This window comes from Amia ocellicauda, chromosome 1, assembly GCF_036373705.1.
Source record: "Amia ocellicauda isolate fAmiCal2 chromosome 1, fAmiCal2.hap1, whole genome shotgun sequence".
Lineage (NCBI taxonomy): Eukaryota > Metazoa > Chordata > Actinopteri > Amiiformes > Amiidae > Amia > Amia ocellicauda.
Window position 1 is genome coordinate 18,455,296 of NC_089850.1, and position 144,179 is coordinate 18,599,474.

A 144,179-nucleotide genomic window follows, 5' to 3' on the forward strand; every position below is an offset into this window, starting at 1 on the left:
TAGTTTTTTATAAATATGTACATTTATCTATCGCAAGGACTACATATCAATCATCAATACCCTCTTACATATGTCAATAGGTATCTTCGGGTCACATTTACTCTGGCCAGAGTGAATGTGGAGTTGAGAGTTACAGAGCTACTATCTCTCAACAGCGAAGCTACTAGACTTCCAGACAGACACATTTGCATAGTTATTCATATTTATAAATCATGCTGGTTGCATGAGGCCCAGACCTCGCCGCATTAGAGCTCTCAGCATCTAACCTCTGTGGGAGCTCGGCGAGTTAATGATGTTGGAGCTTAATCAGCCTGTCACCGTAAGGAGAGGAGGGCGACTCAGTGCCGAGGCAATTGCAGCATCTCCAAAGATCCTACCAGCCATCTCGGCCTGTGAAAGTCAAGAGAGCTCTGGTTGGGTTGTGTTTGAAGGACCTGAGTTTTGATATGGAGTATACATTCAGAAATACCATACCATCCGATGGTGTGAATTGCAGAGATTAATGCAGCATATGAGCTGTTTAATCATTTAAAAATGTCATTGAAGTGTAACTGAATTCCTTTTTGCCCTCATACAATTTGGAAGCACGGAATACCAAGCACACAATCTACTACAAATGATGTTATTACTAACACATTTCATAAATTTGATACAATCTTCAAATTAATTAGGTATTGATTAGAATTATAAATTATTAATAATATAATGTATTGGATAAGGATTTCACTTATTATAAGCACATGCCTTGATCCACATCCAAATATAGAGCAATGAAATTCAATACATCTGATTAGATATTAGCCAATATTGTAGTGACACATTCTGAATTGAGATAGTTACTACGCTACTTTCCTATTACAAGAGACTGACTAAAACAATTCATGAATTGAGAATAAAGGGAAAAGTGAGGAAGCTCTTTTGACTATTAGTATTTCCTAGTAACTTTTATATTTTTATAATTATAGTTTTATAATATGGTTATAACTAACTATAATTTTTACATACAATTACCATTTATACAGCTGTGTATTTACTGGAGCAATCTAGGTACAGTGCCTTGCTCAAAGGTACAGCAGCATTCCCACCTGTGACTGAACCCACAACCCTCCACTCTATAAGTGTTATGGAAGAAGTGTATTTTCCAACATTCTCTGGCACATTCAAAAAGAGGAAATGTATTTTGGGAAAGGTAAATAATAATTGCTATATCTTTATTAACTATGAATTAAGTTAAAAATTCACAACAACGAATTGAAAAATAAAAAATCTGAAATGAAGGTTGGAATGATCTAATAGTTATATTTAGATTATTGAGAGAGCATGCTTTTCAGTAACCTATTTATATTTTGCACTAAAACTAAATTTAGCCATCAAATTATAGTTACATTTTAGTCTGGGCAAGGGTTGGGGTTAGAGTATTTTAAGTATGCTGTAAAGGTAGGTATGTTCTATTGTTTTCATTTTACAAATCTTGCCAAATGAAACATCTGTATATATTTACATGGTATTTTTTATTTTTCCTAATTAGAAGAGCCCCAATTACAAAAACAGATATACTGTAGGTGTCAACAAGAAATGCACTGATTTCCAAAAAGTTTATTTCAGCCCTCTTTAAGCTCTACACATTGTGTGATTAAATTGTTACACACATCTTGCCAATCAATCAATCACACATGTACTAATTTGCTTCTCAAAGCAATTATGTTTTCTAGATGATAAGCCCCATAACTTTTACGGTATATTTCGGAAAGATGGAAGGACCATATTATAGCTGCATGAACTATAATGGATGGAAATGCTACCCTACTGCAGTGATGGAACATCAAACATGTTCATACAGTGAAAGCACAATTTTTAAAGTTGCTTGAAAGCTTGCAATGTAAAGACTACCTTGTAATTGGCAAGGTTAGAAAATGTCAAGTGTGTATCACGGTTTTGGGTAAAATACTGAAGCAGAAAAACAGTTTTGTTTCCTTGACGTATGCTGAAAAAATGGGACAACATATTGCCTTAAATCCATTTAAACACGGGTTGAAGTTGCTCATTTTAATCCAAATGTCTCAAGGTCATTTATCAACTTGGACATTTTTTCCAGAAGCAATTTCCTAAACTCAGCTACATGAAGCTTCTCGGCTTAAAGTCTGGCATTTCTCAGCTGAGCACAACATTCCTGTCTCTTTCTGTGTTGAAAAAATGAATACGAAAAACTAACATTGTACTCTAAAATCTTCTAAAACCTGTATAAAGTTATTGTTTTCTAGTTTGCAGGATGGATATTTTTCCAGTTATCAGTTACCATCAAAAGAAAAGCTAAATAAAATGCTAAACAAAACAACACAATACAAAAATTGCCATTCCTTATATTTTGTAAAGTAGACCATACAACAGAGCAATTCAACTATATTATTACGGGGGCCAGAAAGCTCCACTTTTTTTAAACAGTTGTTTTATAAAGCACTTTTATCCCATCTATCACACCTTTTCTTTGTAACATAGCTTCTAAACATTTGATGTTTCTGCTTTTTAACACACAGGTTTTTCACTACGAATGGGAGAAATTGCACTTTTTACATTGGACAAGAGTAGAAAAGTCAGGCACAAAGGAGGTCTGTGCAACTCGCAGGTAGTGATGAAGATTCACCAAACATCGTCAAAAGAAAAAATGCCTAAGATCTCATGTTTGGGAATTGCTCTGCAATAATATGCTCAGTCACAAAGCGTCACACAGCCCACACACTGAATCTCATGGCTCAGATCAGCTGATACCTGCATGTCCACTAGCTCCAACTGGAGTGAACCCTCATTGTTTAGCTTTTGCGGAGAAGTCTCAATTAATCTAAAAATTCCAACATTATGGGAGTGATTTGTGCTGATGATAATTTAATATAGTTGCGCAGTGCAGGGAAATGTAACATTTTTTTGGGGCACAGATCAGAAGAGAAAATAACTAATTTCTTCTGAAAAGTAGTCAGTTTTTCAATCATGTCAATAACTGTTTTATCCCTCCCCTATAGTCCCAAATTAAGTCCATTCAAGTGAATTAAGATGTCACTAAAAAAACACACCTGTGCTACAAACTCCTCGTCAAGCATTTTCACTAGATGTGGCGGCAATCGTGCAGAAAAGCAACCTCCTCCTTAAGCTCGCAAACTGTTGAGAGCATTTCCTTTGCTTAACCACCTAACATCATTATGTAAAAGTAGATCATAATGCTCGGCAGACATGTCTTTCAGCAGACTACGAAACAAGCGGTGTTGCAGGCTAGATGTTGATCTCATAAAATTGATCATAGCCATAACTGAGTCCATGGTGTTTTTTAACTCACTGCTAAGTTATGTAGTGTAGTGATCTCATGTGCAGTGTACCCTGCCTGCCATAGAGGGAGTGCCATCTGTGACAAGCATGTTAACTCACTTCAAATCCAGTCAACTCTCATTGAAAAATGAAACAATTTTCTGGAAAATGATCTCACCAGTAGTGTGTCCTTCCAGTGGTATTAAGCCCAGCACGTCTTCCCGAAAGCACTCTCCATAAAACAATCGCACTTATAAGCACAGCTGTGCTATGTCAGTACTGTAAATTGACTCGTCCACAGCCAGTGACATTGTCTCTGCCTTCTTCAGTCTGTCCAACAGCGTTTCAAAATCCTCCGTTGCAAGAACTTTGATTCTCCCAACATAGGTATATTTTTAATCGATGACATCACCTGGTTTCTCACTTTCTCGTCCGTGGTCACCTCCTCAACGGCAGCTAGCATGCACTCTTTTACAGTCTCAGAGTCCATAAAAAGGTCACTTCTTTTTACCAAGTATCCACGCCACACGAAGAGAGGCCGCCATGGTGTTTTCCTGTGCGGAGCACGATCGCACCATAGTGACCCGGCTCTGCTCATAGGAGGTGGTTAGGTTTGTAACTTTATTTTGGCATACATCTGAACCAACTGGAAAGTCAATGTCGAATTGTGAGTGTTTAGTTTTAAAGTGTCTCCTTAGATTGTAGTCTTTTTGCACATAGGCTTCCCTTATGTAATTTTTACAAACAGGTATTTCTCAGTCCACTCACTTTTGAATTGCCTATTTTCATAATCAACTTTTCTTTTCTTCAGAGTAGAGACATGTTTCCAGCTTACATTCACTTTGTGCTAAACAATTGTAAAATACCTTGATTGTGTTGGCAGACAGTTGAAGACCGCGGTAGTTACTAGGGATATTTGGCAACTCTGATTGGCTGTAACATATGATATTGATTGACAGCACTTAATAGGCGGGACTAGAGAAAAACATATTATTTTATTGGAGGATATTGAATGATGGCTCATTTTGGCATTACACATCCGATTTTTGCGAGGATTGTTTTGCTAAGAATTTATCAAAGGGCCATTCTAAATTGACAAACGGGCCGGATATGGCCGCCAGTTGAATAGGCCAGACATACATATATAAGAACATACAAAAGTTTACAAACGAGAGGAGGCCATTCGACCCAATCGTGCTTGTTTGGTATTCATTAATAACCAAGTGATCCAAGGATCCTATCCAGTCTATTTTTACCATCGCTGGGGAGTTTGTTCCAGATTATGACAACTCTGTGTGTGAAGAAGTGTCTCCTAATTTCCAGTTGTGTCCCCAGGTCCATGTGTCTCTGCTGATCTGGAAAAGCTCCTCTGGTTTGATGTGGTCAATGCCTTTCATGATTGTTACCACAACCCACAATACAGTGATGTAGTAAAATGAGAAGTGCAAACCTATTTTTTCAGACATAGCATGGTCACAATTGGGCATGATAAATACCTGGTTTTACTGGGCAAAATGCTTGTCTTTGGGTGAAACATGCACCTGAGATTGCAGTCAATGTGAATGGAAATGCAAATATGAACCTGGGACTGAGTCGGGCCCTAGACAGTTCCTTTGTCAGCTCTCTCAGGGTTAAACTGTATGGTGTGAAAACTGCTAAAGTGATAGTGTTAATAAAATTGCCAACAGGGAGCCTTCTGAAACTAGACTGAGATTTAGAATACCAGTGTCTGGATAAAAGTCTGATTTGAACTGAAATTGTGTAACAGGGCTTGTTTGTGTACATGAGCTTGCAATGGTAGTCTTTTAGTGATTTATATTCTGGTATGCAGTGAGTCTTTAAACAGAAGCTCATATTTCAAACTTCTTTTCTTTGTCATGTTTAGACTGTAATTCAGTCAGGCGATGAGGGGTGGGGGGGGAGGGGATCAAACTCATTGGTGATGATTCAAGAGATCCCTACTTACCCCTTACTACTTATTGCTATCTTGAATATGCACTTGCCAGCCACCATTCCAGCTAAAAGCTTCTCGAGGATTAAGGGTGATAAAGTGTGGTGGAGGCAAACTTTAGTGTCCGCTGGTGAAGCACTCTGAACTACGGTACTATTTGTGTTATTATGCCAAGTGATCCTCAGCACAATTTAAGAAAATCACTATTTGCGATGCATCTCCTCAGCGATGCTGATGTTCAAGGTTTTTCGGCTAAGCACTAACCGTTCTTTCCAGTTGTCTGAAGGACAAATTAAATGACAAACACAAAACTGAAGAGGCTTCAGAGCTTCCTCTTGAATATAGAGCCCTGCAGTGGCAAAACAAAAGAGCTGGAAAGTGATCTCATTTGAAAAACCACAAGGGCTTATCATAGCATCACTTAATTGCTAAGGAGTGAGGTGCAAACACATAATGTGCGTCAGTGGTCTTGCTTTATCATTGGATATGTTCTCCAAAAGAGAAAGGAAAAGAAAAAGCTGTTGTGAAAACATATTTGACAATTTAAAGTACTATGAAAAGGAATTGTAAATAGAATCAAGCTTGCATCCAAAGAAAAACTTTATTTTACAAATACAATGCATCTGACTTAACAAGGCTGTTAAGAAGAAAGTCATACCTTTTTCTTTCATTATGAGCTGAAATCAGATATCGGTCTCCAGTTTGTCAGGTAATTGGGAACAGATTTTCAACAAATGAAATTGAATAAGACGGAGGATTGAAATCAATGGGATGCCAGTCAAAACTTCACACACCCCCTGCTTTAACTCCGTTCAATCATCTGGAATCCCCACAGCTTTCTCTGTGCTGACTCTGTGAGCACAAAGCTCTGAAAATGTATCAGTGTAGTCCGATTAACAATTGATTAACAATATGCATACAACTATCTATATCTAGATTGTAGTGTGAACACTTTCAGTTATAGTTGTATATATACTGCATGCAGAAGTGAAATGCTTTAACATATCCTTTATATTTGCCTACAGTATCATCTATTTCTTCTTGATATTCTTGTCTGTGTTCTCCCTTATCATCCTCTTTTACCCTAATGCTTTACAATATAACACATACAGACAGGTGACAAATTAAAGGAAAAACCAACATAAAGCGTCTCGGTAAGGTGTTGGGCCACCCTGAGCCACCAGAACAGCTTCAATGCTCTTGGCACAGATTCTACGAGTCTCTGGACTCTACTGGAGGGATGAACACCATTCTTCCAAAAGATATTCCCTCATTTGATGTTTTGATGGTGGTGGAGAGCGCTGTGTAACACGTTGCTCCAAAATCTCCCAAAGGTGTTCAAATGGGTTGAGATCTGGTGACTGCGAAGGCCATAGCATATGAGTCACATCATTTTCATACTCATCAAACCATTCAGTGAGCCCTCGTGCCCTGTGGATGGGGGCATTGTCATCCCGGAAGAAACCACTCCCATCAGGATAGAAATGTGTCACCATAGGATAAAGGTGATCACCCAGAACAACCTGGTAATGATTTGCAGTGACCCTTCCCTCTAAGAGGACAAGTGGACCCAAACCATGCCAGGAAAATGCCCCCCACAGCATAACAGAGCCTCCGCCCTCTTACCGAGAACACTTGCCAGCTGAGCGTCTTTGTGACTGAAGCTCCTGCCATTCGTCCCACAATAACGACTCCTCTTTCAAAGTCACTTAGATCCTTTCCTCTTGCCATCTTGATCCAAAATCAAGGTCAGCTGGGCCTGTTCAGCATTTGTATACATGCCACAGAGCATGATAGGATGTTAATTGTATCATGCAGTACACCTGATTGGAGGCACCTGCATTGGTTATGTTCCTCCACTCATTTATTCAGGTTTTTCTGAACTGCCACATTCTCATGCCTTGGTTACACGTTGATATTTTCAAACCCTTTTAAGAGATTGCTTGATTAACAATTCCAATTTATTCCAAGGATTACAAGGAAATGAATTTCTCTCAGTCCCCTCAGTGTAAATGGGTGATACTGAAAGTCAAAATGAAGCAAACGGATAATGACCCAACAGAATGCAGATTCGCAAATCACCATCGTCTTGCAGCTGGATTTATGCACATTAATGCAGCGGTGTAAATGATCTTTTAAACAGGAACTGGGAGGAAGGTCCTTTAGATGCTGTGTCCCCTGTTGCTCCAAAGGGAATATACAAGAGCAATTACACAGTAATTATCTGAGGCTACTTTTAATGGATAATAAATAATATGAACATTTGGGGGATTAAATCTTAATATGAGTAGGGCATGAGAACACCGTACAGCCTAGTGTGTTTTGCAAAAGGGTAACACTATTAGCTATAGCTTTACCTCATTTAGAATGTTAATATTCCTTTTTGTACAATTAACAGTTGAAACCTCTTCTCATTAATCAAACCAATGCAGAGAATGTGATTTGCAGTTTCTCTCTGCACAGGGGGTAGGATGCCTTTCAGCTCGGAGTTTATAGGCATTATCTAGTGCATTCATCTCAAAGGAAAGCCATGAGACATCATTTACTGATTCATTAAACAGTCCATATCCCAGTGGAAATGCCATATTTGGGATTGGAAAACAATGGAGCTGACAGAGAGGAGAAGATTACTGTCATTTTATGTTTGATTGATTTTGTTTACAACAACAGCAGAAACTTAATTTAATGGTAAAGAAGTAAGCCTCACTTTGCATATAGTTAGCTTCCCTTTTCTCTGCAATTGTTGTACTTGTACTCAGAAAACAAAACAAGAGGGATTGTTCGTTTTAAAGTTCCAAACATATTACAAAGATGTCCCAATATTTAGATCCGTACAAAACCAAGATGAACAGGGCAATTGCTCAAGAGCTAAAAGTGATAAACACTGCTTTTTCAAAAAGCAATACAACCTGGTAAAAGTGATTAGTTTTAGGAAGCCACATCATTAACATACATCAGACAGAGACGCAATCTGTCTTATTTATTTTTTAGATCACACATCTTCATCCCTGGTCCCAAAGAGCATGAAACCAGAAGATTTAAAACCAACAATTTATAAAGTCTTGGAGACATTTAATTTTGATCAATTAAGCATGTGGTTTGGTGAAATAAATAATTAAGAGATCATTTGGAACAAACCTCGGAATGCCCTGGAAGCCCCAAAGCATCACAATTCCCTTAATTGAACACAAGATGTACTTAATTGATCAATACGTAAACATATGTTCCCACTCTTTAGAAATATGTGATTGAGAGTGACCTATGAAACTAACTGGATTGTGGCTTTCCAGGACCAGGGTTGGAGGTTAAGATTTATATTTAACACGAGTGTCATACAAGTAAACTGTTTCAAACAGAGTTTCAATTCTGAGAATGCTGGTGAAAAAGTATTTCAGTGATCTTTCTCTGCAGTGTCAGAAAAACAAACAGATATCCAAGAAACAGTACTAACATGTAATATCCACATGAAAGAAGAATTGTAAGAATTGCTATTGCTGTCCCTTCCTTTGTTGTTGAATTAGGTTTCATTATGAATTGTATGAAGTCTTCTTGTTTATTGACACAGAACAATACTAAGCACAGCTCTCTGTGGTTTGCAACTTCAAGGCTCACACTATAGTGTGGAAATTCACTCTGTGGAGGGTGGCTATGTCTCCTGGCTTGCATTTTGCCGGGCTGTCAATTGGTAATTGGTTTAAGAATTTGATTAATTGCACTAATTTAACACGTCTCTCCAGGCCTCAATAAGTTTTATGAGTACTGTAGCTTAAACTGGTTCCATGTTTTAAATCATGGACTGTAAATGATTGGCTGAATGTGCCCAATTTTTCAAATAATTGAATCAATTAAGGAAATTGATAGCATTTGAAGTTAACCACAATCCAGAAACCCCCCAGGCATTGGATGACTGGAGTCTGACACCACTAGCCCATACAGAAGCTCCGATGCCTTGCAATTATAATTATTTTTTTCACCCAACAAGGTTGCTAGACTGAAATATCTGTACCATATAATCTAATAAACGCTCCCGGTTTTGTACAATTTATCAAACAATTAGTTCATTTTTGTTTTGAAATGTTTCACTTCAGGAGGTGTAGGGACGTGGTGTTGGCTTTTCCATGCAGCTGTACAGTTATGATTTAGTGAGAGACAACGATCTATTGGCTCACTAATAAAAGTAACTCAGTTCACAGTAATGAAACATGCCTGTACTCCTGTCAGCCTAACATACCTGGTTTCATGCATGACACACGGACAGACAGATGAGATGCAAAAAATGCTGCAGTCATTTACTTCAGCTTATCCATTCCATACTGTGTTCACTTTTGTGAAGAAAGGAGTTTTCACGTTTAATCAAACTTAATTTTAAAAAGGATTTTGAACATTTTTCACTGAACACATAACTTGTCAAAGAATGATTATGAGGGTGGAGACCTTGTTCTGCTCACATCCTTCACATGAGCAGATAACATTCAGTGTCTTCCTTTCTTTCTAGTTTGTTTTCTCTTCTGGCATATCTGATGTGGAATAATGAATCTTAATAACATCTCTCGGGCCAGATGTACACAGACAGGCTCGATATCGAACAAAGCTCGGAGGAGCAGGTGGTGGTGGGTCCGCAATATTACAGTTGAAAGTGGGTGGCTATTACTACTACTACTAACAGTGGGGAACAGTGTAGGGATAGATCTATCTATCTATCTATCTATCTATCTATCTATCTATCTATCTATCTATCTAAGGATAGATACAAATCTGTATATATTTTTGTATATTATAACTTGTAATTTTGTTTTCATTGATTTAATCTTTTTTGTCTTAATTGTAATGATGTAATTTCTTCAGTTTGTGTTGTAAAAAGAAGAGTTAATATCCAAGAGAAAAAATTATCCAGTCTGAATTTTTCTTTGTGGTCTCTTGGTAGAAATAATCTAGCTGGGCTAAATGCTCAATGGCTAGGCAGAGCAACATTTTGGAATGACAGAAGAATCAACCAATCACAACTTGTCTTGTAATAGGTGGGACATCTATGATGCCTCTAGAGGGCCTAAGTATACGTCACTAATTCAGAGCCAATAGTGAGCCTTCTTGTTTTCTCATGCTTGAACCTCGCTAGCTTGCTTTCGATTGTTTTATTGTTTATTATCGATTTTTTCTCAACTTCATTTTTTTTGTTTACAATATTTTTAATTTTTAATTTGTTACTTATGGCACTAATTTGGGCCCATAAATACAGCGCAACTTTTTTCTCTCTGACAGCATATACTGTCCGTGGTCTTGAAACAATGTGAGTAGTTGTGTGGTTGAATTTATTCCACCACTATTTGAGTGACTGTTTGTTTTGGCAAATGTTTCTTTGAAACGACACAACCGTATTTTCTTCTAACGTGGTTCCTGCTATCAATATTTGCAACCGTCATGTACGTGTGCTGCTTCTGTGAGCCACAGCCGAGGCGTGGCTTAGGACCGTTTGATTCTGTCATCAAAGAATTGCTTCTCATACATAGGTCTGCAAAAGAAAGGTCTCAAGTCATGCTCTGTATACACAGGCATCCAAGTTCTCTATCTATATGTATGACGTCAGATCTTTTTCCGCAGCTGAGGGCCTAGCTCCAATAGTCATGGTTTGCCACTGACTACTAATAATAATAATATTAATAATAACAATAATATCCCAGAGATTTGCAAACATAAATCACTTAATTAAATATATTTCAATTATTATTATTATTATTATTATTATTATTATTATTATTATTATTATTATTATTAATTTGGTAATATGTTTTCATATGTCCATAATTCAAAGACTGTTTTAATGAAAATGAGCTAACATCATTCCGCAAGGGAACATATTCGTCCCAGTGCATAAACAATGAGTCATTTAGAGAATTTACCAACTGAATAAATTAAAAGCATAACAGACCAAATGGATCAAATTCCTCAACACTAAACATTTTTAAAGGTAGTTTTTGTTGTGTTTTAGTTTTTGCTCACATAGTCAGAAGCCATTAGCTTGTTTGGTCTGTTATTCTTCACAGTGATTGACAGGTAGAATGTGCACTGTGTCTGAGATGGGTTTACACCCTCCTATGTCACATACAGTTTATTCACTTATACGCGGTAGGCGATGTACCTGGTCCTGAAATGAACTCCCAATGGCATAGCTGTGGCTTTCTTTCATAACGGTTGTCAGCTGTAGACAGCGATGTCTCTATTGTTTGTTTTAGGATCCTGAGCAAGATGATTTATGACAAGAGTGAAAACACTGTGTCTGCCCAAATGCTTCAAGGCCCCCCAGCCCAGTGTGAAAATGTGTGGGTTTCTGAACTTAATTAAATTATTTCAAAATACTATATCACACACATACACATATATATATAACACCTGCTCTTTCCATGAATTAGACTGACAAGGTGAATCCAGGTGAAAGCTCTTATCCCTTATTGATGTAACCTGTTAAACCCACTTCAATCAGTGTAGATGAAGGAGAGGAGACAGGTTAAAGAAAGATTGTTAAGCCTTGGCACAATGAGACATGGATTGTGTATGTGTGCCATTCAGAGGGTAAATAGGCAAGACATAAGATTTAAGTGCCTTTGAACAGGGGCACACATTGGGCCCTTTGATAAAAGTGGAGCAGCAATTGAATGCCACAGGAAATCTGAACATCCTTGTCAATCAGGTGTATCCCTTCATGGCAGCAGTATATAAATCTGTTAATGGATGTTTTCAGCAGGATGATGCTCCTTGCCTCAAGGCTAGGATTGTCCAGGAATGGTTCCACAAACATGACAGTGAATTCAGCTCACTGCAGTGGTCTGCCAGTCACCAGATCTCAATCCAATCGAGCATCTGTGGGATTAGATTGGATGAGATATTCAGAGTAGAGATCCACTACCAGCCAATTTGACACAATTGCGAGAAGCATTGGAGTCCCCATGGCCCAGATGAATTGAGTCTGTTCTGAGTGCAAAAAGGGGTGCAACTCAATATTAGGAAGGTGTTCCTAATGTTTTGTACACTCAGTGTATATATATATATCATTAGCTTTTCTGTTTAGCACCTTTTTGTGCAGCTTGAGATGTCAAACCCATCAACATAAATCACACCTAATATGTGTAAAAACTATAAATAACCCTGTGAAGGGAATTAATAAAAGAAGGGCATAGACAAAAGATCGCATTTAGCATCCAAGGTAGTGATGTGTACAGCCTTGTGGGGAGGCAGTGGCAGAAACAAACGAAGGGGCAATTCAGTCTGGGTATGCTGACAAAGCAGAGGAGGGGCGGGGGGTGCTGTGTGCTGATGTGATGTGTTAGGCTGTGTTTCATTAACAGTTGAATGAAGTTCCTCTATTGCTGAGCTTCTTTGTAGCAATGGTCAAAAAGGTATTCTCACACTTTTGAAAAATTGATCTCTGTGGAGTGCACACCTCCTGTCTTAAGTCCAGCACCATCCCAGTTCTGCTTAACGCTATATTGTAAAACCTCATCGAATGTGAGAGAGTGACCAACCCTTCCCTTAAACACACACCCCTGAGGGAGGTCATTGTGCTTTCCTGTGAGGAACGTGTGGGATATGTGGACTGCAAAGTCATGACTGTAGATGCGATTTTCCCAGGCCTATATATATATATATATATATATATATATATATATATATATATATATATAATAATATTAATACTTATACTTATTACTGCAAATACATTTTTACTCCAGTGCCTCAGATTTAAAGTCTGGTTACCTCCCATCCAACGGCCAAGCTGAGTCTTGCTTCTACAGTACTAATAGCAAGATGAAACATACAATAAGGAAAAAAAATCCCTCGGGAAAGATCAGAGAGAAGAGTGATGAAGCCTTACTGTTACCAGCGAGAGGAGTTGCCAAGCAGACGGTGATGAAGCTGAGATCAAAACACTTCAGTTTCTCTCCCTCTCTCGCTCTCTCTCTCTCTCTCTCTCTCTCTCTCTCTCTCTCTCTCCGTCTCTCCTTTAATTAATAACTTGATCTGGAACATTAAAAAGGCTTATGGAAGGATTTCACAAAGAACAATGCTCAAGGCGCCAGTAAGATAATGATGTTAAGCACTGATCTGTTTCATTAACTAGATAAATAGATAGGAAGTAGATTAAAATAGACTGCTACTCTTACGCAAACAACTAATAGCGCCTGCCGTGCTGATTATTCTTTAATTACGTCTTCCCCTCTGTTTATTCAGGTGTAATGTCAGGTCGAATTTCAGTCGTCAACCTCGGTTTCTGTCAAGGTTAGACTCTTTCAGTGGTAAATCAAACAGCTTTCTGTTGGCTTCATCATCAGTGTCCTTAGTACCACAGTCACATTCAACTTGTTTGACATTTTCCCTACAAAACTGGTTAATGTCAGTGAATTTAGAGTCCTACTGAGAGGTGGATAGACAAGACAGGATCCCCCTGTTGAAAGGCCTGAGACAAATATATGACTCACTAAAACATTGTTTATTCTGTTCAGTTTATCCAAAGGTTTGGGGATTTGTTTTTATAACTGTGCTATAATAACGCCGGACACCTACACCTTACAAATGCGTTGAAATGCCAAAGAGGACTACAAGTGGATCACTATAAGCTTTTGATTCAAACGGAATTATATTAACTGTATCAAAGGAAAATGCAAACAGAAAGCATGTTGATGTCACAAAACATTCGAATTGTACAGCTCTGTCTCTCTATTCATATTTCACATCAACTATTACTACATTGTAGAGTATGTGCAGACATTATGCCTCAAAATGTAAATTTTATCCTTTGCTGAATTTGTTGTTTTTGTAAAGATAGCTTGACTTGTGGGGCTCCATTTCATATAATTTTTGTTGTTGTTTTTGTTTTGCTACACTACAAGAAACCAGGTAGTCTTTCCTAAGTCCATAAAATACCTGCTCCCTGTATAAATAAAAGCTTGTATTCTAGCGAAGGTTGGATCATTAAGTTACCCTTGACAACAGACCAGGTCCTTTGTCTTGTCTATAGTGATTTTTTTTTCTGTTACACCTGTCGTTCATCTGCTAGCCTAAGGGTTATTTACAGTCACGGTAATAGAACATGCATTCAGTCCGTGATTTGGCAACAAATAAGACAACGTGACGTCTAATGGGGATAGAGACACACGGAGGAGGTGCCTTTGCTGTCAAGAGATTTTCTGCGTAAAATACTTGCAACTTGTTTTTCTCCAAAATACTTGTCAGTATTGACAGTGATATTAGCTTATTGATTCCATCAGGACCTTTGTAAGGAAATTAAAATGCTAATTAAATCGTATTAACGGTTAAGATCAATATATCGATAAACAATGCCTACATTTTTTATTTTATGACTTTTGCAGTTCCTCTGAGGAACGCATACCTTGTGACCTAGGAATGCAATTAGGTGCTGTAATTGCAAGCTTGCTTATCTCCATGAACAATGTTACCATCTAGAAACACAATTAGTATGAGCACACAAGAGGTTAAGCTTGACAACACCACCATGGATAAGATTATTGTAGGGAAAAAATGGTGAATAAGAATGAAATTGAATTACTCAAAGAGATGGAATGCTTTGGAAATATATATTTAAAAAAGTATTGAATCATGTTGACCTGCTCATTATACAGTAATAGAAGACGGGAAACACGACCCCTGAGAAGGACTCGATTGGTGCGTACTAGTCTTGGCAAGCTGGTCCTTTAGGCCAAATTAATTACACGTTAGAAACCAGCTTTCCCCCCACGATGCAATGCATTTCCTGAACTACAATGGATCAGGTATTCAATTCTGCTGAGGCCCTTAGTCATATGTAAATGGCAAAAAGCCATATTGGGCTATAGCCCTACAACGAAATCCATCTCTAGTGGTCTCTGGAAAGATTTTAATTTCCCTAATGACACAAAATAAGGGAAGGCTAGTGCTCCATTGTAATTATTCCCATACATACAGTATGCTTTTTTATAGCAGGTTAATACAGGTTGTGTGTATGCTGAATTAATCCATTATGGAACCACCATATACAGATTCCCACACTAGAAAAATGAATAAGCATATACAGGACACACCAGCACCACTTAAATATTGAATGAGATCTTGAAATATTGAGGCTTTTTTCAATATTTTAAGATGACCAGAAACCACTGTAAGCTCTTAAATATACTTTACACTTAAATTGAACAGCTTGGGAGACATCATTGATATATACAGTAGTTACAACCTGCAAATTTTGTCAGGCAGATTAGTCGATTGATGTCAATTGATTCAATGCTCTTCTTGCAATTCAATCTTTAGAAAGCAAGGAAATAAAGAGTCTAAGCCTCTAAAATGGTATTCAGAAAGCTGTATCACATACATTCTCATTTTTCCTCCATGACAAAATGGTTTCTGAGGCCCTGACAGAAATCCTCAACTCACTCTCTATCTACAGAACACTACAAACAAGGTCACAGTGCACAATCAGTCTGTTTAATTGTACAGGACACAAACTGGATGAACTGAAAACTCACTTGGTTGAGCTTCTAGTTCCTTTTTACTCCTCTGAGGTAGTGTATCAACATTTCAATATAAAATACTAGGGGCTTCATAACTTTCTCACCCCACAGAAAGTACTTTGGAACCACCAATGAGGAAATCTAAACAGAAGGAGTAAACAAGCGCTCTCGGCCGGCAAACTTACTCTTCCCTCTCTCTCCACCAATCCAAGATCATTTGGCCTCTCAGGAGGTACTTTTATATACCAAGCCCCTGGCTAACACCTGTTTGTAAGTGTTGGGAAACTGGCTGCCATTTTGGCTCTAGACTTTTCTGGATGGGGAGCTAAAATGGCTGCTGTCACCAGTTTCCCACAAGCTCGTAGAGACCACAGTTTACCCATGGTAACATCCACTCCATTACAACCTCCTAGTAATAATCAATTCTCCATCATATATCACAAAGCGGTACAATTGTTATTCAGTGTTCTACTTTGAGTGAGAGTTTAAAAACACAGACTGCACTGCCCTTCTCCATTCTCCCTGTTTGTATACTTATACTGTTCCCAGACATAAATGCATGCAGGGCAATCATAAAACTCTCATGGTGACACAATGCGACAAGGCAGACCTCGAGAGAGAGAAAAAAAACTTTCTATAAAGTTGAGGTTCCATGGGACTTATTAGGGAATACATCTCGAGCAACAACAACAAAATAGATCTCACCTATAGGCTTTAAAGACCTATTTTGTCACCCCAAAGGGAACGGTTTGTGACACAAGCGCTCTGTTTATCCTGCACTTTAGGAAAGCCGTACAGTTTCATCTGTTTAATACATCACGAGCCAACGAGAACAGCCATTCATTAACAGAGGTTCTGAGAGATCATAAATAACCATTATGGGAATTCTCTGCGAGTGGGAATGACAGCACTAGTGAGTTACTGCTTGCCTTGCAGTTAAAAAATTTATAAATAAATCACAAATTTCATCTATTGCTGTTAGCCTGGACAAATAATAAAGATAATAACAAAATAACACAAATGTCAGCCTGTGTCTTCAATAAACAACAACAACAACAAAAACAACAACAACATGGTGAAACCAAAATGTCCCTTAGATCACTATAAATAAATGCTATCCATCTTTAGACATGTCGGTGAAGTCTGATCGATAAACTGACTTCAATATCGCACAAACAAGACATGATTGAATAGATGTCTGAGTTTTGATAGGGCACTTGAAAGACCGCTTGTCTGTGTTTTAGAGGAACATATTCATAACGCTGCTTGCGAAACTCAATTTGAGTCAACGCACGCAACAGCATGGTTCAGCTGCTCCGGACACAGGATTACGAGTCATGCTAAACAAGCCCGCTCTGTTTAACACGAGTGATAGGACTAGTAGTAGCGCTAAACAGTATGACATTGGGGATTTGATCGCACTGTGACAGCATGCTATATAACCAAGCATACCCCATTAGAGCAGGAAAACGAATTCTGTGCTACTAAAGGCAACTGCAGGATCATTACTCTGACTTGTGCAAGAAGGTCATTATTAACACCAATGGAGGTCTCATTAAATAAGTAATAGCACAGCTGGGTGTTTGTGACTTTATACTGTTGAATGTCCCTATGAGAGACCAGACAATTTCCCATATTGTAGGCTAGAATTACACACACTTTTAGCCTTGAGACATCTGAACCTATATTCTACGAGTTTAAAAATTATCTTGGCTGGTTGGTGAGCTGCATTCCCCTCCACTATTGGCATCAGAACTGCACTGTAATAATGATTATTTTAATTAATCAAGGCTTTGGTATTCCAATTCAAATCAATTCAATTACAAATGGTAAAAATGACAGGAGAGCATTCATCACCATTTGCTCTTGTACCGTAAAAGGATTCAAGGGGCTTGTTTTCAGGATTTGGATTTTCTCATCTCTGGCAAACATTCTGGAATAAGATCATGATGCCCATTTGTTTTATTTCCATTTATTATTGCTATCAATATTAGGAATGGAGATGAGAGGACTTTCCACTTGAAATGGAATTGAGTAGCTTCAACCGAAACGAGCAGGAGGGAAAAAAGCAGTGCAATGTGGCACTATTAAAGGAGAATGTTTTCTGTGTTGATATAAAACATTACTTTTGTTGGGGCTGTTGAAAAAGGGAGAACAGGATTCGATTGTGTTGCTCTGTATATACACAGTTTGCAAGGTTTAAAGGAACTGCACACACAAACACAAAGCCCACAGTTGTTTGTTTAATAAGGACTGATTTCAGAACTTTGAGGCCTTCTCTGTGAATGCCACGACTTGTATGTAGATCCAAGATTTGTTTTAATAGAAAGTAATACTTATCTTTCATCCAGGAGAGACTGGGGGAACTGAACCTTTTCACCCTGGAACAGAGGAGACTACATGGGGACTTGATTCATGTCTTCAAAATCATGAAAGGCATCAACCACATCAAATATGAACTGAAATGATTTGTCTTAACATGTTAAGGGTCAGAACAATTATGTTGGTCAAGCAAGGCTGTTCTACGAGATAAGGTTTTGCTGACTCTCTCTCGCCTTCCTTTGTAGATTTCCCGTTTTTAAGGCCGGACGTGTACTGAAGACAATGGAAACGTTTGCTTCCATGATGGCAGGAGCCCCCACGGATATACACCCCATATTCTTTGCAAGTTTGGACTTATTGCCCAGCCCATGAACCAAAAGTGTATAAAACCTATAACAAACTTGTAAACCTTTGAGACTTAACAGCGGTTAGGCTCCCGTGCCGGCAGGTAAATAACTATTTTACTTTCTGTACTCCGAAGCCTCCTCCACTTCCTTCAGGAGCTTTTCCAGATCAGCAGGGACACACAGACCCGGGGACACAAATGGAAATTGGGCTTCAAGAGAGAAAACAGGAGAAACGTCTTCACACATAGAGTCGTCACAATCTGGAACAAACTCCCCAGCGATGTGGCTGAAGCTGAAAACTTGTGAACATTTAAAAATAGACTGGATAGGATCCTTGGATCACTTTTTAATGGACACCAAACGAGCAAGATGAGTCGAATGGCCTCCTCGCCTTTGTGAACTTTCTTGTGTTCTTATGTTCTTTTGAAAATGTCTTGTGTAAGTAAACTCCTCAGCTATTGTCACATTAAAAAGTTAAGCTATCTTGGGGCCACGTTTTGTTTGGGTTCATTGTGTTGGTTTTCTATTTGAATGGTAGCCACCACGAAACATATATACACAATATTATGTTACACAAATGATCCAGGGAAGACAGAAGATCAAATACCAGACTAAGTACCATCGATAGAAGACACCATGTCACAGCACCATGCTATATATACCAGCAATTACTTATGCATTAGGTTTTAAAAATGTTACCGACTCAAGGGGACATGGTTCACTTTCTAATTGCACAATTGGAATGCAGGCAGCTTCTGTCTGATGCATAACCTCTTATTATATGTGGAGTCTGTTTTGGAGTAAGCATTAATAAGTCACACAGGTCATCTTAGGGGGGAAAAGTGCTAAGGGGAAGCTAAATGTTATGTTCAGTGATAACTTACCACCTCTGATGCCACACAACAGTGGATTAAGCAGCCGATGGCCTTCAGAGTGTGAAATCGCATACAAGATTATATATTTGACATTTCTTGGACAAGTGGTCATTTGATCTTTTAAATTACTGTATTATCCCTGCCATTTCAGATGATATAACTTATTGGTGTCTTATAGGTTTAACAATATCCCAAATCTAGAGATAAAGATTTTTTTTTTTTTATCAGAGTCTTATGAATCTGTTTTCATAACCAAAAACTTGAGTATTTGCTAATCTGGGTGCAACAGAGGTGCTTCCACAGAATCATTCACTTTGTAAAAGTCAGGTGAACGGAATACAGCAACACTTTCCCTTATTGTCACAAACACCTTCTCACTTTTAATTACAGCTCCAATTAGAATAAGAAAGCTTGTGTCACATTCTTCCTCCCACCCTCCGATATCTCTCTCAGTTTCTGGCTACACTTCAATTCACAAGCCAGCTCATGTTCTTCGATCAGAGGGGATCAGATGATTTCACTGATCAAGCGCTACTGCACTCTTAACACCCAGCCAGCCACTAATCTGAGACTAAATGCAGTAGGGCGCCGGCGAAACAGTGGCAGAAACAACGATAAAAAAAGGATTAGTGCCGTTTTTGTAGGGGTGAGGCGGTTACAATCCACACACGAGGCTGCAAAATTGATTACGGCGAAGGGGTGCATGGATTTGTGGAATTAACACTCTGATGCACTTTGAAAGTCTTCTGCGTATCCCTAATCCAAGAATAATGGAATAATGCTGGCCTTTTTGGTTTGAAGAGGACAAGGTAAGGTTACAGCACACAACGAGAATGCAAAGTTTTCCCCAAAGATCAAACAGCACCAGCTCCCCAACAGATCTCAACACAAATGCCTTTTCTTCAGGAATTCTCACTGCAGAAGCATCCCAAGTTTGATTCTTTAATATCTGTATCTGTGCAGCAGCTGGAGTCTGAGGAAGTTGCTGTTTTGCTTTGTGATCAATGCATATTTACTTTTCCATCACATTTCCCCACAGAAATACCAAAAAACAATATTTAATTTGTACAGGATTAATATAGGATTCAAGATTCTGCATTCTACATTGGATTTTATTAATTATTGAATGTATTTATTATGTATAAAGGTATGTATGTATCATGTATAACATACTCATTAGTGAGCATCTTTGAATCCTTCTGGTTATTATACCAGGTTTTCATATTGAAACTCTTCAATTCCCAGCCTTGCCATCCTCTGCTGGCTCCCACCGCATACAGATTAGCAATGCAAAATGTAGCCGCTGAAGGTGAGCACTGCATTGTCTTGCTGGTCGCACCTGTGTGCATGTTAATTAATTTGATGTTGAGAATACAGGGAGGACAAAAAATAAAAAGGCCTTTTCTTTTCAAACCCTGTTGTACATTATTGTTCTGTGTGGAATGGAGTCTCTTAGCATGAGAGCATTCCTGTCTGAATTTAAATAAAAACCCAATTGTTAAGCATTCTTCTTTTCAACTTTCCTCAAGTAGATTTCACTTTCTATTAATGACACGATGGACATAACAAAAATTGTACATATCTGCTACTTTTAGGTATTAATATGATTATGTATGTGTATTTGAACTCCAATGTATTCCCACATTTAATTTGAAAAACTGTTTGTGTGTGTTTGTGTATAGTATATGTTATCACACATATAACACACATACAGTGAGGGAAAAAAGTATTTGATCCCCATCTGATTTTGTACGTTTGCCCACTGACAAAGAAATGATCAGTCTATAATTTTAATGGTAGGTGTATTTTAACAGTGAGAGACAGAATAACAACGAAAAAATCCAGAAAAACGCATTTCAAAAAAGTTATACATTGATTTGCATGTTAATGAGGGAAATAAGTATTTGACCCCTTCGACTTAGTACTTGGTGGCAATACCCTTGTTGGCAATCACAGAGGTCAGACGTTTCTTGTAGTTGGCCACCAGATTTGCACACATCTCAGGAGGGATTTTGTCCCACTCCTCTTTGCAGATCCTCTCCAAGTCATTAAGGTCTCGAGGCTGACGTTTGGCAACTCGAACCTTCAGCTCCCTCCACAGATTTTCTATGGGATTAAGGTCTGGAGGCTGGCTAGGCCACTCCAGGACCTTAATGTGCTTCTTCTTGAGCCACTCCTTTGTTGCCTTGGCTGTGTGTTTTGGGTCATTGTCATGCTGGAATACCCATCCACGACCCATTTTCAATGCCCTGGCTGAGGGAAGGAGGTTCTCACCCAAGATTTGACGGTACATGGCCCTGTCCATCATCCCTTTGATGCGGTGCAGTTGTCCTATCCCCTTAGCAGAAAAACACCCCCAAAGCATAATGTTTCCACCTCCATGTTTGACGGTGGGGATGGTGTTCTTGGGGTCATTCCTCCTCCTCCAAACACGGCGAGTTGAGTTGATGCCAAAGAGCTCGATTTTGGTCTCATCTGTCCACAACACTTTCACCCAGTTCTCCTCTGAATCATTCAGATGTTCATTGGCAAACTTCAGACGGCCTGTACATGTGCTTTCTTGAGCAGGGGGACCTTGCGGGCGCTGCAGGATTTCAGTCCTTCACGGCGTAGTGTTACCAATTGTTTTCTTGGTGACTATGGTCCCAGCTGCCTTGAGATCATTAACAAGATCCTCCCGTGTAGTTCTGGGCTGATTCCTCACCGTTCTCATGATCATTGAAACTCCACGAGCCCCAGACCGAGGGAGACTCACAGTTATTTTGTGTTTCTTCCATTTGCTAATAATCGCACCAACTGTTGTCACCGTCTCACCAAGCTGCTTGGCGATGGTCTTGTAGCCCATTCCAGCCTTGTGTAGGTCTACGATCTTGTCCCTGACATCCTTGGACAGCTCTTTGGTCTTGGCCATGGTGGAGAGTTTGGAATCTGATTGATTGATTGCTTCTGTGGACAGGTGTCTTTTATACAGGTAACGAGCTGCGATTAGGAGCAGTCCCTTTAAGAGAGTGCTCCTAATCTCAGCTCGTTACCTGTATAAAAGACACCTGGGAGCCAGAAATCTTGCTGATTGATAGGGGATCAAATACTTATTTCCCTCATTAACATGCAAATCAATTTATAACTTTTTTGAAATGCCTTTTTCTGGATTTTTTTGTTGTTATTCTGTCTCTCACTGTTAAAATACACCTACCATTAAAATTATAGACTGATCATTTATTTGTCTGTTGGCAAACATACAAAATCAGCAGGGGATCAAATACTTTTTTCCCTCACTTTATAGACATAAATGCACTACAAAACTTTTATGGAAACACTTGAACTTTGAATCAAAGGTGGATGCATTAAAGATTGATTGGTAGGGTGTGAATACATTTGAACAGTGTGTGTTTGGATAATTATTGTTTATACATAAGCTATTGTTGGAGAAAGCACTCATACTTTTTTATATTAGTTTTTACAATTTAAAATATTTATTTCAAGGAGACCCGGGTTTCTTTTTTTTAATCAACATTTCGACAGACTTCATCAAGGGAATTAATAAAATAATTTAAAAAACTTAGATATATAATTTCATTTCAGAGGGATACACCTCACGAGGCTCAGACGTCAGATTTGAACAACGTAAGCATGGTGTCTATGGCTTGTGCACAATCTGTACTGTTTGTTTTTCAATATTCTAACAACGTGTCGCCTCTTTTGTTTTGTGCTCATGTGTCAGATTGAAAAGTTCAAACACGGTTTCATCTGTCTATATCTTTTCACTTCCATACTGTGGTTGTCCAGCCTGTCCATCCCAGCTTTTAATGGTTTCATCGTCTAAAAGCAAAGGTGCCTCTCCACGTCCTATCAGTTTCATGAAGATGTCTCTACAAATCCCTTTGATATGGGTAGATTTCATGTGGAATTGAACTGAGATGCAAGCCAAGAGAAAAGTGGTACCCAGGAGGAGAGAAACTGTATCCAAGCACTTTTCTCAGCTGTCAGTCCTTGTTTAGGCCTTTCAACATCCATATATATTGTAGTTCTACCAGGAGACTATAAACACCTGGCTGTATACATCAATATTGATGCGGTTATTAGAGTTAACAACAGTGCTACAAAATAACAAATCGTGTTTTTAGTTGTATTATTTTCAATAGAATCAAATACAAAGCTCTGATGTTGTTTCTCTCTCTATTACCTGCACAAAAAAAGAAAATACAAAAACCAGGAAGTGAATGTATCGTCTCGACCAAGGCTGTATTTCTCCATAGTGACACACACACACACAGAAACGGTGACAGTGTGGTTAATGTGTAACCCAGCACACTTAAACAGTTCACATTATGGATCAGTCTAAGCACGTAAGCAGCTGTTTTAATCTTTATCTAAAGTTGTTTCAAACTAAAAGCCATGTGGTTCACACAAGCCTGTGTATGAAGGCAGGGCAGGAAGGCAGAAGGAAGAAGGGTCAGTAGATGTGCACAGTCGTGATGAGGAAACCATATCTGTCCGAGAAAGTGTGACATGTGACAGTTTGTGACCGGATTCAATCAACACTCCTCCCTCTGACAGCTGCCTCTGGAAACCAAACCTTCCTGTGGTTTTTCTCTCTAGTGCCTTATGTTTTGAGTTTTTCTCTCCATCCGGTGTTTTTACCATCCGACTGCCCAGCATGCCCGTGTGGGCAGAGAGACTCAGGAGAGCCATAACGGTGGAGCCGGTAATGTTTCTTTACATGACGGCAACTTTCATTTTCTCACTGACCTGCCAGCAGTTCATAATCAGCAGGGTAAGTGCCTGGTAGTGAGAGCTACCCTCCCCTTGTCACACTGCTGGACGCAGATCTGTGAATAATCTGCGACTCAGGCGCACACGGTAGCGTTTCATTATACAGATTTGCGCCGAATCCAAAAGCGATCTTATTTTAATTGAAGCCATGCAACACTACAGCCCATACCAATGATGCTTTCTAACACTCAGGTGTAATTGCACAGATCGTATACAACGCTGATTTCAATATTGTGTGACCACTTATCTTGTCAATCAAAAGCATATGCATTTTAATAAAAGCAAACATTACAGGGACTTACACCGCATTACTGTTTTTTTTTTTTTTTTGTCACTAATTCCCCTTATACTATTAGCTAACAAGATACTACTGCATTTATTCCGAACTGCATATGGTTATGTGTTAATGTGACAGATTTAATATTAAATGTAATATTATAGCAGGCACTTTCCCTCACACTCAGGGTGCTCAGCTCCAAACACAAACCAATCTGGTCTATGTCTTCGAGTTTCACATGTGGAAACTGATGAATACCTTTGTCAGAAGTCCCACTTAGTATTTTTATTGTTACTATTATTATTAATAATAATAATAATTTTGTGGCCAAATGGGCTTCCATATTCTTTATAATAACTGTCATATTAATTTAAGAACATCTGCATCTTGAAAAAATACAATAAATAGAGAGAAAACACAAAACCTGTTAATGTAATGACTAGGGTTGTTTATTTCATGGCTTGTGACTTCGATGGTTGTTTCAAGTGGCGCTAATGATAAGTTGGAGTAAATAGCTCTGCTGTTTTACCCCCATTGACCTTAAGTTTAAGTATCTCATTTATCGAATGAATGCTTGCTATATGAAGTTTATGGAAGTTAAATCCTCTCCTCTATATGATGATAAATGTGTCAATATGCTTCTTGTAATGTTATTAATTCGTTACTATGAGCTTTCCCTTTCTTGCGATTCAATGGGAATGAATGACTAATGATGGTAAATGAGGTGGGTTTAATATTTCTTGGCCCAGAACACATGGAGTGTCACACCAATCCGGGATGTGATGTTTCCATTTGCTTTTGTGGAGATCAAAACGCTGTGACGCTTTGCTATAGTTACAACAAGAGAAAACAGTGATTCACACAGTATGACAATCCAGAAAAACAGCATTTAAATAGGCATTAAAGAGTGAATTGCTCAAGTCCAGGTACGCATCTTGCAGCTTCCGCCAAAGCTAAATGTAAAAGGGACATGTCTTTCAATTATTTAATTGTCACACTCACAGACCAGTATTTCATAGTTTTATTATTTTGATTCGCATTCACCACAGTTCATAAGTTGCTACCAATTCCCTTTGATTATGTTTTGTTTTGTCTTTTATACCCCCATCTGCTCTGCCTTACTTGTCAAAATCTGAAAAACAACAAAAACTGAATACATGAAAAAGAAAAACAGAATCCAGAAGCATAATGATTAACTAGTCAAGTCTTTAAAAAGATGATGATGCTTATTATTATTGTTAATTATAAAAACTCTCTGCCCTAGATCTCCTAAATGTTTCCCCCTCTCTCATTCATACTTGACACAGCGTCAGCCTTTTAGGCCTTTAGTTTTTCAGTTACATTCCTCTCAATGTAGTCACTCATTTCACCTTTACTTTACTGCCTGCAAATTGAGCAACATTTTGAGAATAATTAGCAGAATATGACACTTGATGATGATGATGTCAGATGATGCTGATTTCCTGAGTTAGAAGGCAGGTGTACGGCATGCCTGAAAGGACAAACGTTTCTTGCTGATAAATAACTTGTATAGCTTTCTGTGTGCTTTTCCTCTGCACTTAGAATTTGACCTTAGTGTCCAGGTATTGACCCAATGCCCTCCATAACTGACCACTGTGCCTTGTGCCTTGGTTGCCTTGTGTCCTTTGTATTTCCAGGTTGATAAAGAACAGTAGAGTTTACAGTTTTATTTTGTATTTCTTGCAGTGAGTTCTTACTACCAAGATGAGGCTGTTATATTTTAATTTGATGGAACTCTGACATGTGCATCTAACAGGCTTGCACAGTCCAGCAGGGCATTATGGGTAATTTAGGGTACACTGCACTACCTGTCTGAATCTGGACAGTATTCTTTGAAAGATTATAACAGAGATTTATTGATCAGAAGTGTTTCATATGATAAACATATTAAATATAACATATTTTAAAGATCATTTTCAGCATAAGTAATACAAGCTGGTGGAAGCGGTTTTGTTGTTCTAATTACCACTGCATTTTTTTACCCACAACGTATGCTATTGAGCTTGTTGGATACAAAACACACTGAGGGGGAAATTATGTCTTCAGTTTGTTAATGTGATTGACACAGCTGTCTTGTAAACTATCAACCATGTGTTAGTGTTTGATTATGAGCTTAGCAGGATAGTGAAAGCAAGAATTTCAGACATGAGGGGTTTAGAAATACTCTTTGAATGTAAACCACTTAGGCCCACCTCAGAATAAAAACAAGAACTGTCTTGTTAAACACAAGGTGAAGTACATCTGGTAAATAGAAGAGATAGACACTTATAGTGAAATACATTAATACATATGCAAGGACAAAAAACAAACAGGCTAAACAGATTTGAGGCTAATTAGCCTAATTGTCCTTATTAGCTGATCTTGCAGATACATGGAAGAAAATGGGTCAAACCTAAAGGAATGTGTTTAAGTTTCTTGATCAGATTTTGAAATTAAATTAATACTTTTATGGAGAATTATTCTGGTTATACAAAAACATAAATTCCACTAATCTGGGAACTTTGCAACACACTTAGGAAAACCCTTTGTTCTTTTGGTTACATTTATAGTCATGTGAAGATTTGTTTCAGGACAAGAATCAACCATATCAGTACTATATTATTTGTTTCCCTGCAAAATATTTCTGTGCATGTTAGCTCTTTTATTTGTATAAAATATTCGTATGCTCTAAATAATTAAAATAGATCTACTACCATACATGCATGGCATAAATCATTAACAGTGCAATGGCATGTAACAGATGTACGATACTTTAGTGTGGATAGCAGCTCATCCACAGTGCGCTCCTCCATTCACAATTATAGGAGAAGGGTTAACAGAAATTTGCTCAATTTTCTGATTAAAACAGGACTCGTAATTCAATGGCTAAAAACATTTTTCCATTTTACTTAGACATCTGACTATTTAATCCAAAGATGGAGAGGTAATTTTGTTATAAAAAGGCATTTTAAATCAGTAGGATGATATGCAGCTGAATTTATAATCCACATAAAGAGCATTAATGCTATGCTTTCACGCTGAAGTTCTCTTTGGAGCTCTGTGTGGTTTGCAGCAGAAAGATACAGCCCTACGCAGAGATATAGCTCTGAAAGTGCCTTGGGCTGGGGATCAGCAGCTGTATATGGTGTTAACAGACTTAGCAGAGGCCCTGATCTGTGTATGTGGGACTGGGAGTTGTCTAATTGTTGCTGTCTTAGTGATTAGGCCTGTTAATTAGGCCTTTTCTTACATCTGCGGACTTCCCTTCCCCATTTCATTTCCACTTTTGCTCCCCTGCAACCCGCTTGCTGCAGTCCTGTGATTTCACTCCCTTCCCCTTATTCTTACCCCCGCAGACAACCAGTCACTACTGCTCATCAGACTAACATTAGGCGCTTTCATACTGCCATTTTGATCCAGATCAAGTGCATCAGTACATCAGGGGTCTGCGAATGTGCATTAGCATGCAAGTCCAATCTTAATTATATCTATATATTACATGTGTCATTTAGAACACAGAACAGAACATCTCATTACACATTATTCTAACAAGTAAAACCAACGCACTTACATATTTATTTTTTTGCTAACATAACATAACTAGACATTTACTGCAAACTGTATCAATATTTTATTTATAATAACGGAAGTAGGGAGGTGTTCTCTTAAGCCCCGTTTCCAGTAGCCACGTTTAGCTGCACCTCAGCGTGGCCGTGCCGTGCCGGGGGGTTTCCACTAGGGCTCAGCTGCACCTCCGCCTGTGCTGGACTAGTTTCAGGAGCGCAGTGTCGTATATCATATCGCCTGAGTCCCAAACTGGTCCACGGCATGTACTGTGACGTCCTGACGCAGCGCGTCTGCATTCTGACATTGTGACTACAGTGATGGCGGCCGCTCTTGATGCGAGGGACTTGATCCGGCCGGTCTTCAGACCATCTCAGTGCTTATGGTTTTGTATTTCGTATTCATTCAAAGCAGAGCTCCAGAATACCAAAGCTACTGACAAGGACATATTCTTTTGGTTTAAAAAAACCCCCACAAATTTAAGAAATACTGTCGAGTTGACACTTAAATCCAAACTTTATGCTATCGTCTTAAATGAGTTTCAAATAACTCTACGGTGAACTCCAACTCTGATGCTGGAGGGCGACAGCTCTGTGGGGTTTTTAAGGTATCTTCCAGCTTATAAACCTGGAAACAACATTCAATTTGTTCAGCTGAGCAAATAATTAGTTCTTCTGAGTTGCTGAGGCCTCCGGGATATGGATTGGACAGCTCCAATCTAAGAAGAGGAATTGATAAGCACATGGAATATAACGCATACAATGATGGGTTGGGTATTTATTTTAGACCAATAAGAAAAATAAATGTCAGTTATTTCAGTTTATTTAAAAGGCAGCTTGTACTTGTAGCTTGACATGGGTAAATTATATCCAAAGCACGGCACTGAAAACATGTCTGAAATTCCGTCCTTTAGTAACACGTTTCTCCCTTGAGCTTTCTTGGATAGAAAACCTGCAGAGAGAGATCACACACAGCAGGGTAATGCCTTTCAGCGGATTGGTCTAGGATGACATCATGTGGTGAAACGTCACGGCTCAGTTCCTCCCGACTCGCTTATCCCTGGTTACTTTGGTGATTGTTTTTTTTGGCCCCATCACCTGTTTGTTTTCACCTTGTACAATTTAAAATGGTAGCAACAAGGGTCTGCGGGTTATACGTATCATTGTTATTATTTTCCCCTCAAGGAAAAACGTCCTGTCGGGCTGAATTTGCAAACATACGGCTTTTAACGAATGCTACTGGCAAGCAGCTTGGGACCAGCAGTGCTACCAGGCGCACGCGGCCGTGCGTTCGGAGAGCTGCTCAGGTCCTGGAAGACTTCGGTTCGTGCGCACTCATAATTTGAAAGTCAGTGTTCTGAGGCCGCACATTAATTTATATCACCCATTTTCCCTATCTGTGCCTCTTCCCACACAGCCATCGCAATTATTTCCAGCCGCTGAACACATTAGCCAGAGTGGTCCCATATGATTTTTCATATCCCTCACAATTACTTTGTATACCCCTATCAGACTTCTGTGAATTTTAAACAACATTTCGAAAGCCGTACACATCATTTTGCACTCCTGTTTATTTCAGAATGTGTTTGTTTATTACCCGCACCTTGAAATAAACAAAAAATACTGTTAAAGAATCTGTGATAGATATTAAATATTATCAGTGTACCATTTTGGTAGTGCTTAGGAGGTTCCGGGGGGAAATAAAGCAGTTGCAGCATTCAATAAGTGGTTTCTACCCCCTGGCCTGAAAATTCCCAGCGCTTTAGGTTGTAGTGGCATTTTCAATCAGTGTATGATCACATCAGTCTCGACTAACACACCAGTTTTAAGCAACGATTTATTCCATAGAGTAGTTGAAAGCGCAGAACCAAAGCCCAGAATATTCTGATGGGTCTCTGTGACCTGGATACTCTCTGCTTGATAGTGAAGTGAGAAGTTATATTCTGAGCACAAAACATATTTCGGTTACCTTTCCCTTTTCTTCCAGGTATCATACAGGACTTGAATCGAAGAAAAACAAGTACAAGTCCCTCTTGACGTTATTAAAACCTTGTGGCATAAATTATGCCCGTATGTTGTAACATATTTATGGCAGCGGTTCAGCATGTTACTTTCTTGTCAGCCTTGATATACGGTAAAGTACTTCTGGATATTCTGGTTATTTTTAACAATAATAATTCCTCAGTAAATCAATCAGAGCACACGTCACTGGACTTAATAGTTCTGGCTTCACTTGCTGAGCTATGCTAAGCCTGTTTAATACTGTAAAGTGCACATCACATGCATGTACACCATCAAAAAGATTTTTCCACAGGTTCATTTCATTCTCCTTCTCCTTTTTTTTCCCTTCTCTGCCTCCTTCTAACACCTCTTCTCGGTTTCAAAGTGCTCCCACCCATACCTTTACAGAGGGTCTGAGGCCTACTTTATATCCACTGTTCCCTGAGAGAAGATGGAGGGGAAATCTATGCATTTCTAAGCATAAGCACAATTAGATTGATCAAAATAGGGTCCCCTTGCTAGGAACTTAGTTGTGACTTGGTAGCTTTTCAGTTTCAGTCAGTTTACTTCTACTACTTCTACTGCTACTACTACTTTACTTAGTATTCTATATTTTTGCCTTAATGGCCGGCTTCAGATGTACTGCCACTTTCCACCTTAGCTGACCAAACCAGTACAAAGTATCAATTGACATGAAGCTAGACTGACAGGTGTCTAGGGGTCAGATTATGTGGCAGCATCAAGTGCAGCAACTAGTTTGTCCTTTGCTGGTTTAGGCAGCTTCAGCATTTTTGTTTCTGTCTTCCCCTCCACTCAGCTCTGCACTGGCCTCTGGCTTCTGCGATGAACTTCCATTTCTTGTTTTAAGTGTTTAAGTAATAGACAAGCCGTCGGCAGCTTTTGTTCTGTCAGGTCAAGGTTCAGGAATCCCTTTGTGGTGGTTTTGCGGCTTGTTTCTAAAGCTGCAGCACCTGTTGTGGGTCTTGGAAACTTTAAGCATTCTTTTCTAAAGGTATATTTAGATTTGGGTTATTGTATCCTGTCCACTTAATTCACCACATCTTTTTAGGTTTAATCTTTCTGTCACAAATTAAATAACAGGTTTTGGTTTGTTTGTTTTGGGGTATTGATGTGTTTCATATAGGATTGGAAGATGACTTGCATTCTCGATTCTTTTATTCCATGCAGGGTGATGTTTTTATTATGCTCTCTCAATTTAACAATGAACCGTTCTATATTTACAGCTACTACTCCACTCACACTTTTCTCATTTGGGTTGTATTCAGTTGTTCTCTTTGATCTTCTTAATTGCTCCAGTTCCGTTGCTTTACAGCTGTTAAGCTTTCCTCTCCTTCATTGTTGGAGTCTTCCCCTATCTCATTTGACTGGGATGTTCTGGTTCTCTATAAATATTCCTTTCTTTCTTTGTATTCAAGTTTTTCAGTCTAATTCTGAGACTCGTGATTGTTTTGTTTTTTATTTAATTTCAAATTCTCATAAGCACGTTTTTTTCTTTCTTTATTTAATGATCTATTCAGTGTATTCTTCCCTCTCTCCCCACAATCTATACAGTATGCATGTTTTGTGTTGGAGTCTTCTTGAAGTTATTTGTTCATATAGAGATGGCTCTATAGTGGATGTCCTTGACAAAGTGACCTTTTGATGCTCAAGAGTGCAAAACTTCACTGCAGTCACAGATGGTTTCGACTGCAGTCTTTTACCCTACCAAGGGACACATTCCATGGTAACCTGTGCAAAGAGCAATGCAGTATGAAGGAGTTAAATCAGTTTCAGAAATTAATATTAGGAGCATGCATTGGAGCAGCACGTTGTCTGACCTCTGCCCTTTGAATCAGGTAGCTGTGCCAGAAGAATACACTCCCAACAGCATCGATCAATGGGTCCTTGAGGCACTCATGTTTAGCTACAGAATCACAATAGCAAATTACTATTGTTGATCACTGCTGAAAGTGATTTTGTTGATAGTTGATTATTGTCATAGTGTTAGAAACCATTGATTGGGCGTATCAGGCTTTACAAAAGCCAAAGCTAGATAAATGGCAATGTTTGTTTTCATCAGCTAGGAAAAACGTTTGCCCCCAACATTCAGTATTTTTCTTTCTTTGTGTGTGTGTGTCTTTTGCCTTTCACACATTGCCATACCTTGAGAACTGTACAATATAATCATCAAGCTCCTTTTTATGAACTCTTTCTTCAAGTTCGGTCCCCTTTTGATATCTGCACGGTTTATCCTGCATGCACAACATTTATCTATAGTTGTTTCTGGCTGGAGTAGAAAGATAGAGATCTTATTGTGTGTTCAGTCCATATACATGAAGGTGAAAGACGACAAAGAATAGACTAAACGGTATCTCCAGAGTCATTGTGAACATTTTCTTGCATGACAGAAGTCTATTCCGGACCCCCAAAAAGGAGGATCTGTGCAATAAGAGGGTTCTGTTACTCATTAATTCTGTTATTTGATATCCACTTGGTTTAGGCAGGATTTAACACACTTTATGTTCTCAGATCAATAATGCACAATAAGGAAATTATACTACACACATGATTATTACATTACTCAGCAGATGCCCTTACCCAGCTGGGTTTTTAATTACTGACACAATCTAGGTACAGTTCTTGCTCAAGGGTACAGCAGCAGTGCCCCCCACCTGGGATTGAACCCACAATCCTCCACTCAGTAGTCGAGAGCCCAAACCGCTGCTCCATGTGAAGAAAATGTAAAATGAAGCATAATGAATATCGTTTAGACTGATTCTGATACACAAAAAGGGATTAGTAAGGAACTTGATTTGTCTTTTTACTTGTGACAGATATAATTATCTGATATAATTTACTCAGTGCTGAGAACAGTGAGGCAATATTGGGTTTGCTGCAACAAACAGATTAGTAATTTAATTTGTGTTTTGTTCGGGATAATTGAAATGACAAAATAATGGTATTTAGACATTTCAACTTTCTGTAACTTGCGTTAACTAACCACGTCTTGATACATTTCCAGATTAAAGCAGACATGTTCATGCATAGATTGCTAATATTTTCCATTCTTTTCACTAAATTAATTTGGCATTGGCTTTCTTACATGGCAGCAGAATAAAAAAACCAAGAAAACAATAACTTAAGATAGACATCATACCATCTGTGTGCTACTTGCAAGGTGAAAATTAGGCTCATCTGTATCACTGAGCAATATTACAGCACCCAGGGGATTTTGAATGTCATTTGCTTCTCCTTTCTCAAGAAACGCATAACCACAGGTTTTAGAGAGATTATGTCATGTCTTGCTTTCTTCAGTGCAGCATTTACAGACCTAGTCCAAATTTGAACATAGAACTCATCTGCATATTTGTACAATAGTTGATATTGTGCAATAGCCAATATGCACAAGCAAGTTGGTATATATAATCAAACGTACAAACTGAGGTGTAAGTGATGATATTTCGGTTTGTATTATGATGATTGTTGAGATCATTGCTAAGGAGCACCACTTTACTTTTTTTTTTTTTTCTGCTCCATAAATTTTACAAGAGAGGTACATTTCTTTGAAAATAAATTGATGCAAATCTGTCAGCATTAAACATCACATTTCTGCCAACACAGTGAAGCAGAAAACCAGAAACAGACACATTTTGGGCAAGGGAAATCAAAAGAAAGGCTGCACTAGAAATCATCTGGCACTAAAACTGCATATAAATATCAGAACTCATTTCAAAGTAAGAAAACATGGTTTTGATTTCCTTGCAAAATAAAAAGCAACTATCTTTGGAATGTGTTTTATTCCCATAAGGTTAACAGGTGTGCCTGTGTTCGTGTGTCTGTTTCACAATCGCATTGGAGCGGGAGTCATTGGCCTAAAGGAAAGAGGAACATGAATTACTCTCGGAGAAAAACAGCAGCCTTTACAAAACAACAGAAAAACACACACTTCTGTTCACTTTTATTTCAGGTTGCTGTCACAATTCAGCAGAAAAGTAATTACATTACATTTAAATTTCTGTCTCGCTGTCCACAATTAGAAAGGATTAAATCATTCCATGAGTACTTATCCTTTTGTTAGTAGACTCTGCCAATCATGTTGACAAAAATTTAGCATTATGCAACAATTCAAGTCTTTACTCAGAGAGAACATGTCTGTAACAATGTTATGCAACACAATGTGGTTTTTCATAGCGTTCCTGAGGAGGTGTATAGTGACAACTGAGGAACAGCTGCAAAGGTCTGCGTTGATTAATCAGCACTGTGTGGGACCAAAGCAGAGAAAATCATTCACCTGGCAAGAAAGCAGAATTCCTCACATCACTGCTTCTTCAGGGTTTATCTTTTCCCTCCTATCTTCCCATTTTGCTGATGAATGCACACACAGTATCCTGGCTGTTGTTGTGGCACTGTCTCCATTACCCAGTCACATCCCTCTTCACAGGATAAGGGCATCATCTTAATTGTCTTCTTTATGGGAAATACATTCTCAGCACGACTGTTCTGTACATGTTGCACTGCTATGAAAGCTCTCTGGTAGTCATTGTCAAAAACAATGAAAAATATTCATAAATCAGCAGCAGTGAGACGAGCTGATCACTCTTCAGTCATTCCAGTGACAATGTACTCAAAATGAAAGTAGTCAAGGCATGCTTGAACTAATAAACACTTAGGCAAAAAGAATATTCTCTTTTGGAGTGTGTCTGACCTCTGTTAAATAAGTTAAATACCAAATTTGTGTTAGTGAAAGAGAAATTGCCCTTGCATGGTTGTTCCTTTCAATTTCAATATTGAAAGACACATAAAATACTTTCCTGCTGTTATGATTCCCTTTACAATCGAGATGAGGCAAGTTTACATTCAACCCATTGTCCATATAACTCTTTGTGTGAAGAAGACTGTCACTCAGTCTACATTTGTGTCCCCAAGCTTTTGAATTATACGTGATCTCAAGAGGTCATATTAATTGACATACTATATACAACAATACCAAAGTCATTATTCGATACCTTCTTTCGCATCTGTGCAGCCTGTTCTTTTTCTTCAGAAGAGGGAAAAGTTGCAGCATTTATCCCAAATCAGCAGGGAAATTGATTTTTTAACAGATTGATGTCTGTTGTTTACACAAGCAACTGGGGCTGGAAATATTTGTCATTGCACATATAATACATTGCACAAAGCACACAAAACTACAATGTTTGCGATGGTATGGTGCTTAAATACTGAATTCAAAGGCTATTGTTTTAGTTTTAGCTGGTTTGTACAGGAATGGGTTAATTGCAATGCACTGTGGAGTCCTATGGGTGGTTTGCATAATATTGTTGAGTCCTTTTGGGTAACTTCCAGAGCATAATGTTGCCTTTCTTTATCTTATAGCTTTTTTTGTTGTTTGTTTGTTTGTTTTTTGTTTACCCCAGATAATGTTTTTCACTCACCACTTTAAACACTTGGAAAGAGAAGATGTATCTGTTTATCCATTGACCTTTTTCTCATTCTGTCCTTCACATGGTAAATTTCATTCAGGTAAATTAAATCCCTGCAGCTCAGTTCTGATAAAATCATCCCATGGTACAAAAAGGTGGTCTCAGGAGTTCCTGGAATGTCATTTACATTCATGAATTCATTTATTTGTGTATTTAGTAGGATTTAGGGGGAAAGGCAGGTTATTTTTGACATTATTTATTTAGCCTATAGTTTTAACCGCAAGCAATCACAAGACCTAACTGCTTCATAAACTTATAAGGTAATGTATAAATATAAAATGCAATAATAATAATAATTACATAAAGCATACTAGCCTACAGTTTCTAAATACCACAAACATTGTTTTGGTTTTTAACGTTAAATTTAAAGTAATATACAGCTGTCCCACACCATGAAAAGAAAAGACTCAAGTTGCAAATTCACAGCGAGCCAATTGTTGTGATTAGATACTGTTGATTGAGTAATTGTACTGTCAGGGAATGGGCTTTTAAAATTCAGCTGAGTCTCATTTTCTGTTTCCTTAAAATTAGTTATAGGAAATTGTGCTGTAAGTCTTACCTCAACAAAATAATGAAGGCAGAAAATGGGCTGCAATAAATGAGTTAGGAAACTGCCCCAGACGATGATAACCCCATAACCTTAATCTTTATCCAAACCTCAGACAAATTAATTTTAATATAATGTTTACACGGGGGTTAAGTCCATATTAAATTTGTTATATGGCACTTGGGGAAAAGCAATCCAAAGAATTTAACTACAGAGATTTTGCTTTGGCTTGCTCTTTTTTCTTATTCCCCTTTCTTTTCCCCAGGATCAAAAATGTCTGCTCAGACTAGGAGAATTGGGATTATCACTTACGTCAGATACATCATCCCATCCTGACAGAATGTTGTACACAGCTAATTGGCGCGTGCCGGGGGAATGTTTAGAGAGTCTGGGAATGCAGCAATGCAGCCTTTATTTGGATTTAATACAGAAACCCTGTTAAACGTAATCTTTATCAGGAGTCTCCCCAGAGCTTAGTTCCTAGGCATCTCAATATGAGAAACATACCAATCTTGTGTTATTTGTTACGTATTAAAGGGATTTAGTTCTAAAGGTGGAGCTGTTAGCTAATTCGGACCACTGATTTTCACTTGATTTTAGTTTTATATTAAACTGAAAACAGGTTGAATCCTCCTTTGAAAAGATACACCTAATGCTGGGGCATACACTAGATGATTTTGGCCACAATTTAGTTGTCACTGACAAGTTTTTGAGACTTTTTGTTGCCTACTTTGGGCGCACTGCTGTCACCGACGCTCGTTTAAAGTGAGTGGGACAGAGATGCAACCTGAGGGCTATTGATCAAGTCTTTGAGCCGCCTCAGGTGTCCCGATATAGAGTGAAAGGTGCATCGACAAGCTTTCAGAAATGAGGTGTCCCAAGGTTTCATTGGGGATGGGGGAACATTTTCAAATGGGGGGGATTCAGATTTAAATGGGGACATTTTGTGTTCTCTGTGACTAGGTAAATAAATGTCCTGTTTCAGAATCAGAGAATTGTATCGCCATGCAACAATGGCGGCTAGGTACTTATATTGGCGTTATAACCTCAACAACAAGAACACAAATACCACCCATCATGGTGGTATCGAGAATCCTCAGAACCAAGTGAAAAATCGTGTAGTGTGTGACTCCCCCGTCTGTGGCAGATCATCTAGTCCTCTATTGCTACGTTGGGAATACAAAAACCTGCAGAAAAGACGGTCGTTTAATGTGAGAGGCTTAGCGATGTTAGGATTATGAAAGTGGGCTAGTGTATTCCTGCCATAAGCCTAATCCTAATACGAGTAAACCACAAGAGAACTCACAGAAACTGCATGAGATATTCAGGTGATATTCAGCTGTGGCCACTGTTGGACAGTGTGACTGCAATGCACAGATCCAGTAACTGTTCAGTGTTTGACCACAATACGACGTTTGTTTCTTTCAGGTTTGCAAGGAGCTCTATGAAGAAGACATCTGTGGCCATCTGCAAAGTAACAAGGAACACAATGAGATTCAGAAGCAAGCCTCTTACATCTTGCTTCTCTTCACTGCTGTCATGAGCTTCGTCTCCATCCCCCCTGCCATGCTGCTAGGGTCTTGGTCGGATCGGGCAGGACGCAAGTTTGGCATGATCCTGCCCAGTGTGGCGTCAATAGCTGCGGGCGCGGTTCTCATAGTCATCGCTGAGGTGGAGAACATAAACATTTACTGGACTGTCGCTGCTTCCATTCTTATAGGACTCTCCGGTGGTTATGTGTCAATGATCCTGAGCTGCTTCAGCTACCTGGCTGACGATACCGAGTCCTCCAACCGGACTTTACGCATGGCCATCGTGGAGTCCATGATCTTCATCGGGGGGACCGTCGGCTTTCTCCTGAGTGGGTTTTTAGTCCAGTACTTCAGCTTCACCCCCACATTCGGGGTCTTCTGCAGCTGTCATGTGCTTTCCATGCTCTATGTCCTGCTCTTGCTGAGGAACCCAGAGAGCTCCGTCGAGGGCAGGGGTATCCTCAGCGGTGATGAAGCTACACGCTCCGTCTGGAGTTACGCCAGGCTCACCTGCAGGGCGGTGTTCAGGAAACGGCCCGGACAAGACAGGCAGAAGCTCCACTTCCTCCTTCTCTGCACCTTCTTGAACAATGTAATTGTTGTTGGTAAGTACCAGTACTGAAAGAAGACAATATACTGAGTTATACTGAGTAAAGAGTTAGTACCTGCATTGATACAGGGACATTAGGGACAGTGAATGTGTTGCCTGTGATTTAGGATACTGAACCTCCAAGCTCACTTTATGAAAAATACAGGCTTGCCTGTAAAAATGGATATGTTAATCCCATGTTTTTCTCTATACAAGATTTTATTCTGATTCTCCCAGACGTGCACAAGATCACTTAACATCTGCTGGTAAATGCCTGTACACTAAGGCACCTTCAAATGCTTCTCTGGATGGAGTTCCAAGGGATGGGGATCAGAATAATCTTTGATCTCAAAAGAATGTCTTACACAGTCAGGTCAGAAGAACCAGATCTTTTTTGAACATGAACGTCCTTATTCTTGAGCTAAGGACAACTGCAGGGGGATTTTGTTTCAAAGTGTGTTTTTTTAAGAACACTCAAGCAAACGCACTACTTCAAGATCAGCAATTAAACCAGGGCTGCTCTTAAGACTCGATGTTGAAGGTACACAAAACAAGCTACTTATCCACACTGTTGAAGTTAAAACTCCGGAATCTTTTAAGAGATGGTTGCAAGGAATGTTGGGATTCATTTGTTAACAGCTGCCAAATTGTCACCATTCTAATTGAATTAAGTTCTTATATCAGACCTGAAAGGATACCCAACATTAGAGGGGAAAAGGCATCTGGTTGAAACTAATGCAACTGACAATTTGTAGGATGCAGCCAAAAATGTATTATTTTTTACACTGTAACCTAATTTATGTTCATGTAAAATACTATTTTCCAAACATATTGGTTAAGACTATGTACTGTACATGTTTCTCTATTCCAATTTATTAATATTTTTAAAGATGTGTATTTCTCCCAATTCCCAATCATTTTACCTGGATGAAAAAAAACTGCTAACAACATTGAAACAGTAAGAAAAACATTAAGAAGAATGGAGAAGGGAAACACTGTGTCACTTTTACTGTAAGGTGATTCCCTTCTTTATGTGTGGGAGTGGGAGTGGGAGTGGGGTAGAGCTGACAGCAGCTTACAGATGACTCAGCAGCCCTCAGAGTGGAGTCATCCACCCAAAACATCAATCAAACATATTTCACAAATAAATAAATGAAAATGAGAGATAAAAGATTAAACTTCAATGAACAAAAGAAAGAAATGCAGTCAAAATGTATAAAAAAGCAGCCCCTGTTGCTTGTAAGAAACATGGAGTTGCATTTTCTACACTGATTTTAGGTATTAATTGTCTCCGGCTTCCCCGTGACCCTTGCCAGGATAAGCGGATTCAAAAATGGATGGATGGATGGATTACAGGATCTAAGTGAAATATAAGAAAAGTTAAAATCAAGTTCACTTATGCTGGGAATGTTTTACTATTATTATCTGTCTCATTCTGGTACCAGCAGAAATAGAATCTAAATTACCATTATTCTCTTGAGTTGAGATGTTAATCACATTAGTCCGGGACAGACTGTGATTGCAATAGGAGGTGAATGTCGCTGGCCTGATGGCTGGACTCTGGTCATTCTAGTGTGGGAGGTGATTTACAATGATCAGGAAGCAGCTTTGAGTGACTATTTCATGTAGATTAACTCCGTGATGAAGGATGCGTTCAACCAGTTCTGATTAAATCTACAAGAATGATAATACAGTCAATTTCTTAAATGAAGAGGATAAAATGCAGACCAGTGGCCAGTGGAGCCCCTGCCTCTCAGGGTAGAAACTAGGGAACAAGAATGATTGTGTGAATAAGTGGCTAGACCTCGCCATTCCCATATTGCAAATGTAGGACCACTTTAATTAAGATGGTTCATCATTATTAGGGTACTACACAATGGGTGTCTTTATCTGTATACATAAATTCATGTTGTATATACAATGTGAGAAAGAGAGGGTGTAGAGAGAGTTTGCTCACATGTTCACCCTGTAGGATCAGGTGAACAAGCTCATTTATAAATGTAAATGCTTTACTGTCTAATGCAATTATTACTTTCCATGTCATACATGTTAGGTAAAGTTATATTGATCTGTGTTTTAAAATGTAACTAAAATGTATCTAAAGGAAAGACAAATACATTTTCTCTGCAAGCTGAATATTACTACAAGGCATTATAAAGCTGATTCCTCCCTGATACCTTTTGATTATGAAGACTCTTCAACAGCGAATGGCTGTCTGACTCACACCAAGTCAGAGAGACCTCAAGTAGTGAGTCATTAATGTACCTGTGAAGGTAGCAGACTGCTACACTATGCACTGTCCAGAGACTTACATTTTACTAAAAACAGAAGAGGTTTTCGCTATTGCTGTAAAACTGAAAATGTATGTCTTAGCACAGTGTATTATAAAGACAATAGCTATGAAAGCAACCAAGCTGAAATGCAGTATCAAGCCTTTTCCCAAAGCAGTCACATTTCTGACAGTTTTGCAAAGACATTTTCTTTTTTTTTTACTACTCCCCTTTCCCAAGGTTCCAGTGTGCATTTCTATGGCAAGCCAAATTATCATTTAGCGATATCTCTAAATGCATTTCAAGATATCTTCAAATCTTTCGAGATATCTCTAAATCATTTTAAGATATCTGCAAAGCATTTAGAACTTCTTTAAATGATTTGCAGATATCTCTAATTGATTTGAAGATATATTTTAATGATTTAGCAATATATTGAAATATTTGAAGCTTTCTGTAATTATTTGAAGATATCGAAATATTTGCAGATAACTTTAAATGATTTATAGGTATCTTTAAATATTTGAAGATATCATTGAATTAATTAAAGATATCTCTAAATGATAATTTGGCTTGCCATACATTTTGGCATGTCATTGGAGCAAAGGAATGAATCCCAAATCATTGTGAAATTAAAGATGGATGCAATCAAACAAATAGATGCAAAAAAAAATAGGGAAGGGATTATTATTTTTGATGTTGTTTTTTAGGTGTTTGTTTTTTGTTGTGCCAACAGTAAGACTGAAATGACTGGGATTTTTCAGTCAGAGCAAAGACAGGAGAAATTGTAAAAGCATCCCATTCTTGTGTTGTTTTTTTCTTAGATTGAGTGTAGATACACAACCAGACAAACATACATGACTCACTGTACACCAGAGAGAAGAAGAACACATGCTTGGAAATTGAGGTACTTCCCTCATCAGGTCCCTAATCCTGATGGAATATTAATTACGGGATGAGTTTGGCAGATAAAAGGAAGAGCATCATTATGATCAATGAGATGTGATATAAAATAACAATTAAAAAAACAGTGGCACACAACTAAAGCAATGTGACAAAATGTGTAGCGTATGTGCAGCTTTAGCAAGTACCATAATTACTATACATCAAAACACTATGTGATTCCCATGGCCACATCCCAGAATTCTCTACATATTTGATTATTATTTGTTTATTTGTTTTGTTTGAAGTGCAGAGCCAATGGGTATTCCTGCCCAAAACGAAATTGAAAAGTTTTATAATCCATTCTTAAATCAATTTATATGGCATCTTCTCCTAACCCTTTTATCTGTATCCATTAAGTCTCATCCAGGCGTTGTGCTTTAGGCTACATCAGACATCTTAGACAAGGACTTTCAGCCTCGTTTTAAAAATGGCAGGCAGAATGTGTACTGCATGACTTCTGAAATTTCCTGGCATGAGGTTAAAGCTGGCAGAGAGATTTTTATTTTCTTCTGAGCTACTGTGTCTGTGTGTGAAATCTTTAAATGTCAACTTTCAGTGCATCTGCACCACCAAGAGCTAATTCTATTTGTTATCTTTTCCCAGGGGAACAGGCCATCTTACTTCTCTTTCTGACATATCCACCTCGGCAGTTTAACAGTCAACTGTATGGAGTGTTCAATGCTACTAGAATGTTACTTTTAGTAAGTAGCTTAGTTTTTATCCAATGATCAATTTTTTACCTGTCATCTTACAATTTGCTGAGACTTGTACCAAATGTTATTTAATTGGGAAGAACATTCAAGTTAATAACGGGATCTCTTTGCTTGGTCATCAGTGTTAATTGCACAATCACAGCAGGATAAACTGCAGTTAATTACAGTCTGAGTTTTAATTAAAGTAAGATAGGCTCATTCTCGCATGATGGAAATGTTTCAATGGCCCCCATCCCTTCCTCTCTCACCACACTCGAGGGACTCCAAAGTCTTTCAGTGAAACACATCACCCTACGCTGATCTGGTGGTTTGATAGAGAGAGAAAAAACCTGCAGAAAGAAAATGGAAACAAAACTTCCTTATCAGAAACAGTAGAGAAAAGAAGTCAATTTTTAATCCGAAATAGGATGTATGTGACCATTGCCTGTATTTATCCTGCTATCAATTGGGCAAATTAGGACAGAATCCTTTCCCAGGCATCCTTAAGACTGACCTTCAAATTTTACGGTAAAAACAATAAGATGTGTATATGTGTTTATTTATTTGGTTAAGAAGTGATACAACTTATTTATAAAAGAGACAAATAAACACATTTACTTTCTGACAAGGACAAATATTGGAATTACAGGTTTGCTTTATACATGATCTCTCAAAAATTTACACTCTGCCAAAAGAGAACGCAGTCTGCTGAAAACTTGATGAGGACAAGATCTGCGTTCTTGACTTCTACTTCATTTTATGTGAATTTGAACAGCAGTGAGAGAACTTCTGAAGAAACAAAATAGCATATTCCTATATTAATTCATAAGGAATCACACCACCTTATTTTAAAATGTTACAGAGTAGTCTTGTGTTAAGTGCATAGAGCAACTGTCTTATTTGGTTTATTAGCTATCTAGACTGTAAATGAAGGAAAATGTAGGAAATCTTTGCAAAGGGCATTTTTTTAACAGGCTCCTTACAGTTTCAAACAATATCTGTCAGTTTAAAAGACAAACAAACAAAGAACATTGTTTTGCGATACACACCCTGTCAAACTGTCAAATGGTCCAGTTTAGAAGTAAAATGGAAATTACTATCCCTAATGTACGATGGTGAGTTGTGTGTGGTGGGATAATGCCTGAAAAGCCTCTTGTACTACAAACTGAGCAAGATTAAAATGAGTGTAACAACAAGCATGATAACATCTAAATGCTAAAGGGCATGATATTCTAGTTTAGTAAATCCATGAAATTGTACACAATTCTGCTGTGGCTGGTTAAATGGTGCGTTTCAAATGGACTATCTCATTCTTGTCGCACAATGAAGTCAGGTATTGAAAGCCACATTTATATACTGTGATATTTGTCGGGATTTCCAAGCCGTACCACCGCTAAGCTAGAACTGAACTCAGCTTTAATACTGATTTAATACAGCGATACAGACAGAACAGAGTCAGTACTGGAAAGACCTCCTTTCCCTTTCTCTCCACCTTATACCCTCTGTGCCCTCCCACTGCCCCACCTTTCCATACCCAGTTCCCTTGAATTAACCCTTTGCTAGCCAGCCTTATGTGTGGTGGCACGTTACAGTTCATTCAGGAGTTTGGACAACCCCAATAAACGTATGTAGAAGGTAAACAGAGTATATTTTGGCCTAGATTCACTTGACTATGGAAACGATGACCTGGCCGTGAGGACGAGGCCATCAAAATCCACCTCACACTAGACAGAATGAGCCACAGAGATGTTGCAAAGGCTTGGTTTCAGGTGGACAAGAGATGCAAAGCAATGAATGCTGGGAAAGTGCATTTGTTGCCGCATAATTATGCTTGGTAAGGCAGAAGTCAGGTGCACAAGTGGGGTTGCCTCCTCCCGAACTTCACATCATATGCATTACTGTGTAATTTACATTTCAGTTTCTTTTAGTATTTTTTTATTTCAATTTACCACATGGAACAACCAACTTCAGTAGCTCGTTAAATTCCACAGAGGTTGTAAAAAAAGCCTCAGGGCCGGAGACAAGTTCCTTCCATCAGTACATCTCAGTTGATTGAACACCATGACCAAGGTGACTGAAGTCTGTAAGTCTTCATAAATCCTACAGGCTTTAATGAGCTGCTTAAAGGTCAAATGTAGCATCCTGACCTTTGCGCACATGCAGACCTTTTGAAGATATCTTTATGCATTCCTGTTTAGTTCCTAGGCCATTTGTGGGGTATGCAAACTGCCTGTCACTTGCCTAGTAATTAAATCTGACCTGTCTACATTAACATATGATCGTATAATGAATCACAAAGACACCGGGACTCATTACAGGGCCATTGTGCAATTATCAGCCTGCTCTCCTAAGTTACGGCATTGTTCACACTAAACTGTGTCCTAATGTGGGGTAACTCCTTCTCAGCCACACTATTATTTAGGAGGTCGGATTGTATATGATGACAAGGCGTTCCTCTCCCTAATTGTAATTGCCATCCTTCTTCTCCTGAGTCACGTGGCATTTTAAGACAGATTTGAATGTCTGGAAGCAGAGAAACAGACTCCCATTCATTTCCAGTCTTCCCCATGTCATGCCCCAGCAATTTGATGGCAAGATGTCGGGATACAATTCCTATTTAAACCTGTGCTTTAGCGTGTGCCGTGGCAGAGCTTGATAAAACAGCCATTTCAAACCATTCTCTTGCTTTTAACAGGGCTTCTTCCTGATGGGGCTGTTTCCACTACTGATGCGCTACATTGGAGAGATGACTTTAGCTAAAGTGGGCTCCATCCTGAGGATGGTTTCCTTTCTTCTTTTGGCTTTTTCCACAAACACATGGATGGTTTTTCTATGTAAGCAGTTTTAAAAATTGAAATTAAATAATCTTGCTTTTATGACATGAAGTGTTAAAAGATCATGTTTACCTATGTGACATCAGTAGAAGAATGTACAATTTAAAGCTTAATTATTATTTTCTTAAGAAAGAAGTAACAAAATAGACAACAAAAGAGGAATATACAGTGCTTCCGGAAAGTATTCACTTTTTACACATTTTGTTATTTTACAGCCTTATTCCAAAATTGATTAAATTCATTATTTTCCTCAAAATTCTACAAATAATACCCCATAATGACAACGTGAAAGAAGTTTGTTTGAAATCTTTCCAAATTTAATAAAAACAAAAAACAAAAAAAGCACATGTACATAAGTATTTACAGCCTTTGCCATGCCACTCAAAATTGAGCTCAGGTGCGTCCTGTTTCCACTGATCATCCTTGAGATGTTTCTACAACTTGATGGTAAATTCAGTTGATTGGACATGATTTGGAAAGGCACACACCTGTCTATATAATGCCCCACAGTTAACAGTTCATGTCAGAGCACAAACCAAGCCATGAAGTCCAAGGAATTGTCTGTAGACCTCCGAGACAGGATTGTATCGAGGCACAGATCTGGGGAAGGGTACAGAAAAATGTCTGCAGCATTGAAGGTCCCAATGAGCACAGTGGCCTCCATCATCCATAAATGGAAGAAGTTTGGAACCACCAGGACTCTTCCTAGAGCTGGCCGCCCGGCCAAACTGAGCGATCGGGGGAGAAGGGCCTTAGTCAGGGAGGTGACCACGAACCCGATGGTCACTCTGAGCTCCAGCATGTCTCTGTGGAGAGAGGAGAACCTTCCAGAAGAACAACCATCTCTGCAGCACTCCACCAATCAGGCCTGTATGGTAGAGTGGCCAGATGGAAGCCACTCCTCAGTAAAAGGCACATGACAGCCCATCTGGAGTTTGCCAAAAGGCACCTGAAGGACTCTCGGACCACGAGAAACAAAATTCTCTGGTCTGATGAAACAAAGATTGAACTCGTGTCTGGAGGAAACCAGGCACCGCTCATCACCTGGCCAATACCATCCCTACAGTGAAGCATGGTGGTGGCAGCATCATGCTGTGGGGATGTTTTTCAGCAGCAGGAACTGGGAGACTAGTCAGGAAGGAGGGAAAGATGAATGCAGCAATTTACAGAGACACATCCTTGATGAAAACCTGCTCCAGAGCGCTCTGGACCTCAGACTGGGGCGAAGGTTCATCTTCCAATAGGACAATGGCCCTAAGCACACAGCCAAGATAACAAAGGAGTGGCTACAGGACAACTCTGTGAATGTCCTTGAGTGGCCCAGCCAGACTTGAACCCGATTGAACATCTCTGGAGAGATCTCAAAATGGCTGTGCACCGACGCTCCCCATCCAACCTGATGGAGCTTGAGAGATCCTGGAAAGAAGAATGGGAGAAACTGCCCAAAAATAGGTGTGCCAAGCTTGTAGCATCAAACTCAAAAATACTTGAGGCTGTAATTGGTGCCAAAGGTGCTTCAACAAAGTATTGAGCAAAGGCTGTGAATACTTATGTACATGTGCTTTTTTGTTTTGTATTTTTAATACATTTGCAAAGATTTCAAACAAATGTCTTTCACGTTGTCATTATGGGTATTGTTTGTAGAATTTTGAGGAAAATAATGAATTTAATCCATTTTGGAATAAGGCTGTAACATAACAAAATGTGGAAAAAGTGAAGCGCTGTGAATACTTTCCGGATGCACTGTAGTGAGTCTTTCACTCAGTTTATACAAAATAGGTGTTTTCCAGTTTTGGAAATGTACAAAAACATGTTCAATTGATTATATAAATATATTTGTTTAAAATAATTGCTTTAAAATACATAGAATCTTGCATACCTTTTGATTTCAATCCAATGAAAAATAACAGTGGTATTGCTTAACAATAAACCCGTTATTGGAGAGAGAAAAGTGTGTGCAGGGTAATATATATTTTGTACAAGTTACATTTGGGAGTTGTTTTCCCAGCACCACAGAAAAACAGTTTTCAAAGGGACATTTTATGAAAATAAAATAAAATAAAATAATGCTTCAGTTTTAAGAGGACACTTACTGTCTCTTTTATGAGTATGAAACAGATGAAGACATGTACACATCATCTACATTCAGTGCTTCTTCTTCCCTGGACTAATGAAGGTCAGGTGAGAAGTATATATGTATATACAGTGAGGGAAAAAAGTATTTGATCCCCTGCTGATTTTGTACGTTTGCCCACTGACAAAGAAATGATCAGTCTATAATTGTAATGGTAGGTGTATTTTAACAGTGAGAGACAGAATAACAACAAAAAAATCCAGAAAAAGGCATTTCAAAAAAGATATAAATTGATTTGCATGTTAATGAGGAAAATAATTTGATCCCCTATCAATCAGCAAGATTTATGGCTCCCAGGTGTCTTTTATACAGGTAACGAGCTGAGATTAGGAGCACTCTCTTAAAGGGAGTGCTCCTAATCTCAGCTCGTTACCTGTATAAAAGACACCTGTCCACAGGAGCAATCAATCAATCAGATTCCAAACTCTCCACCATGGCCAAGACCAAAGAGCTGTCCAAGGATGTCAGGGACAAGATTGTAGACCTACACAAGGCTGGAATGGGCTACAAGACCATCGCCAAGCAGCTTGGTGAGAAGGTGACAACAGTTGGTGCGATTATTCGTAAATGGAAGAAACACAAAATAACTGTCAGTCTCCCTCGGTCTGGGGCTCCATGCAAGATCTCACCTCGTGGAGTTTCAGTGATCATGAGAACGGTGAGGAATCTGCCCAGAACTACACGGGAGGATCTTATTAATGATCTCAAGGCAGCTGGGACCACAGTCACCAAGAAAACAATTGGTAACACACTACGCCATGAAGGACTGAAATCCTGCAGCGCCCGCAAGGTCCCCCTGCTCAAGAAAGCACATGTACAGGCCCGTCTGAAGTTTGCCAATGACCATCTGAATGATTCAGAGGAGAACTGGGTGAAAGTGTTGTGGTCAGATGAGACCAAAATCGAGCTCTTTGGCATCAACTCAACTTGACGTGTTTGGAGGAGGAGGAATGACCCCAAGAACATCATCCCCACCGTCAAACATGGAGGTGGAAACATTATGCTTTGGGGGTGTTTTTCTGCTAAGGGGACAGGACAACTGCACTGCATCAAAGGGATGATGGACGGGGTCATGTACCGTCAAATCTTGGGTGAGAACCTCCTTCCCTCAGCCAGGGCATTGAAAATGGGTCGTGGATGGGTATTCCAGCATGACAATGACCCAAAACACACAGCCAAGGCAACAAAGGAGTGGCTCAAGAAGAAGCACATTAAGGTCCTGGAGTGGCCTAGCCAGTCTCCAGACCTTAATCCCATAGAAAATCTGTGGAGGGAGCTGAAGGTTCGAGTTTCCAAACGTCAGCCTCGAAACCTTAATGACTTGGAGAGGATCTGCAAAGAGGAGTGGGACAAAATCCCTCCTGAGATGTGTGCAAACCTGGTGGCCAACTACAAGAAACGTCTGACCTCTGTGATTGCCAACAAGGGTTTTGCCACCAAGTACTAAGTCGAAGGGGTCAAATACTTATTTCCCTCATTAACATGCAAATCAATTTATAACTTTTTTTGAAATGCGTTTTTCTGGATTTTTTTGTTGTTATTCTGTCTCTCACTGTTAAAATACACCTACCATTAAAATTATAGACTGATAATTTCTTTGTCAGTGGGCCAGCAGGGGATCAAATACTTTTTTCCCTCACTGTATATACACGTTTCTTTACCTTATCATACATTCAACAGTGGAGGAGAAAACAGAAATGGCGTAGCGACCCCCTGTTTATATAAAACACTGATTGCACTTGTCCAGCTGTGAGCATGCATAGAATACCTAATTAAGCAGAGACTAATGAACAGGTAAGCCTTGCAGGATGAGGAAGGGGCATGCAGACAAAAACCCTGATAATTGGCTTGTCTATAAATTCTTAAATACTGAGCTCTCTGTATGTAGATGAAGTACAAAATAATGTATCATCACATACGGAAGTGAAAACGTAAGAGATTTTGTGTTTCTCTGGAATTTCATTAAACCCATGCTGGGTTTACATACATTTGAAAAATGATTATTCTAAAACATTACATATGGAAGGTGTCCCTCTTGCTTTATATAGTTGTGTGATCCCGTAAGCAGGGTCTGAAAAAACTAACTACTTATTTCATATAAAATTCATCCAACTAAGTTTAATTCAATTTAAATAAACAAACAGAAGAACACTATAAATCTGGTGAACATTTACAAAATAATTACTAGTGTCATCGATTTTATTCAAGAAATCAAGCCCCCCAATTATTTGTAAAACCTGTTTATCTTGAACAAACAAACAAACAAAAATTGATGGAGCTTACATGACACATACAGGCTATAAACAGAAAATTGCAGTTGACAGTGTAGATATACTTGACACTTATTAGTCTCACAGCTGAAACAGTATTTGGAGCTCTGACACAAACCTACACTTTTTATTCATTTACTGAATGATTGTTTCTTTGATCTTTCAAAAACTATTGTCTGTTATTGCCTTAGCAACTGGTCTTAAAACTAATTAAACAGACCCTGAGACGCTGCATGGATTTTGGGGGGAGAGTTGCACCTTTTTCAATGGTTAAATATACCTCATTGTATATCGTCTCACAGCTGTCATTCAAACAGCGTTGACTTTAGATGATAACATAACAATATTATTATTATTAATCCTATTATTATGATATATTGTAATAATACTAATAATGCCCTCTGCTGGTGGACTGGAGCACCAGGGGCTGCATCTGCATATTCCTGGGGTGCAAGGGATGCTGGGAGTGTGCAGTCAGGGCAGCAGTCAACGCCCACTCCACATGGTTGCTATGGGGATTATGAAAAGTTCTGGAATCAATACATTTTAGGGAAATGCTTTTTCATCTCTAATTATAAGCTAAAAACAACCAAAAGTAAAAACAATGTCCCCACAAATGTTTTGTGTATCTGTATCTTTTTGTATCTTCTAGTTGCTGTGGTCGGGGCCCCTGTTGGCGTTACCCAAACCGTAGTTCGCTCTCTATCCTCAAGAATCGTTGAGCCCGACGAACAAGGTAATTCATGTTAGCAGTGAAGGTCAAGCTCCCAGAAAAATGTGTCTGAATGAGATAAGAGGGTTAGAGTGTTGTCTTGTACTTGACGCCCCTATATATGTCCTTGCACCCCTTGGACCGTCTTCCCCAATGACAGTGCCCCCTCTGTTCCCTCTGTTAACCAAACATCTAACAACGAACTGCCCTACCCCCAACACACAGAGCCGACAATACACAACACACTGCAGTCCCTCCACACACACAGTGCCAGATCGCTATAATATTTAAAGGTAGACATTGCTTTGCACAGATGCATTATAGTACAAAATGAATTATTTTAATTAAAAATCATGAAAATATAAAATGTTACCAACACTGAAACGCAACACTTGCTCGCATAGATAGATTTTCAGTTATGGTTAGGAATTTAAAAACAAAATCCAGTCAAAAATCAAAGCGCATTCTCCATAACTAAACTCACTCGCCTTCCCCTTGAATAAAGTGTCTAACAGCGATAGATCCATTCAACTTCATTATTTTAAAATATGTATACATTTCTATTGCTGTTTGGTTTTTGTGATTGAGGTCAATTATTTCCAGGGCATTACATTAGACTTGGTTACTTCTTCACTATAGCTAATCTGATTTACATAAAACCTTTGCACATTTCTCCTGGGCTAATTCCTTTTCAGTTTATGGCTAGACAGTATAAGCTGAGATCAAGATATGAGTTTATGGGCAAGATTAAATTGTGTTTTTTCTGATCAAATGGCATACTGTTACTTCTCAATGAGTTTAATGCATGCAGTCTTTTAATGTTCATTTTGTACACGCATACTTAGTATTCTGTAAGGTATTCTAGTATCATACATCAACACAATTTATCCTATAGTAACTTTAATAATAAAAAAACATAATTTATATCTGTCACAACTCCTTTCCCACTCTTTCAGCTTCCTTCACACCTGCAGGGTTTTCTGTAAATATTAGTAATTCCTTCCTGTTTGAAAAAATGAAATAAACTTGCTCAAGGAATTTGTTTCTTAGTTTCTTTCTTAATTTGATTAGTAGGATTGGTTGTGAGTCAGCCAATGCATCTAACATCAACAGGAGATGTGCAGTACTAGTACTAGATCCAAGTACTAGTAGTAAAATGGTATATGCTTAAAGCAAGCAATAGCAGGGGACAAAATGCAGATTCAATATTTTCCTTCTTTGAGGCCATTTCTCTCAAAGCCTCCCCCACAACTCACTGCATCCCAGAACGTCCTTTTAAAAGCATGGTTTAAATGTGCAAAACAACACTCATGGGATTTGTATTAATCATAATAAGCTACGGGTAATTCATTGGATTCTGCAAGAAAGAAATCATATAAAGAATAATGATCGTATTAGCGCAATAACTACTGTGAAAAGAAAAATCAACAGCAGAGTGAGAATCAGAGAAAATGTATGTAAGTCAAATCACCTTTATTAAACATTTAAGGGAAACAGTATCCAAAAACAAACAAAACAATTAACTGAAAAAAAAATTAAATAGGTATTACAAAATCTGGACAAAATAAACACAAGCATAAATAATACACCAGGGACAGATGTTAGGCACACAGAAAAACATTGTTAAATAAGAATAACCCTGAGGAAAAATGTAAAACTTTGCAGTAAATGGAGGGCAATACATCACACAGCTACAGCTAAATATGATTGTGTATCTTCCCATGGGTGCCAACCAGCATGGAAAGCAACAAGAAAAACTAGTAAAATAATCAGCCCAATATTCTGTTGTCAAGGTCAAAGTAAAGTGACAGATTCAATATATCTGATACGTGATACTGTGTATGTTTTATTTATTTTGCCAGGATTGGCTGGCCAGTGAGGATATTTATTACACATATGCATATATATACACACACACACACTCATATATATATATATATATATATATATATATATATATATATATATATATAAAACATTCCTGTCAAATACATTAATTCACAATGACATTGTGAAAGGCATTTGATCAAGACTGAAAAGACAGAAATTAGCCCTTAGGTCATGAAACATGCATTGCAGGATAGAAAGTGTTGCCCCAAATAATACCTGGATCAAACCACTGCAGTGAGTGCAGAATTCTGATGCCCTTACTGTCAATCAATTCAAAAAATTAAAAGGTAGATATACTTGTTTTCACATGTTTTCACCAATAGTTCACATCATATCAATATACACCAGTCAGCCATAACATTATGACCACCTGCCTAATATTGTGTAGGTCCCCCTTTTGCCGCCAAAACAGCCCTGACTCGTCGAGGCATGGACTCCACTAGACCTCTGAAGGTGTGCTGTGGTATCTGGCACCAAGATGTTAGCTGCAGATCCTTTAAGTCCTGTAAGTTGCGAGGTGGGGCTTCCATGGATCGGACTTGTTTGTCCAGCACATCCCACAGATGCTCGATTGGATTGAGATCTGGGGAATTTGGAGGCCAAGTCAACACCTTGAACTCGTGATTCATCAGACCAGGCCACCTTCTTCCATTGCTCCGTGGTCCAGTTCTGATGCTCACGTGCCCATTGTAGGCGCTTTCGGCAGTGGACAGGGGTCAGCATGGGCACCCTGACTGGTCTGCGGCTACGCAGCCCCATACGCAACAAACTGCGATGCACTGTGTGCTCTGACACCTTTCTATCAGAACCAGCATTAACTTTTTCAGCAATTTGAGCTACAGTAGCTCGTCTGTTGGATCGGACCACACGGGCCAGCCTTCGCTCCCCACGTGCATCAATGAGCCTTGGCCATCCATGACCCTGTTGCCGGTTCACCGCTTTTCCTTCCTTGGACCACTTTTGATAGGTACTGACCACTGCAGACCGGGAACACCCCACAAGAGCTGCAGTTTTGGAGATGCTATGACCCAGTCGTCTAGTCATCACAATTTGGCCCTTGTCAAAGTCACTCAGATCCTTACGCTGCCCATTTTTCCTGCTTCTAACACATCAACTTTGAGGACAAAATGTTCACTTGCTGCCTAATATATCCCACCCACTGACAGGTGCCATGATAACGAGATTATCAGTGTTATTCACTTCACCTGTCAGTGGGCATAATGTTATGGCTGATCGGTGTATATATATACAGTAAGGATCAAAAGAGAAAGTCTTAAAAAAGCAATGACTGGAGCTGAGCTATATCTGCAGTTGCTACTGCACATAAAACTAAAGATTTTCATTTTTCTTAAATGTTCAGAATATACTAGATAAGATTTAAATATTTTTTGATATTGATTTTAACATTAGCTGTTGTGAGATTGCAGTCACAAGCTTGGTCAAATGTAAGTATTGATAGACATATTATTTTGCTTATGTGAGTATATGTAAAATAGTGGGACAAGGTCAGTTCATGTCGTGGGATGAAGATGTATCTTAAGCATTTGATTGAGGAACACTTAGTGGCACAGGGGCAGATTAAATCATCTGCACAAACAACAACAAAAGCTTTTGTAAAGAAGGGGCACTTCCACATAGATTTCTTTATGAATTGATGACAACAAAACACTTTTCTGTGAGAGTCAATCAAGAGAAACCAGGAAGAGATGGATTGTCTGCAGTATTGTAAGTATACCTTTGGGTTTGACTACAAAACTGCGCTGCAAGGTAAACAATAAAAACAGCAATAAAGGACATGAAACCATCAAACAATGGGAAATAACAAAACTATGTTCACTTTATTTTGTTTGTTTTCTTTCCCCTTTATTTCTTCTTCTCCACTTTATAATTTGGACTAAAGAAAACTGTGGCCAGTCTTGATTCAATTGCATTTCAGTCGCATTTCCCCAATCTGCCAATAAAGCCACATGCTGTTTTTACTAAGAGATACAACTATGGATGTATCTTAAAAAATCATACTACAAGCTATATTTAAATAGGATTTTCGACCCTGCTGGTTTGCCCTTTGTTTTTGCAAATTTTAGGAAAGAGCAAGAAAGTACCCGTGATGAATATAAAATGGAAACTGACTACAGACTGAAATATTTACTTGACACTCTAGACCTTGTATTGATTAAAACATTTTGTTATTCCCTAATAAGTACATTTTTGGAGGTTATGTATGTAAATTTGGCCCCTGATAAATACTGTTATAATGAGGTCTCCAAAGTAAGACTTGATAAACGTAATCACGTGTAATTCTTGAATAGGATGGTAGTGTGTTTGTGGGAATGGTTTTAATAACCTGTGTTTGCTTTATTACATTTTTTCATCTCAGGTGCCATGTTTTCCTTTTCGGCGTCGGTTGAAACATCATGCATTCTAGTGGGGGCGGTGCTGTTTAATGGACTTTATCCTCTGACCCTGGTAACTTTCCCTGGGATGTGTTTCGTTGTCATGGCTGTGTTTGCCTTCATCATCTTCATATTCATCCAGTAAGTATTTTGACCAATTTTCAATATTTCTTCCCCAAATTGTTTACGTACTCTGGCGTGCTTCCTGTATGGTCTTCCTTAAACTGAATCCATCTCAAAATTCCAAACACACCAAGTGTTGCATGTAAGAATAATGTATTAATGCATGAGAAGAAAAAAGTGCTTCTTCAGAAAAAGATGAGATATTGCGAATCTTTAAAGATTAACTTCAATACTGCAGGTCTTACACACTGTAGTGTTATAGTTGTTTGTTTACGGTGTTTTTATTTATTGTATTAATCGTTTTATTTTTGTTGTTGTTGTTGTTGTATTGCATGCTGTTTTGCAATTACATATCGACACCGGTACATATTGCATTTGACATGGCACCTACCGCTGTCACCAATAACTATGAAATCAACACTGGGTGATAAGAGAGAAAGTATTCCAGTCACATTCTGGGCAGTGCTGCACCGGGTCAAAAATCAAGGCAAAACATTTATATTTATAGTTTTTCTCCTTGATTTGGTAACAAATAAAATGTTTGGGAAAAATGAATAGGTCTAGTTCTAGACAGTTTCTGTACTTATAAATAAACACATACCATTGCATCGCTACCGAAAAGGTGAAGCAGGAGGTCATGGAAAAAAAAGCAGCATCTATAAGTCATGCAGGCGTGTTAAACACTGCACTGCCTTCTACTAAGCTTGTGAAGTGAAAGATTGACACACAAACAGACTTTTTACGAACCTTCAGAATCTCTTCAAGTGAAAAACACTAAGACAATTCCCAATACTTCTGAATTAATCATGGTGACCGTGAAGATGTCTAAGTATTTATTTAAAAAAATATAGTGTCCACTTATGACTCCATCACGGGAAAATTGCATCAATTTTAAGAAGAAGCATGATACTCCCATTGATGATAGATTCACCTCGTTCAGTCCTGCAATTGCTTTTCTTGATTAGAGAACTGCTCCACACCCCATTTATCCAGCAGGAATCCGCACATTTAAAAAATAATTCTCCGCATCCCTCTACCCACTTTTCTCCTACATTAATCTGTAGAGTAATTAACAGAATCCACTTCCCGCGCAATATTATAAATGGATATGAAGCTATATAGTGGAAATCAACTGTATTTAAAGAAATAATATATGCATCTATTTCCTGTTAGGATTTCTGCTTTTATTCGTCTTCCTTTTGATACAGTTTAGTGTCCAATTTTTTGTTTCTGTGATCGGTGAAGGTACAACATAGGGGAATCTATAGAGCAAGAATTTAAAGCCAGCAAAAATATTTACATCATTATTCAAATAATTGCTGTTATTGCTTATAAGCTGTTTAAAACATTCTTATCCAATTTATTTACACACACACACACACACACACACACACACACACACACACACACACACATACACACACACATATATTAGCAAGGATTCTGTATATCAATAATACAATATCAAATTTGACAATTCACCATGAGTAAAATATATTCATAGTTTAAAAAAGATTAAAATAACCACATACTAAAGATTGTGTTTTACATTTAAATCCAAATTGAATGACATTTTTCATCCTATACATTCATTTAATGTACATGTCTATTATCAGTCTTTTGTTCAAGTTTTAGATGTAATTAGCATAAGAAACAGTGAACATATTCAGAGTATAAGGTGTAATGATGGTAATTAAAGGTAATGTATTTCTATAAAAATGTCTTTGAGTGCTCATGGGTGGTTCTATTCATTGTAACTGTAAACAATGTGTTATTTATTCATGAATATAAATCATTTAGTTCCTATACAAATGACTGGAATCATTTCTTGTACCATAGTGTGCTGTTTTGAGATGCAGCTACTTCAGTATTTTAATATTTAAACATATAGGTCGAAGGGAGTTTTTCTTGTTTACACGATTCTTGGAGGGGAAAGACAAATAGTTTCCATATTCTTAATAAAAACATTGTTGACAAAACTAACCAAACCAAACAATAAAGATTCTTCATTAATATGTTTGCTTTGTCGAGGAGATTTTTGTTCTTTGCTTTTAGGGCTTAGATTTTCTCTTCACAAATATATTTTTTACAATACCACCATGATCGAATGTCCCTGGCATGGAATTAGAGAACAACAAAGTAAATGGAAAATAAGACTGATGGGATGAAACGCGCTATCTTTTTTAATGTGCATCCAGCTGGATATATGTGAAGCTTCTTACACCAAAGGATACGATTCTTTATTTTGTTATTTTTGGCTAGTCTTAAACATCTACAACATGACAAGCACAACCCCCTCCTCATTTAACTGACACAAGGCTTCTATATGTTGCAAATCCTGTAAACACGGCTCTGTACATCGGTGGTACATTGGAGACATCACAAATGCTCTGGCAGAACAGATTACCTTGAGCCAAAGTAGCCTCAATTCATTCTCTTCATTCATCCATTCATACTTTAAAAAGCATACTTGTAATTTTGCTAAAGGATAAAATGATAGGTTGCAAATGCATCTGAAAAAGGAAGCACTGCCCAAGGTGGAGGGGTTTTTGTGCTCTGCCATAGGAACCTGATCGAAACGTCACTCTATCATAGTTTCCATTGGCCCCTGCGCTCGTCACTCAGAACAGGTCCCTTCCCACTTCCTGTTCTATAAAACGTGACGTCAGTGCAGGTTCGTCCTCTTTTGCCGAGAGCTAGGACTCTCGCACGACCTTGCAACCCTTGTTATCTTTCAAGTCGGAAGCACTAACAAGGGGGAGGGGTTACTGTATAACAAAACCGTCGCAAGGGAGGAGGCAGCAAGCTGATAAGGGAGCCTGCCCCGAGGTGACCGCTAGGGGCCTCGGCAACACAACTCCAGACAAGGAGGACTGTAGTCATGCTCTCACTGGGAAATGTCTAGAATCAGCATATACAAAGCGAGGCTACAGAGTGTCAACTCTTACGCCCTCCGCAAACAATAGCAAGGCTGGCTGCTCTACTAGTGTAGCTAGGAGCGAGGCCGAATCTACTTGCACAATATCTGTCACGGGCAATCAAGCAACTTATGCAGCTATTGCGCATTATCATGGCAGTGGACCCCTGATCCCATAGGAAAGGGGCCACAGACCCAATTTAAAACACAAAATAATACATAGCCGGCTAGTCAACAGAGTTGCCGAGCTGAACAACAATATAAAATATATACATACCGCGTGACAGCAAGACCTGCATGCTGTCAACATGCAGCACAGCAGCATCCAACTCAACTGAATAGTACAGAGTGGAAGAACTCCACTGTGCTGACAACTTAGATTTCGTACAAACGACTTATATACACACGCAGGAACAAACTCATGCGCCACCCACGGAACGCAGGAGCAGTTGACGCCCCCTGGTTAGACTGGCTAACACAGGGCAACCTGAGCTCTACTGTGTTGACAAATTAACTATATACATAGCAGAACATGAGAGCCTGCTCACGTGCTTACCGCTGAGGGCAGCAAGAGCAGACTCTTGCTCTATGGCACACAGCCAGAGCGGGCCACAGACCTGTTGTCCAACACATATTATATATATACAGAGCGGGATACAGGCCAGACGCCTGCACCACCACAGGCTGTCAGCAAGTCAAGGAGCAGCTCGCGTGGGTGCTCGACTGGAAGGCATAGTCTGGTGGAAGGGAAAGACACGGTTCACTAGCTCCCTCAGGATGCACTTACAGGGGCAGACTGGGAGAGGAAAGGCAGGAGCCAGAGCCCATAGGCTACTGGGGCTCGACTGCAGCCAACACCGGGTTCCCAATGGAACGGTTCTGTCACATCCAACCTGTAGAACCGGGCAAATGTAAGTGGCGAGGCCCAAGCTGCAGCCGCACAAATGTCTGCCAAGGGGGCACCTTGAAAAAGGGCCCACGATGTGGCAACGCCTCGAGTCGAGTGGGCCACCAGGTGATCAGGCATCGAGTTCCTGGTGGACTCGTAGGCCATGGTAATGGTGTCTACAATCCTATGCGAGAGGCGCTGCTTTGAAACCGCCTGGCCCTGTGTCCGCGCTCCATAAGACACAAACAGTTGGTCTGAGTGCCTAATGTCCTTAGTGCATTCCAAATAGCACCTGAGGGCCCACACAGGGCAGAGCAGGTGAAGCCGACTCTCTTGCTCTGAAGCAAAGGGAGGAGGATGAAAAGCCATCAACTCAATAGGCCTGTTGACTTGAAATAGAGACAGCACTTTTGGGAGGAATGCAAGGTTAGGCCGTAGTGTGACCCTGGAGACATCTCCCGCAAAATGGACCCACGATGGGTGTACAGACAGGGCGTGTAAGTCGCTCATGCATTTTGTAGAGGTGATTGCCAGCAAAAATGCAGTCTTAAGTGACACTAGCTTTAGCTCAGCTGAGTTCAGTAGCTCTAATGGGGCTTGGGAAAGTGCGTTCAGCACTACATCAAGACGCCATGCTGGCAGTGAAGGGGTGCGAGGAGGCCGCAGCCGTCGAGCTCCCTTTAAAAACTGCACAGCCAGGAAATGAGACCCAGGAGGCTCGCCATCAATCTGGACATGACATGTGGAGATGGCCGCCAGATACACTTTGAGCATGGACAGGGACTTGCCCTGGTCCAACAGCTCCTATAGAAATTGTACTATGACCCCAATGGGGCCAATTGGGTATTGACTGCTGTCCTGGCACCAGGTGCTAAACGTCCGTCAGTGATAGGAATACTGCGACCACGTAGAGGGAGCCACGCCGACTGAATAGTGGCTACTACTGCGTCTGACAGATCCCAGGCAATCAATCGCTCCCGCTCAGGGGCCAGGCCCAGAGCTGGAGGAGGCCCGGTTTGGGGTGCCAAAGCATGCCCTGCACCAGGACAACAAGTCCGCTCTCACTGGGAGCTGCCAAGGCTCTCCGTGGAGGAGGGCGATCAGGTGTGGAAACCAGAATCTGCGAGGCCACTGAGGGGCTATCAGCAGAACTGTTGCTCATTCTCTCCTGACCTTCTCCAGGACCACCGAGAGAAGGGGGAACGGTGGGAACGCGTAAAGGAGGGCCATGTGTGGGCTAGCGCGTCAATCCCTAGGGTTCCTGAGCGGTCTTGGACAGAGAACCATAGTGGGCAGTGTGTGGACTCTGCCGAGGCAAAGAGATCCACGTCTGCCCTGCCGAACCGGCTCCACAGCTGCTGTATCACAAGCCGGTGGAGGCACCATTCCGAGGCCTTCCCGAGAGAGGTCGTCCTCCGCCGTGTTGGACAGGCCTGGGAGGTGAACTGCTCTGATGGAGCAGAACCGTGGCTGCGCCCACAGAAGCAGACAGCGTGCTAGACTGTATAGTCTGCGTGACCAGAGACCTCCTTGCCTGTTGATATAGGTGACCACCGCTGTGTTGTCCATCTGAATCAGCAGATGTCTGTCCCACAGGACTGGCAGGAAATGAGACAGTCCAAGGAGTACTGCTTGTAACTCCAGGACGTTGATATGGAGGGCCCGTTCAGGCTCCATCTACCTGCCTCGGAGTCCACATCCGTCACAGACTGCTCACCAACCTTGCTTGGAGGCATCTGTCATCATAACGGCTTGGTGGTAGACTGGCCCCAGGGGGCACACTGAGAGTCATCGTCATCAAGTAAGCATCATTCAGATCCACCATGGTGAACCAGTCACTAGGCTTGATGGCCTGGGACATGGTGTGCAGGTTGAGCATGTTGTAGCGCAGCACCTTGAGGTGGCGGTTCAGGCACCTCAGATCCATGATGATCTTTCTTGGGCACAAGGAAGTATGGGGAATAGAATCCCTTGTGCTGCCCCGGCGGGGGCACTTCGCAGATTGCTCGCTTCCCCAGGAGAGCGGCGATTTAGACACGAAGTGCCGACACTGCAATGGGTCCCTCGCTCGCATCCACACCACACCTTGGAAGGGGGGTGGATGTGTTTGAAACTACAGGGAGTAGCCAACTGATATAATTTGGAGCACCCAAGAATCTTTGTTGCGGCGTTGCCAATTTGAGAGTTGCTGGGGGGAGTAAGGGTGGGCCAGAGGCTGCTGGAACGCCTCAGGGATGGGGCTCGGGTGGTGGAGGAGCTGGGGTTGGGCCGGGTCCCCTCCTACCATGAGCTGCCGTGGGCTGCCAGGGGCCACAGCAGGGAGCCTGGGGGGGCACCTGCCTGTCAGTGAGATACTGGCAGAGATCAACAGGTGGGCAGGGCTGTGGCCTGGAAGCCACAGTTGGGGGGCCGCAGGCTGCCTGCGCTGCTGGGTCTGAGGTGCAACGGGGTAAACCCGGGCCAGCTGCAGGGACTGCTTCCTCTCTTGGAGGGTGTGTGACAGCATCTTCTCCACAGAGGGGCCAAAGTCTGGCGAGATAGGGGCATCCATGAGGCGAGTCCTGTCCACCTCAGGAACCCATTGTGCCTGGCACAGCCAGAGCTGGGGCGCGCCGCCACAATGGCTGCCAGGGATCGCCCAGTCGCCCTTTACCCCTGGCACATCACCGTCACCAGCTGGTCAGCCGCCACTGCTATCTCAGAGATAGGGTGGAGGGAAGATGATGTGCAATTGTGCTCCGAGGGCTCTGCCAGCTGGGCCAAATACAGGGCCAGCAGGCTCTCTGTGTTTCTGAGGCGGGCCGCTTGGGCTCCTGTCTCATATGCCCTTCGGAGCAGTGTCTCCGTCACTCGACATTGCCTATTGGGGCAGGCCAGGTCAAGTGGCTCCGTGGACAGTGGAGGTACTGTTTATTAAGATTGAGTATTTTACATTACAATTAAAAAAACAATACATATTTTAATACTCATGATTAAAATTTTAAAATTCAAATCTAAAATCATTTCAACTTTTAAAATCCAAAAATCCAAACCAAACAAGTGACAAAATAGTGCATTAATTATCCAAACAATCTGTGTTAATGTGGCTAACTGCCAAAATAACAACAATGAAAACCAAAATAATCTGATGTGTTGTTTTCATAACGGTAAATGTATTAGACAAAAAACAAAGCATATTACTAAAACAAAACAAAACAGGCTAATTTATTTAAAACAGTCAACACATCAGACAAACCATAAACATAAAAAACCTTTTCATTTAAAAAAAAAATTACTTACTTTAATTATACAATCCTGCAGAGGAGGCCCTCACAGTCCTGATGTAGATGTTCTTCCTATGCCTCCCAGTGCTGGTGCTTCACTCTGGACAGAGTGTCTCTTCTCCTCTCTTTTTGTCTCCTTTGACTGCTTGGCCAGCTCCTCCTCCGTCGCAGAGGCCCTGGCCTCTAAGATCTCCGTGAATTTCTCCACAGCCCCCTCCTCCAGGTAAGGGACCCCTGGATGGTGAGACCGTGGGTTAGCCGCTCCTCTATCCCCCTTACCTCTACCGCTGGCTGAAGCCACCGCAACATCTCCAAGGTGGCTAGAGGAGGCACCCTTCTGTTGTGCTGGCAGTTTCACGATTCTTCCCCCGTCGGACCCCCGTGCAGCGCCAATGTTCCTGGCCTTAGCTTTCTTCTCAATTCGAGCCAGCATCTGATCTAGTTCTCCCACCGGCTGCAATGGTTCCGGGGCTTTCTTTCTCACCACTGGCCCGTCGCAGCCGGAGGGAGGGCTGGCTCTCTCCTGCGAGACGGTCCCGGCTACACTGTCCTTTGACCCGGCTACCGAGGCTCTGCTCTCCACTCTCACAGGTGCTGGCACGGCGAGTCTGTTTTTCTTTTCAGGGAGCCAGTCCACAACGGCGGGGCCCGATGTACCAGACTCTGCAACCCCCGCTCTCGCTGGAGGAGGGAGTGGGGCTTCTGCCCTGGCTGCAGCAAGGGAGGGGGGGCGGGCCGCTGCAAATGCTGACCCCTCTCAAACCTGGAGCACGGCATGGCAGGATCAGAGGGCCAGGGGAGTTGGAGAGACTCCACAGCCCTCTGGATCACTACCCAGAACTCTCGGTCCTGTCCCGTAGGAGCAGGAGGGATGTCCACGCTCAACGGTGGAGGAGGGGTGGGTGAGACCAGCTCCTCCTCCATGAGCTCCACCTCAAGCTCTGAGTCCACGGCTGGACCCAGAGACAGGCGGTCCTCCTCCCAGGTGGCCTGTCCACTGCCCTCATCCTGGCACGGTGTGAGCTGGCGGTGGAGTGCCATGGTGAGGGGGTGGCTGCACCTGCTGTGCTGCCAGGCCAGGAGAGCGCAGATTTGGTCCAAAGTTTAAGGCATGGATGGCCTCATCACGCTCCCCGTCCGCGGAACCTGACCTCCGTTGCCGACGGCGCAGTGGGGAGGAGGCAGGAGATGACCCAGAAGAGGGGGAGGGAGCTCGTGTGCATCGCTCTGCCGCTCTTCCCTGTCGTTCACATGCACGCAGCTGTAGCGGTGCGCACCGTGGGCACGTCAGGCAGGGGGAGTTCGGATGCTGTGGGAGAAGCAGCTGCCGTGGCAGATGCTGTAGTGGCAGCCGGCGCGGCATCGGGTGCAAGCGGAGACGCAAGCGCAGGAGGCGTGGCTTCCTCCAGCACTACAATGCTGGAGGAGGAGGCGGAGGGGCTTGCCGGAGTGGAAGACCTTCGGGCGCCGCGTCGCATAGGACCTCCTCACTCCAGACAGGCAAGGTGTGTCTGCAGCAAGCGGCACAGCGGCAGGGGCGAGAGGAGCTCATCACCGAGCGACAACGCCCGTGAACATGGAAACGTGCAGCAGAGGCGCTGGTCAGTGTTTGCACCCGGGGCACACAACAACTGAAACGCCTCCGCGACAAGTGGAGTCCCTAGCGGGCTCCCCGCTGTAAGTGCGTCTCCACACGGCAACGTTTATGTATACTTGGCACTGTAACACCAACCAAACGCAACCTTGCTGTTGCCAGACTGAACACTGTGTATGCCGAGCACCAGGTGCTGGATGCAAGCAACACGTAGGCCCGTAGGCTTAACCACACTGTGTGTGCCAGGATTTCCGGGGACACCGAGTGATGGAACTGGAACAACAGTCTCCATGGTCCTGCCCCAAACTTGTCTTTCACAATTAGAGATATCCTTCACACAACATATTCATGTTATAAATTAAACACATACATGTTAGACACATGTAATATATTTTAAGGGGAACATGTATGTTTATCTTAGTTAACTGTAGCGTTAAATCTCCTTTCACCCCATCTACAATTGCTTTGGTCCAGGATACATTATATTTAAATACAGATAGTTCTCTGCATGGGATGACAATTATACACAAGACCTTTGAGAAATGCTGCTCTCCGATTTGCTATTTTCACATATGAGATTTATAATCTGAAAAAAGATAGCCCAAAAGTAGTCTGACATCTAACCTTGAAAGAAAGAAACAAAACAAAAGCTCACACCATTCTGCTCACGGCTGACCCCGGGGTCCTTTCAAAAATCCAACTTCTAGTCCACTAGTATTCTTTAATGAGCCTAAGAGCTGGATTTCTTCCTTTCTTATAGTTCATTATCTGCCAATTTTCCATGTAGTGTAATGGAGACATGAGGTCATGTTCTCAATAATAAAAAAAAAGGTCTACCTCATGGTGAGATGTTTGAGGAATGGTCATGCCAGTGGTACGGTAATTATCGTTTTAATAGTAATTGGCCAGTGCAAAGGGCAAACCACTTACTGTAGTCGGTATACTCAAACTCAATAAACGCTCTTGGCAATCAAATCTGGACACGTTGGTAGTTTCCACTTTTGGAAGACCAATATAATGAAACTATATCGTTTTTGCCATTTCCCTTATAAGTGGGACAAACAAAGTCTTATATTGGTGAGATCTTGGCATCTACAATCCATATGTTACATTCATTACTTATTGGTGATAGATGATATTGGAGCATTTCAGTTTTTTTAGTATTATATAATCATTCAGCTTTTTGGCTACAGGCACATTGTTAATAATTTGGAGAATGGGGAAACCTGTCCCTCATTTTATATTGGATTTCGATAAATACCCATGATGCGTCGTCGGTTACTTAATTATTCTTTGAGTGGCTTGACGGACAGATGGAGGTTATAGACTTTGAACAATTTAGCCAGGTCACTCCAACTTGCCAGTGAATCTTGCAAAGAAAAAAATAGATTAACTATTTACATTTAGCTTATTACACATGACAGAGTTGTGTGTTGTTTTTCAAAAATAGCTTTTATCTGAAAAGTGCTTTTATTATGTACAGTTGTAGCATTCCCCCCACTCTGCCACCATCTTTAAAAGGTTGTGTCCATCATGGTTTCAGTTCAGTGTGATCAAGCTAGATGGTGTTGGACAGGAGCTAAAGGTAACATTTTCAGTGAAGCAAATGCATATTTTATACACGGAGGCTTTGTCTATGTTGTCAAACACAGTTGTGCAGCAGATAGATTGTTTGTATGCCAAAACCCGAAGGGGATTTTCAGCATCTTGGAAATCCCAGAGGAAAAGTGATTTGAGTTAATTTCCGAGCATTTACAGTCCAGATAAGCAGAATTAAATGGAAAATATGTTGAAAAGTCTATTTGTTTTTAATCTTGCTTCAAGCATTTTCACATTTCAAATGTAAGATAAGAGAAGGGGTGGGGGATAACATAACAGAAAATAATTTACAGACTAAAGATTATTCATATTCATAGACATTCCTAGTCTGTAGTTTAGAGTTGGGGATCTGCACACTCCAGAATTAGTTTATCATATCAGAGGATTTATCACATGAATTAATTGTAATGCACCAAGAAGCTGTTGATTTAATTTGAGTTTTTCTGGCTTGAGGGAAAGGTTTTCAGATGTAAATAAGATTTCTGAACAAATTAACTCTAATCACAGTTTGACTAATAACACAACTCAAAATATATTGATTTCCTGTGAATATTATAATATTCTCTCCACCTTAGGATTCCTGCTTGGTTTCATACTTTCATTCAGAATGTTTGAAAATTCCATTAACCTGTTGACCTTCTGACAATTGAATTCATCTTGCCTTGTAGATGTATTTAGTTTTTCCTCAGTCATAGAATAGAATGCATAATCCTAGTACATTTTATGTCTTGTTCTTTTTGTTGTTGTTGTTATTGTTGTTTTCCTGATAATTAAATTGCCATTAATGTGTGCTTTCTTTCGATTTCACACCACTGCATTACTCTACCAAGGCACATACTGTAAAATAAAATAAAAAAAAAACAGAATGGGGTTAAATGGAAAGAATTTTAAAAAAATCTAAAAATCTTTCCAGCACAGTGATTCCTTATAAACTAATTTGACCACGTTCACTTTTTCTTCACCTAACTTGTTTAACTGGAAGCTTAAATGTAGCTTTATGCCACAGTGTCACTTCTAAGCTCTCACTGCCTGGTTTTCAGAAAAGCACACAATGCTAACAGGATTCGTACCTCCAAGGAACACATCTCTGTTCCCTCTATAATCCCTTTGCGTCATTCAGTGACTAAGACAGACGTCTAAGCGATACGTCAAAGGAAATGGCAAAAAGGACAGGTTTCTCATGCCCTGTCTGACTTCAGCTAGACGTCATGATGCGAAGTCACAAACGTGTGTGCATCATCGTTTTCAGTACATTCGTTCTTTACAGAAACTACAAACAACACAATAAACATGTATTCCATTCAAGCCCTTAAAAACTAGTTAAATAACGTAGATAGATACATTTTTTTCGACTGGTAATGCAATACAATGGATTTTGCATGTGCAGAACTGTGCAAGGTTATTGTTGTTGTTTCTCAGTATTGCAATGTGTAGTGACGAGTGCTGCTGACTGATCAGTCCCACTTTATAATAAGGTGGTGTTATCTTTCAAGTCGGAAGCACTGCCCAAGGGGGGGGGGGTTTCTGCGCACTTCCGTAGGAACCTGATATAAACGTCACTCTATAAAAGCTGCCATTGGCCCCTGCGCTCGTCACTCAAAACAAGTTGTTATTGGTTATTTGTCCACAGGGCTTTTTCCTCCACAGCAGGAGCGCTAGCAACGGCAGTAAAATCCTCAGCCCGGCTGCCCAGCTGCCTGGCCGCCCGGCCGGAGCCGCGGTGTGTGGTAAGAGATCTTGCCTGCATGAGGTGCTCCTCCGCCAGCTTGCATCCACACTACAGCCCGCAGCAATGGCTGTAGGAGATCTCCATCTCTCGGTTCGCTGAGAACGAGCACTGATAGCCCTCCTGGTCCGTGTGTGCGTGCCTCGGTTTTAGATCCCGCTACGGCTGGTGGTCTACTACCCACGGCCCCCGCAGACCCCGGACTCCGCGTCACCCGGTGTCAATGGAAACCCTGGCACACACGATGTGGTTAAGCCTACGGGCCTACGCGGCGCTTGTATCCAGCACCTGGTGCTTGGTATACACAGTGTTCAGTCCGGCAACAGCAAGGTTGCGTGTTGGTTGGTGTCGCAGTGCCCCCGTGTATATAAACATTGCCTGGTGGAGACGCACTTACAGCGGCGGGCCCGCTAGGCTCTCCACTTGTTGTGTGCCCCGGTGCAAACACTGACCGGCGCCTCTGCTGTACGTTTTCCTGTGCACGCATGTGTGCGCTCGGCACTCGGCGATAAGCTACCTCTCGCCCCCGCCACTTTGCCGCTTGCGGCCAGCGCACCTTGCCTGCCTGGAGTGGGGAAGTCTTATGCCCCATATGTCTGGGCACCGACAGCTACAGCGCGCCCGGAAGTCCGACAACTTACCAGGCGCCACCGCACTCACTGCCACGCCCGGCGATTCCCCACTCCGGCGAGTGACGGGGGGCCTCGGGGGCGCTGGATCTCTGCCTGTGCCTGAGCCCCTCCGTCTCCTCCTCCAGGATTGTAGCCATGCCGTGCACGCGAACGACAAGGAAGAGTGGTGGAGCGATGCCCCCGGGCTCCCTGCCCCTCTTCTGAGTCTTCGCTGGCCTCCTCCCCACCGCGAAGGCGAAGGAGATCGGGCTCATCTGACAGGGAGCGCGATGAGGCCATCCTCGCTCTCAACAGCAGGATGGACCAAATCTGCACTCCCCTGGCCGCGCAGGCAGCGCAAGCAGTGCAACAGGTGCCGCCCCCCCCCCGACACCATGATGCTCCACCGCCGGCTCATGCCGCGCCGGTGGGGACTGAGGGAGTCTGTCTGCCCCATCCCAGGAGGAGGGCAGCAGATTGAGCACGGACACAGGGCCAGGTACTTTCAAAGCAGCGCCTCTCGCATTGGATTGTGGACACCATTACCATGGCCTACGAGTCTATCGGGACCCCAGTGCCTGATCACCTGGTGGCCCACTCGACTCGAGGCATGGCCACATCGTGGGCCCTTTTTCAAGGTGCCCCCTTGGCAGACATTTGTGCGGCTGCAGCTTGGGCCTCGCCGCTTACATTTGTACGGTTCTACAGGTTGGATGTGACAGAACCGTTCCATTGGGAACCCGGTGTTGGCTGCAGTCGAGCCCCAGTAGCCTATGGGCTCTGGCTCCTGCCTTTCCTCTCCCAGTCTGCCCCTGTAAGTGCATCCTGAGGAAACTCAATGAGTCAATGAGTTCCCAGGGCTTGTCATGTGGCCTACAGGCATGTTGCCTTACGAGGCCGCCCTGTATATAGTTCGTTCATTATAATTGTGTTGCGGTGGTGCATGCGTCTGGCCTGTACCCCGCTCTGTATATTGGTCAGCAGGTCTGTGTCCCGTTCTGGCTGTATTTTGCCATAGAGCAGGGGACCGCTGCTGTTGTCCTCCAGCGGAGGGCACTTGAGTTCTCCAGTGCCCCGCTGTGTACATAGTTCATTTATTCACACGGTAAGAGCTGTAGTTGCCCTGTGTTAGCTGCGCTATTCGACAGGTTTCAACTGTTCCTGTGTTCCACGTGTGGCGCATGAGCCAGCTCCTGCACCCCGTGATGTATATATGTGTATATATGTATTATGTGTTAAACAGCAGGACTGTGGCTCTGTTCTAAATTGTAGAATGGAGTTCACTGCCACTGTTCCCAGCTGATGGCGCTTGAGTTTCGCTGCCTCGCTGTGTATATAGTTCCTTTGTTAACACAGTAGCGCTAATGTTGCCCTGCGTTAGCCGGTCTAACCAGCAAGCATCAACTGCTCCTGTGTTCCTGCGCCCCGTGGTGTATATAGTTCGTTTGTACGAAATCTAAATTGTCAGCACAATGGAGCTCTTCCACTCTGTACTGTTTAGTTGAGTTGGATGCTCTTGTGCTGCGCACTGACAGCATGAAGGTCTTGCTGTCACGCGATATGTTTAAATTGTATTGTTCAGCTCGGCTACTCTGTTGACTAGCCAGCTATGTATTATATTGTATTTTTCTCATTGGGTCTGTGGCCCCGCTCTTATTGGGTCAGGGGTCCACTGCCATGATTTTGCGTGGAGGCCGCACAAGTGCTTGATTGCCCGCGCCAGACTAGTAGAGCAGCCGGCCTTGCTCTTGTAAGCGGAGGGCGTAAGAGTTAACCTCTGTAGCCCCGCTTTGTATATGCTGATTGCAGACAGTTCCCGGTAGAGCGTGACTACGGTCCTCGCTCCTGGCGGCTCAGGTGCGGCCCTATGGGGCCCCTGAGGTTACTGTCTGGAGTTGTGTTGCTGAGGCCCCTAGCGGTACACCTTGGGGCAGGCTCCCTTATCAGCTCGCTGCCTCCTCCCTTGCGACAGTTTTGTGATACAGTAACCCCTCCCCCTTGGGCAGTGCTTCCAACTTGAAAGATAATGATAGGTTGCGTATGCAACCCCGGTTATCTGAAAAAGGAAGCACTGCCCAAGGGTTGCAAGGTCGCGCGGGAATCCTGGCTCCCGGCAAAAGAGGACGAACCTGCGCTGACGTCACATTTTATAGAACAGGAAGTGGGAAGGGACCTGTTCTGAGTGACGAGCGCAGGGGCCAATGGCATCTTTGATAGAGTGACGTTTCGATCAGGTTCCTACGGAAGTGTGCAGAAACCCCTCCCCCTTGGGCAGTGCTTCCTTTTTCAGATAACCGGGGTGGCATACGAAACCTATCGTTATTCCTCATTAATTAATATATTAATATCACATGATAAACACATGAATATGTCATGTATTTCATCTGAGATCTGATGGTAATTACATGTATAACAGGGTTAGGTTTTAAGGTTAGCATTAGGTGTCATGTGCTCAACATCAGAATTCAGATGATGTTCATGAGGAATTTGTTTTAATCCTGTGGTATTCATATATTAATTCACGAGGAATCACACCACCTTATTATAAAATGTTATAAAGTCATTCTAAGGATTTTAATTCTCCTTCTTTTTTTCAAATCCATACTTCCATTTTGATCTCTCAAATCATTCTGTTACTAAAATTAGATGTTTTTTTGCATGTGTGCATGTCTTGTGCCCAGGCGCAGAAATATCTGTTTGAAAGTGAAAATGTCATTCCTCCAGAATGCGCAACAGGGTCAAATTAATTAAGAAGAAGCAGATGGGTGCTCTGAAGCTACCAAGGTTAGATCATTAAAAAGAAAACAAAATCAACTAGCTTTGAGCAGGGGATGCAGTTTAATTGTGTTCAAATTTATCAGTAACGTGATACATATTTTAATTATCGGATTCATGTAAACCTATCAATATAATATGATACAATACCTTCACATAATAATAATAATAACAATAATAATAATAATAATAATAATAATAATAATAATAATAATAATAATAATAATTCTGCTTCTTGTTCTTTATTTTTATTAAAGTGTGAGGAAATGTGAACAAAGATTTTCTAATGTAAATTATTGTTATCACTTCCTGTGATACTTTTGGTCCTTTAATAATGAGCTATTAACATTTATGATTCGTTTAAAATTCCACTACAAAAACAACAACACAACAAACTGTGGAATCACATTCAATCATTTGGGGATTCAAAGGAGCAAGCAATGTGGTTTAATATTATATTGATAGGTTTATATGAATCCTTTAGCTATTTTATTCTGCAGAGAGATTTCGATAAAATAATGATACAGGTATATCTTGAAATGATAAAGCCAGGTTATGCCCTGGGGTGCATAACTCATCTAAAAGCTAGATAAGATATGGGATGGCAGTGCATCTTTGAATCTTTTCTAGAACAGGAATCCATTCGTGTGTGCCATAAATTCAGAGCGATACGGGGATCTGATGAGAAAAGAGAGGAAGTGAAAGCGTGGAAATGATAATGCAGGAGAAAAGGCATGATAAAATTAACTTTTAAAGGTTACTCAGGGCATCCATAACAATGAATATTTCATGTAAACACAGATAAAGGATGCAGCATAAATATATTAGAACTTTGTACAACCACCACACAGTGTAAAACTGCCGCAGCAACAATAATTTGTTAATTTATTTAAAACTCTGAAGACCTATTGCATGAAGGTTACGGAGATGGATTAGTTCCGGTATATTTATATTAATGTTGCAGGTTATTTGGCTGGAGCTGATTTTTTTGTTTTATTTTGTTTTGCTTTTGAAATATTGTAACAATCACAGTGACAAACCAACCTTTACTGCAGATAGAATATTGATTGATGAATAAAATACATAGTGCCTAGCAGCCTGAAAATTGGTATAAATGTGATTTCATTCTCTTGCAATGCATGCATTATAAAACCCATAATTATGTTGATTTGGAAGAGTGACTATAGATTCAGACTTATCCGGGATAAATCCCAGAATAATTCAACTCGAGTTTCAACCTCAAGCATTTCTCAGACCCCCAAATAAACGGTTTGTGTTTTCCAGATGGATTACACAAATAGTGCATATGTTTGGATTCTCACATTTGTATTGCCGGGATTTTGCGAGCTGATTACATTGATTGAAGAGGAGAACTGAGCTGACTACTTCATTCTGGAGAAATCCTCCGAACGAGAATCCTTTACTGCATGGCTAAGAGTGGAAATTGGACTTGGCAGGGAAATCGATGCACTTCCAAATACCTCTGATTGTTGTTTGCAGTAATCTATGCATGTATTTACTCATTCACTCATGTATTTATTTTAAATTGGACCTGCCCTGTTGTCCTGTTGAAGCCTGTTAATGACGTCTATGATTTTCAGATGTACCAGAGACATCCTTACTACACTAGAAGCTTGCCTTTTTGGTATATAACAGAACAGGTACAAATTACATATGCGAGATACCAGGAGAACAGGACACTCAGCAGCAGAGATTTGTCCACGAATCAATGTCATGTTGCTCTTTGGGATTACTTTGGGATGATCACATTAATCCAGCCACCTGAGGAGTTCAATTATGGCACCTTCACTGACGATACAACAAATGCACTGTGAATCCACGCAGATTCAACAATCATACGCAACATATATGTGTATTTAGGTTATAGTGCAATTAAAGACAAAATAACCCATGAATATTACATTTACAGAAACATCTAATCCAATAACTGCAGATACAGTGAGGGAAGAAAGTATTTGATCCCCTGCTGATTTTGTATGTTTGCCCACTGACAAAGAAATGATCAGTCTATAATTTTAATGGTAGGTGTATTTTACAGATCCTCTCCAAGTCATTAAGGTTTCGAGGCTGACGTTTGGCAACTCGAACCTTCAGCTCCCTCCACAGATTTTCTATGGGATTAAGGTCTGGAGACTGGCTAGGCCACTCCAGGACCTTAATGTGCTTCTTCTTGAGCCACTCCTTTGTTGCCTTGGCTGTGTGTTTTGGGTCATTGTCATGCTGGAATACCCATCCATGACCCATTTTCAATGCCCTGGCTGAGGGAAGGAGGTTCTCACCCAAGATTTGACGGTACATGGCCCCGTCCATCGTCCCTTTGATGCGGTGCAGTTGTCCTGTCCCCTTAGCAGAAAAACACCCCCAAAGCATAATGTTTCCACCTCCATGTTTGATGGTGGGGTCTTGGGGTCATTCCTCCTCCTCCAAACACGGCGAGTTGAGTTGATGCCAAAGAGTTTGATTTTTGTCTCATCTTTAACACTTTCACCCAGTTCTCCTCTGAATCATTCAGATGTTCATTGGCAGACTTCAGACGGGCCTGTACATGTGCTTTCTTGAGCAGGGGGACCTTGCGGGCGCTGTAGGATTTCAGTCCTTCACGGCGTAGTGTGTTACCAATTGTTTTCTTGGTGACTATGGTCCCAGCTGCCTTGAGATCATTAACAAGATCCTCCCGTGTAGTTCTGGGCTTATTCCTTACCGTTCTCATGATCATTGAAACTCCACGAGGTGAGATCTTGCATGGAGCCCCAGACCGAGGGAGACTGACAGTTATTTTGTGTTTCTTCCATTTGCTAATAATCGCACCAACTGTTGTCACCGTCTCACCAAGCTGCTTGGCGATGGTCTTGTAGCCCATTCCAGCCTTGTGTAGGTCTACAATCTTGTCCCTGACATCCTTGGACAGCTCTTTGGTCTTGGCCATGGTGGAGAGTTTGGAATCTGATTGATTGATTGCTTCTGTGGACAGGTGTCTTTCATACAGGTAACGAGCTGAGATTAGGAGCACTCCCTTTAAGAGAGTGCTCCTAATCTCAGCTCGTTACCTGTATAAAAGACACCTGGGAGCCAGAAATCTTGCTGATTGATAGGGGATCAAATACTTAACATGCAAATCAATTTATAACTTTTTTGAAATGCGTTTTTCTGGATTTTTTTGTTGTTATTCTGTCTCTCACTGTTAAAATACACTGACCATAAAAATTATAGACTGATCATTTCTTTGTCAGTGGGCAAACGTACAAAATCAGCAGGGGATCAAATACTTTTTTCCCTCACTGTACTCATTCAGGCAGAGTTTCTCTAAGCCACCACATTGTGTTGCTGGTATTGTCTGTGCTGTAGTTGTGTTGTGATACCAGCTCCTGCCTTCCAAAACATCACAGAGGAAAGATGCAATACACATTATCAAATATAAGGTGTGCTGTCCTGAACAGGGCGATACAAACTGACAAGAACATCAACATCTGCCTGGCAGCTCCTCTGATATAACCCACGATCAGAAGATACAAAACAGAGATACATCATAGATATAGATATACACTCACCTAAAGGATTATTAGGAACACCTGTTCAATTTCTCATTAATGCAATTATCTAAACAACCAATCACATGGCAGTTGCTTCAATGCATTTAGGGGTGTGGTCCTGGTCAAGACAATCTCCTGAACTCCAAACTGAATGTTTGAATGGGAAAGAAAGGTGATTTAAGCACTTTTGAGCGTGGCATGGTTGTTGGTGCCAGACGGGCCGGTCTGAGTATTTCACAATCTGCTCAGTTACTGGGATTTTCACGCACAACCATTTCTAGGGTTTACAAAGAATGGTGTGAAAAGGGAAAAACATCCAGTATGCGGCAGTCCTGTGGGCGAAAATGCCTTGTTGATGCTAGAGGTCAGAGGAGAATGGGCCGACTGATTCAAGCTGATAGAAGAGCAACTTTGACTGAAATAACCACTCGTTACAACCGAGGTATGCAGCAAAGCATTTGTGAAGCCACAACACGTACAACCTTGAGGCGGATGGGCTACAACAGCAGAAGACCCCACCGGGTACCACTCATCTCCACTACAAATAGGAAAAAGAGGCTACAATTTGCACAAGCTCACCAAAATTGGACAGTTGAAGACTGGAAAAATGTTCCTGGTCTGATGAGTCTCGATTTCTGTTGAGACATTCAGATGGTAGAGTCAGAATTTGGCGTAAACAGAATGAGAACATGGATCCATCATGCCTTGTTACCACTGTGCAGGCTGGTGGTGGTGGTGTAATGGTGTGGGGGATGTTTTCTTGGCACACTTTAGGCCCCTTAGTGCCAATTGGGCATCGTTTAAATGCCACGGCCTACCTGAGCATTGTTTCTGACCATGTCCATCCCTTTATGACCACCATGTACCCATCCTCTGATGGCTACTTCCAGCAGGATAATGCACCATGTCACAAAGGTCGAATCATTTCAAATTGGTTTCTTGAACATGACAATGAGTTCACTGTACTAAACTGGCCCCCACAGTCACCAGATCTCAACCCAATAGAGCATCTTTGGGATGTGGTGGAACGGGAGCTTCGTGCCCTGGATGTGCATCCCACAAATCTCCATCAACTGCAAGATGCTATCCTATCAATATGGGCCAACATTTCTAAAGAATGCTTTCAGCACCTTGTTGAATCAATGCCACGTAGAATTAAGGCAGTTCTGAAGGCAAAAGGGGGTCAAACACAGTATTAGTATGGTGTTCCTAATAATCCTTTAGGTGAGTGTATAAGCGAGGGATTGTTATTGCCAGCAAATCACTCCAGACTTTTCTATTTGAGTGTCAGTACCACCCACTGCCCATTTTGCTCGTGGCATCAAACTGTGTTTTTAATGTGATGCGTAAAGCTGCTTCTGCTATGCTTCCCAACGCCGCGTCGCCAGGGAAAAAAGGGCACTAAACATCAATGTGAGCTCTGAGGCTGTGATGTGCATTTTCTAATGACACTTTGAACGAATCAGATGTTACAGAGTGATAAGATAACTCAATTAAATCTGGACCTTCTCCCCATCCTGTTTAAAATATAAATAGCTTTGGTGCCCTTGTGTTCCTTCATCAGAACAATATTTAAGTTCCATTTGTTCTGAGGAATTGTCAATGATGAAGAACAAGAGCAACTGGGAGACTGAAAGGGAGAGAGGGAGAGAGAGGGAGAGAGGGAGAAGGTTTTCATTGTGAGTTACTCTACAGAGCCCCTAGTTAAATAATTAAGAGCGGAAGGCAGCTTATTTACATGTATAATTCAACTAAAAAAAAAAAGGGGAAGTGATTGCATTATGCAAAGCTATTCTTTTGAAAATCCATGTTGCCAACATTGTTGTCCATTCATGGAGACTGCATTAGATTTGATTAGATACGTGGGTGGTAAACTATCCTCTCTCATATCTGCAATATGGTCAATATATCTTTTGTTTAAAATGATATGATTATGGACCCAATTATACCCTGGTTCATCCACTTTGAAAAAAGAAAAAACATCACACAGATGCACAAGATATTGGCTCATGTTCATGAACTTTATTGTCAGCTGTTTCACATAAAACATAACACATTAACACTGACGACCGAGTTTCTGTAATAGTAGGTGTCATGTGTTTGCTTTTTTTCGGGGTGTGGGGGGTGCAGGAGTGTGCACTTCCTCCTGAGATGAAATCACTTAGACTCCTTCTCTGGACTTAACTAAAATCAGCTGAGAATGCTTCAGATATCAGACACTTTATAAGTCTTTATCATTTAATGCTGAGCTCCAGACCGTGATATAGCAGACATAATCTTAAAACAATTAGGGACAATTAATGTTAATATAGATATCTTACAATTGCATTCTGCTCGGTAGACCTTAACATTAAATGTTGTCAATTTAGACTCAGCATTTTTTCTGTGGTCTGTGGTCTTCTTTGTCTTGTTAGGCCACTGGGTAGAAATGCAAACAGAACTGATTTTTATCACCCTGTTATGATGGGTCTGACTGAGAGAGTCTATACTAGTCACTGTTTCAGTAAGTGCCTTGAACAATAAGATTATGAAAAGTGTTATGATGATGAAAATAAGAAGAAATGAGGAGGAAAATACCCACAAATGCACAAATTAAATTGGCTTTATAGCTGAGAGAGCAAACCAGTAATACTTGCTTCTTGCTTGGTGTTTCTTTTTGTTTTTAATATTCAACAGCAAAGCATATATGCAATATTGAGAATTATGCCTTTTTCTCTTTTTAAATATATAAACCACAAATTTACAGTGTTTACTACTGTACTACTGTAGTGTTTACTTTGAACTATTTATATTAATTCTAACACAATGCACTGTAAAGACACTTACTGTGCTCAGTGTGAACGGGCCCTGCATGAAATAAAAACTGTCTTATTTAATTTGAATAATGAAAAGATCATGTGCTTAATTATGATTAAACAATAAACCTCCATGATCCTGCATGTATATGTATTTACATACATACACACACACACACACAAACACATATTTATTAAGTGTTAAGTGTTAAGTATTAAGTATTTCAGTGTTGGTCCAGAATCCCAATTAAATTTCTTGACCTTTTTAAATGTTGATTAATGCATGCATACATGAAATATACTTTCTGGGACCGAGGAGAAATACATTTACCACATGACATTAGCATGCCTTCATGCAGTATTATTAATGTTAAACATCTGTACAGTTTCCTTTCATCTCATAAATAAGCTCCAGTGAAAATCTGAATTTAACTCTAACCAACCAAAGCCCCTGTCATGTTTCTCAATTAATTTAATTAATTAATTTAACAATGGCTTGCTAATTATAAAGTACTCATAATAATGCAATATTACCCAAACTAAAAGACCAGTATTACATTACAACCCTATATGAAAAGAAACTGCCAAATACATAAATAAATAAGCAATCAAATAAAAAGGATATCTCCTTACATGAGCAAATCCCTCAGAAACTCCATGTTTGTGCATCTAAGCTGTAAAACTATTTTACATACATTTATTAATTCATCATCTACAGTAATGCATTAAAGCTTAATCAAATAGTCAGTGTGAACATACGGGGACATTTTATTTCCATTATAAAATTATGTCTCAGCACCATTTGAGTCTTTTGATCACAATCGGGGATCTTATTTTATTTTTGTATATTTTGACTATATAAGTAGCCAAAGATAGACATCATATTACAGGACCTTACTCATTCAAAAGCAACTCCACCAAACATTTCACATTCCCACAAACACAGAGCAACAAACAAAAACAAACACATTTCTGTCAAGACAACAAAGAAAACCAACCTTGATTTTAAATCAGCATGTCTACAAACTGCATGTGATCACACCCTATTGATATTCAAAGCACTCGTTGGCTTAACACAGAGGATAAACATGAATTCTGCTATCGCTGTGGAGAATGATGGGCTACAGAATGATTACTGTGAGTTGAGAATTACAAAATGAAATGTTACATTATCTGAACCTGTGGGATTTAGCCAGGCTTTGGCTGGGCACATTTAATAAACTGAACTGTGCTTAGAGGAATTAATTGTACTGCAAGATGTGACCTAAAAGGGTTCAACAATTCTTTCCACCTGTTAAAGAAGTGTGAGGATACCTGAGACCATTTAAATGAGTCAAATAGGCACTCTTTTTCTATGAAAATGATGCCTTATTTGAGATATATTTTTTCATCTCCTTTTGGGAGTTCTGTACAGAATCTAAGAAGACAAAGAGTGATATTTGGGAAACAGACACTTCTTGCATGACAATTTATCTGTTACTACGTTCCTAATTTTCACTCATGAATATACAGAATCCTGTCTTTGGAGAAGCATTTACATTTTTCCCCAGTGGTCTTCTGGGCTGTAAGCATGCACTAGACTACCTTTTCCCCATCAGATAATTGTGAAGCTAGTTAGTTAGCAGGTGCTACACCATAGCAATCTATGCATAATCAACTAGGAGAAACACACAATCCATGTACTGTGTATTCGACTAGACCACACCTAAGATATGCTGCAACACAAACGTGCAGGTAAATTCTGTGTGGTTTGTTTAATTCATATCAGATGCCAGCCCATTGTGGACGGAGATGTATTTGTGTATTGCTTTCCTACCTTTGAAGACATGAAGAATTTTATTCCAGCCTTCGTGCGGAGTCACTGTGCTTTATTAGACCTGGAAGGTCAGGCTAGAATTGGTCATTCATCTTAGCAGAGTATGTTGGACATGAATCAAGAATATAGCAGGCAGCATCCCACCTCACAGGTCCTGCTTTGTGTGTCCGGTTGGCCTGGTTCTTTTTAAACACCACACAATGCCTTACTGTGAGTACGGGCTCTTCTGAGGTTGCACAGGACAGATAGAGTTAAGATATTATTGACACATGGGAAGACACTGTCACACTGTAATACTGTTATACCTGACATATTTTAGCCAATGCTATCTATGTTCAAACTTACACACAAACATATAAACTCTATATATATTCATTCAGAATGGTAGAAAAGGGATAGCGGCAAATACATGTTTTCATATTTGCTAAAGATGGAAAGAATTGGCTGTGGAGAAGAATTCCTCCAAATGGGGGCATCTGAAATCTCATAACTACGATTTGCTAATCCCACTCATCTTCACTGTCAAGTATTATCCTGATCACATCGCAGAAGGGATCTTTGTGTCTGTGCCTGGGCATCATGGGGATTAGAGTTCTTTGTAGAGTTCAGGACTGAAAATTCACTCCATTTCTACAGCATAAAACTCGGGCTTGCATTGGTTTTCATAGCAATCACCTCACTCTCCAGACTAATGTGCAATTTAAAAAAGATGGGTTAAAATTTGCAGACACAACTTGATTATGAAAACATACTGAGTTACAGTTTTTGACCCTATTATTTTTTTAGTTCTGTCCTAACGAGTTGGATTGCACAATTATTATTATTTTTATTATTTTTCTTAGCAAACGCCTTATCCAGGGCAACTTACAATTGTTACACTATAGCACATTATTTTTACATACAATTACCCATTTATACAGCTGGGTTTTACTGGAGCAATCTCATTACAGTATCATGCTCAAGGGTACAACAGCAGTGTCACCCACCTGAGATTGAGCCACAACCCACCACTCCAGAGACCACTCTGCTGACCAATTGAAATTGAAGTGAAAAGTTACTTGGTATAAAGAAATATATATATTTTTTTAAATACTGGTGAGTGGTGATCAGACACTTTCTTCGAATTCAAAACGTGACGTATTTTACCCTTTGTAGCACTTTCAGGTTTCATTAAGTTTCAAATTTGGTTGGCATTTGGCAAAATTAAAATGGACAAATAGCTGACTTTAATCCTACAATAAATGAAGACAAAAAGATATACTATCAGACTGAAAATGTCAAAGCCAGTGCCTTTTGTTCTTACTGAGACATTGAAATGCACGGTATATAGCTATAACTTTTTATAAAGTTTTAATGCAATAAGAAAAAAAGAAAAAACTCAACTCAACAAAAAAGAGCACCAAAGCCGTTGGAGCTATCAATCACCTATTTAAAAAACGGCCTGTGCAACATAACACGGAGGAATGAGCTATTGCTCTCCTTCAGTGGTTTGCTGTCAGATAAAGTGACTTTTTTACTGTGTCCTTTTAGACAAGAAAAGAACACAAAACAACAAATAAATAGAGGTGCATCTGTTCAAGGGCTGGGATACGGGGGCCGGTTCTGACAACTCTAAACTCCCAACTGTGTGTTCAGATGCAAAAGTTTAAAACCTTTTTCAGGGATCAAATCAAGAAATTGGAGCATTATAAACAATCACCTTAAGACACAAGTTGGGGATACATGTATAATGCAATGATTACAATTAATACAGCGCTGAAACTCATTGGAATCATCATTGGAAGTATTCCAGGGTGATTAATACCCTTAAAGGTTTACATGTAAAATAGTGGCAACTTAAGGTGAAAGAAACAATTATTTTCCTTTAAAATTATAATAAGCGTGACAGAGAAGTTAAGGTAAAACATATGCAATTTTAAGCAAGTGTTAATTATACACTTTCCGATTTGTCTTGATTAGCTGTATTTTAAAAGATATATTTTTTATTTAACAACACTGTTTGTTAATGGTACTTGAAAGTGTTTTCCTAGTGTGTTCTTTGCAATTACCATTAACTGGAATGGCATGGACTGTAAAAGTGCTTGTAAGTTGGAAGAGGCACACTGTTCAGTGGTCCTTAAGGTCAATTCAGTGATTACAGATAGTTTTTATATGAAATACTGAGATTTGTATGGATTTTATTTTTATGGCATTGAAGGCAATCTTCCATAGCACATAAACAGATCTTTTGGTGTGTCTTTTAAGTACACAAAAAAGTAAAATTTTGTCATTGCTCAGTTGATACATGCTTTTCTACTTTCTCTACCCGATTGAAACCATCCTGTAATGGTGCCATGCTTATTTGGTGAGTGCATGAGAGTATTGGACCTGTTCCAAAATGAACCAAAGTATTTTTCACCCGACCCAATTTGCATAAATTATTAAAAACTCAAAAATGTAGATCCGTTCTGAATGGACCCAACGACAAACAGATCCGTTCCAAAAAGTACAGTGGATTTTTTTTTTAAACGGACCCATGCCCGCTCGGGTGCAAAAGACCCATTCAGTACCGAAAGAATAAACAGAACCTTAAAATTGTGCCGCAACAGGCAACTCCAACAATAGCCTATGACAAGGAATAGTGCAGCAAAGTAGTCTAGTTACTGTGTTAAATGTTCTTAAAAATAACTTAGCCTACATTATAAAGCTGTTTTCGATGTATAGTATATTTATTCAATTGCAAAACAATGTGTCCAATTTAGCCTACTGCTCAGCGAAATTTGGTGTTAATTGCATCAGACTGCATGCATTGCATACTTCTAAACATTCACTCACTATATCCTATAAATATTTTTTTAATAATCATAAAAGGCAAAGACAAGTGTGTGGCCAAGCTTGCACAGTTGTCATGACATCAGTAATATAATTTAATGTAAACATATTTAATAATTAATGAACAGGTCCAGTCGGTTCCAGTTGGTAAATACAATTAAATTGCATATACCCAAGAACCATCGCAATTATGTCAGACCCGACCCAGATCCGAGCCAAAAATGAAAATGTTGGACTCAGATCCGCTCAGATCGCGGGTCGGGTCTCGGAATTTCGGGTCTAGTGGACCCGTGAAGACCTCTACATGAGAGTATATATGCTTTTATTGTTTTATGAGAACTGTGCTGTCAAGATACATGTCAGTAAATCCCTTCTTCTTCAATCCTTTCTTCTTCAATCCAGAAATGTGACAACTCCCTTTCATTTCAGTGCCCAAATAAATTATGCCTTTTAAGGTTTATCTGCCCTCTGCTTTTTTAATAAGTAATATTATATTAGCTATTGAATCTAAACCACTCCTTTAAACTTCCTGCCTCTGGCTCCTATATATGTCATGCCAGGGAACTGCATCAGGGATGTCCCATTCCTTTGCCATAGTTACCAAACACACTGCGCAGATGTAGTGACTGTGTACAGCTTCCAGTGCCACTACCTGAAGTGCGACACGAACAGGCGAGGAGACTGTCAAATAGTGTAAGGTGAAGCAATATTATATCTTTCACAGTCTGCAGGCAACTATAAAATGCCTGTGAAATATGTGTTATTGTGGATTTCCTGGCACTCTGCTCAGGAGATAAGGCGAGGAATTTTTCACAGGGATTCGTCCCAGAACCCGCTGTAAATGTGTTAGAAAGCCAGACCATTACTGTGTCTGCTTACGTTCTATCAGCCTTTATCAAAAATGAGCTGACAGTGTATATTTCTTATTTAACATTGTCTGTCTGTTGTATTGTCTTCTTTTTGTTGTGTTTTGTTTTCATAGCGCATACCACATACTCCATTTTCTGTAGATTTCCCAGAGTTTATAAATTGTTGTAAAACCATGCATTTCAGTAGCTGAAATTAACTAGGATTAATGGATAGCCCTTATATTTTAAGTATTATAAGGTAGGTAGAAACAAAATAAACAGGGCCTACTTAACTGATAGAAAAAATCATAAAAGAAGGGGTGCTACCTATGTCTCCATTTTGTCTATTGTATCCAGACCCTTTGTCATTTGTTTTTACTTTTTGGAGCTGTTTGGAAGTATGCTGATGACTCCATCTGCTGCACTATCCAGACTTCTGAAATGCTAAAGCACGCACATTAAAAAATGCAAAAGACGCATTTCAAAGTCATTAAAAATTGAGTTTGTAGACAAACATAAGATGTGAACAAAGTAATTCTATAACTAATGGATGTTTAGGTTTTTGTATAATGTATATATAGTCAATTGGTGAATGCTCAAGAGACCAACAACAAAACACTGAATGAAGAAGGACATTTTATTTCCTCATACCTCTATCTGAAAGACCAAACATAAAACAGCTGGACAAAAATTAAAAATATGAGATTTAACTTTTCACATCTGTGGTCTATGAGTTCAGCTGTTCGAAGGTTCTCATGAATAAGGCAACCCTGTCATTCGGTAGCCTTGCATTGATGAGAATCCATTACTGTTGAATTAAAAGAATAATTCACATTTATGGCCAGACCTTTTACATTTCCGTATCTTAATCCCGCAACACCTCGATTTGACAAAGCAAATCATCAAATTACAGTGAATTACTCCTATTCACACTTAATAAATAATGCAAGATTATGCTTGAAAAATTAGTTGTCCATGAAGTGACTGAATAGCCATTAGCTTCAGTGCATGCTGATCGCGCTTTAAGTATTATTAATAGGGTATTTTAAATGTAACTTTAATTATATTAAATGAGTGGCCTTTGTGCGTTTCAAAGGACTACAGCAAGTTCTATGCCAGTAACTCAATTGCCTCTGAAATGCTAAACCCGCAGTAGATTGCCTGTAAGGGCTCTGTGGAAGTCAGGAGTGTCACTGAGAGTGTGACTGAGGAACCCAAAGATCTTTTGGAGATGTACAGTGCCTTGCGAAAGTATTCACCCCCCTTGGCATTTTTCCAATTTTGTTGCCTTACAACCTGCAATTAAAATAGATTTTTTGGGTGTTTTAAGTTGCAAAATATTTTTTATTGTGAAACAAACAGGAAATAAGACCAAAAAACAGAAAACTTGCAAAAGTCAATACTTTGTAGAGTCACCTTTTGCAGCAATTACAGCTGCAAGTCTCTTGGGATACGTCTCTATAAGCTTGGCACATCTAGCCACTGGGATTTGTGTCCATTCTTCAAGGCAAAACTGCTCCTGCTCCTTCATGTTGGATGTGTTCTGCTGGTGTACAGCAATCTTTAAGTCATACCACATATTCTCAACTGGATTGAGGTCTGGGCTTTAATTAGGCCATTCCAAGACATTTAAAGGTTTCCCTTTAAACCACTTGTTGCTTTATCAGTATGCTTAGGGTCATTGTCCTGTAAACCTCCATCCCAGTCTCAAATCTCTGGAAGACTGAAACAGGTTTCCCTCAAGTATTTCCCTGTATTTAGCACCATCAATCATTCCTTAAAATCTGACCAGTTTCCCAGTCCCTGCCGATGAAAAACTTCCCTACAGCACAATACTGCCACCACCATGCTTCACTGTGGGGATGGTGTTCTCGGGATGTTGGGTTTGCGCCAGACATAGCGTTTTCCTTGATGGCCAAAAAGCTACATTTTAGTCTCATCTGACCAGAGTACCTTCTTCCATATGTCCGGGGAGTCTCCCACATGCCCTTTCGTGAACAGCAAGCGTGTTTGCTTATTTTTTTTCTTTACACAATGGCTTTTTTCTGGCCACTCTTCTGTAAAGCCCAGCTCTGTGCCTCTCTGATTAATGCCCTCCTTGCCTGGTCCGTGAGTTTTGGTGGGCGGCCCTCTCTTGGCAGGTTTGTTGTGGTGCCATATTCTTTCCATTTAATAATATATTTAATGGGGCTCCATGGGATGTTCAAAGTTTTGGATATTTTTTTATAACCCAACCCTGATCTGTACTTCTCCAAACCTTTGTCCCTGATCTGTTTGGAGCGCTCATTGGTCTTCATGGTGCCGCTTGCTCAGTGGTGTTGCAGACTCTGGAGCCTTTCAGAACAGGTGTATATATACTGAGATCATGTGACAGATCATGTGACACTTAGATTGCACACAGGTGGACTTTATTTAACTAATTATGTGACTTCTGAAGGTAATTGTTTGCACCAGGTCTTATTTAGGGGCTTCATAGCAAAGGGGGTAAATTTTTTATTTTTTTCATTTCACTTCACCAATTTGGACTGTTTTGTATATGTCCATTACATGAAATCCAACTAAAAATCCATTTAATGTACAGGTTGTAATGCAACAAAATAAGACAAATGCCAAGGGGGTGAATACTTTCGCAAGGCACTGTAGGTGTGCCATTCATACAAACATGTTTCACATCCAGGTGCTTAAAGCAGTTAGGGTTTTCATTAGTCAGCATTGGCCAGGAAGAGAAAATCCACTTGTTACACAAATGGATCCAGCACAGCTTCATTCCTGGTCTTCTGCTGAGGCCTCCAACAAAATTGCTAATAAGTTCAAATACTGTAAATGCATACAGTAATTTTCCATAACTACATTGTGCTTTGGTAGATGTTCTCCTACCCTTGTTGTCAGGGTCAAATGTTGCTCAAAGCACAAAATACACTTCAGTCTGATGTGCATTAAAGAGTTTTTAAATAACGGATTTATAATTTTTTTCAGCTGTGTGATCCTCAATAATTGTCTCTTTTTCCACAGGTGGATCAGTGAAATACCCCCCTCACACCCTGTCTTGGTGACCCAGGACTGAAGGCCTGCCCTTCACACCAATAAAGAACAATCACATACATTTGATAAAATGGGTATCATTAGTTATAGTAATTTTTTTATTGAAATCGGCAGTGGTTTAACCAGGATGGTTATTGTCAAAATGAAGTACAAGCGCTGCCCTGAGAAATCAGTAAATCAGTAACACCCTATTTTGCTCAGCAGCATATATACTTCAATACTGCGTCTGAAATTGAAAACACATCTGTTACTTGAATAATAAAAATAAACATTGTTTGCACTTTAATTGGCATTTTTTAAAATCTCTTAACAAGGAATCCGGTTATTTATAGCCGGGGGATATTTGATAAAGAATGAATACATCTGTCAGCTTGCTTTTTAAAACTACCTCATCTTTCATGTTTTACTCATGCATACACTAGCCTTTTTTATCCCTCACCCCCATATATTAGGATATGAATGCAATGCCTGCTTCAGCACCATTTCCATTTTACAGGTCTGAGGCATATTCATACACCTGCACTGTTATTACATTGTCTTAATTGTGCGTTTTTTTCTGAATATATGCAAAACAAAAGCAAAAGCAAGCTGACTGGTCACCACTCCTGGCTTCTAATATAAAATGGTAACACAGCCTGCTGTGTCTTTTTATATTTTATTAGTATCTGCCCTTCCAGCTCTGTTGACACGTGTGTTGCTGCAGCCTGTGATTGCTGAAACTGGCACCGTTGCTATGTGATCAATTTTGTTACCCAGTGCGGCATTTGCTGTCAAAACTGTCAGAGATGCTGCTGCCATTTTTCTTCTCTCTATCTATCTTTGATTTTAATTGAGTGGATCATATACCACTTAAAGTAACTATAAATTAAAAAAAAACAATCACAAGACAGAATGTTGACTTGGTTGACTTAATTTCCAGAGCAGTAGCAGACAAAGACTGTCTCCTCAATAAGACATTGTTCTGCCCTGTTGCCTTCCAATTATAACGCTGTTTCTCTTATAGATGCATCCGAATAGGTGGAATGCCTTAAAAAGGTCAAGTACTTTCAAATTGATGCATTGTGTATCACAGGGTTGCACAGGAACCAAAAAAAAATAAAAATTAAGTTGTCTTAAAGAATAGTGTGCATCTCCATTTAAGTGATAGTGAATGTAATTACTGGGAGGAAATATAACAGTAACAGGAGGTCAACTTCTATATCAAGAAAAAGTAATTGAGAAATGTGGTTTAAAAAACGCACAAGGTAGCGCATATTGTTTCGCCAGTGGAATGCAATTACAGTGTTTCACAATTGCTAAGACAAATTTATTGAAACCTTCACCCATTTTCTCAAAACTTTAAACACAAAACCAAATCTTCAAACTAGATTCACAAAACCCCTGACTCTTCTGGCAAAATCAAACAATCACCTCAAAACCATTTAATCTGTGCTCAAAATCAAACAATGCTTTCAGATCATACACACAGCCAGTATATAATATATAAACACTACAGAGCATTCGTTCAAGAAATGGAGCACACAGGGTTCAGGGCATGTAGTTACAGAAAAAAATGTTTAATGTATATAGTAAACGCATTTTGCAATTACAGTTTTTCACAATCGCTTACACACTAAAAGTGGTACTTGAGGCACACTCAGTGAAACCATTACAGTTTTTCCCAATTGTTTACACACGTTTGCTGAATCTTTGGCTCATTTTCCCCAAACTTTAAACACAAAACACAAAACCACAAACACAAAATGCAAAACTCTACAAATCTCTAGCAAAAGCAAACACTGCATTCAAAACTGTTTTATTTCTTTCCAAAAGTGTTTTTTTGCATCACAATGACACACACACGCATCATATGAATAGATCTGTCTACCAACCAACAACACACTGATGTGCTCAACACAAAACAATACTATGAATATCCCATCAGTAGATTTATGCCTTTTGCATTTTCAGTGGTACACTGTAGCTGGTTGTAAAAGATTTCAGGTTTCAGTGATTGTGTTTCACGTTCCAATTTTAGTGTGTAAACAATTGGGAAAAACTGTAACATCCAGGTTGTTGTTTTTTTGGTGGGGGGTAATTAAAGAGTGGTCATAGTTTGATAGGAAATCCTAAATAATTAACCATCCAAACACCAGTCTAGACTTTAAATTGGCCCAGATGAACTAATCAGTATTACAGAACAGTCTTTTTTCTTTAACACCAAACATTATTGAAAGACATGTACGCAGCGATCAAGGAAAGCAATTTAAAATCTTCCTAAAAGGAAACGGAACATCAATAGAACTGCAATAGAATCTCCCTACAACACTTTCAGTCTCTGTTTTGTGTGTATATGTGTATGTGTGTGTATATATATATATATATATATATATGTATATATTGCATAGGCAGCAAGCTGCAGACATAGCATGATTGTTTACCAGATTATACTTATGACCTTGAACAGGGAAAAAGAAAAAGTCACTGTGATGAAGATTTAAGGCACGAAACACAGAGAAGTGTGTACCACTGAACGATTCATATAAAAACTTCCCACAAAAGGTGAAAAATTCGTCATAAATATAATGCAGCAAAAAACCGCACACCAAGCACATTGTCTAATGAACAACACTGAAGAGTCCCAGCGTGCTGTGCGATTTATAGCTCTAGGGGTAAAACTGTAGTAAAGCAAGGCAACTCTTTTAAGGACAAAGGCAGGCCTTGTCACAAATCTATGGAATCTGAAATAGTCATGCATTTAAAGAGTCCTGATTAGTACTGTCTGCAAATACAATGTTCTGGCACTGGCAGTGTTGGCTGCAACGCATGTATGTTGTGCTTCTATACTGTGAGCTCATTGTTGACTCGCACCACAGTTAAAACAAGGGAATTGTGTCTGCTATGACAGCAAGGCCAAATGCATGATGAAAAGGTCTGACACTGTCCAGAAAACAAATTAAATAAATTATTAAATCAATCTTCATGTAATGCTGTTTCAGAATGTCGCCCTGAAGGATGTTTCCTTGTGGAGATTTGTCATCAGTTTTGAAGGTTGCTGGACTCAAACATTTCATTCTTTGTTGTTGTTTTTCCGAATGTGTTGTTCATTTTGGCACTTGTCATAACCAAACAGTAAATGCCTGCCTGGTAATGATCATTTTCTGACAAGAAATGTAACATCTGGGTCAGAGATTTGCCGCTGCATTAATGACCGTTTTAATCACAGGTTTACGTTTATTGCTTCTGTTTTGATGGACAAGCAGTTCCAAGCAATGTGCAAAAGGGGTTGAATTAATAAAAATAATGTTTGCATTAACATTACAAGGTTACAGATTCAACCTAGTCTGTTGATTACTTTACTACTACAGCCCCAATAACTCCTCTTTGAATATGCATGCGATACTTTTCTTCTTATTCTTTTCACTTATCACCATACAAAAAGTGAATGCCATTTTAAACACCATGGATTTCTAATTTGCAAGCAATAAATGGACAGAACCACTGTTGACTGTTGTGAACAGTAATGCAATAACCACTATGAATATTCAATAGACAGTGGAGATTGTGGATGTTGAATCCTGAGCTGAGCATTGTAAGGATGATCTGAACGCATATCTTTTTAGATTAGACCTGTAGACCAGCCTTAAACCTTAATTTTGGAACCTGGAAACTGAGGAGTTTCAGAGTGCCAAAATGATCCTGTGTCCCTGCATCAAATGTGATTATAAATAAAAAAATGTGTTTGCATTTTTTGCTATCTCCAGTTTCCTTTTCCCTGTATGGCCGGTAAAAGTACTTTACAACCTTTGATAACATTTTGGAGAACAATTTCACATTCTAATGGATTGCTAAAGATGCTAAAATATCTGATGAGGAAGCTACTTCTCTTGTGTTATTTCCCAGCACTAAATTAGGGTAAACGACTATCGTATGGACACTGTAATCACAGGCATGAGTTATTAACTGCGGTGGAACTGTCACTAACCAGGACACTATAAAACAACAACGGGATGAGCAAAGGAGAGACAAGCTATTATGCCTTGGAGTAAAGCCATTAATATTAATCGCATTCAATTAAATACTCCCCGGGTCCCATTTGAGGAGCTATTTACAGGTCTGCTCATGAAAGTTTGATCCTCTTTCCTGGGTTTTCCTATCCTGCTCCTGGGAGACCCCTTTGCCGTCTGTTTTTCTTTTCAAATAAACTCTTTCATTCTTTACAATGATTGTTTGCTTAATTGAACTATGGCCTTCGTTAGTTCTTGTCCTTTCCTGCTCTCTCTCACTCCTGGGCTTCGGAAGGACTGTTCTGCGTCACGTGTGTTGTTGCCAAGACACTGAGCAAACACAACTGTCCTCAACTGCTTTCATCTGTCTGAACAACTCTTAACAGCTTACCACTAAATGATGCAAAGACAAAGATGATAATTGCATTACATCAAACACTCCCGTAATAAGCAGTTGTTAATAATATATACAGTATATGGTGACAACAGGTTCCAGTCCAGACACCTGGCCTTTGAAACGACACAGCTCACCTACACGAGAGGAGAGGAGAAACCCAGCACACGGTATGAGGTTAATACGATTGATGCCAAATTATCTTATTAAGTGCTGGCACTAGTTTTAATAAAAGGACTTTTGAAGCAAATCAAATCAATTAAAGTATTTCATCAGCCTAACTGATCAAGAGTTCAGGTGAAACGGGAACCAGCATGGGAAATGGGAAACCTGCTCTGGTGAATGAGCATATTCTGCAAAGGTTATGTCTTTAAACCACTCGAAAGCTGGGAAGCATTTGTATCATCACAGCATTGCGAGGCTCCATTATAGGGAAGTGGAAGAGTCAGTGCTTTAATCAAATGTAAAATGTCAAATTCATGATTGAATGCTGCATTAACCTGGAAATAGACATTTTGTATTTTGCACTGTAAGGATCACATGTTTCTACTATGCATTAAAAATATAACTTTGTTCTGTATGGGTGATTTTGGAATCACCCATACAGAACAAAGTTATATATTTATATATAGAGAGAGAGATACAAACTGAAAACAAATCAAATACATTTGATTGATTTGGAAAGCAGGAGATATAAAAGAGCAGAGTGAATGAATACAATAACATTTTCCTACTGATGATGAATTAAAGCTGCACAATCTTCCTAACCACTAATAAGGTCATCAGTCCCCTTGGAGACAAACGAAGGTCCAGGAATACATGTACCTGTTTCTGTCAAAGCATTATTTGACAGTGTATTTACACAGACACAGCAGCATAGGTTAATTGGGACAGGATTGTCTGTTTATTTGTTTGTTTGTTTGTTTGTTTTGCTTGTTTCCTCTGATTATACTTTGAACAGTGAGAGGTATGCTACCTAAGCAAAGACAAACACTTATGACTAAATCTCTTGTGTTGTTGCTGCACCTGGAAACACTGAAGACAATATAGCCTTTGCCCTCTTCCTGGCTGTCCATCTGTGTGTGTCCTCTTTGTCATCCATATCAGCTGATCCGAGTCATTTTATTAGCATCGACCTTGCAGTTTCACTACAGTCCATTTCAGCCCAGTGCTGCAACGCTAAGCTCTGACATTATAGAGGAGTTAAAGTGAGCTGAAGCAATTAACTTGTCATTTATTACTATATCTCAGCACTAATACTGCACAGCGCTGATGTTGTTAGTGTAAATAAAAAAATAATCGAGGGAATGTCATTCTGAAACGCAAGGCACGTTCGTTTACTTTATACTCTTGGTGGACAGTTAAGGTGAGAGAGGCTACAGAAGCTGTACAATCTGACCTCCATTCCGGCTCCTTGTAAACACACTTGTAAATTATAGTGTAAAACTCCAATTGTCTGGATTGTGTGCCAGTGAGGTTGGATGCAGAATAAGTGTGTAGATGTTTCATTGGGGCATCTTCAGAATCATTTGATATACGTTCTGCAGATGTAAAAGCAAATGACAGATTTGCATCTTTGATTAGGGTTGTAATAAGTGCGTTTTTGTTTTGCGTTAAAACTGTACTGAGAGTGATTCATGTAGTAGTATCCTTGAATCACTTAGTTATTAATGGACACCAAACGAGCATGATGGCCTACTCTCGTTTGTTTGTAAACTTTCTTGTGTATTTTCTGGGAAAAGCTTATTTTGTGATTCCCTTTACTCTTTCAATAGGCCTACAACCATGGTACCTCGGCAGCTTCTCTACCCTAGTTTAAAATAAATGATCAACTGTAGCATATCAAGCAAAAATCCCACGTTACTTCATTAGCTTGCGAGTATCATTAAAATCACATTAGACCAAATCTCCAGCAATTAAGCTTAAGAAAATAATTTATTGAATGCTTAAGTGTGTTAATCATTTGTGGAATACAAAGCTTTGGAATGTGTCAGGCTCCCATTGTTTCTCTGAAGAAAATGGAGGCAGGGAGGTGAAGTTGATTTTACCACAGTGGCTGGATAAGTACTTTTCATCTGTTCTATTAAGATTCAGTCGTAAAGCAAACTGCCTGGTGGTTATTTGTCTTACACTGCTTCAGTGAAACAGCAATCACTCAATACACATACACACTGAAGTATATGAAGAGAGGGGGAAAAAAGATATGCATTTTTCAGTCATCTCGGCCAGCATTGCCTGTTCCCTAGAGAAGAGTGGTTAATCAAATCACACCGAAGCTTCAGGTAATAATGTGAATTATACTCTGAGATGTGCTGACGAGATATTTCTGTGCAAGGGACTTAATTAAGTGCTAATGACATGAACAAATGTACTTACACAAGTGGGGGGTGAGCTTTGGAAATCTAATGTAGCAGACCTACGCGCAATTGGCAACATCTTGTTTTGCTTCTTTGGAGAGTCACTGACTTACTGCTAGATCATGTGGTTTAGTTTGTTTACTATCTTTCTTCTTATTGTTGAATAATAAGAAAAGGTATTTAGCTTAAAATGCAGAGCTGGATAATTGTGTATGTGTCAAATACCAATAACTAAAACAATACATGTTTAGAATGAGTGAGTGAATTATGGAATTATGATTGAAGAACCTTTTTGATCCCTCATCTAAACTCTGTGAAGTTTCTTAAGAAAGAACATAAGAAAGTTTACAAACGAGAGGAGGCCATTCGACCCATTGTGCTCGTTTGGTGTCCATTAATATGTAAGTGATCCAAGGATCCTATCCAGTCTGTTTTTAAATGTTCCCAAACATCCCAAACAGCTTCAACCACATCGCTGGGGAGTTTGTTCAGATTGTGACGACTCTCTGTGTGAAGAAGTGTCTCCTGTTTTCTGTCTTGAATGCCTTGAAGCCCAATTTCCATTTGTGTCCCTGCTGATCTGGAAAAGCTCCTCTGGTTTGATGTGGTCGATGCCCTTCATGATTTTGAAGACTTGGATCAAGTCCCCACGTAGTCTCCTCTGTTCCAGGGTGAAAAGGTTCAGGTCCTCAGTCTCTCAGTAGGACATTCCCTTCAGACCTGGAATAAGTCTGGTTGCTCTCCTCTGAACTGCCTCTAGAGCAGCGATATCTTTCTTGAAGTGTGGAGCCCAGAACTGCACACAGTATCCAGATGAGCTCTAACTAGTGCATTGTACAGTCTGAACATCACTGCCCTTGTTCTCAATTCTACACTTTTGACAATATACCCTAACAGTCTGTTTGCATTTTTAATTGCTTCCTCACATTGTTTGGATGGGGAGAGTGGGGAGTCCATGTCTTCATCTTCTTCTTTTCTTCCAGTAAAGCTCATTCCCCATCAATGGATTGCAAATGTGCATTTTCTAGCTCTGTTTTCCAATGGCCTACATGTTGTCTACATCTCAGACTTTAAGTTCCTCTTTCATCATTTGGCCTTCCAATGCCACAATGATCTACTATCATAAAACAATGATAACCATGACATACAATGATGGTGTCTCTGCAACTCAAAACACATTTAAATATAGAACCATTCTGCTCACTCACGTTTAAATGTAATTTATTCAGAACTGCGATAATCATATTGGGCCAATAAAATAACCCTGGCAGGACACATTAAATCTTCACAGTGTTATCTCATATCTCTGTGTAAGTAATGCACTTTTAATGTTATGACCATGATTATACACTATGTTTTCATGTCCTAAAAAAACAAGTCAATGCCTGCATATTCCATATACAGGAAATGTGAATTGTACACCTGTTAAAGACTTTGCTGCCTTGGTAATTATGCACCAATTTGCATTCATCTGTTTTTTAACCATTTCTAATACCCTTTGTTTCAAACTCTGTTTTGAAGCAAATATGACAAACGAGACGTGTGTGTTAATCGTCGAAAGCAGATGTCTACATTCCTGATGCTGGGGAGCCCCAATCTGTCAGATCCTATAAATATCTTCAATCAGTGGCAAGAGATTGTATTAATCTTGACTAATTAAGCCAATAATGGGTTCTGTTATGTAAGGGAAGGCAGAGCTGGAGGGGAAAGCAGAAGGCCCAGGAGATCTCCAGGACCAGGGTTGGAGATCCATGGATTAAAATTATCACAATTAGCTTCATTATTGTCATTCTAATTGTAATGAATGGATCAGCCGTCTCCTGCAAAGGGTGATGTATAACAATTGTATTTACACCTGCAGACTTTTTTTTTTTTTTTCAGAAACATTTAGTTTGTAATTTGAAGTTAATGAGAGAGTCATGTGGCTAATTGTAGTTAATTGTGTTCATGCATCTAATTGTAATTACTGTTTTAAAAATAAATGTCACACTTGAGAGAGGCTTCTTTGATATCTTTGTGTGCTTTTTTGTTGTTGGCCATTCTTATGATGAACAACGTGTATTAAATGACTCACACAATATGTCTTTAAAGACGTTTAACCACTATGTGATTGAGAAAGGTCCAGCAGTACATGGTAGTGATGTCACAGTTCACAGGAGAAAAGTGCTAAAAAAAAAAGCTTTTATTGAGGTCTTGGTGCAGGTGTGAAGCAATTTTCTACAAATCAAAATAGTAAAGACATAAAAAGGACATCATATCACAGAAATAAATAAATGAATGTATCAATAATCCTTACTAAACCAGACACATATATCATATACCCCATTTCACTTTAATAAACCACTTATGAAGCAGAAAAAACAATGCTCCTACATTTTATCTTTTATTTCAGAGTTCACACCACTTTCATTAGGCAAACAATACCCCAAACCTAGTCTGCAACCCTGTCCCAACCCTGTTATACATGTGATTAACTGCAGAGCTGTTCATAGACAACGGCCAAATGCATTAAACAGCTGATATACCTGCAGATATGTGTGATCAAGCCTGGCTTTGGCTGAGCTCTCAACTCATTTTGACCCTCACACCGCCACTGCAGGTTAACCAACTCCAAAAGGGTAAATAAGACAACATGTGTACACCGTTGTGCAAAACACAATATATAACAAATTATTGTCCATCAAACATGAAAAATACTCCTGAAAGAAAATGAGAAAAGACAAAGATTTTTTTCCCTTCTTTAATTTCCCACCCCCCCTAATGTTTTTATGGTCTAATTTAGAGCAACGTCTGGACATGGCACTATCAATGGCAGTTATTGAGCCCTGAGATGGCAATAAAAGATAGCAGGAATTACTTTTCATATGTGCTAAAATCAAATCTCATTACATTGCAGCGCGTAATATCTGTTCATCAGCTCTGAAGGAGTCATTATTTTCAATCTGATCCCCTTTTACTGCCTTGATCGATACCTACCTCATGGTCCAAGTAACAATGGATTTTCTTATCATGTAAACAACCCCACATCATTACTGACAATGGAGGTTACGGCTTGTCTGGAAAGCCTTGAAGAGCTATCATACTTCAGCCGATTGCAGCTTAAGGAGTGACAAGTCTCTGAAGGCCGAGGACTTGGAGGCGAACTCGGTACCCGTTTGCACCGTCATTTATTTACCCTGTTTCTCAATTCCTTGTTCTGCTGCTTTGCTGTTGCAAATCGAATGAAAGGAATCCATTTTCAGACAGTGCTTGATTTTTTATGACCAATGTGGCACCCAAAAAGAGCTGGCCGTCAGTGCAAAGTCTGGGAATTGGAGCCTAAGGCAAGGTAAACTCATTTTACATGTCCTTGGAGAATCGGGGGTAATATTAATAAATCGATTGTCTGCTTGGAAATAATGTGAGCTGAGAGGGTTGGTCAATGTGGCTACAAAACAAGGCACAAAACAGAGCCCTACATGGCAGGTGATCTTGGTACAATCTATTGCTAAAAGGAAGAAAGACTATATAGCAGATACCTAATTGTGTAAAAGGACAAGAAACTTGTATTGTACTTCTAACTTGTATTGACTCCTTATAAAATAAAATAAACTTTAATGGGTGTGAGTAGAGTATATGCTAGCCTCAGGTTTATTGATTTATTGTATTATAATCAATAAAATACCTGACTGTATTTGTATTGCATGTTAAGAGTACCTGATTTCCATTCATATCTGTATTCTTCTTGATGAATTAGCACTGGAATGCTGATGATACAAAATAACAAAAAAATGAATCAATGGCATTTGAGGATGCCTGAAAATGCTTCATGCTGAGAGGATATTTCCACAACTCGGTGACATTAAAAGTGAAAAGTGCAATAGCATGCAATATCTGTGGAAGAAAAAACAAATATATATAGTGTAAAAACAAATAAACATAAACAAATTGCAAAGTCAGTAATACAACTCAATCACATAATGATTTGATATGAAACAAATGAGGCAGATAACTTAGTTCATTTCTCTCATTTCATGTTGTTTTATGCTTGGACTGTTTTGTTTTCTGACTTGGCAGGATTTTCTGTCACTGTTTTTGTGATTTATCCCATTTCCAGGCTCTGAAAAACCTAGAGCAAATCAAAACATGCTCACTGGTACTCACACCCTGGGAATTAGAGACCTGTACCCTATCCTGTTTGTATTTACAATTAGAATAAAGTGGCTTCCTTCTAACAATAAATTAACCTGCGACTGGGTACAAGTTGGTCTTTTGCAATTCACGGATGTGTCTAAGTTCTAATTTGTTCTGAGCCTTAGACTCGCACAGAAAGTATTGAATGCTGGGCTCTCCCAAATTAACTTTTTGAATTGTATTAAAGGGGAAGTCATGGAATGGGAAATGTTTCTGACAAATTACATTTGCATTTCCCCTGAGTGAAATGTCAGTAGGGCTTTATAATGAATCTAAAAGGAAAACATTATCCAATTGAAACAAATTAATGAAGTAGTTTGTCTTGAACTTTGAAAATGTACGATCCCATTAAGAATTACATGAAGAAGAATGTATTAGATTGTTGAAATAATAAAAGATAAGAATGAATAAATAGTAGCTGTTGTAGAGAGCTAATTCCAATTATTTCTGGGGAATTACACAACACTTAAAAGTGCTCATTTGAAGCTGATGTGCAGATGGCCTATCATTTTCATTACCTTCTCAGAGATGGTTATTAACAAAGCAGGGGATGGTAAATTTTAATTATAAATATATATGAAGGTTGAAATGGTCTTACACTTAGACTTAGGTTGTTTTAAGAGTTTTGTTTTGAGTAATTAAGTTATATTTTCCACCAAAACATGTTTAATGATGAAGTAGGATTACATTTTGGTTTGGGTGGAGTCCTCAGTATACTTGTATTGTAGTTCACTGGATTGTAATGTTATAGTCTCAGTTTAGCACCACAATTCAGAACAAAGATATGTACAGGCTAGTTTAAATAAGTGAATCGATATTGAAATGATAAATTAAAAGATTATTCAGAAATTGCTATAGAAATCCTGTTTTGTTATGCAAATTGTGAATGTGTGTGTATGTATATAAATTGAGAGCAGGCCAACAAATGTATTTCAGAAACATCCACTCTAATTTCATTCTTACTGTGGCTCATTGAGAACATGAAAAAAAAAAACTAGCCCCTCTGGTTATCTTGTGATCACGACATAACGAGCTGTTATGTTGTGATCAAGAGATAACGTTATCTCTCCTATCAGAGAAAACGTAAGTGCTGTCATTTTCATGAGACAATGCTGAGACCGAGGTAGTGCTGTGTCAACACATTCAGTTTATTTTCAACAAGGCTAATGCAGACAGAAATTGTGTTATGCCTTTCAATAATTGAAGGACTACATATCAGTGTGCACCACCTTAGACATCAACTTGCCAGACTTACACTTTAAAGATGCAAACATCGAAGTGATCCTGAAACTGTAGCAAGCTTCATTACAACAGAACTTCTTGGTTAATTTATAGGCTACCCACTGGACTGAAATGTGTGTAATGCAACTTCTGTGAAGTTTACTTATTCTCTCTGTATCTTGCTTGTCTTTTCTAAGTGTATTCTGGTTTCCTTCCAGTTCCACCCAGTCCAAAGACATGTGGTTCAGGATAATTGGTAACTCAAAATTGCCCTTTGTCTGAGTGTGTGTCCGCGGTGGCAGTAGGGGTTGTAGCATTCTGGACTCCTGAACCACGGCGCACTGGTCTTAGCAATCTGAATGCGCCTGGCATTTGTTTTAGTTTTCGTGACACAACTCCAAATAAAGCTTAAATTGTCTCAACTTCTGCATATGTGAAATTATGTTTGGACAATGTAAACATGCAGATTCCCAGGGTCGTGAACAAATAGAATGTCATTACAACTCAACCACGTCAAGTACATTTACATTTTTTAAATGATACAATTGTACTGGGTTTCAAAGTAAATGTCTGTGAACCATTTCATGCAAGGTGTAAAGGACAATGGGACAATCATGATCAGAGTTGTGCAAATTGAGTTTCTGCACATTTTTAAGCAGAGTTGCACTTCGTCATTAAATAATGAATAGTGCTAATACTGAATTTATAAACGTTCAATTTACAAAATGAACTTTTCCACACCAGTGAAAACACACTGAATAAGATCCAAATTTTTTAAACCCCTGGAGGTTTGCAACTACTTTCCTGTGTTAAACTATGTTAATAATTTCATTTCAGCAGCGGTGGGATAATTTGGAATTCTCTGAAAATCTTAAAATTCACTCACTTGCGATTTTATGCAAAACATTCGCAACCTAAGCAAAGTTATGAGAGAACTGCAAAAATGAGCGTGATCTTTTGATATTTCTTGGTTCTTTGTAGATGTATCTACTGTCATTTGGATTAGATAAGAATTTACATAGCAAAGCACTGAAAAAAAAGTATCATTAGAGGTAGTTAATGGAGTGTTGCCTTTTCATTTGTTCCTTTGACTCCTTTGCCATAAAAAGGGCTTCAATGCAGTTTCCGCAAACTGCTAAGACAGCATTCATTCAGGCACAATCTGAGTTCAAATAAATGGAACAGAAAAAAAGGCAATCTCCTCCAACTTTGGGGAAAAAAAAAGTTTCATTCTGAATTCCTTCAGCGAGAATGACAGAAAGTTTAATTTCTTTGGGGAATTAAGTTTTGAAGCTTTTTGACAGAGTGCCAGTTCTGCTTCCTACAGTCACCTCGAAATCCCTCTTTGAACCTGCATATTGCTCTGCTCCGACTTTAAAATACATTCACACTTGACTTCGACTTTCATCGAAAATGACTTTGCTCATTCCATCGCTTATAATTCCCGAACTGTTACACATATGTTAGCAAATTTAAGTACCCATGCAGACAGGATAAAGTCAGAAGCTGTGAAATAATCAGGTATGCCGTGTTATGTATCCTCTGAAATCGTATGCAAAACCTTTCTCCGTTATTACGTTGAACATATTTTGTCCTGCACATATTTTCACACTGCAACCAGATCAATGTTTAAAATGTATGCTGTTGCAGTTGGAAGTATTGACTTTTGCACCCTTCATCTAAAACTGTTATTTTGTGCTTAATTTAGTTCTATAAGTGTCGTTTATTTTAACTATACTTACCAGTTATTTTTGTCAAGGGTTTGTTGAGCATGATCTGAGTACAGACAAGCACTGTGGAAACCTTTCACAGCCACTCTGGGATCCATTCCATATCTTCTTCAGTCCATCTCTGATCTGCTCTTCTTACAATGCGGCTGGCCCGTTGCCTTTTTTAGCATCTTCGCTCTTGGCGCACCATCCTGTACAGCAGAGCCTATCATGCTTTTCAACAAGAATCAATGGCCTTTTTGGGAACAGAATAAGTTGACAACCCAGGGAATAGAGAAGAAGAGAACCGGCAATTCTGGGCTCTGACCCAAGCAGCATGTATATAATCATTTGCTTCCAGACTTTTTTCAGATTTTGCTACTGTACTTTTGATTTTAAACACAAATCTCTGCTTACAGTATGTAACACTTTCTCTGTAAAACATTGCATTCCTATATGGAAGGTCTTCGGTGGTCTGTGCATAATGGCAGCCTGTGAAAGGGAATGCATACTGTTTAAAACTTTCCATATTTTCAATACATTAGTGTATTATTATAATTGGCAAGCACTCCTAGGACACTTACAGCAAAAAAGTGAGTCTCTCTCTGACAACTAAAGGTTTTTCATATGGGAGCCTCCAAGAGATTCATGTCACTCTGAGAGGTGGTGAATTGCAGCTGATACACCATTGCAAATAATGCCATCAGATAAACTGGAGAATAGGTGGCGTAAATCTCCAGGTTTTTCTATTAGGCATAATTTATGTTCTATGGTGACTGACATTGGTGGCATACTCCAGCAGGTCTGTCCATTTCAAGGAAACATCACTCTGTGGAAATACCACACTGGCCAACTTAACAAAACATGAAAACATCTCCAGTGCTCTGAGCAGTGCTGATATTTTTATTATTTTCAATTACGTTTCTTTCAAGAAGCTCAGCTCTCTGAAAACAACAAGACCCTGCCTGGTTGATGTATCGGAATATTGATCTAATTTAGTTTCAGTTTCTTTGTGTGTCATACATGGAGCCACCTGCTAATACATGGGCAGGGTTTTAGGGCTCTCAACAGCACAATGCTTGTGTATCAAATAATATATAGTCCCATGTCAAGTAAACATGTTTTGAGCCAACAGGTACAGTCTTCTGGTGTTGCACTACCACATGGGACATGCATAGACATTGACAACAAATGAGGAACAGCGACTAGAGAAAGAGAGGAATTTGAGAAAAATGCTGCAGCTTTTATTTCAGATTGTTTAAAACAGCACTTTTATTAGACACCAGTGTTTGAGCAGAGAATGAATTTAGGTTTATTCAAGTGGAAGACACAGAAAAGATACACACACATACACACACACTTTGCTGCTAATGAAGATGTCCAGCGATTTAGATTCAGCCTGACGATATTATTAAATCAGGAGCCCTGGCCTGCATTGTGAGAAAGTACTGTTAATGGTTAAACCAATGTGTTACTATTCAAATTTAAGATAAAGATGGTTTTTTCTTTTCATTTCATAAGTGTGGCATTTTCTTGGGGCTGAGCTAGAAAAAATACAATAAAAAGCACATGATCATGATTGCTATTGATAGCAGCGTTTATTCAGGAGTGGCATTTGTTGCCTGGCATCTGATATGACAGTGCAGCTCTTATCCAAGGGAGGTGTTTATTCAAAGTAGGATGGTAATTGCAAGGAGAAATGTCTTCTCCTTCAGATTCACTTGTTTAAATGGACACTTGTCAGATTAAACGGATCAGGCAGGGAATCTGTACAACAGTCTTTTACTGCTTTGCCTCTGTGAGTCTCTTTGACTTTCATATATACATACTTGAGCTGTCAGAATTAGGGACCGCATATGTTTGGGCCCGAAGACGACATTTGTTGGAAGTAGAACATTCTGAGGTGGTCTTGCTTTTTAATTGACACCCCTAAATTAACAGAGACAAAAGAAACAGAATTATTTCTGTTTAAAAGCCTCTATCTATAGTTATATACAATATCCTATCATGGTTTAATTTCCTCTTCGTATCCTCCAAAACAAGATCTAGATGAACATTTACTATTCTTGAGACAGTTTCTTTTCAAGTCCAGCCAATGATTGCACCACTGATAGGATAGAAATAATCATTTTCCTTCTCAACTGTAATATTCCTGTAATGGGACAAAACAAAAGTGATAAGGTAATGAATGGACTAAGAAATGAAATCCAAATACCCACTATACTAATCCAATAAATCCACTGTTGAATGTGTATGTGTATAATTTAAATGAATCGCTGTGTATTTAATCACACACCTAAAAAACTCAAAGCCATATACTATTCTTATGAGAGGAAATGTAACTGTTTCCACCCTATAATTTGTGTTGGTGGGAAACTATATGCTATATTTAGAATGTAAAGGTAAAAGTAATTCTAGGAGTTAATTAAAGCAAGAAAACTAAACTCGTTTAACTATTTTTGTTGTTGTTGTTGAAGTGGCAACCCAAAGTCATATATAGAATTTATTGACTTGAACGAACATAACACAATAGAAGTAACGTGAGATGGGAGCTTGGTTTGTTCCAACAGCAGTGGTAGGTTTTCTGCTCGGTACAGGGAATCTGACAGCAGCTCATGTATATATTCAGTGGTGATAGCTGTAAAGAAAAGGCTGCAAAATAGGTGTTAATCTCACTGACAACATCTCTTGGAAGAGTCAGGCCCCTTCAAGGGAAATGTGCTCAGCGTCCTGCTTGCTTGATGAAATTATCATATTGTAAGTGATATAAGTGAAATGCTTGTCACTTAAGATCAGTGACTGAAATATCTGCAGCCGGCAACCATTTACTTAAAATCAGTTATCATTAAACTAGCCTTTTAGCAATGCAACTACATTTATTCCCGACACTTATTTTTGAAACTGAAATAAAAAAATCAGGAAAAGCAGCTTTGGAAACATGAGCAACTAGATTAATTCAAAATTGTTTTCAGAAAAATACCTGCAAGGACAATGAAGGGGCAATTGGCAGTTGGGTCTGTTATAATCTACACAGATACACACAGATCATCTTTCGGCACAGGTGTGGAGGAACAGAGTAAAAGATCATAAAATCATAGTGGAGCTCTTCCAAGCTATTCTGCTCATAAATATTTAAGTATCAAGATCAATCTGCTCTGTTTCACATTGAGTCTGTCCCCACAAAACAAGTCACCTGTTGTGTGTAAAGAATATGATCATTACAAACTGAAAAGCCAGCATGAATTTAAATAGGTTTGGCTGAAACCACTTGGTATTAAACACTGTTATCTCTCTGCAAAATAACTTAACCCTGGAATTGACCATAGACATCATCATTAAATGTCCACTTATAAACAAATCATGAAACTGCCCAGAAAAGTATTTATATATTTCCTATTTAATTTACTTATGTTATTTGTTCAGCTGACATACACAGAATTCAGTGCTCACCATGAATTGTGTGTTTATGGCTGTGTCACATTGACTCTCCACAAGCTGTATTTGCACGTCACATCAGCACTCAATTAATTGAACTATAGCTGTAATTTCGTTTTTTCATTTTGATCTTCCTTCAACAAAGGGAATTATCAGACTGTAATTTGTAGCTCAGTGTTGGCATGCTGTCATGTTGAATCTGACATTTGCTGGTTTAAAATGTCACATAAAACACTGCATGCCGTTAACTAGACAGCATAGAACAAACCAAAACTGCCCCAAACTAAAATGCTATAGTGTAGATTGACGATGAAGAGGCAGGCCAGTTGGCAGACATTCATAAAGATGGGTAAATGTATTTATTTTCTATGGTAATGTGTCATAATGTAGGCAGTGGAGCTGTAGGTTTCAGGTCACAGCTTTGTCTGCAGTTTCCACACAAAGTGCACATTTTCAAATGCATTTAGAACCTAGTAATCAGCAATCGGAAAATGCCGTTCACAAGAGGAGGTCAGGGATTTCATCTAAAAGAATAAAAAAAACCTGCTGAAAAATAGATTTTCAGGACCAAAAAATAAAGGCTTTAGAGTATAAGCCAGGATTATAAATTTACATGCAATAAGCATTCTCTGTCACTGGGGTCCACCATGTGTTTTTTGACAGACAAGGTTGATGCGGAGTGCAATCCACTCTTCCGTAATGATTGTGATAGCAAGGAGAATTGATTATATGTGTACATCCCTTTAAAGTCACAACTGCCAATCCCTTGGGAGGAAATTGGGATGTATAAAGATAGGCTAGAATGTGTTTCCAGTACATCACACTTGTTAAACATTCACTTTCATTCTCATTCATTAGGATATAGCATTAAGTATTACTACTGTATCCCAATTAAGCTGGCATGACCAATTTTTATTTTTCCCTTGTCTTTTCTTCATGTGGGATCAACTCCATGCAGAAGGAAATTGCTGTTATGTTTACATTAAGGCATCCCTGCTGCAGAGTGCAAAAACTGTGTTGCTCTGATTGTGAAAGATCTTTGTAACACTTTTTTAATAAGGTGCTGCTTATTAATGTGTTATTAAAGATGTATACATATTTAATATATGATTAAAATATACATTAAAGCATTAATAATGCATTATAAATTAGATATAACTCAATCATAGCAATACATGGAATGGTCACAAAGTCAAACAGGTAGCTAAAAAGTGTTCCTTTTCACTACTGTTTTAACATGATTCCTAATAAATTATTTTACTCTTTTTGATTATGATTGATTTGTAAGAGGTTCACTCTTTAGCTACCTGTTCGACTGTATGGCCATTCCAAAAGCATTTTTGATGCTTTATAAGGTATCTATTAATAATCTATTAACGTTGTATAAAGTATTAATAACACAGTAATACGTAGTTCCTTATTATGACGTGTTACCAAGATCTTAATATTAAATATCAGATGTGTTACCATTTCTAGACATTCTCATTGTATGTAACTAAGTCTATATTACACCTAGAGATGTACAGTAGTGTTGGTTTGAGAACTATAGTACTATAGTATAGTGCACTAGATGGGTTTGCTTTTGATTTGCACATCTTGTACAAAAACCTCTTTGTACAAACTGAGTCAGTGCAAGTTCATTTCATTTAATCTTTGCCCTCAGATTTCTGTGCGCCCATGTTTGAATTGCAGGCAATAACCAAGCGCTTGTTTACTCAGGTACAGCTTCCTGCCCCATCCTGGGGAAATCTAGTTAAATTGGATAAGAACTTGAAACACAGAAACATCTATTTATAACATAACCTTCAAAATGTTTTGGCAATCTGAATGGCTTGACAACTGTAGTGAATCATAGCCAGCGAAAAAAAAGTGGGGACAATCAATGAAATCCAGAATAAATCAAAGGCTACTGCATTTCACTGTTCTCAAAGTCCAATTACAAAGAGGACTTTAACGAAATGAGGTGCAAAGCCCAGAAGATCCAGGAGAGTATTTAATACCAGCCACACACACCATGGCGGCTGTCATGGCACTGCAGTTGCTTTTCATTTGAGGGAAATCGCAGTCAGTATGCACAAGTCATGTGTTTTTTTCTGATGCCTTTTACATTAGAAGAGATTGAGCAATCCCTCACTGTACCATTGCACATTTATCCAGAACTTAACCTCCCCCTCTATAAACATTCACGGCGGTATACGGGGGTATCACCACACGTACATGTAGGCAGAACAATGAGAAGGCATGATAAAGCAGGGAGAGGTAAAATAAACCATGGCATCCTTCATTTTATGCAACTCTGAATTAATTGAAAGGGGGATGCCTCAGTACCTTTCCTTCATTCAAATGCATCCTCAGGGATTTAATTGGATGGAGATCAGGGAAACACTGAACTGAAAGCAACATTGATAGACATTTACAGGTGTGGATGTGTCCAGCGTACCTACTGATAGTCTTATTGGGTTTCCCCTTGCCTGACATTTCCCATGAAAGTGTGTTTTGCTTTTTGCGATTTGACAATGTGCAAGTGCTGTACCCTTGAGCTGGGCTAGCTTTGGTAAACAATTAAAACTAAATAAGCAGATCAGTGCTGTCAGTCATGTGTTTTCACTGCACTGGGCCGGAGAATATTTTCAATCAGTTATAACTCACTTACCTTCTAATAAAAATTATCTGGTTATCATTAGTTTCATGAAACATGTGTATCCCGTATCTGTATCAGGCAGCTGGTACCATTCTTCCATGTATTGAGTTCTGAATGTGTGCTGACAAACTCATTAAGTGGATGCTTATCTTCCATTTAAGCAGACTAAATTAGTAAGACCACCCCCACCTCTACAAAATCAACTGTTTTAATGCATTTAATAATTTTGTCATGATTAAACACATATCAGCTAATGCAGAATATGACCAGCTCATCTGCAGGGAAACTATTTTGATGTAAAGATATCTATTCTCTCAAATGCCATCATTCTCCAGGAATAGAAGGTCAGGATAAGCAACTGAATCAAATGCATTAATTTCCCCTCAACCTGTATTCAATGCAGTTTATTTTAATTTAGTACACTGTGTAATCAAAAACGAGATCTGTGGAGTGAAAGCTTGTGTTGCAATCAGTTATGTAGGACACTCAATACATCAGTAATACAGATCCCTGAAAATGAAGATCATTACGAAACCCTGAATAAATCCTGCCTTTTAATAACAAAGGATTATTAATAATAATTCAGTCGAAGGTTGCGCAGACATAAAAGGGACTACACACACACACAAAGTGAGTGATATGGAGAGAAGAGTACAATAATCACACTCAGCTTGTGAGAGTCCTGCCACAGTTGGTTTGTTAGTCTGTTTATATCCCCTTGCACCTGAGAGAGCCTTCTACTAGTCTGTTTGGATAATGCCTTGGTTCAAATCCAGGCTGTGCCACTTGCCATATTATTCTGGGACCCTGACGGTGCTTTCAAGGAGATCTTGGACATAAAAGCAGTTTTGCATTTTTACTGGGGACCTACAGGGGCAGAGCATTGTCAACGCACACTACTGTTACCTTTCAGATGAAGCAGTACTGTTGAAGGTGCCAGTTCACAGTGCTGGACAAGAAGAGTGCCCTGAGGACTTGACATCCCCAGATCAGTGTGTGGGTCCATCTGGGAGACAGGTTAAAGGAAAAAAGTGACAACTGCCGCATTGGAAAAACTTTCTACTTTCTACTTTTGAAAGCTGCTTTATCGAATGAGTGATTTTTTGTGATGGGACTGAGGTTTTATAAAAAAAAACAATAAGAGTCAAGCACAAAATGAGCAAAAAGATGGAGAAACAAAAAAAGGCAGCAGCTATACTATTACAGAATATGAGCAGCAGGAATGAGAAAATGTTCTTGTACAGATAACGGGTAAGCTGTTGGGGTAACAGCCTGATTGAAAGTGAAGGCAATCTCTTTCTGTTAATAATCAAGACAGTTGCTTGATTGTTGCTGTAAAATTGACTGTGCAGATGGGCCCTTCATTCCCGCCAGGACATCACATAGAGTCGTAGCTTTGGTTTACAGTTCATACAGAGGTTCTCCAGAAAATACGTCTCTGATTTGCCAACAACGCCTTGAAAAGAAAAAGTAAATACATCTAAGCTTTGGAGAGATTGTAGCATGTCCTTCAGAAGAAAACGCCTTGCAAGTGATCTTATCCTGTTTTAAATGTTTGTGTGTTTTCCTCACACAGTACATCTTAATCTGAAGATCCACAAGTGATTTCACAATAACAATTGTCCATGTGGTACTAATCTGCATCTTAGGTTGCCATGTGATTTGAGTTGGTCAGTCCAGTCAGGTCCAGTTCATGTCCAAATACAATTTGATCTTCAAATCCTTGTGAATATTCAAAGCTTTAGAAAGCAGTGCACTTTCTTTCATTACATTAAAATACTGTATATGTATATATATATATATATATATATACACTCACCTAAAGGATTATTAGGAACACCATACTAATACTGTGTTTGACCCCCTTTCGCCTTCAGAACTGCCTTAATTCTACGTGGCATTGATTCAACAAGGTGCTGAAAGCATTCTTTAGAAATGTTGGCCCATATTGATAGGATAGCATCTTGCAGTTGATGGAGATTTGTGGGATGCACATCCAGGGCACGAAGCTCCCGTTCCACCACATCCCAAAGATGCTCTATTGGGTTGAGATCTGGTGACTGTGGGGGCCAGTTTAGTACAGTGAACTCATTGTCATGTTCAAGAAACCAATTTGAAATGATTCCACCTTTGTGACATGGTGCATTATCCTGCTGGAAGTAGCCATCAGAGGATGGGTACATGGTGGTCATAAAGGGATGGACATGGTCAGAAACAATGCTCAGGTAGGCCGTGGCATTTAAACGATGCCCAATTGGCACTAAGGGGCCTAAAGTGTGCCAAGAAAACATCCCCCACACCATTACACCACCACCACCAGCCTGCACAGTGGTAACAAGGCATGATGGATCCATGTTCTCATTCTGTTTACGCCAAATTCTGACTCTACCATCTGAATGTCTCAACAGAAATCGAGACTCATCAGACCAGGCAACATTTTTCCAGTCTTCAACTGTCCAATTTTGGTGAGCTTGTGCAAATTGTAGCCTCTTTTTCCTATTTGTAGTGGAGATGAGTGGTACCCGGTGGGGTCTTCTGCTGTTGTAGCCCATCCGCCTCAAGGTTGTACGTGTTGTGGCTTCACAAATGCTTTGCTGCATACCTCGGTTGTAACGAATGCTTATTTCAGTCAAAGTTGCTCTTCTATCAGCTTGAATCAGTCGGCCCATTCTCCTCTGACCTCTAGCATCAACAAGGCATTTTCGCCCACAGGACTGCCGCATACTGGATGTTTTTCCCTTTTCACACCATTCTTTGTAAGCCCTAGAAATGGTTGTGCGTGAAAATCCCAGTAACTGAGCAGATTGTGAAATACTCAGACCAGCCCGTCTGGCACCAACAACCATGCCACGCTCAAAATTGCTTAAATCACCTTTCTTTCCCATTCAGACATTCAGTTTGGAGTTCAGGAGATTGTCTGGACCAGGACCACACCCCTAAATGCATTGAAGCAACTGCCATGTGATTGGTTGGTTAGATAATTGCATTAATGAGAAATTGAACAGGTGTTCCTAATAATCCTTTAGGTGAGTGTATATATATATATATATATATATATATATATATATATATATATAAAAAAATCATGCGGCACTGCAATGCATAATCACTGTTCAGTATAAAGTGGTAGTGATTAAATACTGCTATTATAACTGTAATAATTATGTAGGTGTTAAGTTAATGAGTGTTCCTTGAGTGACGATTGTGACATTTTACGGGAAGATGATGTGATACAATTTAAGGCACAAAGTACTTAGATTAAAATAGTTTGAAACACACCAATCTGTTTCATACTGTCAGGATCGTATTTAATTTAAATAAATGAGACGTTTATCAGTTATTTATCTTATTCATTTTATTGCATCTGTGATTTTTTTGAGAATCGTTGGCCTCATGTGGGGATGCAGGTTGATCTGGGGGCTGCCATGGTGTTTCTGGAGAGAGAAGGGTGTATTTTAACTTCTAAAGATCCGCCATAGCATGACTTTATTCTCTTCAGCTCCACAGTGTGAGATTTCAAAATAGACTGCTGTCACAGCGTAAAATAAATAGAAATGTATCTCAGTTAATTTGGATCACTTTTTTCACTCCTAACATGAAAGGGAGGAAACACTTTTTCTTTGAAAGGAACTGATTGATGGTAAGAGATGGAAGCTAATAGCAGTCCAAAAAATGTTTTTCATAAAATTGCGAGCTTTGGATTAATTATTCCCCTTTGGTCCAAATCAACAGTCAAGAAACACCTTTCTGATGTTTATGCATTCGATGTCATTACACAGTGCAGGAGTCATAAATGAAGACGGGCAAAGGCAATGTGGGTTGGGCAAACATTGTTAGGCAGTTTGCACGGTATTGACACAAATAATAACATAAGCTGTTTTTGGGACAAATTTGGCTTTTTCCAACCAAATAAGCACACGTCTTAATTAGCTGCTCCTCAGTCTTTGGATTGTTTTTCACTAGAGAGTTAAACAGTAAAATTCAATGTCTCCTGCCCCTCCCCCACCCTGACACCAATCCACACCCCGCGAAGCTCACTTTATGGTTACATTGATGACAATAAAGTCTGAAGACAATGCTTTGTGGAATGAACTGTGTATACAGGGTCCCGTGGGCTCACATCAATGGAAAAAAAAGCCCTAAACTAATCTCGCATCAATAGTAAAGTATACTTTCGCCATTTGCTTTTCAATTTGAAGTTATTTTTATATTAACCTAGCTATTGCACAAGACAATAGATGTGCACACACTTGACTGCTTCATAGCAATCTGTAAATTTCTACACAACACCCCAAAGAATTAAGTTAAGCAGAGCATCTTATGAAAGCTTTATGACTTTCATGAAAATATCAGAATCCACTTTGTTTATATTTCGGGTTTCTTGGTGCATGAAATTGCTTTTTCCTCATGTTTCCTGTAACAATAAGACACTCAAGGGGAACACTTAGTGCCATAGATAATTATATATGAAATCGCAGGAGCTTAAAAGCATGTCAACCATACTGTTAAAAAAACAAGGAAAGGAAAACATTTAGCATTTCAGTCCAGGTGCATCCCTGACAGTGAACCAGTGGATTATCACCTGTCAAGTAAGATCATTTTCCAAATGGTGCTTATTGTACAGCTCTGACAATAAGGGACAGTCCAATCAGGCATTCTATGAGCCAAATACATACATGCAAGCCATATCTTAAATAATGATTATTCTTGTATCATTACTAATTCAATAAGGACTGGATAAGCTGCTGCTGGGGCTTGAGCAGAACTAGAAGAAGGAAGTTACTCCAATAACAGGTCGACTATGAAACCACCCGTCAGAACTATTCAGGCAAAGCACTAAGAGGCTCTTCCTTTTCTGCAATTCCTGGTATCTGTCTGTGCGTAAAGCATAGTATATATACACACACACACATGCATATATTTAAATATACATAAACACGTACATATATGTATAAATATATACAGTGCCTGCCAATTGATTCACAGCCTCAGTTGTCACATTTTGATGTTTTAAAGTCATGACACTTTGAGGTAGGAATTCATATGTATTATATGCACAATGTACTCCACACATCCAAAGCAAAATAAAAAAGAAAGAATTATATAGATAATTAATATGAAATAAAAATAGAATGCCATGATTGCATAAGTATTCAAACCATTTGGTGTGGTTAACCTAGATTTATTAAGATGCACATGTGACCTTAACAAGCCACACAATTAATTGAATTTCCTCTGTCTGTGTGCCATAATAGTGGTTTCTCAGGATTTCAGAATAATTTATATCTATCTAAAGTGTGTGTCTTTGTTGCTGGATTTACTATACAGTATGGGAAAAAAGTATTTGATCCCCTGCTGATTTTGTACGTTTGCCCACTGACAAAGAAATGATCAGTCTATAATTTTAATGGTAGGTGTATTTTAACAGTGAGAGACAGAATAACAGCAACAAAATCCAGAAAAACGCATTTCAAAAAAGTTATAAATTGATTTGCATGTTAATGAGGGAAATAAGTATTTGATCCCCTATCAATCGGCAAGATTTCTGGCTCCCAGGTGTCTTTTATACAGGTAACAAACTGAGATTAGGAGCACTCTCTTAAAGGGAGTGCTCCTAATCTCAGCTCGTTACCTGTATAAAAGACACCTGTCCACAGAAGCAATCAATCAATCAGATTCCAAACTCTCCACCATGGCCAAGACCAAAGAGCTGTCCAAGGATGTCAGGGACAAGATCGTAGACCTACACAAGGCTGGAATGGGCTACAAGACCATCGCCAAGCAGCTTGGTGAGACGGTGACAACAGTTGGTGCGATTATTCGCAAATGGAAGAAACACAAAATAACTGTCAGATCTCACTGACTGACTGCAAGATCTCACCTCGTGGAGTTTCAATGATCATGAGAACGGTGAGGAATCAGCCCAGAACTACACGAGAGGATCTTGTTAATGATCTCAAGGCAGCTGGGACCATAGTCACCAAGAAAACAATTGGTAACACACTACGCCGTGAAGGACTGAAATCCTGCAGCGCCCGCAAGGTCCCCCTGCTCAAGAAAGCACATGTACAGGCCCGTCTGAAGTTTGCCAATGAACATCTGAATGATTCAGAGGAGAACTGGGTGAAAGTGTTGTGGTCAGATGAGGCCAAAATCGAGCTCTTTGGCATCAACTCAACTCAACTCGCCGTGTTTGGAGGAGGAGGAATGACCCCAAGAACACCATCCCCACCGTCAAACATGGAGGTGGAAACATTATGCTTTGGGGGTGTCTTTCTGCTAAGGGGACAGGACAACTGCACCGCATCAAAGGGATGATGGACGGGGCCATGTACCGTCAAATCTTGGGTGAGAACCTCCTTCCCTCAGCCAGGGCATTGAAAATGGGTCATGGATGGATATTCCAGCATGACAATGACCCAAAACACACAGCCAAGGCAACAAATGAGTGGCTCAAGAAGAAGCACATTAAGGTCCTGGAGTGGTCTAGCCAGTCTCCAGACCTTAATCCCATAGAAAATCTGTGGAGGGAGCTGAAGGTTCGAGTTGCCAAACGTCAGCCTCGAAACCTTAATGACTTGGAGAGGATCTGCAAAGAGGAGTGGGACAAAATCCCTCCTGAGATGTGTGCAAACCTGGTGGCCAACTACAAGAAACGTCTGACCTCTGTGATTGCCAACAAGGGTTTTGCCACCAAGTACTAAGTCGAAGGGGTCAAATACTTATTTCCCTCATTAACATGCAAATCAATGTATTACTTTTTTTAAATGCATTTTTCTGGATTTTTTCGTTGTTATTTGGTCTCTCACTGTTAAAATACACCTACCATTAAAATTATAGACTGATCATTTCTTAGTCAGTGGGCAAACATGCAAAATCAGCAGGGGATCAAATACTTTTTTCCCCCACTGTATGCATTAACTATATGGCAACATTACAGTCTTTGAAAATGAATATTTTCCACATGCAAACAGCATAGCAACACAAACAATTACTATTACAAACAATTACTAACACCACTTAACGTGAGGTGTGAATACCTTAATCAAGCATGATCAATTGAATCACATTCAAACATTAAAATTATGTTTAATCATGAATTACAGCCAATCATTTTGAAATCTCTGTGCTTACCCCCAATAAATCTATTTCTGGAGAGATGCAGGAAGCTGGAGATTGTTTAAGCAGGTCTAGCGTGTTCTACCACTGAGTGTTGGGCATGTTCGGATTTTCTACTTTTGGCAGATAAATGGTGGGATTTCATTTTGAGCCTATAAGCGCAGAACATGCATGTTTAATGTTCCAGCCCTTCAAATTAGTTTGCGAACAGGTTTACAGCTTTGTGGCTCAAAGTATATCTGAAAATCCAAGGTTGTTCTGGCTGGAATATTTCATTTTCTCTACACAAACTCATAGCAAACAGGCTTGGTCCATAAAAATGCTGATTTATTTCTGATAGCCGAGGTACCACTGTTTCATGGTCCGATTGTCTTAATGTGTCTCATAGCACATTTCTCCATTGATCTCAAAGCAGCTTTATCAAACCTTTATCAAGGCCTTGCAATCTGAACCCTGAAAAACTCAACTTCAAGGTTTTCTTTATTTTATTTTCATGTATCGATTGTTTTCATAAAACCAACTGATATCTTGGATATCTTGGAAACACTTTACAATACAAGACTATTTACTACAATGTAATTACATTTTAATTACATTGTAACAAGAGTGTATATATAATGTACATGATGTGTAGTTAGATAAAATACAAGTATCAAACACAAGAATATCTGACATTTCCATAGGACGTGTAATTAGTTTTGCTTTGTCTAAGATAGCCCCTGTTCCTTTCTTAATCCACTCCAAGCCAAATACCCAAAAGGAAATATTCTCATCTTGAATACTGAGTGTCAGCACCGGTAATGTCCTCCTCTGTTTCTTCATTTACCTCTCTGTGGAGTTCAGGTCGAAACAAAGAGGCTTAGCACAAGTTCACTTATATAACTACAAAGTGTAGAACAAAGGCTGATTCTTTGTGAAGTTGTCAAACTCTTGAGTGGTGTTATGTAATAAAAATGTATAAAATTAGGCAAATATAATGCAAGAATGGAGTCTTAATGTTTTGAGGCCTTAGTCTTGATTATAATAAGTCTCAGTCTTTGTTCTTGCTTCTTCTTATTGTTGTTGTTGTGGTTGTTTTGCAATAATGATACTCAAAATTCCAGCTGTCTGTTTCTTGAAAGTCCAAACATACATCTGTGTGGTGTTGGCCGCAAGCCCATATGTTTGAGAAATGTACACAGTGTCTTCCAGATTGCAGTGTAGTTTCGCAGTCTTGGCCAACTTGCAGCATTTTCATGAAGCTGTATGAACCCATTCATGTTATTTTTTTCAGTTAGAATTGTTGTTGTTTTCATTACTCTATTCTAAATGTTTATTTTCTTTCTTTTTTTACCTTTCTTGTTCTTTTTTTGTTTGTGTGTTGTTTGTTAGAGACAGGAGGCTATAGAAATCTATCCTCTCTCTATTCTCTCCTAGATGACAAAAGTCCTTGAAATGCATTAAGGTTTCACTATAGTTCAATATTTCCTCAAAATAATGACATGTATCAACCATTTGCAAGGATACTGACATCAATGAATAAGGAACTCTACACATCATGCTGAATACCAGTAAGGTATCATTAGTGCAGTAGTGTTGTAAAGGTGTTAATTTCTTAAGGAGGCATCATGGTATGACCTAGTGCTGATCTAACAGCTCTGCCGCTGTTCCATTATGACTATGTATAATATCTGCACATGGAGTATGTTCTCCATAATGTGGGTTGCATTTTGCAAGTTACAGACAGGCGCATGTTCTCATACAATAATCTGGTATATGCCCCCACTGAAGTGCCTTGAACGTATAATACACTCACTGGTATTAATCACACATTTACAGCCTATTCACTCTCTGACACTATAAACTGAAAGGGGTTGGGGACACATTCTTCTTCCTCTGCACTATTTACAGAGTGGTATATTTGATTTATATGAAAACAGACAGCTTGTCCTGTCTTTCTGTCTGGGAACAACATAAGAAACAAACTACCTAGGTCTTTAACTGCAAGAAATGGCAATTTTTCTCCAATTGTCTGTATGTGTTTATAGGTTTATTTGTGTTTTTTTCCTATAGATATAAAACATTGTACAAATGCTGAGTCTCTGAATATATTCATAAAAAAAACCTGTAAAATGTGATGTCGTCCTTGTGGTCTGTGCTGTAAAAGCAGTCTTTGTAGTACTTTTTGAAAAGTATTGCATCAGAAGTTGACTTCACATTACTTGTGTGACAAATTTGGCAGCCCTTTGAAGGCAGGATCCTCCCGCTTGTTAGGCTAGCTTCGTACTGCCTGTCAGTGTGAACACACCGGCTGAATGTAGAACGATTTACATAATAGCAGTAAGGAATGAAGCATGACACATTTGAAAGATATTTCATGTGAACATTCAACTACATGTGGCATTTACACAGTCCTGTTTTATATATATATATATATATATATATATATATATATATATATATATGTTGTGAGCCAGATCACAGAGTGTTCAGAAGGCTCCAGGGAGGATGGCCTGGAAAACCTGGAATCAGGCTGCAATGATATCTTACTGACAGGTTAATTGGTGGCACAGGTTGTGCTAACTAACGATCGGGCCCTTGTTAATTGTCTGGGTTGATTGGCTAAGATCTATTCATTACCTTGATGGGGTGGGGCCATTTAGACAATTAATGCCTTTCTTCCCTTTCCTTCCTTTCCTATTGCAGACTGTTATGTTTGAAAGTGGCCTCCCAATGTCTGTTTGATGAATGTAAAGCACAAGGCTTAATGTAAAACTGAGATTTTTGGCAAAGGATCCCCAAATACAAATAAAATAGAAATCAAATCTTTAGTTTTCTCCAACCTTCGCCATCTGATTTTTGATGGGTCAAAAGTAACTTGGTCACTATGTTATATATAGATATATATATATATATATATACACACACACACACAGCCAAGAAGACATCAACTGTTTTCAATCAGTAAAAAGACAATCTTTTTTTTTCTAATTATTTTTATTAACTTGTTGATTTATTTTCCTGGAATAGGCCTAGGGCTTCATGGCACTCTGTTTCCTGCACAGTAAAATACAAATGAATTAATGAATAAATAACTTTCAAACATCAATGATGAAATTATTGGTATGTAAAAGAGTTCTGACCTTTACAGTAGCTTTAAATCTCTTAACTATTACTGCAAAGTGTGCAGACTTTATTTTCTCTTTGAAATGAAAGTGATAACCGCATCGCTGGGTAGTTTGTTCAGATTGTGACGCCTCTCTGTGTGAAGAAGTGTCTCCTGTTTTCTGTCTTGAATGCCTTGAAGCCCAATTTCCATTTGTGTCCCCGGGTGCGTGTGTCCCTGCTGATCTGGAAAAGCTCCTCTGGTTTGATGTGGTCGATGCCTTTCATGATTTTGAAGACTAGAATCAAGTCCCCACGTATTGTCCTCTGTTCCAGGGTGAAAAGGTTCAGGTCCCTCAGTCGCTCAGTAGGACATTCCCTTCAGACCTGGAATAAGTCTGGTTGCTCTCCTCTGAACTGCCTCTAGAGCAGCGATATCTTTCTTGAAGTGTGGAGCCCAGAACTGTACACAGTATCCAGATGAGCTCTAACTAGTGCATTGTACAGTCTGAACATCACTGCCCTTGTTCTCAATTCTACACTTTTTACAATATACCCTAACAGTCTGTTTGCCTTTTTTATTGCTTCCCCACATTGTTTGGATGGAGAAAGTGTGGAGTCCACTTAGACTCCTAGGTCTTTTTCATGTGTTACTTCATCTAGTTCTATTCCTCCCATAGTGTAATTATAGTGGACATTTGTGTTACCTGTATGTATTACCTTGCACTTGTCCACATTGAATTTCATCTGCCAGGTGTCGGCCCACAACTGAATGTTATCTAAGTCCCTTTGAATAACCTGTGCTGCCAAGAATGTATCTGCTGAGCCACCTATTTTAGTATCATCTGCAAATTTGACAAGTTTGCTAACTATCCCAGAGTCCAGATCATTAATATAGATTAGAAAAAGCAAAGGCCCTAGTACTGATCCCTGTGTAACTCCACTAACAACCTCACTCCAGTTAGAAGCGACTCCTCTAATCGACACCCTCTGTTTCTAAACATCAACCAGTTCAAAATCCATCTACTTACATTACCCTGAATGCCTACAGCTTCCAATTTGAGGATCAGTCTTTGGTGTGGAACCTTATCAAAAGCTTTTTGAAAATCTAAGTATATCATATCATATGCTTTCACATGATCCACAGCTGCAGTTGTATGTTCAAAAAATTCTAATAGATTAGTAAGAAATGATCTGCCTTTAAACCCATGTTGAATATCTCCAATGTAGTCTTGACAGTTACAAGCTCCCATCCCCAGCATCCATCACCTTCCATCCCACATTTTCCCATTGCTCCTTTGCTCCCAGTGCTGCTCAGTACTCAGCACTTTGGTAACATCTTTCTGCTTCTTCTTGTCTATCCATCCCCAATATGTTTGTGAAGCAGGAAAGGGTTAAACCTTCCCTTCCCTCAGTTCTAGAGTTTGCTGTTGGACACTTTCCTGCTGACTGGAGCATGTGTAGGAAGTTCACGAAACTCCTGCATCCATCTATCACACCTACCCCGAGGTAGTTTTGACACTCACTGAATTATTTTAGGTGTTAAAACTAAACCCATTAATCCACATCCCAGTGCGGTGCTTTTGAAGATGGGTAAAGGTAGTGCAGAAGAGTGAAATGTGCTGCTGAGTCGTTCCGAGGTGTAATAACCAAGACAAGGCTGCGAGTTTTGACAGTACAGAACAGTTCCCAACAGAACTGCCCATAGAGCCAGCACTGATTGACATTCGAGGCACAGATAAAAAGAATAAACATAAAGCATGCCCTAGTTTGTAGCCTGAAGCTTAAAAAAAATATATTTATTTATATTTCTTGCAGAGTCTCGTGTTTCCTGATGTTGTTGTCAGGCCCATAAATAGACTATCGTATTCTTCCCCACGTGAATATCTGTTATATGCTTCTTGTATGCTAATACTCTGTTCCTAGTGATTTCCATGCTGTCAGATTTCAGGTTTCTACGTGTGAATGTTTCTGGAAACAAGAAGCAATTTAGTATTTTCTTAAGCAAAGATAACAATACTAAATTACAGGTTTCTCTATAGTAAAATGCTGAACAATTGGCCATATTCACTGGCATACAAATAACTTAAACCAATAATATAAGAAGACTGTAGTAATATAAAAAAGAAGGTAAGTTCAGGACTATCTTTCTTTTGTTTAATTTTTAATCAGTGACATTAGGACCAACCTGTTGTCTTGGCTCTTGTTCAGATTTCGTAACATTCAAACTGTAACATACAGAAAGGCACTATTTGAATAGCTGAGGATCATTTACAATTGAATCCCAAAATCATAATAATAGAGCACTTTTCAAACAAACAGCTTGGTTCAAATGCAAATCATATACCAGTGGCTTTCTATTATATTTTCCCTGCAGTATACAAACTTTAGATGGCAACAGTCATTGTACACTGTTACAGGCAACGCGATTAGTCTGTAGCACTTTAGAATAAGGGCACACAGGTAATAAACATCCATAAACCGTCTTTATACTAATAATAGATGAAGCATACACATTGTAATTGTAGTTAATAAAGGCTAATTAGTCAAGTTAAGGCAAGTAATTTCCCCCATGTTAATTATGTCTTTATCTGAGTGCAGTCTACTCCGAATTCAGCATTGAAATGGTTTTCCTTTCACCTAAACAAACACTTAGACTGGTATTGTCCTCAATATAACCCATGACTTGTGTTTGCCAACCCCAGTTTGATCAGTCTCATTAGAGGCTTGTCTCAAATTCAGAGCATCCTAATCCTAGCCCTATCCTTAACTCTCCAAACAATGAGAGAGGGTGGCATGTTGAAAGCTTGCATGGCCAGAGGCGGTTGATTAACACAGTGCTGTACCACGGATTCAAGACTGCAAGACTAAGAAAACACTTACATCACCATTGTAAATCATAGGTTCCACTTCAGTCAATCTTACACGAGTTGTGTAGACTTCCACTCCAAATATCTGTATTAATTGTTATCAGTGAGGTATAATACATGCACAAATGGGCATTTATTTAGTGGATTGTGATTAATGAACAGACAGTGAGATAGCCAGAAAGTGGTTCTTGTGTGGTTTATATTTAGGAATGGGATTACAAATGTAGTGGTGCACATGTTTACTTATTTTGTCTGTTAATTGTGTTAATGCATGTGTTAACTGTATATAGATATCAATATTAACCATGTAATCAGCTGCTTGAAATCTGTTCAATAAATTTTCAGTACATACCATGAATACATACACAGTAATCAGTTGTATACTACCTGCATAATAGCAAATTAAAATACATGACTTGTGTGTTTATAAGCTTGTTATTAACAGTTAATAAACATCAACAACTGTGGCTTAAAACAAAACATGGCCCAAATTATGTAATCCCCTCTATTTAAATCAATCTTTCACACGTTAGTCTTTTCAAAGGCACACCAGCCCTGTGAGACGTGTTCACACATTAATTTGTATAACATGTTCTCCAGCCCTTTCGGATCTGGTGCATTTTTTTCTCTTCGAAGGGACTCAGTGATTTACAATAAATAAATGGTTTGATAGACCCTCTCACTGAAGGAGCCCCACAGCTACTGGTGAAAGGAAATGCTGAGAAGTGTGATGATCAGGCAATAATGAAGTGGTTTTCTCTTCAGCGTTAATCAGAATCGACAAGCAAGTTAATGAAGTGTGGTAACAGGGCATTAATGCAGCTTCCCTTTGGCAAAATGACAGGTAGATAGATGTGATTAGGAACTATGCTAGTAAAGTGTATTCATTCACTTGTTTGGCCAAATGCATTTTTTGAGGATGGTGGCCCCCTGTACAATGAATCATACAGTTTGAGTAGGCGCCAATGCATTGCAATGTTTTCACAACAGTAGTGGGACAGTTGAGCACAAAATCCTCTCTCACCCTTTGGCTTCTCATATCTGACCTCATTAATTTGGGCTGAACAGAAATACATCACCAGACCTGTCAATCAACAATCCAGCACATGGCAGCTTTTAGCGGAGGGCAGGTTGGGAAGAAGTAATAAACAAAATGAGAGCACAGCTGTGCAACAATAAAATATTGATATCTGCCGCGAATTTCCACATTAAGTGCACCTACAGTGGGACAGTTTGCGTTGGTGGTTATTATCATGTGAAGTGGTCTGGTTCCTTGGGGATGACATGAGTCTCAATCCTTCACCAAATGGTAACCTCACAGCTTTCAGCCTTGTCTAATGAATAAATAAATACATAATTTAATTAATCAATCAGTTACAAAACGTACATAAAGATGTACAGATCTTTAGTACCAAATGAAATAATCCTGAAAGCCAAAATAGAAGGTCTGCTGGAATTTTGTGAAAAATTGTAGAACGCACATGAATTTTAATTAGAAAATACCATGATTATAAAGAAATAGCTCCCATTACACATAGCAAATGTCTCCCTTGCATCACATAAAACTAATTTCCACCATTATAATATCTGACAAACTCCAAAAGACTACAGTTTTTGTATTACTATCTGTGGTGTTTACATTTGTTCAAATTTAAAGATTCTTACAAAATGTTTAAATGCCAGAATATGACATACTTTCACTTAGCATAATATATAAATGATTACATCAGGACTCAAGTCTTTATAAACGGATGAGTAAAGAGTGACCTAAAAACCCCAACATACTGGGGCTCTCCAGGACCAGGGCCAGACTCCCCTGAATTATATGCACGTGTTCATGTCATTCTGTTTATAGCGGCGTGCCTGAACGGCATTTCTTCCATGTAATGTGTATGAGTTATAGACTGCTTCTGGGCTGTTTTCACTTCCTTGGAGTGTTTAAACAGCACGCAGGAATTCAGCTCAGATGTTCTGCTTGCCTGCTGGCTTCTGCTTTGAACTGAATAGCCCGACAAGCTGTATTCTGTGCTGTCACATGTTAATTGTGAAACACAAGCCTGTGTCTGTTCATTAACAGTTACCTCGCCCTCCGTTTGAAAATGTTCCTGTTGCTGGTCTTTTCAAGCCAGCTGTGCCTTCCCTTATCAACACCTGTGGAAAACAACTCACTGAGACACAGCTAATTGCTATAATGAGCGTCTGCATATCACTGCTGTTGAATCTGAAATCTAAAGAAACATGCTAGTTTGGCTATTTATTGTTTTTATTTTAACACGTCTTTTTGCATCTATTATCTATTCTTTTTTCTCTTGGAATGAAAAATATGCAGATCCAAAATACAGGGCTCAAATGCATATCTTGAAAATGATAATGCTTCTATTGGGCAATATTTTGATATTTCTGCTTTTGTTTTTCTGTTTGTTTTTGTGTTATTGCGTTATGAGATCGATGGTTACCTTTCTTAAAATAGCTACTGTTTAAATGTAACATATCACTGGAATAATTACCTTGACAACAGAGCTTTCAAAATCCACGTGGTGAATGCCAAGCTTATTTTCCCTTTTGTGAACTTAATTATATACAGTAATTAGAATCATTGTACAATTTCATGGCTGTTGTACACTCAACATAAGTGCCTACTTAATAATAATAATAATAATAATAATAATAATAATAATAATAATAATAATAATAATAATAATAACCCTTACAAGGAGATAATAGTACACAATAATCCACATCTCTGCCAACATTTATTATCTAAAGGCTAATTAATATGGACAAATTGAACATGTACACACAAATATAATAATTCCATACTATTGCCATATTCTGCGTTCCCCGACACTTCTGAATTCCCTTCCTTATGTCCTGTCCTTCACTCCTGAGCCTCAACTGAGTCTTGATTCAGCCTATGGCTAACATGTTCACACCAGTGTTTGTGCATCCCTTGGTGGATGATGTCATATCAAAAACCAGCCTGTGTCTCTCAGTGATAACAAAGAGAAGCACAGAGAAAATATTAAAATAGTCCAGAATGTGATTATTGATAAAACATTTTTATTGAAAAGCATTTTAAGACAAGTTTCTTCAGTTAAATTGTTTGCTTTCCTTGTTGTTATCTTTTTGAATCCCTTTTCTCACCCTGGCTTCAGAAAATATCCAATATCCAAGGATATAAAGTTATGTTATAAATGTAATTCTCATTGAACACAAATGAAAAAAAGTGAGTGCAGTTTTGTTGCCTCTTTGCACTGGTTTACGATAAAATACAGAACTGCTACTGAAGTCTTGCTGACCGCCTGGGAGACCTTTTGTGGCGTGGTGGCACAATACCTACCTGCACCACAAATTCAATAGGCTCTTGTGGTCCTGCAGAAGCAGAGTGCAAGAAGGCAACAAAAAGGCAATTTTACACTCTAGGTGACTTTCAAGTTTCATATGCAACATTTCTCACATTGAATCATTCTTTTTTTATTTAATTTTTTTACTTTGAAGGTCTCATCACCAGAAAACAATGTGCTCTCTAAATTAGTAACTAATCTATGTAGAGTTTCTATTAACTATTCTGATTTTGCTGTCTGGGTGACACCATCGCTTCTGTGGCCTTGAAACTGCATTTTCTGATTAATTTTTAAATACAGTATATTAAATCTGATGTGGCTTTTGTAATCTGAGTGAACGCTACTTAGTCTGAGAACAGATTTTTCTGATTGTGGCAAGCTGTGTGATCTTGTTGAGTTATACAGTGAGGGAAAAAAGTATTTGATCCCCTGCTGATTTTGTATGTTTTCCCACTGACAAAGAAATGATCAGTCTATCATTTTAATGGTAGGTGTATTTTAACAGTGAGAGACAGAACAACAACAAAAAATCCAGAAAAACGCATTTCAAAAAAGTAATACATTGATTTGCATGTTAATGAGGGAAATAAGTATTTGACCCCTTCGACTTAGTACTTGGTGGCAAAACCCTTGTTGGCAATCACAGAGGTCAGACGTTTCTTGTAGTTGGCCACCAGGTTTGCACACATCTCAGGAGGGATTTTGTCCCACTCCTCTTTGCAGATCCTCTCCAAGTCATTAAGGTTTCGAGGCTGACGTTTGGCAACTCGAACCTTCAGCTCCCTCCACAGATTTTCTATGGGATTAAGGTCTGGAGACTGGCTAGACCACTCCAGGACCTTAATGTGCTTCTTCTTGAGCCACTCCTTTGTTGCCCTGGCTGTGTGTTTTGGGTCATTGTCATGCTGGAATACCCATCCACGACCCATTTTCAATGCCCTGGCTGAGGGAAGGAGGTTCTCACTCAAGATTTGACGGTACATGGCCCCGTCCATCGTCCCTTTGATGCTGTGCAGTTGTCCTGTCCCCTTAGCAGAAAGACACCCCCAAAGCATAATGTTTCCACCTCCATGTTTGACGGTGGGGATGGTGTTCTTGGGGTCATTCCTCCTCCTCCAAACACGGCGAGTTGAGTTGATGCCAAAGAGCTCGATTTTGGTCTCATCTGACCACAACACTTTCACCCAGTTCTCCTCTGAATCATTCAGATGTTCATTGGCAAACTTCAGACGGGCCTGTACATGTGCTTTCTTGAGCAGGGGGACCTTGCGGGCGCTGCAGGATTTCAGTCCTTCACGGCATAGTGTGTTACCAATTGTTTTCTTGGTGACTATGGTCCCAGCTGCCTTGAGATCATTAACAAGATCCTCCTGTGTAGTTCTGGGCTGATTCCTCACCGTTCTCATGATCATTGAAACTCCACGAGGTGAGATCTTGCATGGAGCCCCAGACCGAGGGAGACTGACAGTTATTTTGTGTTTCTTCCATTTGCGAATAATCGCACCAACTGTTGTCACCTTCTCACCAAGCTGCTTGGCGATGGTCTTGTAGCCCATTCCAGCCTTGTGTAGGTCTACGATCTTGTCCCTGACATCCTTGGACAGCTCTTTGGTCTTGGCCATGGTGGAGAGTTTGGAATCTGATTGATTGATTGCTTCTGTGGACAGGTGTCTTTTATACAGGTAACGAGCTGAGATTAGGAGCACTCCCTTTAAGAGAGTGCTCCTAATCTCAGCTCGTTACCTGTATAAAAGACACCTGGGAGCCAGAAATCTTGCTGATTGATAGGGGATCAAATACTTATTTCCCTCATTAACATGCAAATCAATGTATAACTTTTTTGAAATGCATTTTTCTGGATTTTTTTGTTTTTATTCTGTCTCTCACTGTTAAAATACACCTACCATTAAAATTATAGACTGATCATTTCTTTGTCAGTGGGCAAACGTACAAAATCAGCAGGGGATCAAATACTTTTTTCCCTCACTGTACCTACAATTTTGCAGTAATTGTAGCTGTATACTGTGGTGATATTGCAGTTTGTTTTTATTGTTTTCCTCCTGTATCATGTATATGACTGTATTTCAACTATTTACATAGGAAAGGTTGTATATAAAAAATATTAATAATTCTTCTTCACTATTATTATTGTTAGTAGTAGTAGTAGTAGTAGTAGTAGTAGTACAGCAACAGCATACATATGTATTCACTGTTCACTGTTGTATAGTTATCTACTAATGTAGCTGTATTTTATTAAACAGACCTCTTCATAAACATGATAAAAATTTAATAACACTAGTTCAAATTAGATATCCCCTCCTAAGTACTTAAATGATTCATGTATCTAATCGTTTCCCCAGTTCCTTGGTTCATTTATCAGCTTTTTTCCGGCTCCCATTCAAACATTAAAAGGCATTATAAAACATTAAAGACAATGTATTTTCTCAGGTCTGCCTTATCGTCAGCTTTTCAGGGTTTGCAGACACCTCAGATAACATATAACTTGAGGAAAATTGCTAGGCTGAAAATACAGTCAAGAGTGTTTGGAAACATGCAAGCACATTAAAAAAACACCTAAATTGTGACCAAGAAGGCTCTGTGTTTTCCTCGTATAATTCTGTGTGTTTATTTGGTGATATATACGTATATATGTATATATATATATATATATATATATATATATATATATATATATATATATATATATATATTATATAGTACTGTGCAAAAGTTTTAGGCAGGTGTGAAAAAATGCTGTAAAGTAAGAATGCTTTCAAAAATAGACATGTTAACAGATTATCAATTATCAAATGCAAAGTGAGTGAACAGAAGAAAAATCTAAATCAAATCCATATTTGGTGTGACCACCCTTTGTCTTCAAAACAGCATCAATTCTTCTGGGTACACTTGCACAGAGTCAGGGATTTTGTAGGCATATAGTCAGGTGTCTGATTAAACAATTATACCAAACAGGTGCTAATGATCATCAATTCAATATGTAGGTTGAAACACAATCATTAACTGAAACAGAAACAGCTGTGTAGGAGGAATAAAACTGGCTGAGGAACAGCCAGACTCAGCTAACAAGGTGAGGTTGCTGAAGACAGTTTACTGTCAAAAGTCATACACCATGGCAAGACTGAGCACAGCAACAAGACACAAGGTAGTTCTACTGCATCAGCAAGGTCTCTCCCAGGCAGACATTTCAAGGCAGACAGGGGTTTCCAGATGTGCTGTCCAAGCTCATTGAAGAAGCACAAAGAAACGGGCAACGCTGAGGAGGGTAGACTCAGTGGTCGGCCAAGGAAACTTACTGCAGCAGATGGAAGACACATCATGCTGACTTCCCTTTGCAATCGGAAGATGTCCAGCAGTGCCATCAGCTCAGATTTGGCAGAAAACAGTGGGACCCTGGTACACCCATCTACTGTCCAGAGAAGTCTGGTCAGAAGTGGTCTTCATGGAAGACTTGTGGCCAAAAAGCCATACCTCTGACGTGGCAACAAGGCCAAGCGACTCAACTATGCACGAAAACACAGGAACTGGGGTGCAGAAAAATGGCAGCAGGTGCGCTGGACTGATGAGTCAAAATGTGAAATATTTGGCTATAGCAGAAGGCAGTTTGGAAGTCCTGGAAGTGATGGTATGGCCCCCACAGAGCCCTGATCTCAACATCATCGAGTCTGTCTGGGATTACATGAAGAGAGAGAAGCAACTGAGGCTGCCTAAATCCACAGAAGAACTGTGGTTAGTTCTCCAAGATGTTTGGGCCAACCTACCTGCCGAGGTCCTTCAAAAACTCTGTGCAAGTGTACCTAGAAGAACTGATGCTGTTTAGAAGGCAAAGGGTGGTCACACCAAATATGGATTTGTAGATTTTTCTTCTGTTCACTCACTTTGCATTTAGTTAATTGATAAATATAATCTATTAACATGTCTATTTTTGAAAGCATTCTTACTTTACAGCATTTTTTCACACCTGCCTAAAACATTTGCACAGTACTGTATATATTTATAAATATACACTCACCTAAAGGATTATTAGGAACACCATACTAATACTGTGTTTGACCCCCTTTTGCCTTCAGAACTGCCTTAATTCTACGTGGCATTGATCTAACAAGGTGCTGAAAGCATTCTTTAGAAATGTTGGCCCATATTGATAGGATAGCATCTTGCAGTTGATGGAGATTTGTGGGATGCACATCCAGGGCACGAAGCTCCCGTTCCACCACATCCCAAAGATGCTCTATTGGGTTGAGATCTGGTGACTGTGGGGGCCAGTTTAGTACAGTGAACTCATTGTCATGTTCAAGAAACCAATTTGAAATGATTCGACCTTTGTGACATGGTGCATTATCCTGCTGGAAGTAGCCATCAGAGGATGGGTACATGGTGGTCATAAAGGGATGGACATGGTCAGAAACAATGCTCAGGTATGCCGTGGCATTTAAACGATGCCCAATTGGCACTAAGGGGCCTAAAGTGTGCCAAGAAAACCCCCCCCACACCATTACACCACCACCACCAGCCTGCACAGTGGTAACAAGGCATGATGGATCCATGTTCTCATTCTGTTTACGCCAAATTCTGACTCTACCATCTGAATGTCTCAACAGAAATCGAGACTCATCAGACCAGCAACATTTTTCCAGTCTTCAACTGTCCAATTTTGGTGAGCTTGTGCAAATTGTAGCCTCTTTTTCCTATTTGTAGTGGAGATGAGTGGTACCCGGTGGGGTCTTCTGCTGTTGTAGCCCATCCGCCTCAAGGTTGTACGTGTTGTGGCTTCACAAATGCTTTGCTGCATACCTCGGTTGTAACGAGTGGTTATTTCAGTCAAAGTTGCTCTCCTATCAGCTTGAATCAGTCGGCCCATTCTCCTCTGACCTCTAGCATCAACAAGGCATTTTCGCCCACAGGACTGCCGCATACTGGATGTTTTTCCCTTTTCACACCATTCTTTGTAAACCCTAGAAATGGTTGTGCGTGAAAATCCCAGTAACTGAGCAGATTGTGAAATACTCAGACCGGCCCGTCTGGCACCAACAACCATGCCACGCTCAAAATTGCTTAAATCACCTTTCTTTCCCAGTCAGACATTCAGTTTGGAGTTCAGGAGATTGTCTTGACCAGGACCACACCCCTAAATGCATTGAAGCAACTGCCATGTGATTGGTTGGTTAGATAATTGCATTAATGAGAAATTGAACAGGTGTTCCTAATAATCCTTTAGGTGAGTGTATATAAAAGGTTCAAATGTGCAGCATCACAGCAATGAAAGAGCTGCAGCACACACTAATTTAATTTCACTGTCTCAACCAGTGAACCCCTGCTGTGAATGACGTGAAGTCACCCACTGAGAAACATATTTCAGCTCAAATACGTTATGTGCCATGCTTTAAAATATATTGCTGTCTTCCACTGAACATGTTTAGAATAAAAATAAAAGCCACATCACAAGCCTTCTAAATAGCTGCTTCTAGTACAGATCTACCTGGTCTCATAAAGAGCTACTAAAGTCTCATTCTTTTGAATAAATGTATTTTGAGGTCCTGTTAAATGCTTCCCAATGTTAAAAAGTATTTTTTGTATAAATAATTTAAATCAAGTTGCAGGACTGAATAATGTTCTTCAATCGGGGGCATCTTTACATTGCGTCATGTGACCAGAACATACTGTTGGGAGCACTTGCATTGCATTTCAAACACATTGCATTTTAAGTTGTAACTTCTCTTTGACAAATGCTTTCATTCAAAATATATACATTGACACAAATCACAAAGCACCACTTAGTATAAGTATAATTAGTATAAAGTATAAACAAATGAATCACTTAAATATAACACACACCAAATTCTGAATATTTAAATACATTTCAATAAACAATCATAATAATTACACTAATTATAATAGCACGCTCACCTTGGAGAGTGTTCTAATCTGAACACAAATTAATAAATGCTGCTCAACACAAATACTTAAAGGAACCAACTGATTTATTTGAAGCAAGACCCCTAATGAAATATGAACAGAACAGATCACTGTCCAAACACAGCCTGTAGGTCACCTGCTCAACAAACACCAATAGAGTTTCTGCAGCCTACAGCCACATGTTTTACATTACTTACCATAGGGAGCTTTAAGCCCAGCTCCAACAAGGAAATGTTTGTTAGACAAATCCTACAACAGCAAGACCCCATCCCAGTTGTTTACAAATAACAGAGAAAATTAGATCTGCTAATAATTACACAGCGACAAAGGAGGCCTGATTAACTAACTCACCATGCTGTCTCAAGCTTGAAATATGCTCGTTTAAATCATACAAATATTCATTTTACGCTTTTATCTTAGGCTTTTGTAGCTTGGGATGCAAACAAAAGACATTCTGCCATTTCTGTGGCTGCCAGCCCTATTTACATATTCATATTGTTACAAAAATGTTAGTTTGGACTCCATGTGCTGCATCGTACAAATCAGTCCTTAAGAAGAGTTTGGATAACAAGGAAACAGATGGCAAAGAAGAGAGAGAGAAAAAACTAAAGGAAATGCCAAAAACCTTTAGTCTTGATTCTTATCCGAGTGAAAAATTATGGAATCAGGTCAGACAGCGAAGCTAAGTATTTTTTTCCATATATCATTGCATAACAAACTCATAACTACCTGTGAATTATTTCAAGGACTTTTTAGCCCAGTGTGTGTAGCAACACAGGCTGTTAGGGATCACTGTGTGCTTTTTAATTTCATCAGGATGAGAGCACAAGCAATCAAACAGGGAAATACGATTTCCTTTCTTTCTCTTTCTTTCTTTCTTTTTTTCGATCTGCAGCTCCAACACAGAACAGCATAAGCTGCATTTGTACACTTCTTAAGTATACACTTTACTCAATGTACATGTTAAACTTGCAAGTATTTATTTTTTAATTGTAATAAGATTCAGCAGGTGCCAATGGGACTCAGTGACGTGAGATATAGATTTTGAACAAAAGCATTGAGAGAGAGATTGATAATGGTTGTGTGAGGTGCAGCAAATCATATCTGTCTCTTTTTCAGTAATGATTTACTGAAGAGTGTGTGTTGGGGGGGGTGCAATTCCCTCTAAGTGTGCTTAATTCTATTCTGTGCACTGTTTATCAGAGTGAGCAGGTAATTTAAATTTAAACATCACCACCTATAATGCAGCATTAATTTAAGCACCATGTAACTCTGGCCAAGTCACTTTTTAAATAGACCATTAGCCAAGAGTGCTTCGTTAGAGTAACTAACTGCCAAGAGAGCTGCCCATACAGATGTACCGGGGGTCATGTCAAAATGGCGGGATGTATATTACACAGCAGAGTGTCCAAAACAAAGAACTCCACCTCGATACCTAGAAGAACAAACAAGAAGTGTTGAATAATTCAGTTTTGAGTGTTGTACTGTGGATTACTACTGTCTTTTGCTTTGCGTTGCCACTTAAAACATTTCTTCCTAATTGATCATTTGTTCCATGGTCAAGATTCACTTGATTTTAAATTTGGATAATTGGACTTGGTTGCGGCTTCCAACGAGTAACAGGCCTACTGTAAATAAACTGTTGAAATGACTGTCACATAGCGAAATTCTTCTTCTCTTACATTGTTCTACGTGTGGGCTTTGCTCTAAAAGTCTCCTAGCAGGGCCGGCTCACCCGTTGAGCAAGTGTGGAACTGCACTGGGCAGTAAGATGGGGGGGGGGGGCTGCGTGGTCTCCAAGATTACAGACCTTTCAAAACTAAGGTCATGTATGTAACGCCTTCTAAAGGTAAGTAACCAATCAAACCCATCATATACATTCTGTCTCCAGATCAGTTCTGTCCTAACAGAGTTGGTTTCCAAAACCTCGCTTCACTGATTGGGCCATTTACTTCTGCTGGAAGGTGGGACTAAGAGTGACAGTCCAGAGAGCCTTTGACAGATTAGAATTAATTTAAAGAAAAAAACAGTAGAACGTAGTTTGGAAACATTGTGGAAGCAGCGATCGGCTGTGAGATCTTCATTGTGAAACCATGAACTATAAGTAAAACTATAAGTATACCGATCAAGTACAGTGCAAATGCAGTGAATGCCATTCAATTAATTAATAATCACCAAACGGTAATTTCAGCTTATGGGGTGCAAACCACACCATTGCAGCGGTGTCTGATTTGTCTTGATTTTGTCCCATCAATGCACCAATGACGGTTGATAGAGTGCACTGTTGCAAGTGTTGAGCGCAGCTTTTCAAAAGTAAAGCTGATTAAGAACTCCCACCATTCAATGATGCCCGAGCAACCACTGAATAGAATGACGACAATATCTATTGATCCCTCCTTTTGCAGGGAGAAAAGCCAGACAGGTCAACTTTCATTAGTGGTAAGAATATACTGTTGCTTTCTTGCGGTCTAATTAATATTTTGGGGGCAGTTAGGTCTGTGTGAATTAGAATGATGATGTCTATATTTTGTTTATGCAGATATAGAATCAAACTTCAGTTTCATAGACGTGATTGCTTTCTTAAACCTCCATGGTCAGTGTCTGTCTCCTAGATTGTATGTAAAGAACTGTTTTGTAAAATATGTGTTCATAAGGGAATATATACACCTGATAATATATTGTAACATGTTATTCCAAATAGGAAATAAAAGAAATGTAATAAATATATATCTATAAAAGATGAAGTTATACAGGTGAACAAAGAGTGACGAAAAATCTATATAAACTTGGTTCTAGCTCGAGCAGGTGAATGAAAACTGGTACTTTATTATATACAGTTCGTTGTCACAGACACAAAAAGTCATAATCTAAGTCTGTTACTGCAATGTTTCCTCTCCCTCTGTGTGTGTTGTGGGGGGGCTGATCTCCTTCAGAAAGTCAAAAGTGAAAGGGATGCCTCAGGCAACCAAATAACAGTACAGTTTTCTGTGCCCTCCTAATTCATTGATTGCTCATGAATTAAATGCAAAACAGAGCTGTGGGTCATCTGCGCATGAAAGCCCATGCAAATGTTGTAAAATGCATGCAGGCTAAGAGGGCTGTGTTCCTAATTGGACAAAAAGGTACATTTACCCAAAGAAGCATATTTTTGTCACAGGTGGTGGCAAATAATTTGACTTATTAATATTAAACAGTGCTTTAAGAGTGGTCCAATAAATAAATGAATAAACACAAACACACAGATTAAAACAGAAGAAGCTCCAGCATCCCTATCGTAACACACAGGGCTCCACAACAGATCTGTCCTTTTTTTTTCTAAAATGTTATTTGATATACATTTGATGGATTTGTGAGGGTGCCAGTCAGTGCAATATGGGGATGATGCAGAAGTACAGAAGTATAGGGGTTTGTACAGGGGCACCTGATTTGATTGACTTCTACTGGCCTCTACTGGTATATATGGAGAGAAAACAGAAAACGAACTCCCCTCTTGCATTAAACTCCCATTTTGCAAAGCTGTGCGTTTGTAGCAATACAATAACAAACATGCAAAGTAAAGCTCAAAATGTTCCTCTCCACTTTCATTTTTTATCATTCACCAGAGAGAATCTGCTCATTGAATGTAACCGCAATTGGAAGTGCATGTTTCAAGGTCTGAAAACAGTTGTAGTGAGATGTGGTCCAGATAATTAAATTCTAACACATTATTTATACTGGAGAAAAAAAAAGTAATTGGAAATTCAATGCAAATAGATGAGAGAACAAAATGAATGTCCTATTGTCTCCAGCTTCAATTAATACCTTTGACCCTAGAAACATACAATTTAATTACAGAGATATCATAATATTTTTTTAAATGAAATTAACCATCTTGCATATGGCATTGAAATGAAAAGGAAAATAAAGATTTTGCTGAGCTGCTAAGTGGGAAAAGTCATTAATAACAGCTTTTGAACAAATTATATATTAACAAATAAAATCAGAATATGCTTTTAATGGAGAGATACAATTTAATCTACTTCATGGCATTTCTGTACACACACACGTTTTAAAACATGTTTGTTAAAAATAGGTTAAAGAGAAGGTTAAAATGTTAGCAGAAAAGAAAGATTGAAAAGAAAATAAGATCACAGTTTTGTGTAAAATATATATTACATTATGTACAGCAGACAACTGTTGCCAATGGGTTTAACTGTGTGCAGCCTCCCTCTGTGACCTTAATGACAGCTCTGGTCCTTTTGATAGATGGCCCTTGCGATTATGCTGTTTCATTCGCAGTTTCAAGTGCAGTGACACCAGCTGGCCTCTGGGCTCTCTCTGAGTCACGGCTCCAGTTCGTCCCAAGGGGGTCCTGTTGGACTGAGGTCAGTGCTCTGCTCCTTCACCTCCTCACACCTGCAGCTTTGTGACAAGGCATTATCTAGTGGATAGATGCAGAGACCCTCACCATTCAAGTCTACACATGTTGGCAGGACATGTCCAAAATATTACAATATGTGCCAATGTTTATTCTCTGGCAGAGATTAAGGACATCCATGACTGCTTGAAACCAAGGACAACAGCTTAATAGTTAATGTAGGTACCCTAGGAGCCAAGGAACAGTATGCCAGCCTGCAGCACATTATGAATCTGTAGAAAATATCAATGACAAAAGCCATTAGCGAGCACATATCAGTATAGCCTTTTAACTCTCTCGTTTCATTAATCAAATTAGCGGTCTGGCAAGATGTCCAGAGATGACACTGTAAAACGGTTGTAAAATTAGATTGTCATAGTCAACACTTTTCAGCATGGAAGCCGCTAACCTCCAAGCCCCATTTTTCAGAGAATTGAAAGTCGAAACATATAAGTAAAGGTAATTAATTAATTACTTCATATTGCCGAGTTTCACAGCTTTGCATCCGGTCTTTGATTAAACAATTGTTGTGACGAAGCGAAATGTTCGTCTTAGGATAATTACTAATTAAAATGACAAAAAATATATAAAGCTTTTCAACAATGGGGGGCATGTGAAGCAGTTGTTGCTTGGTAATGATTTGTTTTCATACTGTATCTTTTATGAACAGGACTCGATCTTTCAAAGATTAAAAAGTCACAAATCAAAGAGCACCAACTGCTCTGACTAGAAATGCTGATATACAACAGTGTGCCGTCTTGCGGAAAAATCGCATCAATACAGAAGTGCGTATACAGGACACACAAGAGTTAATATTGCAACAACAACCAAAAGAGAAAGAACAAAGAATGAAGAAAAGAGGGGAAAAAAACTGCCTTGACAAAAATAATAATCTGGGGGATAAATGTACTTTGAAAGGAGACTGAAAAATGCTTCCATGCGAGAGCTCTAAATAATGCCAGGGTTAATGACCAGGCGTCTCTGTCCAGACAGCACTCTGTCCACAGCTTGGCAGACAGGTAACCTGCTGTGTTGGAAAAGGGCATCAAGGACAGAATGGCTGGGGGTTGGCAGCATCCCTGTGTGAAGGACAAACAGTGTACCAGTCAGCGTCTTTGAGCCGTTTGGCTGTGTGGTGAGAAATACTGCAGGGGAACAGTGATGCGTGAAGGAATCTGGCAGCTCTCGGGGAAGCAGTGATAGCGGGCCAGCGTAGGTGATATTACACACACACACAGGGGCCACTTCCACTCTAATCAGCCGAGCGTCCACAGCAAAGACAAGGGCGCCCCCGTCATCAGGTGCAGGGGTCGTCAGTGCGTCCACAAAAAATCGAAGCACTTCTATAGAGCATGTCTCCAGTGTGGGAGTTCATGGAGGAAGGGAGCTGTGTTGTAAAAATGGGTGATACAGAAATAAAAACTGTAAAACAATACACTGTGTCACACACTCCAGACCAGGGCATGCCTGCTATTACTTTTACTATTATTGTTAGTAAGTATAAGTATTAGTATAATTTGTAAGTATTGAGTATTATTAAGTAGTATTCAAGTCCATCTTCAGCACAATTCACTCTCTTCAGCATCAATCATGTTCTCTAAAAGACTAAGACACAGGACTAGTAAATCCAAAGAGATGCTACAGGAAATCTGAAATAAGGAATTTTGCTATTTTCATGTAATTCAACAAAAACAATTCTACAAGCAAGATAATGTTTTCTGCTGAAACTGAGCTAAACTAGTCTGCTTGGCCTGTAGGCAATGGGAAATCATCATTTTCATTCCTGATCTGAAGTAGCAGAATATCAACTTGGTATTATATTGGCCTGGAGAATAAAACAAATCAAAAACCTTCACATTTAATTTCCTGGAATTTGTATTTATTGTTTAATATTATAATTGTCACCTTGTAATTTCAATACCAGCAAATGCTGACATGACATGCAAAGTACTTCAGACTACTTGACAAACACGGGCAACTCTGTGTGAAGATGTCTGCAAGCAAAGGGCATGTTTTATGAAGTTGAGGTTTCATTTCAGGTCAGATGTGGTCAAATACAACAACACTCTCTGTGCTGCATGTTTCCATCCTTTTTCTTATTTATTTCTGATAGGGCACTCTAGTCTATAATTGTGTGTTAGCAAGGGTGAAAGTACCGTTATGATAAATGAGAAATGATGGTCACTCTTAAGTGGCCACATCCAACCAAAGGGTCTCTTTTTCACAACAGTCTAAAATACTACCATTTCCTTTGAACTAGCTAGCTATCAAGAGTGAAACATCCCTGAATACAACATTTTATTTTTTGTGAAGAATCACATCTGTGCTTAGGCATTGTAATCATCATACTGAAACAAATACTGTATAAAATGTGTCTTTTTAATTAAATGTATGTCCTTGTTTTTCACATTTGCGACTCCTCTTTCAGATCTACTTCCCTAATTGTAGGGTGAAGGTATGCTGTTCAAAATCGTCCTCCCCGTCAGAATATAGCATTGGAGAAGTACTGCTGAAATGTACATTTTCTTCACGTCTGTTTGAGTTTCTCTACTGTAAAGCTCTTCCTTATTTCAATAAAGAAGTGTATTATGCAACCATAGGCAGTGTCTCCTTCTTGATCAGAATTCCCAATTCAATTGTCCAATGTTAGAACAATCATTTATGTAAAATAATCTTTGTAAAAGTAGGTTGAGTAACAAGAAACACCTTTGTGCTTAAAGTTAAACAAAAAGGCTAATTTTTTACAACATTAAATCAGCTATAAGAAAGAAAACATAAATGATGCTTCAGGTGATATAGCCCCTCACAGTGAAAAGAGTCCCGTGTCAGGAGACCTGGTATTGGGGCGTTGCGTTTTATCGCTTTACTGGGTGGAGCTGTTGTGGAATGAATTGAATCCCGATCATGGAGCTCCGAACCGCACCAGTCAGGTGTCAGTATTTTGAGAGGGACTTAAACTCTGTGTAAACACTCTCTGGACCATATGACCAGGATGTGTATGCAATTAATTCTTGGATCATAAATATATTTTAATAACCAAGGCAGAGGCCAAGACGGGAGCAGTATTTCTGATTTACAAGTATTAAATTAAATTGAGTTTAGGAATAATGAAAGAGTAGCTGGCATGAAGAAACGAACAGTCAATTACTGTACTTTTGAACCAGAAGAAGCCATTATAAATCCAGCAAAATGAACGGTTTGTCAGTTCGTTCAGCATGACAGCATTGTTTCTAAACACACCCTCACTGGACTAGGTTTCCCGATACGAGGCGCATCAGCTGCGAGGAGTAAAGTATGAAGTTGTGTTGTCATTTGTTTCAGATGCATTCGGGGTTAGTTTAATGTAGTGTTTAATATAGATGCTAATGAAATGCCGACTGATGCTTTAAAATATGCATAGAATGATGTTAATTTCTTCCAGACGCACTGGGGTGTTTTCTTGCTTGTTCTGAGAATGTATTGTGTATATTTTAAAATCTTTGGGAGCTGGGAGTTAAATTAATTTATATTTAAATCCGATAAAGGTATTATTATTTATTCCTTGTAAAACCAAGGGGACACTATTCTACTGATGAACGGTGATGGGTCTATGTTGTTGAGTCTGCTTTTGTTGGAGACATTTTTACAGTTGAAAGCAAAGAACTAAAACTGAACTCTATCATATAAGCTTTTGTAAAAAGAGCCAGTTAGGGGTGTCCAATTTGGTTCAGAGGAATCTGTTGAGAGTGTTATACAAGTTTCTCTCTCTTCCAGACTAGGGGCCTGTTTAAAATTAAGCTTTCACCCACCTGCTAACAGAAAACTACAAACCTATACTGGGTGTTGGCTTAATCTTCAGTCAGATGCTTCTTTCTTCTGATCATCAAACCTAACCTTGTTATTCCTGAAACAACATTACAGAGATGGCTAGGGTTAGGATTAGGGTGAGGTCCAGGTTATATTGTTCCAGGAACAACAGTCGCACAGCCAAGCCATGCCTGCTTTCAAGTACATGTGTGTAGTTTGAGTGGATGTGTAAACATTTTGATTAAATCAACCCCTAGAGCTGGGGTTAAATCAAAACATGGACCCGAACAGTAAATGATAAACCTGGCACATTATGGTGGCTCTTTCTCTCTATAAGTGTATTATCTTCTATTCTGTTGAAACCCCATTGGATGGTTCAAAGATTAAATTTAAGAACATAAGAATGTAAGAAAGTTTACAAACGAGAGGAGGCCATTCGACCCATCGTGCTCATTTGGTGTCCATTAATAACTAAATGATCCAAGGATCCTATCCAGTCTATTTTTAAATGTTCCCAAATTGTCGCTTCAACCACATCACTGGGGAGTTTGTTCCAGATTGTGATGACTTTCTGTGTGAAGAAGTCTCTCCTGTTTTCTGTCTTGAATGCCTTGAAGCCCAATTTCCATTTGTGTCCCTGCTGATCTGGAAAAGCTCCTCTGGTTTGATGTGGTCGATGCCCTTCATGATTTTGAAGACTTGGATCAAGTCCCCACGTAGTCTCCTCTGTTCCAGGGTGAAAAGGTTCAGGTCCCTCAGTCTCTCAGTAGGACATTCCCTTCAGACCTGGAATAAGTCTGGTTGCTCTCCTCTGAACTGCCTCTAGAGCAGCGATATCTTTCTTGAAGTGTGGAGCCCAGAACTGTACACAGTATCCAGATGAGGTCTAACTAGTGCATTGTACAGTCTGAACATTACTACCCTTGTTTTAAATTTTACACTTTTGACAATATACCCTAACAGTCTGTTTGCCTTTTTTATTGCTACCCCACATTGTTTGGATGAAGAAAGGGAAAGGGGAAATTTAGCTTGGGCCTGAGTGATGGCAAAGCTTCATTAAGAGTTATCCCAGAAAAGGAATTTTAACTATAGGAAAACAACATCTGGCTACACCTGTGTGAAAGAGCTACAGTCCGTAGTTTGGTTCGAACTGAGATGTTGCCATGTTTCCTCTTGACTCCATGTTGCCTTGCAGCCTGATTGGAATACCCTTCTGTTGACCTTTAATTGTTTTGTTCAAGGCCAAGCATCCATGCCTATTTGAAGTGGTACTGATCTGGCCCTTCCTGTGCCTATATTTCAAAGAGGGCAAAGAGTCGTTGCTTTGTTGGACAGTCGATACAACAGATACAAGAGCCTTGGCCCTTGATGTATTCAAAGGGGGAGTCATAAAAATGCAATTGCCTAATTGAGAGTAATGTTGACCATTGTTTGCCTTGCACAGAAACTTTGTTTTATCTTCAATAACTGAGACATTTGTGATTCACATACAATAAAAGTTTTATTATGATTATTAGGACTTGTGGATGGCATCGTGTTTCGCATCCAGTCCAATTGAAAAGGAAAGCTTGTTTGAGATTAATAAGAGTGTCCTCGTGTTAATGTAGCATGAAAACACTTGAAAAAAAATGACATGATTAGGCCTGAATCTATCTTAAGCCTCAAAGTACTTATCTAAACCCCCTTTCATTTTAATAGAGAGCTCCTGTACTGCTGTTAGGCAGCAAATGAAAACTGACCTCATACATCACAACCTTTTTAAAATGGTCTCATTGCTTTCTGAAAATGTGGTTTTGATGTATGTCATGCTTTAAAATGTGACCCCTATAATTTAATTTCCCTCACATACCCTATGACTGAAAATTAATCAAATTCTGCAGTTTTACAAAGGGCTCTAATAATCGTTGCCCTGTAAACACCTGTCAAGAGAAATATCATTGAAAAAGAGATTGTACAAAAAAAGGAGGGCTGGAAATTGTGTGGATAAATCCATGACATCTCTCCTGTTTGCTATTGTCTGAAAAGGAGACACGAGAGATGTTACACACCCCCAGGCAGGGTAAATGCAAGCGGTGCGAGATCTTATTTAGACAAGCTCAAGGAAATATAATAAGAAGAAAGACTGACATTAGCATTGGAAAATATGCAATTGTATCTGGCACTGCATTACGCACCAGAGCCCCCTAATGCAGTATATATTGAGAAATGTCAGCCATTTGTAGTTTCCAATCTATTGTACTAATCTACCTCAATGCCTGCCTTAAATGTGTAATCATAAAACTTTAAACTTATAATCTGTTCAGTGGGGAAACTAATTCCCTTTGTGTGAAATGCTGTATTTCACATTGACAGCTGTGCAAAATCTTTTTATTTTGTATGCTTCTTCTCAAGATTTGTTTTTCCTATTTATATTTTTTTCCTGCCACAGGGCAGTACTGTGAAGTAGTGGTTATGACTTGGGACTCTTAACTGGAAGGTTGTGGGTTCAAATCCCAGGTGGGGCTGTGCTGTTATACCCCTGAGCAAATAAAATGCCCAGCTGTATAAATAGGTACAAATATAAGTTGCCCTGGATAAGAGCATCTGCTAAATGACATGTAATGTTGTTATTGGGATTATCAAGATTATAATTGGGGTAATTAATTCTATTTTACAAGGCTTGCAAACAATACATAACAATTAAACACACCACATAAAAATAGAAAGGGGTAGTTCAATTTACTTCATAGTATCTGGCACCCAGCTCTGGACAGTGTTTCTTCTGGTGAAGGACATCACACTGGGCCTCTGTTTTCCTGAGAGTGAAAACTGCATCTTAACTTCTGCCACTGACTGAATTTATCTCAGTCAAAAGCATTCTCAACGAAATGCAGTCTGAGCACCCAACACGTCACCGGCAGTCCTATCACCACTCTGAGGGCACTGAAGCATTTTATTATATGCAACGCCGGGTTGCTGACAAAAGCATCACAGAGGCAGTTCAGTATTTTTCAGTGAAACTTGAACTTTCAAAATATATCTATTTTTTCCGTTTTGTATTTCGTTTACCTCACAACTGAGGTAAAGCATAACTCACAACTGTCTGGTGCCTCATCAAAATCCCAAAGTCATTTTCTCATTTACTTTATTTACAACTTTACAAAAGGCAGGACTGTAAGACGACAGACAAGCCAACAAGAGAGTCCAGAGAGTCAACCTCAAGTACTTGGCTGGGCAGGTTGGTCCAAACCCCTACAACTCTTTGTGTAAGGAAGTGCCTCCTATATCCTATCTTGACTATACCTCAACATCATTTCCCCTACCATTAATAATATGTAATCATAAATATACAGTTACCAATAGAAGGTTGCAAGATCCGTTAAACTGTCTCATGTGTCACCTTATAATCATAAATATATAATCACTGCTTTATCAAAAGATTAAACATGAGGAGATAAGAATATAAGAACAAAGTGGAAGCGAGAGAAAGGCCATCAGTTCCATTGTGCCCTTTTGGTAGCTAACATCAATTAATGATCCAAGAATCCCATTCAGTCTATTTCTGAAAGCCCACTTCAGCAATATAGCTCTGAGCACCATTACTCTCTGTGTGAAGTCATATTTATGAAAAAAAAAAATCCCTGACAAAGCGAACAGAATCGGCTTCACCCAAGAAGCCGCTCGTTTCTTCCCGTCGTTTGATCCAAATGTGAGGTTCAGTTGCTCGCCTGACCTTTGGAAGACAGCAGCCCTAGTTATCTCTCTGCATGGGGATTTTCCGTCCATATTCATCTCGCCCCAGCGGTTTCATACTTGGTTTTGAATGTCTTAACATGCTGTTTGTAGAATTGGCCCCTTAAGGATGCTTTGTTTCATTATCGCAGTGGATAACACACTATACCAGGATGTGGTGGTCAGACGCTGCGTTGTCAATTACATGTTTGCTCATCTGTCACTGTCTCGCAGTATGGAGGCCGAACTGAGAAGTATCCAAGGAAACAGTGTGTAAGTTCTGAATGCATAAACTAGGCTATAGAATTATCAGTGGGGGCTGAATTTAAACAACATTGTTTGATGTGGCCAGTTTAAGTTGCAGTGAATCTATTTACAGTGCATTTTGCCTTACTGGTTAGTTTTTTTCAAGGCTGAACAAGGGTCACATAATTCAACACCTTTTGATCTCAGCTTGACTCTCATCTGGGGTTCATCTGGGGTGAGGGGGTGGGGGTTTGCTTTGTGCTTCTGAATAAAAGTTATGTTGTAAGATTGTTTATCAAGCAGTTTTTGTTTCGTTTTCATTTTTTCCCTAAAGTATATCTGAGCAGGCCAGTCATGTTTGATGTGAACGTTGAATGGAGAAGACTGCACCAAAGCTGCTATAAATGTCAATAATGGTAGGAAATCCATATAGTCAGTTTTAAATTAAACCTATATAAATACCACCTCAAAAGACAAAATACTACATTAAAGTTAAAGTTCATGTTTCTCATGACATTTGCAAGTTCCTCTTTAAAGGGCCTTGTATGAACAAGTCAGTTAAAAATGCTCACTCCGTCTCTGGATAGAATATTGTAAACTTTGAATTCTCTGTGAGAAAAATCTAAAACTTTGTCATATTATGGTTTTTATTTTAGCTTATGAGGTTATAAATCTTTCACAAATACAAAGGCACATTTACAAAAATAAGGGCAGCATATTTATTTCTCCCACAAGACTTAATTGAAAAATAAATAAAAAATAGAATAATATACAGTGCATCCGGAAAGTATTCACAGCGCTTCACTTCTTCCACATTTTGTTATGTTACAGCCTTATTCCAAAATGGATTAAATTCATTATTTTCCTCAAAATTCTACAAGCAATACCCCATAATGACAACGTGAAAGAAGTTTGTTTGAGATCTTTGCAAATGTATTAAAAATAAAAATAAAGTATTCACAGCCTTTGCTCAATACTTTGTTGAAGCACCTTTGGCACCAATTACAGCCTCAAGTCTTTTTGAGTATGATGCTACAAGCTTGGCACACCTATTTTTGGGCAGTTTCTCCCATTCTTCTTTGCAGGACCTCTTTTACAGGAGTTGTCCTGTAGTCACTCCTTTGTTATCTTGGCTGTGTGCTTAGGGACATTGTTCTGTTGGAAGATGAACCGTCGCCCCAGTCTGAGGTCCAGAGCGCTCTGGAGCAGGTTTTCATCAAGGATGTCTCTGTATGTTGCTGCATTCATCTTTCCCTCCTTCCTGACTAGTCTCCCAGTTCCTGCCGCTGAAAAACATCCCCACAGCATGATGCTGCCACCACCATGCTTCACTGTAGGGATGGTATTGGCCAGGTGATGAGCGGTGCCTGATTTCCTCCAGACATGACGCTTGCCTTTCAGGCCAAAGAGTTCAATCTTTGTTTCATCAGACCAGAGAATTTTGTTTCTCATGGTCTGAGAGTCCTTCAGGTGCCTTTTGGCAAACTCCAGATGGGCTGTCATGTGCCTTTTACTGAGGAGTGGCTTCCGTCTGGCCACTCTACCATACAGGCCTGATTGGTGGTGTGCTGCAGAGATGGTTGTTCTTCTGGAAGGTTCTCCTCTCTCCACAGAGACACGCTGGAGCTCTATCAGAGTGACCATCGGGTTCTTGGTCACCTCCCTGACTAAGGCCCTCCTCCCCCGATCACTCAGTTTGGCCTGGCGGCCAGCTCTAGGAAGAGTCCTGGTGGTTCCAAACTTCTTCTATTTATGGATGATGGAGGCCACTGTCTGACTGGGACCTTCAATGCTGCAGACATTTTTCTGTACCCTTCCCCAGATCTGTGCCTCGATACAATCCTGTCTCAGAGGTCTACAGACAATTCCTTGGACTTCATGGCTTGGTTTGTGCTCTGACATGCACTGTTAACTGTGGGACCTTATATAGACAGGTGTGTGCCTTTCCAAATCATGTCCAATCAACTGAATTTACCACAGGTGGACCCCAATCATCTCAAGGATGATCAGTGGAAACAGGATGCACCTGAGCTCAATTTTGAGTGTCATGGCAAAGGCTGTGAATACTTATGTACATGTGCTTTTTTTGTTTTTTATTTTTAATACATTTGCAAAGATTTCAAACAAATGTCTTTCACTTTGTCATTATGGGGTATTGTTTGTAGAATTTTGAGGAAAATAATGAATTTAATCAATTTTGGAATAAGGCTGTAACATAACAAAATGTGGAAAAAGTGAAGCGCTGTGAATACTTTCCGGATGCACTGTACATATACATTTTTTGCAGGTTTTATAATGCTACTTCTGTAACTGCCATTTGATTCAATGTTTTATTTTCAGCTGATATTAATGCTTCCAAGCTTTTGCCAAAGGTGAGCAATACTTGCTCCATGACTGTATCATCAATTAAAATCGATCCGTTTGTTTTCAAAGTATTTCTTGCTAGTTTCCTTAATGCAGATATATTGTTTGACTACCTGACCTGTGAAAAATCCTTCGTAAATACCTTAGAACTGAAAGGTAAAAACCTTTTTTGATTGATCAACTGCACTGCTTTATATTATGAAATACATTGTTTTCACAATGGTAAATAGATTTGCAAAGAAAATTCACCACACTTTTTACATTAATCAGAACTTAATCACAACTGAAAACTGGCTTAATGAGAAGAATAATTGATTTTAAGATAACATCTCAGGACTCAATTATAAAATGAGAAATACTTATTTAGCTTTGAACCATTTGTTTGTATTTGTGAGGAATATCATCATTAGTGAAGCAGTGTATGGCAAAATAAATAATTATTACTCACGTTGTGAAGAAACTGTTTTTTTTGGTTTGAAACACCTTTTTAAAGGTGTGAATGAAAATTCATTTTTTTTATATTGAATGAACTGAAGCGAAAATGTTAAAGCCCTTTTTAAAATGCTTCGATTTCTACAAGACAATTTAAGAGTATTCAGGAAAAGTTTATAATGAAAATTATATTGAGAAATATTGCATTGGGGAGTATTTTTGAGGGGATTTTAAATACCTGAGCACTATATTTCACAAGTGTTGTCCACAGTCTAATGTAATAACCCTACTGTCCCAAAAGGAATATATCCTTGAAGCTTCAAAATACATTTTGTTTGAAAAAGTGGTGCAGTATCATTGCCTGCTTAGAAATTACCTTGTATTTTCACAGTAACAGGGTGATATAGTGAGGCAAGTTCCCTAAATGCTTATGATCAGATGAGCTCCCTCACATAGTTATATCAGTTAAAATCTCCAGTAACAGAAACAAAATACCACAACAGAACCACACAAAACAAAGTGGACTTCTATTCAGATTCTATCCCCTGTGTGCCTTAAACGCAGGTTAGAATAATACAATCTGCACCTCAAATGCTTGCAAATCCACGAGTTCATATAAACCACTGCGGATGGAAAAGCTGCGATTTGCTTGTGATCCAAAAAGGCCAATTAGCTGCTTCCCGATTCCTTGTCTTTAGCGAGTCCAGTACTTTTCTCTGAAGCAGAGGGAAAGCAGCCCATGTTGGAGACGTTTTCTGCGAGTGAGACGCCGCACGGCCATAAATTCTGGGCCGTTAGTGTCAGTTTCCTTAGGCCAGTTATAAATGGCGTGTTACTCATAAGGATTATATTGCTAGAATATGAGTTATATGTTGCAGCACAAAAGTAATTATATGGCCCTGTGCCAAAGCAACTCTGACAAAATTCAAGGTTTAAATCACAGTAACCACTTCTATCTCTCTCCTTAGTCTCTTAGTCAGGAAGTTTCCGAATTTCATTTTTCCCTATCTCTGTGCACTTTCACTGAAGGTATATCAAGACTATTTCTCGTGGGCTTAGTGACAACTTTTGGGACCCCAAACCTTGGGACCTTTTGGGTGACAATGTTACAGTGTTACAGCGTGTTTAATAAAACGATTGTTCGGACGCCAGGCTAGCAATACCCACCACAAAGCAACACAACCACCACCAGGACACCCCTATACACCACGTTGTCTATCAGACAATAATAATGCAGTTGCACCCTGTGCTAACATAGCCCCACATCAGGCCAACACAAAAAATCCCTAGATTTCAATCATAGCTCTAAAGCTCTAAAACGTAAGATAATATGCACTAGCCACACGGACTAATTCTAGAGAATCTGTACTGGCCTGCAGTGATCTGCACTAGCCATTGGCTATCAGGCTAGCGTTAAGATTGACCCCTGGTGACTAACAAAATATAAGCTCAATACAAAGTGCAAAAATACAGTGCAGTTCAAGACATAAAACATTACAAATTCCAATTTACATAATACAGTGCAATACAAAGCATAATACATTTTACAAATTCCAATTTACACAGATGAATACAATACATGAGGTCTTACATCCTGGATTGTAAAAGCCAAGTGCAGACAAGATGTTAGGTCACAGTCAAGGGCAAAGGGAAAAGGGAGCATAGGGGAAATCAAAATAACAATATGAGTACTAGTAACTAGGCAAGTAGTATGATTAAACGTTGTAACAGGAGAGTAAATGATTAAATTACAAGTACAGTCTGAAAAGATGTGTCTTGAGTAAGCGCCGGAATGAGTTCAAGGACTCACCTGTTTTGACTTCAGTGGGAAGGTCGTTGTATCATTTAGGGGCCAGGGATGAGAAGGAGCGGCTCTGGACACAGGTGGAGAGGAGGCAGGGTTAGTCTTCTGGCACTGGAGGAGCGCAGTGGTCTGGAGGGGATGTATGGGGAGACGAGTGACTGAAGGTAGCTTGGTGCAGTGTGGTCGAGACAGCGGTAGGTGAGGGTCAGTGTCTTGAACTGAATGCGTGCCGCTATCGGGAGCCAGTGGAGGGAGCGGAGCAGTGGAGTAGCGTGTGCGAATCGGGGCAGAGAGAAAACCAGATGAGCCGCAGAGTTCTGGATGAGCTGGAGTGGCGGGTAGTAGTTGCAGGCAGGCCGGCCAGGAGGGAGTTGCAGTAGCCCAGGAGGGAGAGGACCAGTGACTGGACGAGCAGCTGAGTCGAGTAGTCAGCGAGGAAGGGACGGATTCGGCGTATGTTGCTCAGCAAGAATCTGCGTGTCAGCGTGGTGATGTGCTGAGTGTAGGAGAGCGCAGGATTGAGGGTGACTCCTAGATTTTTAGTGGAAGAAGAGGAAGAGAGTGTCGTAGATTCCAAGGGGATTGAGATGGAGAGGTCATCAGAAGGCGAGGAAGAGTGGGGAAAA

General features: G+C 39.5%; 1 protein-coding gene across 1 annotated transcript; it reads left to right on the forward strand.

Moving 5' to 3' along the window:
- Positions 1-23,597: 23,597 nt before the first annotated feature.
- Positions 23,598-86,881, forward strand: LOC136727450 (proton-coupled folate transporter). Its single transcript, XM_066697497.1, has 7 exons — positions 23,598-24,059; positions 37,355-38,063; positions 41,866-41,963; positions 44,650-44,788; positions 49,845-49,928; positions 54,172-54,328; positions 84,518-86,881. The coding sequence occupies exons 1-7, from the start codon at positions 23,943-23,945 to the stop codon at positions 84,567-84,569; spliced, it is 1,356 nt and encodes a 451-aa protein (XP_066553594.1). The 5' UTR covers positions 23,598-23,942; the 3' UTR covers positions 84,570-86,881.
- The last annotated feature ends 57,298 nt before the right edge of the window (positions 86,882-144,179 follow it).

Excerpts from the sequence above, each read along its gene's own strand:
- LOC136727450 (XM_066697497.1), top strand. The coding sequence starts at position 23,943 with ATGCCCGTGTGGGCAGAGAGACTCAGGAGAGCCATAACGGTGGAGCCG. Across the intron at positions 44,789-49,844 it reads CACATGGATGGTTTTTCTAT|TTGCTGTGGTCGGGGCCCCT; the intron begins GTAAGCAGTTTT and ends TGTATCTTCTAG. Across the intron at positions 49,929-54,171 it reads CGTTGAGCCCGACGAACAAG|GTGCCATGTTTTCCTTTTCG; the intron begins GTAATTCATGTT and ends TTTTCATCTCAG.